The sequence below is a fragment of the Sabethes cyaneus genome, chromosome 1 (assembly GCF_943734655.1).
Source record: "Sabethes cyaneus chromosome 1, idSabCyanKW18_F2, whole genome shotgun sequence".
Taxonomy (NCBI): Eukaryota; Metazoa; Arthropoda; class Insecta; order Diptera; family Culicidae; genus Sabethes; species Sabethes cyaneus.
This window is the reverse complement of record NC_071353.1, coordinates 29258458-29402636: the sequence shown is the minus strand read 5'-3', so window position 1 is coordinate 29402636 and position 144179 is coordinate 29258458. Positions and strand designations below refer to the sequence as shown.

Genomic DNA, 144179 nt, shown 5'->3' with positions numbered 1-144179 from the left:
TCATGAGGACAATGCACGTTTATGATGGTGTAGTTGAAGAAACGGCTTTTTATCGTCAACATGCACATCCTTTCGTTGATCGCTTTCCAGTTCATTACGCGATCCTGCATTTCGCCCAACACTATAGACCTCGTTCCCAGCTCGTGGTCGCTCCACCGACCTGGAAAACTTAAGCTTTATCGCCACGGATCCTCCACACCTTCTTGCCTTTGCGCCAGTTATCCTGCCAAAATTTCGGTGTTCTAACTGATCCCTGTCGCCACCAACGAAATTTAGCGATCTGCAGTTCCAGGAACCGAGTCTCCATTCCAAGCCCCTATTTCGTCACCTTTGTCCATGCCGAATGTTCCGAGTAGAATTTTTTTGACTCTTTTTAGTGTACTGTTTTTAGATTGGTAGCCGTACTAGGGCTTACTCTACCGAGTTTCGTGATGGGGCTACCATCTTACAGTATCGAGAAAACACTGTACCTCCTTCTCTGTTAGTATGCGACCTTAGTTTCCACCGGGGTTATAAAGTTGCTCGTATTCCGGCTGATACCGTACGGTACCCCCATCGATAAGCGAAGTTAAAGAAGCTATCCAGCTACTGAGCGATCACTATCCTGAATGCTGCCTACAAAGTGCTCTCTCATGTATGTCATCTTTCATCGGCTGTCTTTAATAGCCAATAGGTTCGTGAGAAGTTATCAGGTAGGTTTCATGGAGAGTCGGTCTTTTTTACGAGCAAGGGAAATCTGCTGAGCACCTGGGAAGATACGGTAGTATCAGACACCTGGGAAAACGGATGGTAAATGGTTGAATAATGCGCTCCAGAACTACCACGAAGTTCCACAGACTCTTATTTAGCAACTCCTATCTCTACCTCCTCGTGATACCATCCAGGCTACGTTCCTTAGTGGAAATCGGACAACCGGTGGAAACTAGGGTCGTATGCGGACAGAGAAGGGGGCACTCATGCGAAGGCAGAGTGTAAACTCTCCGCCTGCAAATGACGGATCTCGGAAGAAGCATGTTCGATGAACCTGAAAATACTGAGAACCTGAGCAAAGTGTCCAAAGCCCCCAAAGGAGGATGGTTTAATAGCTGTTATCCATGGCTAAGAGTAAAAACATGAATGGATAAACCCCTAATCCAAGGTGTCATGCGACCCGTGCCGAGGGATGAATGGTGGGGGGGGGGGGGTTCTATAAATACTCAGCCTCAACCGGAGCCTGCGGCTACCAGACCAGAGCGCCAGAGTACCAGAGTGCCAGAGTACCAGAGCGCCATCCACAGTAATCAGCCCTTACCGCATCATGAGGGGCTCTGATGTGGCTGACTTTTCTTTCCTCTCAACTCGTGGGATTCTTATGGAAAACAAATTCAAAAATACAACAAGTGTGGATACGGTGGAAAACCCGTTCGCGAGAGGAGACATCCAGCGTTCTCCACCAAGGGTGGAGAAGGATGCAACTAGGAGCGCTAGTGAGATGGAGATGGAGAAGAATAGAGTCGCTGTACCTAAAGTGGTAGCAGCGTCACAGCAGCTCGATATAATAATCGAGTTCACGTCAGGTCGCGGCAATTTCTCCAAAGACCTGAAGCAGAGCTTGCTCATGATTCGGAGAACCTTAAATGCAACGACCATAACGCACAACGACCTCATAGCGCGTGCAGGAGAGGTGAAGACCGAGAATGCGTCGAAGGCAGTACAGATGGACGCCTGCCCGTTGACGGAGAGTCGCAACGCGGCCCAGGAGGCCACGGAAAGCGCTACCAGCAGCGGTAAGGCGTCCGCCAAACGTCTGAGACAGTCCCTGGGGGATAGCACCCCTGGTGGACCGAAAAAACGTCTGATCGGTAAAAGCCGTCAGGCTAGCGGGTTAGAAGAGCTAACCGATGAACCAGCGGGAAGCTCCAAGACGGGTGGCTCGTGGACCGAGGTTAAGCCCAAGAGAAAAGGCGGAGGAGGCTCCAGTAAAAAAACAGCTCCACCTAAACCGGAAACGAAGCGACGCTCTTGTCCTGAAAACCGACGGGTCGAAATACTCGGAGGTTCTGAAGGCCATGAGAGGAGACGCCCTACGCTAGGATCTGGGCGCGGACGTGCGGAGCATCCGCCGCTCACGCACGGGCGATATGATCCTCGAGTTAAAGAAGGACGCCACCAAGAAGAGTTTCGCATACAAGTCCATAGCGGAAGGAGCGCTCGGGGACCGAGTGCAGGTACGTGCTCTCACACCAGAAGTGACTCCCCCGCTTAAGAACCTGGCCGAGATCACCGAAGTGCACAAGATCGTACAAGCTCTCAAAGAGCAAATTGGAGTGGTGGTGGCAACCGAGGCGGTTCTCCTACGCAAAGGTCCGGCCGGGACTCAGGTAGCCACCATACGACTTCCGCTGACTGACGGAAACGAAGCTCTGAAGGCTGCTAGGCTAAAAGTGGGGTGGTCGGTATGCCCACTGAGGGTGCTCAAGCAGTCGGAAGCTTGCTTCCGGTGCTTCGAGCACGGACATAAAGCCTGGAACTGCAAGGGGCCAGATAGGAGCCAGTTGTGCTGGAGATGTGGCAGTGCTGGCCATAAAGCAAGGGACTGCGCGGAGCCTCCCAAGTGCTTGATCTGTACCGGCAAACGGGACGCAAAGCACGTAACGGAAGGTCCAAGGTGCCCGGCCGGTGTGCCGGCGACTAAGCCACGTTCATAGTGCAAGTGACACAACTCAACCTGAACCACTGCAGCACGGCTCAGCAGCTGTTACACCAAGCAGTTTCTGAGTCAGCAATGGACATTGCCATAATCTCGGATCCATATCGCGTCCCTGCCGGAAACGGCAACTGGGTCTCGGATAGGTCTGGGACGGCGGCTATATGGACGACAAGCAGGTTCCCGGTTGGGGAGGTTGTGTCAACTGCAGACGAGGGATTTGCGGTTGCCAAAGTGGGTGGAGTGTTCTACTGCAGTTGTTATGCTCCGCCGAATTGGTCTATCGAGCAGTTTATGCGGATGGTAGACCGAGTATTAGTTGTGCTGACTGGTTTAAGGCCGGTGGTTGTGGCGGGCGACTTTAAAGCTTGGGCGGTTGAGTGGGAAGTCGTCCACGAACTATAGGGGTCGGATTCCGCTTGAGGCTCTAGCAAAGCTTAACGTAGATCTGGCCAACGTCGGCAACACTAGTACCTTCAGTAGGAACGGTGCGGAGTCTATCATCGATGTGACCTTCGGCAGTCCTGGTCTGATAGGAGACTGGAGGGTAGACAATGGCTACACTCACAGTGACCATCGGGTGGTCCGCTATGGTGTCGGTCAGATAACGAGGCGGCGAGTAGACCCGACACTCCAACCACCCGTGGATGGAAGACATCATACTTCGATCCCGAAGTATTTGTGGAAGCAATCCGAAGAGAGTGCGGCGATCGCGGTATGCCCGATCCAAACGCTGATCATTTGATTGAGGTACTGTCGCGAGTGTGTGACGCTGCCATGCCTAGGAAAAGCCGACCTAGGTATGGGAGGTCACCGGCTTACTGATGGACTGCTGAAATTGTGGAACTCCGCGAAGCGTGCTTTCGTGCGAAGAGAATTATGCAAAGAGCTCGTTTGGACGAAGATAGAGCTGAATGTCGAGTAGCACTTGTTGCTGCAGCGCTTAAGAGTGGGATAAAAGCTAGTAAACGTGCCTGCTTTGAAAGATTATGTGCTAGTGCTAATGCGAACCCGTGGGGTGATGCCTACAGAGTCGTAATGGCAAAGACCAAGGGAGTGATGGCGCCCGCAGAGCGATCGCCAGAGATGCTGGAGCGAATCATCGAGGGCCTCTTTCCGCGCCACGAACCAAGGCCCTGGCCTCAGGGCGCTGAGTCGTCCCAGTTCCAGTATCTGGGCCGACGTTCCAGTATCTCAGACCATAGCGTAGGATGGTCGGCCTCCATGCCGAACATCCAAAGTAACGTGGGCGACGGCGGCTTAGAGGTTGGGGAGGAAGCGATGGTTACGAACGAGGAACTCATTGAGATCGCTAAATCCCTAAAGGTGGGCAAGGCACCGGGACCAGACGAAATCCCGAATTTGGTCATTAAAGCGGCTATTTTGCAGACTCCCGAATTATTCGGAGCAGCAAAGAGTAGATGCCTGGAAGATGGCCACTTCCCGGACAGATGGAAGCGACAGAACCTGGTCCTATTGCCGAAGCCGGGAAAACCACTGGGTGTCCCCTCGTCATATAGGCCGATCTGTCTGCTCGATACTGCCGGCAAGGTGCTGGAGACGGTCTGTCAAGGAACCAATTCGGCTTCCGTAAAGGCAAATCTACGGTGGATGTGTATGCCATCTTGTCTGTCGCTAAGACAGCCGAGGTGGCAATCCAGCGTAAGAGGACGGGTATCCGTTCGAATCCAGAAGGAACAAGACGAAGCGGGGCACAACGAGCGAGGTGGCAAGATCAGGTGGAGCGAGATCTTCCGAGAACTGGGTGCCCGCGGGACTGGTGACCAGCTGCCCAGGACCGAATTACGCTACGCAATCCTTGTCATAAGACCTAAGCCCCACTAAGTAAGTAAGTAAATGCGAAGTTATAGATAATAGACGTGGGGCCCAGTAGTTGTGAGTCCACCTGGACATCTGGACATGATACCATATGGACCTGAGTTCAAATAGAAGCTTACTTTTAACAACTTGCGAGTCGAAATGGACAACGAAACTAGATGGCTACGACGTCGAAGGAAAAGGACGCTAAAAAGACGTAAGACCGACACAAATAAAGCCGAATAGAAATGATGCTATGGAAAAAAGAGAACGTGAGTCCGAAAAATAAGAAAGATGTGTTCATCTTTCAAACAGAAAACGCAATGCTGTATGTGTATGGCTTGAGTCCAAATGGACACGAGGTTCAATGTATGCGAGGCCAAATAGATCTAAATCTGTGTAGACAAGTGATCAAACAGGCGCGATGCTAAATAGACAGGAGCCTGGATGAACAATGGACATGCGTCAGTTTGGATGTGAACTGAATGGAAGCGAGATCAAACTAAATAACGTGAGGCCAAAATAAGTGGCCAGGGAGCAAAACTGAACAAAGGATGCCATTCCGAAAATAATCGAGGCCGAAAAAATACATAACCGAAAAAGGCGAAGCGAGATCATGAGTAAAATAGTGATCCAAGGTTGAATGGGCGTGAGGTTAGGTTGACGCGAATCATATTGGACGTTGTTGTGAGTCCAACTAGACATGAAGTTAGACGGATTTCGCTGTCAAAAATTCGCCAATGCGACAAATCTAAAGCCGAATATACAATTAGGGAATATTTGACCGGAGTCCAATTAAATCTCAATGAACCGGTAGCATAGTATTTTCTCTTTGAGCTTCATTGCTGAATGCCATAGGAAATAAATAAAAAATAAAAAAAAGTATTTTGCTTATATAACAATATTATTTCTATAATTTAAACTGAAACACTGTGAACAATACATAATTCATGGCCATCCCGTAGACTTAATTTAAAATAGCAATGGTACTTCACTCTAAAATACAAGGAACTTTTTCCATTTCGGTTTGCTTTCAACGGTTGCTCTAACGAAGCAACGCAGAGGTCGGACAATGGAGTGGCACACTCGTGGTAACGCCGATGTTTCAATTTCTCGCAGACATGTAGTCCATACGATTTCCCTCATCATGCGAGCAGCCAAAAATACAATCCGGCGGAAACCTTGTCTGCCATTGGGCCTCGAGTCGCTGTCGGCTGGTGGGTGAAAATCTGGACCATCATCATCAGAATGGCAGAATGGCCACTGCCGCCACTGCTCAAGTGTCGCGTGTGAAATATGTGAAACAATTACAACACCCGAAGCGATTCGAGGGGCCACCCCGAATGCTGGTCCAACAGTGCGTTAGAATTTATATTCGGTTAGGGCGTAGAAAACCGCAGTTTTGTACTTCTAAAATTCTTCTGACTGAAATTAGATAATACATTGTTTTTCTCATAACACTTATTTTTTTCCTACAATTTGTTGAATACCATTCCACCGCTAACAAATGTTTCACTCGATGATGCTATACAAAGTTGAGAGGCGTTGTCCACATCGTCACTCGTGAGGGTCTGACTTTTTGATTATGTGTTCACGTACAATGTTATGTGTATCAAACTGAAGGACGCTTGATTTAATTTTCCGCCGGAAAGTGCCTGCAAAAGGTCGTCAATATTTGCTAACATCGTGCATTTTGAGTTCGCAAGGCGACAAGTCCGCACTGATTGACGATGCGGGCAAGCATGATTGACGGTTGGGTTTTTGGGATGGAACTCGCGGCTCTTGTTGTTTCGAGGGTTCAGTAAAATACAGCAGCTTACAGAAAATTCATGTTTTACAATAAACACAAATGGTATAGCATAATTCCGAATTTCCGAAAATTTATCATCCGACAAGGTCGCAATGGTACTGATCTTCCGACAAAAGAAAATCATCCGACATAGGTCCACTCATTGCAGAACGCAACGAATAAACATCCAAACTGCCGTCGGTACCATCGACATCGCATCAAACTGAGGGCGGAAAAATCTCGCATTCGTTCAAATGCCACGACCATGACACTCGGCAGAGCTAACAACAATGCTACTGCAGCTACATAGTTTACGTTGTCTGGCTTCGGGGGAAAAACAAACTATTTTGCTCACTTTGCATTTCTCAGTATCCTTTCGCGCAGCAGCACAGTAAGTGCTGGTGTTGGCGAACGCTAAACACCGTCCCTGTAGCCCTGTAGGTAGGTACCTGGCACTAGCATCACAACGATTCGTCTGTGCTCGGAAAATGAAACGCTACTCGATACTGTACCGCTGCTACTGGCAGTTGGAAAGCGTTTTTCTCGTACGTAATGCCAATTAAATACAAATTAATTAGCCAAACAACATTTTCGACCAGAATGTGGCCATCACCGACTGATCCGACTGCTGGTGAGTAGTAGGTAAGTATTTAATGGAGCTTCGGGTGGAATGTCTCGAATTTCCATACGCGCAGTTTGGAATGGTGACGGCTTATTGCTGACAGATGCAGGAGAAATTTTTCCATGCAGTTAAGCTGATTGAATCATTTATTTAGTACCCGCTCGGTTCCGTATGTTTGTCTGCAAAGGTTCGATATAAGCTGTAGTAAGCTTTTCGTTATCGTTGTTTAGCAATAACATTGACTTGTTGGTTGCAATAGGCAAATTTTTCCACCGGAGCTAATATGCATCTCCTGAAGCAGAGGAAATTCATTGGTTATTCTCTATAACCGCAGCGCTAAACCACAATCCATATTTGATACTATATATTCAGTTTTTTGAATATCTTCAGCATTTTAATAAACAATGAATTTTCTGTAGCAAAATATTCTGTCATATGAGAGTTCTAAACCTTGATACAGATAATTAATTGTTTCGTTTATTTAATGCCATTACATATATAATTTGATGAGTATTCCTTATAGCATTTTGTCTCAGCTTTCTGTTGATGGTCTTAAAATTCAAATCGGTAGGGGGGATCATGGCGAAAACGGCAATCGTTTGATAAAATCCAACATGGCGGCCAAATCCAAGATGGCCGCCGATTTTTTTTCACTTCGTATATAAGCCCTAGCTCTCCTCTTTACAAAACCGTGTCGTTTGTATGCTGTTTCATAGCAAATTTTGCAAATATCACAATAATTACATGAAAATTGTGAACCTTCCTACAAATAACTGATTGTTTTATTCACTTAATGCCATTGCACACCTGATTTCATGAATATTTCTTGCAGCATTTTTTCTCAGCTTTCCATGGTGGCCTCAAAATGAAAATCGGTTGGGGGTTCATAGTGAAAACGGCGATTTTTTGATACAATCTAATATGTCGCCCAAATCCAAGATGGCCGCCAAATTTTTTTTACCCCATTTGAAAGCCCTGTTCTTCTTTTTTACGGAACCGGGCCATTTGTTAGTTGTTTCATGGGAAATTTATAAAATATCACATGATATAGAAATATGGATCACTCCATGTGATTATCAATAAAAAAAATATTTATTACTTCACAACTTATTACTAATTACATTCACTTCTTCACTCAACAAAACGATAACTTAGACTGACTTGAGCTCCTGACTAAACGAACCTAACTACCTGACTATCACTGGCCACACACCTGCTGCGTCAGGGATTCCGCATCCGCTCCACCGCTGCTGGTGAGTGCCCGGTGCCGAAGTCTTGCTGCATCAGGGAAACCGTATCCGTTGCGCTGGCAGCATGTCTCCGTTTTGGTCTGGAATGTTGTGTTGGCTGCTTTGCTGACGAAGTTACTATGATGAAACTTGCGAAGAGCCCACGTGTTGCTGACGTTGTAGATTCGGATAGTCGGCCGTCTGGTACACGGTGCGGGAATGTCCATAACTTCCCCCTTGCTAGATTGAAACGTCTCGGTTCAACCTATGAACTGGATTCGGGAACTCGAACAGCCGTCCTCCGCCTAAGTTGTTGGAGTTCCTTGATGATGTAGATCAGAACAGCTGTAACGATCATTGTTAACATGATGATGCTTCCAAAGTTTGTCAGGTTGTCTCGTTGATTTGTGTTCTCTAAACGATTTATCCTGTGACGATTGCTAAACTGCAAGTCCTGGAGCTCTTCCATGGGTTTAACTTTGGCGTTGATTTTCTTAACATTGACGAAATGAAGTGGAAGAATGATAGGTTCTGAAGAAAATTTGAAAGTTTTGCTATCGAAACGCTGTTGGTCGATTTCAATCGAACAATTGTCGAACGTTACGAAAAATGATCCGGTGAGATTTTTTGCTCCGAATCCGCAGGTGTTTTCAAGATGAACGGGTTTGATAGCGTTTTTCACCAGTATTCCACTGTTTTCCACAACTTGGATTTCTAACGAATCAGGGTGGCTGGCGAAAGTACATCTGCTTGGATTACCATGGAACAATTGATGGTAGCATTGATCATCGGTAACATTTATAAGATTCTGTATGTCACATAGGGATGTTCCTTCGATTTGACCACATTTTTCGTCCAATAGAAAAGATTCGACATTGTTGGTAATAGCAAATTTACTAGTGATCTCAATCACCTTCCTATCAATCGGAATTGGTTCGATACGGAGTAGCTGGTAGTAGCCTTCTCGAATTTTTGGGATTTTTATAATGATGATTATCGAACCGTCGTGATGGTATGCTGCAGACTCCAGGTATTCATACGTTTGATCGTGGTTGCTGATATTTATGCCTTGCGACTGTAGAATTTGCGTGGCCAACTCTAATTCCTTAGGCAGAAGAAGTGCTGTCGAAATTACTCCTAGTCTGGAGAGCTGGATTGCGCCGAAGATGATGTCTAGATGGTAACGTATGTCGTCCAGGTTGAAGATGATATTATGAATGTGAAGTGTGTGCTGCCAGTCGAATGATTTGTCTAGCCCTAATCTAGCTTGTTTAACGATTTTACTAATTTCGACTGATTGCTTGAATATTTGCTTCGTGAGGTTATTCATACGTTTGCCGAACATGTCATTTATTCTAATTTGTTCATTATTCTCATTTATCAATATGTTATTAGAATTTCTAATATTTTGAATTTGATTGGTTAGCTTTAAAAGGTCTTCGTTATCAAGGTTACCCGTAATTGATTTGATTACTGAACCTAATATTTCAATGCTTCTTTTTTGTTTGTATCTTGGAGTTAATGTTTGTAATATTGTACTAGCTTGCATGTGTTTTTGTTTTACAATTTTAGTGATTTCATCTAATTGAGGGTTCCCTTCTAAATCAGTTATTATTGCTTCGTATTGTCTAAGTATTGAATGGAACGCATGTAACTTGAATTCATGAATAAGCTTATGGTAACCTTGTTTTAAGTATGTTCTTCCAATTTTCAAAGCAAAAATACCAGGATTGTTGTTCAAATCCGTAATTTGTAAATGAGATAAGGGGTTGGTTGAGGTTGTATGGATAATGATGAGGATGATGAGGGTGGTGTGGATAACTGTTGTCATTTTGTTGTAGGCTGAAAAGAGAAGAGCTAAAACAGAACCAGAAAAAAATGGGTATTAGTGTTATGTTGGTTGGCTTGTTTTCCTTTTTCTTTTCAATTTGGTTTTGTGTATCTTTTGTCCAGTATCGTCTATAACATTGACGTCTCTGTTTTCTGTGATTTTAATTTCTTTATATCTTTCCTGGTGTTTAAGATTATTTCTTTTGCGCATATACGCTATGTCATTTGGGTAGAAATGTTCAGGATTTTCTCTTGTCTTGTTTATCTTTTCAAGTTGTTTTTGCTTCGCTTTTGTGTTATGAAGAATGAATTCTTGATAAAACTTTTCTTTCAGGCGAATGCGTTCTTCTAAGTCTTCGGGAAGCTGTTCTTGGTTTTTTATGCCATAGAAAAGCTCTTTTGGTGTGTAGTTAGTTTGGGAGTGGATGGAATCATTGTAGATGGACACAGCTAGGTTTATTTTTGCAGTTTCGGAGAGGTTTTTTGTAGAGGGTTTGTTGGATAAAATGTTATGTAGTTCCCGTAGGGTACGGTGAACGATTTCTATTGTCCCATTTGAGGATGATTGTCCAACACTGGTATAATGGTATTGGACTTGGTTATCTTCGAGGAATTCGCGTATTACGGCAGATGTAAACGCTGGTTCTTGATCCATCACTATGAGGGAAGGTTTTCCTAGTGTTCCGAGAAATTTCGAGATAGATTGAAGGATGTGCACACTGTTCCGAGTTCTAATTGGTAGTGCAAGTACAAGTCTAGAAAATTTATCACAGAAGGTGAGATAATGCTTCTCTTTGATAATAAAAATGTCCATATGCACAATTTTAAGGGGTTTATCTGGGGTTTCAGTTAATAGGAATTTTTGTTTGTAGGGTCGCCGTTCGTACTTGGATTTTTGGCACAATTTGCATAAATTTATATAACGTGTTACTTGGGACTTCATGTGTGGGAAAAAATATGTTTGGGCTAGGTGTCTCGTAGTTTCGTTGATACCTCGATGGTTGGCATCATGTTGGTTTTGTATAATTTGGTTTTGCTCTAATTCATCGGTAACATCTGTGAGAATTTTTTCAGTCCAATAGATTTTGAATGTTTTTGCTCTAGAGAAATAATTCTTATAAATCGTTTGCAAATTAAGGAGTGTGTGTTGGTCACAGAAAAGGCCGTTAGCACAGTTCGGTGATGCACGTTCCTTTAGAATGTTTATAAGTATAGCGGGGCTGAACACTGGTTTTTTGATAATTGTTCTATGGTAGTTTCTAAAGATTGTGTTGCACTCTATGCTATTTTCGTTAGAGATTTCTAAAACTATTTGGTTTCTAAAATCATTGAGCGGTCTCTCGGTTGAGGGAATGAAATCACTGTCGTCAGTGTCTGCAGAATGTTGTGTCATGCTGTCACTGGAAGTGTTTGCGTTTACTTCTATTTCAGGTTGAATTCTGGAAAGAGCATCTGCGTTACTGTTTTGTGTCCCTTTTTTGTAGTTTATTTCGAATTCGAATTCTTCTAGGGCCAATTTCCAATGAAGAAGTCGTTTGTTGAGATCGTTTTTCTGTCTAAGCCAGATTAACGGTTTGTGATCTGTTCTGATTTCAAACTTAGTTCCAAATAGGTAAGGTCTAAAATGCTTTACGGACCATACGATAGCTAATAATTCTTTTTCCGTTGCTGAATATCCCACTTCGGTATCATTCAGTGTACGTGAAGCATATGCAATTGGGTGTTCTTTGCCATCGTCGAAGCGTTGGGACAAGACAGATCCTAGAGCAAAATCGCTAGCATCGGTTTCGAGAATAAATTTTCTTTCGAAGTCAGGGTATTTCAGCAGAGGGTCTGTAGTTAGAATTTTTTTACAATCATTGAAACATTGGATGAATTCCGCATTATGTATAATCTGTGCATCTTTTTTAAGACATTTGGTCATTGGTTTCGTTAATTTCGCAAAGTCTCGGATGAATTTTCTATAATAACCCAGAATACCGAGAAAGCCTTTAATTTCGGTTGGTGTTTTTGGTATTGGCCAGTTTATAATTTTATCGATCTTGTTCGGGTTCGGTTTGATTCCATCTTGTGTGACTACATGTCCCAAGAATTCGCATTCTTTCTGAAGAAACTCGCACTTGTCAAGTTGTATCTTCAAGTTTGCTTTTTCTAGTTTGTGTAGTACTTTGTTCAGGTTATCCAGATGTTGCTGCAACGAGTTTCCGAAGATTATTATGTCGTCTAGATAAACTAGGCAACAATTTCCAATCAAATCGCCTAAGATGCTGTTCATAGCTCTCTGGAAAGTTGAGGGAGCATTTTTAAGGCCAAAGGGCATTCTGATAAATTCAAAGTGTCCTTTGTCTGTGCTGAACGCTGTTTTCGGGCGGTCTCTTGGATTGACTTCGATTTGATGAAATCCAGATTTAAGGTCAAGGGTAGTGAAGTACATGCTTCTTCCTAGCCTGTCTAGAATTTCATCGATATTTGGAATCGGAAACTTGTCGTCGATTGTCCGTTCATTTAGCTTTCGATAGTCTACGACTACGCGCCATTTCTGTTTCCCGCTGGCATCGGCCTTTTTTGGCACGATCCAGATGGGCGAGGTCCAGGGTGAAATCGAGTGCTGTATTATTCCATCAGCAAGCATTTCATTGATTTGTTTTTCGACCTCTTGCTTATGAACGTGGGGATACCGATATGTTTTTGTATGGATGGGTATGTCGTCAACCGTTTTTATTTGATGTTGTATGGATGAAGTGCACGATAATTTAAAATTTTCGTCGTGTATAATATTTGAATGTTTCGAAAGTACATTAAGTAAAGCATGTTTTTCTTCTATGTTCAGGTGCGAAATTCTAATGAGTTTCGCGACATCCTGACAGCTTAGCTTTTCGTGTTCTGAAGTTTGGTTTAAATTAATTTCGACTTTTGAGAGAATTCCGTGTACTTGTGCAGGTTTTGTCCATTTGAATGTGATTTGTTCGCCATAATTCATGCTTAGAGCTTTAATAAATCCATTTTGAGATTTGTAGAGTCCGGCAGGAACTTCTGCGTCTCCTATCCTGATTGGTCTTTTTAGTAGAACGTCACCACTTTTTTCTGTTACTGGTATTTCCAAAACTGTAGCAGTGTGAGCATTAAGTTTAATTTCCGGTGATCCAAGATTTCGTATGTTCAGCTTGACCGTTTGTTTTGGTAAAACGAGTCTGTGGTTTGCAATATCCAAAATTGCTTCAAGTTCTGAAAGAGTTTCATATCCCAAAATACCATCAAAAAATGAATGGAATCTGAGAAGGTAAAAATTAGCTTTTTCGCCAGTAGCAAACAATTTAATGGCTACCTTTTCACTGCTTTTGTGACTACCTGAGCTATTTGAAATTTTAATTGTTTTGCATGGAATCCGTACGTTTTTTGGAACCAAATGTGGAGATATGAAATTTTTATTTGCACCACTGTCTATAAGGATTTTTGCCTGTTTGCCAAAAATGTTAAATGTGATAAATGGTAGGCCGTTAGTAGCATTTATTTCATAATGTCCTTGTAAGAGCCTATCTGAAAATTTGACTCTTCTTCCGCTTCTGAAGCTTCACTATCTGTTTCAATTTCTTCATCCTTCTCGGCAGTATGGTTAAAAAGCCTATTTCGTTGATTAGATCTAAGGGATGGGTCGATATCCATGGGCGTAATTCTGTTTCTGTCCGATGATGGTCCAGGTTTTGGATTGGAATAATTTTTCTCTTGATTGAATGGTTGTAAATGGCTTGTAAACTTTGCTATGGTGAGGTTGTTCGTGTGCAGGTTGTGTTTGAGATTTCGTTTTTTCTGCGTTTTGGAAGCGACATAAGAATGCGTATGCCGTTTCTAAATCGCTTGGCTGAGCAGTTTGGGCATACCCAAAATATGGTTTACTCAGTCCATTGATAAAAGCTGCTAGAACTTCTTGTTCTAAGAAATGATTTATTGCAACCCAGTGTTGGTTGTAAGTATCGTTTCGTTTGGCTAGAGATTTCATGTTTATCATGATCTCTTTCGTACGTTTGTAGTACGTGTGCAAGGAATCTTGCATTTTTGTTGACCATAGTTGTGTCTGGTATGTAGCAATATTGTTACGATCACCATAAACACTTTCTAGGACTGTTGCCACCTCTTCGAACGTCGAAGGGTTTCCATTAACACAGATCGTATCACGGGCTTTGCCGTCGATCTTGTTTATTATAGCCTGTTCGTAAACAGCGAGTAATTCGGCTGTTACGAGTGGCCTGAATAAATTTAAAGTTCTTCTAGCTGATGTCAGCCATGAACTTAATTGTTTCTTATTCCCATCAAAAGAGGGAATCGTTCTAATAGGATCAGGAATCCTATAGAAATCAATTCGCCGGTCCTCCACAACGGGGGCCTGCTGCTGTCGTTGCAACTGTTGCTGTTGCTGATTTTGTTGTTGTCGGAGATTTTCATTTTCCAACTGGAGAGCGCCGATTCGCTGCTCCATATTTTGAATCGAGTCAAACAGGTGTTGGAAGTTTGGCTCCATTTTTCTAGTATGTTTTAATGCGTTAACTCTAGGAACGGGGTTAAATCTTTTCATAAAAAGGGAGAGGAAATAAGTTACTCACGGTTCTTTACCCTTAAAGGATGAAAATCCACCAACTTAGTTGTTTCCGGTCCGAGCACCACAAATCGCCTGCGGGTTGAGGGATGGCCGTCGTCTTCTCGATGAACACTGTAGCCGGGTTCTCGTAGTCAATGGTTTGACACTAGCACTTTGTCCGAAACAGTTTTTGATTGTGCACTATTTTCTATGCCACGGGTTGGGCCTTTTCACTAATAGATTAATTTGGCTTGCTAGTCCGAGTTTTCACTAAGTCGTAGGGTAAGCCGTACGACTGCGCCAAATATGGATCACTCCATGTGATTATCAATAAAAAAAATATTTATTACTTCACAACTTATTACTAATTACATTCACTTCTTCACTCAACAAAACGATAACTTAGACTGACTTGAGCTCCTGACTAAACGAACCTAACTACCTGACTATCACTGGCCACACACCTGCTGCGTCAGGGATTCCGCATCCGCTCCACCGCTGCTGGTGAGTGCCCGGTGCCGAAGTCTTGCTGCATCAGGGAAACCGTATCCGTTGCGCTGGCAGCATGTCTCCGTTTTGGTCTGGAATGTTGTGTTGGCTGCTTTGCTGACGAAGTTACTATGATGAAACTTGCGAAGAGCCCACGTGTTGCTGACGTTGTAGATTCGGATAGTCGGCCGTCTGGTACACGGTGCGGGAATGTCCATAACTATAGATCTCAAGGTTTGCTCAAAATTCAACTTTTTTTTTAACTGTTAGGCCCCTTGGCGAACGAGGGGTCCACTACTTCGAGTCATTAAAAGTGTAATTCTAATTTTATAACTATTTTCAACCAATGAAGCGCAAAAGTTCCAATATTTGAGGACCTCGTGTCAGTAGTGGCCCCGTTTCAACGAGAATTACTCTCTTCCTCTTATCATGTCCTGCCTAACCTTTTCTGTCACGTTTTGTTTTTCTTTTAAGATCACTTTTGTCTTTTGTTTTTATTTTTTTCTGCCCCGTGATCTTCTGTTCTAGTCACGTATTTTGCGTTCCTCCTTTTTCATGACGTTTTTTCTCCTTTCTGTCCAATGTGTCTCATTTTCTTTATGATTTTTTCTTATTTTCTCTCATTTTTCGTCTTTTCTCTTCCGTTCTTCATCTTTTTCTGTCCAGTCTCCTCGTGTTATGACTCGTTTTCCCTCGTTTCACCTCCCACACTCTACATTTCCTTCGTGTTTTTTTTTTTCGTTTTTTCTCCTGTATCAATTTTCCTTTTTTGCTTCTTTTAATGTAGAGCAACATTAGGAGAAGCAGGAGAATTAGGTAAATATTCTGAAAAATCGAGTTTTTCAGTCATAGCTCACGAACAATAAAAGATGTTATCTAGAAAATTTTATCATTATAAGATTCGAAATTGACAAGTTTTTTGATTTATGTCATAGTCAGCAATGACTAACTTTTGACATTTTCAGATGCAATTCAATTCAAGCAATTTAAGCGAGAAGCAAACGATGCTCACTCACACGCGAGCTAGTATCGAAAGCATAGCATCCAACGCTTACACCACTGACGCAAGCGTACGACAAACAACCACCGGGGCTGTCTGCTTACATTTTGCTACCTGCACACTCGCGAGCCTAGAGCCTAGTAGCATCTCCCGAAGCAATACTTGTCGGTAGTCCCGGGAGGGTAGATGCTGCCGACTTTAACAGTCAACTGAATGCCATCGTAGATAAGGTTTCAAAAGATGACTTTAAGATCTTACTTCTGAATTGGCTTATTATCCTAAGACACCGCCTGAACAAAATTTCTCAAATTCACTCGGTTGCCAGTTGCGGGTCTCCAATTCCTTAGACATCGTGTACTCCTCAACAATTCTCGCTCAACTTGGTCTAAACATCTTGCTCCGGCATTCCCGCAACATGCCCTATCCGTCGTATCCGTCCAGCTTTAGCCACCTTTGGAGAACTGGGTCGGTAGGTCTGACCGAGTTCATGGTTCATCCTCTGTCTTCACTCATCGTTCTTCTGTATGCTGCCGAAGATCATTTTTAGCACTCGTCTAAAACGAAAATTTCGAAGCACTCGCAGGGCCTTCTCGGGCATTGTCTACCCCAAGCAGCATACTTTTCACACTTATGGAAACATACTTGTGATTGAAATTAGTCATAAATCGGTTGCCACAACTAGTTTGTAATAACTGTGCTACTAGGGACGTAAACATCTATAGAGAACACCGGTCTAATGAGCCTCTTGTGCAGGGGTTTAGGCGGTTTGGTCGCAATTGCTTGTGAAGCCCAGTTACGTTACTATCAGGATCTTCATCATCAGTGATTTCCATGCGGCGATTAGCTTTCGTAACACGTATGAACGTGTCATTGCGTGGCAAAGTCCCAGCAAACACCAACTCGTATATCAATGTACGAAAATTATCGTTATTGGCTTTTAATGAATTTATCGTAATATCGTATCGTAAATATAGTCTAATGAAACGCACATAAGTTTATATTCTATCGTATTTGACGATAGCAACTGATTGACCTACGATTTTCAGTACAGAATTGTATAGCGTAATAAAACTAATCGCTTTGAATCGTTTCTTATCGCATACAAAGACTTATAAAGTTGAATTGTTAACGTATATTTTGTAGTACGTATATCAAAATAGATCAAAATAATGGTCGCAGTGGACAAATCTTCCGACAAAAAAAAAGTACGTATATGGCCTCCAAATTAGTACGCATATGCTAGTTTTGTGCATCAGGTACGATTTTTCAGGATATATATAGGTACATATAACTCATTTATTGCTCTGATATGCATATGAAAATGTTTACTGGGGTATGACGTTGATAAAGGGTTCACTCTTTTCCCATCGTGCATAAAATAACATGCGTCTCCCATGATGTCAAAACTCCCAAAAATCAGATCAACCACTGAAAATGAAGATTTCTTGATCTTCAGAAAAAACGCAACGCCCACATTGCATGTGACCGTTGCACCATCTGGTTGGTGCGATCCACCTAAACCTTGCGCGCTTACAGCGGACAAACGAGGTTTGTCTGGCGATTCACAGGCCGACTAGGATACTTACTTTTTTCGATGACAATCCGATTATCGAATCAGTGTCGAATTTAGGATCCGCCTTCACGTTAGTCAGTCTTCGGCGGCCATTCTCTAATCGCTCCTAATACCGCGCTGTTCTTGCATCCTCGTTAGTAGCGCATAACCGCCGTGTCTCGAAGTCGTCGGCCTCTGTTCTGTTCTCTGCAGAATATTGTTTTAGCTGAACGCTCCAATGTTGCAAATCGAGCGAGAACCCAAAGATGCCTACTCTCACGCTAGCAAGTATGTGAAGCATAGCATTTAACGCTCATGCTATTCACGCAAACGTAAGACAAACAGCCGTCATTGCTGTGTGCAGACATTCTGCTACCTACACAGTGCCTTGTAGCGTCTTTCTGCATAGTCCACTCGCGAGACAAATAACTCGTGAGCAATCAGCTACCCGTGAGGGCTAGCGGTGCATTGGGATACATTATTTGCATTACTTTTTCGTTTCTTCTTCATCTTTGCCCTCGATTTTACGCACGGGTGAGAGTGCGAACTTTCGTGCGTGATCGATATCAGCAGCTCGAGCTGCAATAATAAGCGACAGCGATGACCGTGGCTGTTAGCTAAATACACACTCGTAAAAGCTCTTCGCAATGCATGATTAAATAAGAGCGAGCGTCTGAAAGGGATGCTTACGGCGACGTGTTCGTTAGAACAGGTACGCGTGTGTGAGAAAATTAGACCACACGAGTGTGGGCTTTGCAGCACTGTATCGCGCATTCCTACTATGAGCCCAGTTTACTTAAGTTTATCATTTTTTAGTCGCTTCACAATATCCATGTCATTGTGTACTTATTTCGTGATTCATGCCCCTGCGCCATTCACTTTCTTCTAATATGCCGCTAAAAATTGATAACTAGTATGCTCAATTATACCAAGAGTACATCGGTCGCTCGCTTTCAATGTCCACGCTTCATGACTATATAGTACTACAGTGGACCCCCGTTCGTTTGAACGATTCCTCATGCAAACTAACGGGGTTAGTTTTTAATTTGAACAACTGGTAACCCTAAATGTGCTGAAACTTGTGTGAACTGGCTGCCCTGCTCTCTGTTATTGTTTTGGTGGTTTGATTCAGTTGGCAGTTGCAAGCAGCGAATATTTCATTCTCGGATCGGATTTCTACCATAATCGTTGGGAAAACGCAATGTGAAACAGATTAAACACGCTAGATCAACACAAACAAATCGTGTTTATGTGCATTGTCTGCATAAGCAAATGATGTCATATTGAGTATGACGTTTGAACCATTTTTAATTTGTACGTCGTGCAAACCAACGGGGTTCAAATTAAAAAGTGTTCAGATTAAAAACGGTCAAACGAACGGGGGTCCACGGTACTGGGAGATTTAGCAGCATCTTATAGAGCATGAGTTTTGTACGGAGTTGCAGGCTACAGTTCCTCAGCTGCCATACTGGCAGCCGCTCTCCGCCGCCTCACATCGTTTTCACATATCACTAACATATCAAGATAGACAAATGGGTCGTCTGCTTCACAAGAATTTTCATCACCACCGCATTTCTAACATCCGAAGGACTAGCACGCTCGCTACAGCCACCACATATGTACATCTTTTTGGTAGAGTGTATGATAAACCCGATCTTTGCAACTTCCTCCTTAAGATGCGTATACGTCTCTGCCATGGCTCTACGCTTAACACCGATGATATCGATGTCCTTTGCGAACCCTAGGACAGTGTTGCGAAGCCCGCACAGCAACGAGTTTTTGCGCGTATGTGTTTAGCCAACAGCTACAGTTGTCGCTCGTCGTTCGTCGTTGCAGCCCGATCTGCTGATGCCGATTACACGCTAGAACTCGCGCTCCCGCCCGTAAGTAGAATCGAAGGCGAAGATGAAGAAGAGGAAGAAAAAGTAATGCAAAATTTATATCCCAGTGCGCCACCAGCCTCACGGGTACTCGCAGGGAATGAGTTTTTTGCCTCGGGAATAAGCGATGCAGGAAGACGATGTATAAGGATGAGCGTGCGCGAGTGTGTGGGTAACATAATATCTCACACAGCACCGGCGGCTGTTTCTTTTACGGTTGCGTGTGCGGTGTAAGTGTTGAATGCTATTTTTCCCAAACTATTTTGCGTGTGAGCAGGCATGGTTGACTTCTCGCTCGATTTGCAACATTGCCCTAGGAGCGTGTGAGCTTTTGTTATAAGATGCACCTGCCCTTCGAATAGTACCTTCAAATGCAATGTTGAATAGCAATTTCGAAAGCCCGTCACTTTGCTCCATCTAACGTTACAAACGAGTCTGATGTCTTACCCGCTGTAATGGAGCTTGATTTTGCACCATCAGGAGCAGCTTGTGTCAGCCTAATTAGTTTTGTTGGAAAACTACGTTCAAGCATAATCTGCGACAACCCATTTCGCTTAACTAAATCGTATGCTGCCTTGAAGTGAAAATAGAAAGCTAAGAGGTAGGAGATTGACAGTAAGAATATGGGAAGAATAAAGTGTCGACAGAGAAGAATAAAACGGAGTTTGCTTTAAACCGATTCCAAATGTTTTCTTGTCTGGCAACCGAAAGCGTAAGCCGACCCTGAGGCAGTTAAGAGGGAAATCTCCGCATTGCTGTGTGTTTACTTTACCTGCTAGTTACTGAACCAATGGCGAATCTGCAAGTTAAATTCCGTTATTTAGTCCGTCGTGGAGCTTCCCTCTCGAAAACCATATTGGTTTTCGCCAGTAAAGATTTCTTGCAGCGGTCTTAGCATATGAAACAGGATGCGGGAGAGAATTTTGTTTGCAAAGTTGAGGAGGCTTTTCATCGAAACTAGCGAACATAGCCAGGGTAAGCAGCGCTCTCACTGGAAATAGTGTATTATAGATGAAGGAAGATCGAGGAGCATAGTGGAGCAAAAACGTCGATTGAATGGACGAAAACTAGTTAAAAGCTCTTGTAGATGCGACAAGCTAATGTGAGTAGACTTCTCAGTCAATGAATGGAGGAAAACCGCAACTAATCCGCTTCTTCTACGACACTTCAGGGTGCCTGCTTGAAGCTAGGACGCTGTGGACATCTATGAGGGACGTGTCTGGACAATTATTTACAGGCCAGCTAAAACTTTGGTTTGAGCTCTCTGAATTACGATTCAACGTTCAATCCGCCATCAATAGCTCCGTAATATTGTCCAAGTGTTCCGACGCATCCTTCGCGTCAGCACCGTGACCGGAAACTAATTATAATTTGCCGTGGACAAGAGGCTTTATTACGCACCTTGAGCAAGTTACATTCTTTTATAATTTGCCCAGATACTTGTTGGTAAAATGCAGAATTCAGTATAAAGTAAGGATATGGAGGGGCTTAAGAATAAACTATCGTTAAAGGTTCTGCAATGACCTGATGCTGCTAAGATTTGAACTCACTGTCATTTGTTTGTCGAAGTAAATTCGGCAACCTTACGAAGACCCTTGCCAGGTGTTGCAACCTCTTGTGTGTTGCGTAATTTGTGAATAGTTTTTAAGCTGCACCGTTCTTGAGTTATCGAAAAAATCCAAGATCGGAGTGGATTAATAAGCTTACAAAGAAATAAACCTTTCCACTCTATTTAATTTTTATAAACAAAATTAGTTTGGTTTGCTACAGTGTTTTGGAAGACAAAGTATGCTGAATTTAATAAGATTTTTATGCCCTACACTTAGCAGCCAAGTAGTATGCATATTGTTGATAGTTAATTGGTCGTTACCAAAGCTGGCACGCCAATCCCATTGCAAATTTCTTCAGTCTGTTAAGCTCTGTTGCCTTGGATTGCAATAAATTGCTAAATAATGTAACTACTTAGCACATTGCGAATCGCACGTACCTTGCCGTTTGGCTGATTATTGCGAACAATCTAAACTAGATGATTAACGTCCCGACAGGCTTCCAACAAGGAAAACACATCGAGCGGCGGATATTTTTGGCGTTCCTCCCGAACGGTGAGTCGCTTTGGTAACAAACATGCAACACCGTCACAATGCCGTCATCGGAGGAGCAAGCTTGCTGAGTAAGACGAGCCCGGGTCTAGAAAACACGGCGCGTTAGTCCTCTCGGATGTCCACCTAGCACGGACAAAGCGCACCCGACCGAACCTACGTTTTGCACCGGCCAGTGCCTGCCATCATCGTGCTCTAGAGTGGTTGCCAATACCGACATATTCCTCATCGGCGGTCATTAGTGACCGGACAAGTATTAATAGGTGTGGTGTGAGTCACACAAAATATATTTAGAATTAATTCGTTGACATTGGCATTGTTTTAACGGTAGAATAACGGTTTTAACATTGGAAGTGTTTATTATTCTCATAGATTTACAAACTAATAAAAAATTATTTAGAACTATCATATATTCGCATTAAAAACAGATTTTTGCACATTATTAACGACGACAGGGATTTCCATTACTAGAAAGTTAGGTGTGGCATATGTTAGGAAATAAATTAATTCGAATAGCGAAAATCAGCAACTTATTTTTAATACAATACAATAAAAGCTAGTTTATTCGCTCGCCGGTGTCGTTGTCACGTCCCGAACAACAGCAGCCGTGAAGCCGTTCCAAGTTATGTTCGCCTCACCACCCCCGCCCGTGGGGAGGTAAATTTATCGAAACTCATTCAACACTGCGAGGTCATCACTTAAGCTTAGGTTAGCTGAATGGCTGCCAAAATTTCCTACCTCCTAGCTCTCATCTCACCCAATTTGTTATTATTATGAGACCTTTTGACTAAGCACGTCCTCCGGTCGCTAGACGCCGACTCTAAGCTTGGCCCAACCTGCCGTAGAGACGTAAAATTTTCAAACACTCGTTTTCCTAATTGATGGTCATTAGCTAACTCTCAAACGGTGATTTGCAAACACTGCATTCGAAAAAAGCACATTGAAGATGACAGTTGATTTTGTTCGTGAAATTTGAAGCGTAGCCCAACTGGCAGTTATTGTTAGTAGAGATTGCTTAGTGTTCACTTCCGAATAATTCTGATCCATCCAGTTTCCTGCTTCCAACCACGTTCGGCGTTGGGAGGTTTCTAACAGTGCGCCTGCCGGTTACCTTTCTCGAGATGAGATGTAAAAATAAACCAACTATTCATATGCAGGGGCAATGTGTCTTCGAAAGTTGAAAATAAAACACGGTTTATTTATCGCACTAAAAAGTAAACAGCAGAGGTTCTTTCGTCTGCAGCAAGTGTTGGCTCACGCGCGGAATGCTATTTTTACACACCTTGCCTGCCGAATAAATAGACCACGTCGTGTTTTTCTTTTCCTATCATATTTTGCCTAATTTTTCCACCCGAAAGAAAAGTGGTATCCAACGTTCGCTCGCCGTTTGGCTTCGAGCAGCAAACGCAAACCTGCAGGTCAATTTGCGGACAGTGAGGTTAGTCAGCAGGAATGCGCTTGTGATGATTACGTCCGTCATTGTTGTTCAATGTACGATCAGCTCACCGCAAGGATGATTGGTTCCTTCGGTTTAGCTGCCGGCTAACGAATCCTGTATCCAAACATTCTGTTGCTTTCACATCAGTTAAGAATCTCATTAAGATGTTTTTCATGTTTTAAACTACGTTTTCTGATCAAAAAAAAAAAAAAAAAAATATAATGACTTATGAAGCAAGATCTTCAAAATCGGTTCAACTGTCTCCAGGAAAAGTGAATGAGAATCCGAAGCGTGGACATCATACGCACAAACTTGCCGATTTGAAGAAAAAGTTCGATCTTATTTCGAAAAGTCTCAACAAACATTTGTTGAAGAAACGAAAATCCTTTTGAATACCTTTCATTTGTAGCGTCAATACTTAAAATTGGTCGAGTGTTCAAAAGCTTTCAAAGTTTGGAAGGTAGATCATCGTACGGCTATGTGGAAAGGGGTCATTCCAAAAAATCTAAAAACGAGCGTCATTATAAGTAGTCATGTTTTAAACACTAATTACTCGGTCGTTTCTCAGCAAATTTAAAAGATATTTAAATCAGTCGGTCAAAAATAACTTATAAACGCGAGGGATTGTCATAATTGATAAACCAACCAATCACGCGTAAGTAAATTTTTGCTTCCCAGATCTGGAACGACAACTACATGTAGGGTGATTTATGTATTTTGGACAAGCGTTACGCCTCGTCTTTTTTGGACATTTTCCATTTGATTTTGTCGTAAAAGTCCAACATAGAATACGCGTAACGCCTGTCCAAAATATATAAATCACCCTACAGACCTGCGGTTTCATTCGTTTTCATTTCCGAAAACAATTTCAAGGTTTTATATCCCTTATATCAATCTAAATTAATTTGATGTCCTGAACGTAAAATGTCTTTAAAAAACGAGCAACTATTCTTCACGTACAACAATTTGCATCGTTATGCTATTAAAACTATTTCATTTACTTAGTCGCACCAGCAAACTATTGACAATTCTTTGCAAATAAGTGTTGAAAATGACAATTTAAAACTATTCGTTTTGGAATCTGTTTATGAATTACTAGCTGATTTTACTCGGGTGCCTTTGTCTCTCAGCCATTTTTGCATTTTTTTGTAACCGTTGCCATTATTTGTAACTGTAACGAAAATTCTCATAATGCGAGAAACATAAGTCTATTTGGTAATCTGAATATGTCATTTCCCCTTGCCAGCTCCTCACCCTATTGTCCCCCAGCCACTTGTAAATCTATCTTTTATTTTTTTGATAATCTCTATAAAGCAAGACAAACTTTTTTTACGTTTTCATATCTTCCCCTCGTCAATGGCCACTCTATCCCCCCTTTCAGAGACCCCGTCTTGTCATTTAGCCACTTGTACAACTTCTGTCAGTACAAATGCAAGAGAAACGCTCCTCTTTACCCATTTTATTTTTCCTTATCCCCCTTGTAAGAGATCATCCCTTTTTGTAAGTCCCCCAGCGCCGTTTCTTTTATGTCATAGAACATGTGTGCTAAGTTTGATAAGGAACCTTCCACGCGTTTCAGAGTTACAGCGGAACGTATAAATGCTCACGTTCATCGTCTCCCCCCTGCTGGCTTCCTCCCAGTTAGCTCCCCTTTCTTTAACGTAACCAATTATGCATCTGTATGCTCTCTGAAAATCCCTATAACGGAAGAGGAATAAACACAGTTATCAAATTCGCCGAGGTTTAATCGTCTCGCATCAAAGAATTTGCGATCTGTTGGGACAACGAACTTGTGTCATTTTTTCTGGCACACTTCCCTAACACAGACATCAAATTGGACTAGGTTTAATCGCGTTCGTAAGAAATCTGTTGGCACGAGGGTGCTTTGTCACTTTTTCTGGCGTACTTCCCAAGCAAGGACATCAAAATGGTCTAGGTTTAACCGCGGTGTTAAGAAATTTTGTTGAAATGAGGAAACTTTGTCACTTGTTTTGGTGTACTTCCCAAGCACAGATATCAAATTGGTGTAGGTATAAATCATCGCAAAGAATCTTCCAACCAATCACGAAGCGAGAATTCTGGTGAAACATAGGTTTATTATTTTCAATTTTTCAATAGTTCAACATCAAGAATCCATACTTTTCTTCATTTGGGTCAATTCTTAGAAGATATACCGATCGATTGGTGTAAGAATATTGAAAATCGATCGGAAAACCGCTGAGCTATTAGCGTTCCAAACCTTTCATTTTTCGTGACGCTCGCATTTTTCGATTTTTTGGAATGACACCCTATCTAAAAACTTGCCGTAAGACGTAGTCCTACGTCAAAAGACCATTGGTTACAAATAACATTAAAGCTTTGAAGCCAAAGCACGTTCATCGCAAATTTGAATGACGTGCCATTCGAATGTCCTTCTCTTTTGACATGAATGGCAACAGGCACGTAAGTTAACGGCGTCGATTCTCTGTCTTTTGCTCCAAGAAGGTTTTACTAGTTTACTTTCACAGCTTACAGCTTGTTACATAGCAGAAAATATGGATCATACGCAAAAATTTCTGTTTTATTTGTATGAGAGTCCTCATCCTACTACCACAGTGGTGAGGGGTCTCAAACCATCCCCCCCTTTCAGAAGGGGAAGAGGTCTCAGTACAGCATAGAAAAAAATATTACCTCCAAAAACCCCCACATGCCAAATTTGGTTCCCTTTGATTGGATAGTTCTCGAGTTATGAGAAAATTTGTATATTATTTGTAAGGGAGCCCCTCCGCCCTCCTAAAGAGGGGAGGGGTCTCAATTCACCATAGAAAAAATTCTTGCCTTCTGAAACCCCCACATGCCAAATTTGGTTCCATTTGCTTGGTTAGTTCTCGAGGTTTGTGGAAATTTGGGTTTCATTTGTATAGGAACCCGCCTCCCCCCTCTTACGCCGTCCATAAAATTGCTCTCTCGCCTCCTCCATAAATTTGCTGATCATTTTATCTTTCCAACGACATATAAATTGTTCAGTTTCATTCAGTAGTTTAGTAGTTATTAGAATTTGAAATCTTTCATTCCAACGTTACACTTCTGTTTTCGTTTTCACAAAGTGCTACCCAATCCCAGATAGTAAACAAAGACGTAGTCCTACGTCAAAAATCCTAAAAAATAAAGAAAATTATCCAAAACTAGGAAATCATGGAATATTAAAAAAAAAAATACTTTACACAACGTCATACTTTCCAATGTTTACAGAGATAAGCACATGCCGACGAGAAGCGACATACGACACACTTTTCAATCTCGTTATCATCGTTAATTTTTTATGCCGAGTTTTTTTTCGCTTACACATTTTTCATATGTACATTCCAAATGTAAAAAACAACCAATGTCGAAACAAAAATCAGGTAATTCATAGTCACAGCACTAATGCACAGTTGCGAGTTGCAAGATTTCTTGAGTTGGAGTGTGGAGAATTCTCGAAAAACGCTGAACATCCCTCATGAACATATGTACTATTCCAAACCACATGTTTTTAGTCTTGAACTTGAAATGCGGTCAAGCATATTTATTAATATTTTTTAAAACGGTGGATCTACAATTGATGAAGGGACGTTAGGGGAAAGTAATGCAGATTTTTTTTTAATGGAGGGCTAAGAGTGGAAAGCTGAGGGGGTAGGGTTATTGGTAGCTACGGTTAACAAGTTGTCGTTGTGACTCCTACCTTTTGTCCAATGCTGGAAGGTGCATGGCTCGAATCAAGCTATAATCTGAGATTATAACCGGATTCGAACCCACAACACCCGCCAGGGCATGTGGCTCGCTGGTTTTTGTACCTTTGAACCATAGAGGCGCTGGACAAAGGATACTGCACAACCCCCCTTATTAAGCTAGCAACATGGGTTGGGTTATTTTTAGACACAAATTGTGCCTCTTTCTCCGTCTACTGTATAATCCATTGGCAACTGTAAGCCGTCTGGAGCAAACAATTTATCTTAAACCCACTGATTTAGCTGAGGTTTCTTCTGTAATAAACGATCTAGATACAAAAAAAAGCTGTGGACCTGATAATCTACCAGCAAGTATTATCAAGCAAAATTCGAATGCATTTTCAAACATTTTTACAGAGCTTTTCAACAGAATACTGAGCCAAGGAAGGTACCCAGATTGTTTAAAAGTTGCAAGAGTAGTGCCTGTTTTTAAATCTGGGGATGAGTCTGACCCTTGCAACTATCGTCCTATTTCTACACTGTCTGTAATAAATAAAATCTTTGAAAGACTATTGGTGAAGAGATTAATAAATTTTTTGAATAAGTTCAATGTTTTGTATAAATTCCAGTACGGGTTTAGGAAAGGATGTAGTACCTCTACGGCGATTGTTGGCGATAGATAGTGCGGCTTCTATGTTTGTGAAGACTTTTATTTGAGATGAAGAAGAATTACAAATTCAATATCAGGAAAGAGGAATGGCGAGTCGAAAAACGAGCGACGGTTCCCAGAAGCAACGATCCCCCGGTGCGAAGGGTAGTTCAACCAATGTTGGTGGTACGTATGCGGGCAACGTGAACCATCCGGAGATGGCAAATCATCCGGAGACGACGAGACAATTGGAGAGTGTCGTCCAGCTTGATCCAAAGCTTCAGCTGGTGTCGGCAGTACCGGAAACGGTAGTCCAACCTCCAAGTGAGTCTTATTCGACGGTCGCACCCCCTCCTAGCCAACAGGTAACCCTTACCGAAATGGTGAGTACCGCAAAAGGAGCTATTCCCAAAACTCCCACAGCACAAATTAGTGCGAAGCAGAATAAAAATAAACGCATATCAGTCCCTGCCATCATTACGACTAATGCCTTCGTTCGACGAAATCCCCCACGTCGCGTTCGCGAAACCCGAGTCAGGCAAAACCCCCCGCGTCGCGTTCGCAAAAATCGAGTCAGTAGTTGCGGATTATGCGATGATCCCGACAATATCAGAATGGTACAGTGTGACGAATGCGATTCGTGGTACCATTTCTCGTGTGTCGATGTGAGTCAGTCAGTGGAGGAGATAAGCTGGTCGTGCCCCAGATGTGCAAGTGAGTTTTCAATTAAGACCCCCAGTGCAGTGCAGACAGGAAAAATTGCCACTGTAATCCAGGAAAGTACCAAGCAGCTGTCGCAGCACAATCTACCCCCCATCGATGCAGTTTCGGTCAAATCGACTGGAAAGTCGAGCAAGCGTAGCGATAAAAAGAGAATCGAGCTACAATTGCAGAAACTCAAGGAGGAGAGGAAATGCCAGTTGCAGTATTTGGATCAGAAGTATAGCCTGCTGCAGGAGTTGGAGGGTGAGACTTCATCCCAGGCCAGCGATCCGGATTCCATTCTGGAGAATGCGTCGAAAGTACAGCAGTGGATTGATAACACGGAGAAGTGTGGTGATGATTCCGGCCTCTCCGATGCAGATCCGGAAGACGAACGGGTACCGAACAAATCACAGGAGCTCCAGGTAGTCAGGTTTCCACCCCAAGCGCCGCAGGTAGGAGCCGTCAACGACGTTGAGAAGGCTCAACAAATCAACAATCAGTTGATTTTCGACCGACGAGGTCCGCCCGTAGTTAAAACGGACATATCATCCAGGAACGTTCAAAGTAACAGGTGTACCCTTCCGCGACCGCAAGTTGGCCTTTCGGATGCTGAAGGTATTTCGGCGCTTACAATCTCCGAGTTGTGGAAACAGTGGTGCGATAGGTTTCTACCCCCTGTAGACCAGAACAGAACCATCGACCGACAAATTCCACCGATAAATACACGTGAGGAACCCGCACCAACGCACCGCCCTGAGGTGCCTGCGCCACCTGTGAGCCGGAGCATTATCAGAACCTTCGCTGAGGGAGAATTCATCCCTGGACAAGGATCTACTCCAGTCCCTCAAACACAGCGTAGGAATACACCACCGGCGGTTGGGATCGAAGGTGAAAACACTGTGTACCTGTTGAATCGGAGTCAGCTGGCCGCCAGACAGGCCGTTTCAAAAGACTTACCGGACTTTGGCGGAACACCAGAAGACTGGCCACTCTTTTTCTCGATTTTCAATTCGTCCACACAGCTCTGTGGATTCTCGAACGAGGAAAACATGCTCAGGTTGCGGAAATGCCTCAAAGGCAAGGCGTTGGACGCTGTCAAGTGCCGTTTGCTCCATCCATCGAATGTGCATGGAGTGATGGCCACTCTCAAGATGTTATACGGACGGCCAGAGACGATTATACAAGCAATCGTTAAGAAGATCCGTTCACTGCCGTCTCCTAGCATCGAAAGGCTGGATACTGTGATCCAGTTTGCCCTCAACGTGGAAAATCTAGTTGCGACAGTCGAAGCCTGTGAGATAGCAGATTTTATGTACAACGCTTCCCTGAGGTACGAGTTGGTGGAAAGGTTGCCGCCGACGTTGAAGCTGGACTGGGCTAAAAGCTCCCGAAGCAATCCTAATCCAAACCTTCTGGACTTCAGTTCGTGGCTACGCTCTATCGCTGAGGATGCCAGCGCCGTTTCAATTGCTACGGGCAGTGATCACCGTCCTAGGATTTCGAAGAGAGACGGCTACTTGAATCTTCACTCCGAAGAGGACTACCAGTCGCCGAGAAAGCCGTCGGTCTCTGCAGAGTGCAGTAAGCCTACTTCTAAGGAGCCCGCCAGAGAATGCGTGGGCTGCAAAGGAAATTGTTCGACCTTAGCGCAGTGTAAGCGGTTCAAAGATCTCAGCTATGACTCGAGGTGGGCAGTTGTACGGGAGTTTAAGGTGTGTCGAAAGTGTCTACGGAGGCATAACGGTCCATGCAAGCAAAACAAGGCGTGCGGGGTTGACGGCTGTTCCTTCCTTCACCATTCACTTCTCCACGACGCAAAAAGGTATTCATCGGCTTCATCTGCTGCTCCGGCCTCAACGCCTCCACAGCACCGCGGGGATCAAGCTACAAATAGCTGTAACGTACACCAATGCCAGTCTGAAATCCTGTTCAGAATCGTGCCAGTTGTACTTCACGGGCCTTCGAAGGTAGTGCAAACTTACGCCTTTGTTGACGATGGATCAGAACTCACATTGATGGAGGACAGTCTGGCCAGAGAACTAGGAGTAGAAGGACCTACGAAGTCCCTATGTCTCCGATGGACTGGAGGTACTAACCGAATGGAAAGCCAGTCGCAAAAGGTAAACTTCTACATCTCCAGCGTCATGAATCCCATTAAGAAGTTCCAGCTCTCCGAAGTGCACACAGTGGGAAGCTTAGAACTTCGACCGCAAACGTTACGGATACCTGAGCTGCAGGAAAAGTATCGTCATCTGCAAGGCTTGCCGCTGGAATCATATCAAGAGGTCAGCCCGCGACTTCTCATCGGTCTGGACCACGCAAGCTTGGGCAACGTGATGAAGTGCCGCGAGGGCAAATCGAACGAACCAATAGCAGTCAAGACGCGCCTGGGCTGGATGATCTACGGGCGCTGCTCCAGGACAACGAATGGTGGAAGTCACATTAATCACCACAGCATTCAAATCTGTCAGTGCGAATCCAAATCTGACAAGGAGCTGCATGAGGCCATGAAAGAGTACTTTTCACTGGAAAGCCTTGGCATCAGTAAGCCGAACAAACTACTGCTATCCAACGATGACCAAAGAGCGACTGAGCTGCTGCAAACGCTAACACGACGTACGAATGGACGCTACGAGTCCGGCCTTCTCTGGCGATATGACAACGTCCGGCTTCCGGACAGCAGATCGATGGCGCTACGACGGTGGGAATGCCTTGATCGGCGAATGCAGAAGGATGCGAATCTAGCACTGGCGCTAAACGCGAAAGTGAACGATTATTTGGCCAAGGGCTATATCAGGAAACTTTCAGCAAAGGAACTAGAGATGAGACGTGACCGAGTTTGGTACCTTCCGATGTTTCCTGTAGTCAATCCCAACAAACCAGGCAAAACAAGGCTTGTTTGGGATGCGGCAGCGACTTCGTACGGAGTATCTTTGAATTCCGTGCTTCTCAAAGGACCCGATCAGTTGACCTCTCTCCTATCTGTTCTAGTAAGATTTCGGGAGTTTCGTGTGGCTGTCTCCGGGGACATCCGGGAAATGTTCCATCAAGTGAGGATGAGACCGGAGGATCAGCACTGCCAACGCTTCCTGTGGAAGGAGAATGAAGCAGACACAGCTCCCAGCACATATGTCATGCAAGTAATGTCGTTCGGCGCGAGCTGCTCTCCAAGCACTGCTCAGTATGTAAAAAACACCCACGCGATGCAATTTGAGCAGGAGTATCCAAAAGCCGTCCATGCCATTGTTCATCAGCATTACGTGGACGACATGCTGATCAGTGCTGAGACAGTGGAGAATGCAATCCAGCTGGCGACGGATGTGAAGCGAATCCACGAATCTGGCGGGTTTGAAATACGAAATTGGGTGTCCAACTCATCGACGGTAGGTGCTGCGCTAGACGGAGAAGAAACCAAAGAGAAAAACCTGAGCATGGGAGATGCAGATACCACTGAAAAGGTGCTCGGAATGTGGTGGAATACTGCAGCGGACTGCTTTACATACAAGCTGTCTCCCCGCCATGAAGCTGACCTGCTGTCTGGGCGTAAACGGCCTACAAAACGCGAGGTGCTGAGGACCTTGATGATGGTATTCGACCCGCTGGGGTTGATCAGTCACTTCCTGATGTTTCTCCGAAGCCTACTGCAGGAGATCTGGAGAGCATCCGTCGACTGGGACGAGCAGATTCACGATTCCCACTTTGAAAAGTGGCTCACCTGGCTGCGGGTCCTCCCACGTGTCTCAGATATCAAGATTCCCCGCTGTTACCGGATTACCACATCTGCAGAAGGCACCGTGCAAATGCATACCCTCGTGGACGCGAGCGAGAATGGTTTCGCGGCCGTCGTCTATTTACGTTTCCAGGAAGGAAGTACAGTGGATGTTGCGCTAGCTGGGGCGAAAACCAGAGTTGCACCGTTGAAATTTCTTTCTATACCGCGATCTGAACTACAGGCTGCCGTTCTAGGAGTCAGACTGGCGGACTCTATTCTAGGATCCTTGTCGATCAAGGTTCAAAAGCGTTATTTCTGGACAGATTCCAGGGAAGTCTTATGCTGGCTGCATTCGGATCATCGGCGCTACAGCCAGTATGTGGGCGCACGGATTAGCGAGATCCTTGAAACGACGGATCTACGGGAATGGCGGTGGGTTCCTACTAAGTTGAACGTGGCGGACGATGGGACCAAATGGAAGAGTACTCCCGACCTAAGCAACTCTAGCCGATGGTTCTGTGGACCTGACTTTCTTCGGGAAACAGAAAATGAATGGCCGGCAACGCCGCAGTCCATCGCAGTCACCGATACAGAGCTTCGACCGCATCTTCATCTTCACTTCAAGGTTTTCGAGCCGATCATCGACACAAGCCGCTTCAGCAAGTGGTCTATCCTCCGGAAGACTACGGCGTACGTATTCCGAGCTATCAGCAACATGCAGCGAACAATGCGAAAGACTTCCAAAGCCTGCGGACCACTCACGCACGACGAGCTGGTCAAGGCCGAATGCTACCTGTACCAGATAGCACAAAGGAGCGTGTACGGAGAGGAGCTTGCAATCCTATCTAGCCTTCGAGAATCACATGGAAAGCAAATCCCCAAGAACAGCCCTCTGTTCCGCGTCTGTCCGTTTATGGACGAAAAGGGACTCCTTAGGGTTCGTGGGAGAACCAGCGCTTGCCAGTTCATCGACAGTAGCATCGCTAATCCCATTATCCTTCCTCGGGAGCACAGCATCACCAGGCTCATCATGCTGGACGTCCATCAGCGGTTCCTGCACCAGAACCACGAGACTGTTCTAAATGAGCTGAAACAACGCTACTACGTTCCTAGAATGAAATCCGTCTACAAGTCCGTCCGGAATAGTTGCCAAACCTGCAAAAACGAACGAGCTCGTCCACAAGCGCCGCTGATGAGTAATTTGCCGCCGTCACGCCTTGCAGCCTACAGCAAACCTTTCAACCACATGGGGGTGGATTACTTCGGCCCAATGACAGTTTCCGTTGGCCGTCGAGTGGAAAAACGCTGGGGGGTCTTAGCCACTTGCTTGACTGTACGTGCTATCCATCTGGAAGTTGCGCACTCGCTCACAACTGACTCGTGTATAATGGCGTTACGTAATGTGATGGGCAGGAGGGGGGTGCCGGCCGCTATATACAGCGACCGTGGTACGAACTTCGTGGGCGCCAACAGGGAACTACAAACCGCACTCGAAGAATTGAACCACGATGAAATCGTGGCAGAATTCACCTCACCGCAGACGACTTGGAGCTTCATCCCCCCCATGTCTCCTCACATGGGCGGATCTTGGGAGAGGTTGATTCGTACCGTTAAACAGAACCTGGAGAAACTGCTACCAAACCGACTGCCTTCCGATGAAACGCTGCGAAGTACACTCATAGAAGTGGAATACATAGTGAACTCGAGGCCTTTGACCGATATCCCTCTCGATGATGATCAATCTCCCGTGCTGACACCAAACCACTTCCTCATCGGATCATCGAGTGGTGTGCTTCCATGGACCTGCTTCGACGACAGCCCTGCCCGGCAGAAACAGAACTGGTGCCTTTCACAGAGCATCGCGAACCGGTTTTGGAAGCAATGGTTGCACGATTATCTTCCCTCGCTGACCCGTAGAACGAAATGGTACAAAGAAGTGAAACCAATCAAGATCAACGACGTCGTGGTTATCGTCGATAACAGGTTTCCTCGAAACTGCTGGCCCAAAGGCCGAGTCATCGCTACCAAAATAGCAACCGACGGACAAGTGAGGTGTGCCACAGTACAAACCGTTCATGGTGTATACGAGCGACCGGCTGTAAAGCTCGCGGTGCTCGACGTTGGCGTAGGATGTAATGCAACTCAGAAGGATCTTCGATGCATTAAAGGGGGGAGTGTTAGTTGCGCAACGTCGACCAGCGTACCTAGTCCACCCCTGGCTGAATCGATTGCGAACTGCGGCCGCACCTAGCGACTGACAGAAGGATCGTCAGCGAAATGTCACTTACAAACGTTAAAGTCATGACAAAGAGGCAGAAAAAGATAAAAGAGAACACTAGCACGTGAAAGTTCATTAAAATCGTTTCTCTGCTTAATATTAAAATTTTCGGCCTTAATTGCATAATTTTCATTATTAAATCTATTGTTTGATTCGTTGGCTTAATGCTAAATATCTAATCTATATTGGTAAGAGTTTAAATAGTTCTTAAATTAAAATTTAATCAATATATTAAACCTATTAGAATAGAACCGAAGGTGAATATAAGGCGTTGGCGAACTAAGCTAAATTGTTAATCGGAACACACAAAAGGGTAAAACTTAAAATACCTACTTAGTTTAACGTAAAATTGGTTCTAAAAATGATTCTAAAAATTAAAAACTAGGTTCCTACACACATTCAGTGCAGTAAAGACGCCGAAGTTGATTCTGTTGCGCGATAGCGAAGAGCTACTATTGTAAGTGACAATAATTATGTGAGGAATCTCTCTAACCTAATGTTTATATATCTACCTCGTAGGAATTTGTAATTCTTCTTCATCTCAAATAAAAGTCTTCACAAACATAGAACCCGCACTATCTATCGCCAACAGCGATCGTTGAGCTTGTTGACTTCTTAATAAACAAAATAGACAACAAATGTATCGTCGGAGGTCTTTTTATTGATTTAAAAAAGGCTTTCGATACATTAAACCACGACATTCTCTTGCAAAAACTGGAAAGTTATGGAATACGGGGATTAGCGAACGATGTTATTCGGAGCTATTTGAGTGGAAGGCAGCAATTTGTGACATTCAAAGATGCCAAGAGTTCTTCAAGATCTATAAACATTGGAGTTCCACAAGGTAGTAATATTGGGCCACTTTTATTTCTTATATACATTAATGATATAGGAAACATACCGCTTAATGGAACTCCTAAATTGTTTGCTGATGATACTGCTTTATTCTATCCAAACCACGATGTTACATCTATTGTGTCATCAATAAACAGTGACTTGCAGGTACTTATGAGATACTTTAATGCAAATTTGCTCTCATTAAACTTATCAAAGACCAAATACATGGTTTTCCATTCACCAAGGAAAAAAATACCTACACATAGCAACCCGTCGTTTGAGCAAGAAGGAGTTGAATTGGTATCGAATTTTAAATACTTGGGCTTGGTATTGGACTCCACGCTTTCCTGGGGTGATCATATAGAACATGTCCAAAGGAAAGTCTCATCCTTGTGCGGCTTAATGTACCGTGTTAGTAAGTTTGTGCCTAGAGATGCCCTCTTGACTTTCTATCATGGCTGTATTCATTCCCATATGCAATACCTAATTCTCGCCTGGGGACACGCTTGCAAATCCAAGCTGAAAAAACTGCAAACATTGCAAAATAGATGCCTCAAAATCATCTACAACCTACCGCGATTATACTCTTCCCTTCAACTGTACACAAATATGGCGCATAGCATTCTTCCTCTACGCGGACTATGTAAACTACAAACCAGTTTGTTCATGTACGACACAATAAAAAACCCAAATATTCATCATAACATCGTTTTGTCTATAACAAATCATGATCATTACACCCGGTATGCGAGCAACCTTGTTCGGTCCAGAGCTTCTACAAATATGGGTCAAGTTCGGATCTCGTTTTATGGTCCATCGGTGTATAATGAACTACCTGAACGACTGAAAATTTTAAATAACCGTGTACTTTTTAAAACCCGTTTGAAGCAGCACTACAAATCATATATCAGTCAGTTTTTGCTATGATTTTGCATCAGCTAGAAACAGCTACACTTAACCAAATTCATTAGAATCACCAACCTGTAGTACTCTAGGGATACCCTTCAAAGGAACTTAGTTCCACTGGGTACATCCCACGACTACTTCATGATATTACTTTTTATATAGCTCATCACACACACCTTTTAATTGTTGCATTATATTTAGTTTCTGTTAAAAAAAAAAAATAATAATAATCTTAGATTATAGCTTGGTTCGACCCGTGCACCTTCCAGCATTGGATAGAATAGATGTAGATTTTAACTATTTATTGCGCTTTTTTCTGTGAAATTGCTGTATAATAATACTGGTAGCATCGCAAAACGACATGGAAGTGGTCATCAAAACACCGCAACGTCATCTTAGATGGTTGGAAAAGTGAAGAAGCGACTTGAGCGAAATTCATGACGAAGTACCAATCAAATAGCTAAAGAACTGAAAATATCCGATTCGACGCATATTGAAAAAGCCTTGCAACTGCCAAAAGTTGCATGATCTTACACCGAATCGGCAACAAGTTATAGTCAGTCCACAATCATGGGTCACACACAATTATGGGTCATTTTAGCTCTAGCTGCTGATTAGCGTTTAGGTATCAGCTAATGATTGAGCAAATTATTAGAGCTACTTATGAGTAACAGTTTTATCAATCACTTCGTATAATATTCATGCATTAATCAGCAGAAAAAGCTAAAATGACCCATAATTGTGTGTGACACATGATTGTGGACTGACTGTACGTGAGTACGCTTTTCTGAAAATTTTTCCAAATGAACAGCTCGTACCTTACGAGGTGTAAGCCGTCTAAACGATAGAGTATACTTAGCCGAATGTTCATACAAGAATTTGACCCAACGCGTAAATTGGTTACCAGCAAGCAGCACCCGCTACAATTATTGGTTTGGGCTGCTGTGCCCACAGAAGGGCGCTCTCCAATAGTTTTCATTCAAAGTCTGACGTCAAAGTACAGGGTGCGGCAGGAAAAAATGCGAAAATGATTAAGCTTTAATTTCTGTAACTAATGACTTCTTTCTGTTGACAGTGTATTTGTTGTTATAGATTTAAGTACTGCACCAAAACATCGGAGTTGTTCTGGCTGGTGTCATGAACGGTTTGAAAATGCCGCCTGTTTTGATTAAAGCCGGTGTTAAAATTAATACCGAAGTGAATATTGGTGTTTTGAAGGATTTTGAAGTGCTTCGCTGAGCGTGGATCCTTATTGTGGATTAATACGTTGTTCTACAATAGCATGAAGCGGCATGTCACTCATCAAATCGGACCCAACGATGGCTGATGGAAAATATGAAACTTTGGCCAAAAGACATTGTGGCCCCCTAGCAGACCGGACCTTAACCCGTTAGATTGTGTGATTTAGGCGTAGATTGAAGCACAAGCCTGCAAAACGTCTCGGCGTAGTGAGAAGTCACCCTGAAGTCTATCATAACGCGCAGATGGCAGGCGATGTTTGAGGAGTATGCTCGAAAGACGTATTCTTGCTTTCGGCGTCGTCTTGTGGAAGTCATTGATAAAAATGAAATACCCATCGAGTAAATTTTTTTGAAAGGATTTAGATTGCAAACTAGATTCCTCAAATAACGCATCGTTTATTTTCGCTTTTTCAGTGACTTTTGTTTAGCACCACATCTAGCCTGTAACGGACGCATATTGTACTACTGCTATAATGCAATAGGTATTATGACATTGACCATTTTTAGGATCTTACTAGCAGACCGTTGAATAACTGGCTCTGAATTACATGTCGAAATGAGACTTCCGAAGCAAAAGCTAGGAAATTGTGTGTTCATTTTAGTTGACTTTACTTCTCTTAAGAAATGTTCCACCCAATTCGTCTTTTAAAATCTTTCATCCGTTCAATATTAACGGCAGTGACTTCACATACTCCCGTTTCGATATGAGTACACCCGAAGGGAAAACAATTTACATGAATCCAAGAAGGAGAAAAAGAAGAATATGCTCACGATGAAACTCATTTCAAGTGTACATAGAGTTATGTAAATGCAATTTCTGCATTACCTACCGACATTGACTGGAGCCAGTACCTGTCATCCTCCCATTAGCTCCAGCTAGTCCTAGCTACTTCATAAATCTTCATAAAGAAAAGTGGTTGCATTTTACAGTCTCAAGTAGACTGGCGGAACAGAGCACGGCACGGCACAGCACCAGGACAGGGTTTGTTTTCCAATGAAAGAACGAGATGGGAGCACTCGAACCTTCAGAAGAAACAAAAAAAAATCCTTGCTCGTGGGGTTGAAACCGTAAGAGCGAGAAGCTGCTATAGCCGAAACATACTTCGCATTGAAATGCCAACCGACCCTGGCTGTGCTGTGGCTGCGGTCTCGAAATGTAGTGTTTATTCAGGCTATGAAATAATGCGCATAGATGTGCTCACTGATGCGAGGAGAATGATGAGTCTGTTGCATTTTAATGGGAAGCTAAGTGGTTCTGTTATTACGAGGTTTTCATTTAATAAGAGCAAATTTTTCGCTTTCTTTTCGGCCTGCCAAACTAGGCCAGCAAAAGTTGCCGCCGGCGATTGCTTCTCTCCCGTTGAATAGCTTGGACAGCGAACGTTCCACCGACCTAGTTCGCTTTAATCCTCAAAAAATTTTAATGAATGCTCAGCGGGTTTCGTAAACGTAGCAAACAATGTAAGACACTTTGTAGATGTTTCAATGTTAAGCAGTAAGGACGCACGGTGTGCTACCGGAGACACGATCTACCATGCGCTCGCTTTGCGGATTTGTGGCGTGAAATGTATGCAGCAAGGTCAGGCTTTTTGAAATTTCGTTTACTTTTCTGTTTTCAGTGCCAGACGCGTTCGTGAATTTTATTGCCTAACAAATAGCTACCTACATTCTGATGTGATGAAAGTTTGCTATCGAATTGAGATCATATACAATTCGCAAATAAAACTAATTTCACGTTTATATCGCAAATGAAGAAAACTTGTTCAGAACCAACATCAAAACATATTTCGCAATGTCACTTAAAAAGTCGACTCTGGTAGCTACCTGAAAATGATTTCCACTTTATAGCACCAACATGTCGTGTGCAGCGCGATTTACCGGTCTAGTCACACATGACGGCACGATTTTGCCCCATTCCCGGTTACAAGTTGAGCGGTCACTGGAATCAACCGAATGAAATTAAATTAATCTCTGTTGTGTTTCGCATGATTTACTGCTACCTTTCTGTTCTGCGGCTACCTTTGCGGAGATGACGCTGACGACGCCGAAACTAAGTTGTATGCGAAATTAACTAGCAGACACAGATGACATGGAAAACCGCTCGGAGATGACCGAATTGGCATTGAAACTGGATTTGCTGCTGCCTAAATATCATCAAACGAGCTCTCGAGATTCGAAGGAAATGTCGTGCTATTCCCGGCTTTCAGCCGCGTTTAGCGCGTGTTAAATGAGTAAGTACTTCTCTTATTGATGCGTAAAAAATATCGTTATTTTTTTCAATTTATCTGTCGTAATTGAAATTTTACCTAATTGGTTGCAATTGTAAATAAAATATTCTTCTTTGAAGGTTTCAATTTTTATCGGTGATATATGGAAGAGGAACTACTTACTTTCTATTATTTATTGTTCCTCAAATTTTTACTTTTCTGTATGTTTCACATGTCAAGTGATACAGTTATTAGCAATTTTTCATCTTTGCCTCTTTTAGTTCAATGTTAGCAATACTATTACTTTTAGCTTGTTTGATTCACTATCTAAAGTACTGTTCGAGGAAGAAGAACTAGACAATTTAAGGGGTTATATCCCAAGTAGCACACGTTGTCACAATTGAGTCGCAGCGGCTGATATGCGACAAATTTAAATGTAAAACTTCGGTTACAGTAACCTAAAATATAACAATTGTGTAACCGAAATAGCACAACTTATGTAACTAAATATGGTTACATTAACAGTTACTCAATAACCATGTAACATGATACATGTATAGTTACAAAATGGTTACTATTGAAGTTACACATAAACTGTAAATTGACTTTCAATTGATGGCAAATTAGTTATCTTGAAAGTTTTATTGCATGGCGAAAACAATGCAGCAGGTTTATTATTTCAATCTATGGCTGTCAACGTCAAGCAGTAAATTTAACTGTTGAATATAGAAGAGTGTATAAATTTCGCTTGTTATTTCAACACAAATTTTAATGCAGTTTCAAATTTATGGTGAAATGCATGATTCTAGCTTTGAAAAAATTACGCGCTCTCATTTAATCTAGCTTTTCGTTATTTACTTCTTTGAAAAATTGATTTTTTGTAAAACAAATATGTACAAATATAAAAATTTTGATTTTCTGATTTTTTAAATTTATTCTTAGCAATAATGAATTAGTGGAGCATTCACCTAGAAATCATTAAAAACAAATTGTTTTCGCTATCACTTAGTAAAATTCATAGCCATTTTGCCTTTGGTTTTAACTACTACACCATCGTCCTTGAAGTTTTGTATCGTTTTCGGCATATTGCATGAAATAATTTTAAGCAGACACTGTTCATAGATATCGGGAAAAGGTGTTTTTTTAGTGATTCTTGTGAAAAGAAAGTGTTAATTTAATATCAAAGAATAGTTTCACTTTGAATAAAACAGTTTACCAGCAGTGTTAATCATAGAAGGTTACAATTCAGTTACATTCTAGTTGCACGTAATCTTAGCCTTCGACCTGGTTACGCTATCGGTTACGGTAACCAATATTAAATCTGTTGTGGTCACTTATTTCTTATGTCGTCATTTCTAAGTTACACTGTAACCTATTTTCATTTCCGATTTCGTTTCGATGTAACTTATCGTTTTGACGTTTGAGAATAATCAAAATTTGTTTATTTAATATCAATGTCTGTGCGGAGAAGATTCCAAGTACCATCAATTAAGTAAATAAACGCATTTACAAGAGCATTTTACAACCCGTGTACCAATTGTTTATCTTTACCATAAGTAAAATTCTTGAGATCTAGTTTTTGCTTAATCCGTTGTGTTTACAAGGAACAGTGAACAAGTTGTTGCGAGAATGTTACTAGCCGACTATTTTTGACTTCGTAACTACTCGTAACGGAAAATTAACTGTTTTGCGACCAGCAAGTTGATGACAAACTTGAAAAAAGGTTTCATTTGTGTCACTTGACAACTAATTGGTAACTCGTAACTGAAATGTGACTGTTTTGCGACGACCAAGTCGTTGACAGTTCGAAAAAAAGGTTTCAATTTTGTCATTTGGTAACTACCTGGTAACTTTTTGAGATTTTTGTCACAAGAAAACTAAAAAGTAACTATTTTTAATTTTATGTAACCTAACTCGTTACAAGTATCCTAAATGTAACTGCTGTGCAACCTTTTTGTATTTTTTTATTTTTATGATTAGTTACAAGTGCTACTTGGGATATAGCTGGGATGCCAAAAAGTAGTGGTAGTAGTAGTAGTAGTAGTAGTAGTAGTAGTAGTAGTAGTAGTAGTAGTAGTAGTAGTAGTAGTAGTAGTAGTAGTAGTAGTAGTAGTAGTAGTAGTAGTAGTAGTAGTAGTAGTAGTAGTAGTAGTAGTAGTAGTAGTAGTAGTAGTAGTAGTAGTAGTAGTAGTAGTAGTAGTAGTAGTAGTAGTAGTAGTAGTAGTAGTAGTAGTAGTAGTAGTAGTAGTAGTAGTAGTAGTAGTAGTAGTAGTAGTAGTAGTAGTAGTAGTAGTAGTAGTAGTAGTAGTAGTAGTAGTAGTAGTAGTAGTAGTAGTAGTAGTAGTAGTAGTAGTAGTAGTAGTAGTAGTAGTAGTAGTAGTAGTAGTAGTAGTAGTAGTAGTAGTAGTAGTAGTAGTAGTAGTAGTAGTAGTAGTAGTACAAACACACAAACATGTTTTTGCCAATCACAACATAACAGTGAATGATCTACCAGAATTAAGTACCATTACTGTGTAGTAACTGTGGTTTCAACAAGACGGCGTAACATTCCACGCCACACATGCGTAATGGCTTCTTAGATTATGTGATTTAAGGCGACTGGACTGCGTTTTTTCTATTGTGGCCTGTGGGGCCATGGTTTACGCTCCTAAGCTGCATACCATTGACGTTTTTGAAGACAACATTTGTCACGTCTTCAATAATACATGGCCTCGATTGCGGCAAAAAGTGCTTAAACATTGGACTTCCTCCGAGGTAGCTGAGAAAGATATTGATCGGAAATCATATTCAAATGAAAATGGGAACGAACCAAGGTATTTATTTTTAAAAAATCGCCCTTAATCTAAGCTTGGCCATTATTCGCATTGACGAAGAAATTTCAAGCTTACTCAGACTCTTATAAGGAACTAATAGTAAAGTCACTGTGACTTTTGCTAGGCAACTTACACTGCATATCATTAAAAAATAAGTTTGTTAAACGTTAAATCTGTTATACCTCAAGGTACAAAGAAAGGAACATGCAACGCAATGTAAAAATGAAACTTTCTCAAATACACTCAAGTCGCTTTTTACGCGAAGGATACGTTCCGCGTAAATCAAAATCGTGTAAATTCCTAAATTCGCGTAAAAAACCGCGTAAATTCCGAAATTCTCGAAAAAAAAACAAACCGCGTAAAAACGGTTTTAGTGTAATTAGTTTTGTGGATAATATAAGCGAAGGCACAGCGCACAGGAAAGTACACGATAAACAAAATTGGGCCGAATAGGGTGAATAGACTAACTGAACTAATTGATTTACCAATGGGTTTTCTTTATCGCATCATAAGGCTTATGCAAATTTGGAAAAAAGTTTATGTCCTGGTCTCAAAATATTGTTGAATTATTAAAAATTTAATATAGATATTTTGTACAGTACTTAAATTTTATTTCAAACCGAACCAAACTTCCATATTTTTCGACCCAAGCACATAAAGTAAGGATCCTGGTAGAGATGAACCAGTTTGACCATAGTGTGAAAATGGCAGTTTAGGTCCCTACCACTTTTTTATTTGAAACGCATATACTATGCTACCGTCATGTTTTAAGAAAACAAATCTCTGAAGCTATTCACGTTTGAAACCGTTTATTTCTTGGTCAACCTTTTAGTCATGAATATCAGGCCATTCATTCCTCTGTTGATGTTTGTTCTCTAACAATAACGTGTTCACTTTTGTATGTTAAGGATGTAAACTGTTTCGTAAATTTCAAGTTTCGAGCAGTTCAGTCACATCCTTCCTGCATGCATCCAATTCATGGTAAAGAACTGTATCTCTGTGTTTTACGTTCCTAACATCCAAAATTAGGGTACGTACTTGGACCTTTCTACCGAATAAAACGACCAATTTGAAGCTCCTCAAGCACCAATAGCTGATATTCCGGAGTGTCTAATTTGTCGTTTCTATCTTATCTAGTACCTATGACGCCAACTGCAATTGGGAATTTCTCCGTCAACAGCGGTACAGAATTTCACTCAAATATTGTTTGATTGATTTTTGCCACAATCTAATTCGGTTCTTTTAAAACAAGTTGAATTAAAATGGAACAAACGAACGAATGCAAAATAGTCGCCTGTGACTTGTAATAGGAGCCATATAGGTTAGTTGGTGAAAGAAAGTTGAACAATACTAATGGGATAATTGCTTTAACTTATTGGCTTTAATCTATACCTATAAAGAAGGATTTCTGTCTGTCTGTCCTGTGTTCCTTATAGAATCAAAAACTACTGAACCAATCGGCGTGAAAATTTGCATGTAGAGGTTTTTGGGGCCAGGAAAGGTTTTAGTGATGGTTAGAGACCCCTCCCCCCACTAAGAGGGGGGGCTCCCATACAAATGAAACACAAATTTCTGCATAACTCGAGAACTAATCAAGCAAATAGAACCAAATTTGGCATGTGGGTGTTTTCGGTGACAAGAATTTATTCTAGGGTAATTTGAGACCCCTCCCCTCTTTATAAGGGGAATTATAACTCCTCTCCCCTTTAAGAGGGGGGGTTTCCATACAAATTTCCTCATAACTCGAGAACTAATCAAGCAAATGGAACCAAATTTGGCATGTGAAGGTTTTCGAGGGCAAGAAAATTTTCTATGTTGAATTAGGACCCCTCCTCACTTTAAGAGGGGGGGCTCCTGTACAAATGAAATACCAATTTCCTCATAACTCGAGAACTAATCAAGCAAATGGAACCAAATTTGGCATGTGTGTGTTTTTGAAGACAAAATTTTTTTCTATGATGAATTGGGACCCCTCCCCACTTTAAGAGGGGGGGGGGCTCCTATACAAACGAAATACAAATTTCCTTATAACTCGAGAGCTAATCCAGCAAATGGAACCAAATTTGGCATGTAGGTGTTTTTGGAGGCAAGAATGTTTTCTATGATGAATAAGAACCTCTCCCCACTTTAGGAGGGGGGGCTCCTATACAAATGAAATACAAATTTCCTCATAACTCGAGAACTAATCAAGCAAATAGAACCAAATTTGGCATGTGGGTGTTTTCGGTGACAAGAATTTATTCTATGGTAAATTGAGACCCCTCCCTTTTTATAAGGGGAATTGTAACTCCTCTCCCCTTTAAGAGGGGGGGCTTCCATACAAATTTCCTCATAACTCGAGAACTAATCAAGCAAATGGAACCAACTTTAGCATGTGAAGGTTTTCGAGGGCAAGAAAATTTTCTACGGTGAATTAGGACCCCTCCCCACTCTAAGAGGGGGGGCTCCTGTACAAATGAAATACAAATTTCCTCCTAACTCGAGAACTAATCAAGCAAATAGAACAACATTTGGCATGTGGGTGTTTTTTTTGGTGACAAGAATTTATTCTATGGTGAATTGAGACCCCTCCCCTCTTTATAAGAGGAATTATAACTCCTCTTCCCTTTAAGAGGGGGGACTTCCATACAAATTTCCTCATAACTCGAGATTAAAGCAAATGCAACCAAATTTGGCATGTGAAGGTTTTCGAGAGCAAGAAAATTTTCTATGGTGAATTAGGACCCCTCCCCACTTTAAGAGGAGGGGCTCCTGTACAAATGAAATTTTTTGGAGTCAATTTTTTTTTCAATGATGAATTGGGACCCCTCCCCACTTTAGGAGGGGTGGTCCTATACAAACGAAATACAAATTTCCTCATAACTCGAGAACTAATCCAGCAAATGGAACCAAATTTGGCGTGTAGGTGTTTTTGGAGGCAAGAATTTTTTCTGTGATGAATTAGGACCTCTTCCCACATTAGGAGGAAGGGCTCCAATACAAATGAAATACAAATTTCCCCATAACTCGAGAACTAATCAAGCAAATAGAACCAAATTCGGCATGTGGAGGTTTTTGGAGGCAAAAATATTTTCTACGGTGAATTAGGATCCTTCCACACTTCAAGAGGGGGGGCTTCTACACAAATGAAATACAAATTTCCTCATAATTCGAGAACTAATCAAGCAAATGGAACCATATTTGGCATGTGGGTGTTTTTGGAGGCAACCATTTTTCCCATGATGAATTAGGACTTCTGACCTTTTTAGGAGGGGGGGGGGGCTCCCATTCAAACGAAATACAAATTTGCTCATAACTTTAGAACTAATCAAGCAAATGGAACCAAATTTGGCATGTGAGAGTTTTAGATGGCAGAATTTTTTTTCTGTGGTGTATTACGACCCCTTTCCCTTTTAAGAGGGTGGGCTCCCATACAAATGAAATACAAATTTCCTTATAATTTGAGTACTAATCAAGCAAATGGAACCAAATTTAGCATGTAGGAGATTTTTGAGTCTTGAATTTATTTTATGATAGTTAGAGACCTCTCATCCCTGTGGTAGGGGGATATGGACTCTCATACAAATAAAACAGAAATTTTTGCGAAACTCAAAAACTAATCCAACTCGAGAAATTCGAGACTCTTCCATAAAACATTAATCAATAACAAGACCACAAAAACTATCTATAGTAACACTAGATCATTCAGGACGAGCCGGTCGCGAGTGTTGCCGGTGACCCGCCGTCGGAAGCGTCGCCCACTGGGGGGCTTGCAAAACTCGAGATAGTGACAAAGATCATCCGAGATTCATGATTTATGTACAACACAGGTTAATTTGTGGCAATACGAAGTTTGTCGGGTCAGCTAGTATTTGATAATTTATAGATATAAACTCATTGAACTGTAAAAAATTTGCTTTTCACTAAAGAATGCAACATAATAATATAACGCTTTATTTTTTTGCCCCTTCACATTTCGGAAATTTTTGAAGGGGGGGGGGGCGACATAAACTTTTTTTCAAATTTGTATAAGCCTAATGGGTGAAAATGTACTTGTACAAAAACCCAGAAAATAGCAAGTCATATGGACAGCACGGTAATGCTTTTATTTACAGTGTGGGCTTGAATTATTTTTTACACTGTGATATTTGATTGGTAGTCGTCCGTGTTATTTATTATGAGCTGTTGAAAATGAACGAAACCATCGCAGCCTCACTTTACCACACTGGTTGAAAACGGCTTGAAAATGCTTAAACGCTTAAAGTTCAACCTCACGCAACATATTCCCTAGATATCACGCCGTCTGAATATTACCTATTGGGTTCGTTCTAGCTGATCGAAAGTTTCACTTATATGAGAATATCGAGAAATGGCTCTATTCGTGGATGACCTCAAAAAAAAAAGAAGAAGAAGATAGCACATAGATAAAGTAAAATGTCTAGATTTTATTTTCAATTGCAAGCTTGAGTGGTTGACAAATGTTCATTTCCGAATTGCGCAATCATGCATGCATGTAGTGCTGCTAGCTCCTGGGGAGCTAATACACCTACTGTACACCATCGCGAGGTATGGTTGTCTAGTATTCTCTCAGAAGAGAGCTATTGTAATAGTGTAATAGTTCGGACGTCCGAAGGTCCGAAAGGCACCAAACCGGAACGACAAACAAAACGAAGATACAGCAACTCGCTTCAGAAAACTGTACCAAGAGTGGCTAACGAAACTGAGGTGCGTCGTGATGGACGACGAGACTTACATCAAGGCGGAGATCAAGCAGATGCTGGGGTAGTAGTTTTGCGTTGTCACGTTTGGTCATTTCGGAGGAGATAAGGAAGAAGAAGGTGAACCAATTCACCGGAAAATTCTTGGTACGGCAAGATAAGCCAGCTATACATCCTGACAGGTACAATCAATGGGCAAATCTACCGCGACGAGTACCTCCAGAAGCACCCGTTGCCTTTCCTGTAGTCTCGGTATTGGTGATGGAATGGTAAGGTGCGGGTATTCGGTTATGGTGAGGGGATCCAATGAAGTAATGAAGTACAAATCTAACCATAATGTTGTAGTAAAATGAATTTTTGACGGCCATATTTGTATGGGCGTTCCTGACTGGGGGAGACTTTTAAAGGCAATAGAATTGTAGCACCAGTCCCGCAATTGTTCTTTATTGGAAGCATCAGAACTTTACTTTTTGCTTTGATCTAACCAGGGCTGTCCTGCTCTTTTCTTTGTCCTCCGATTTTACTTATTTAATCGTATCACCTAAGCCAAACTGAATTCAAATAAGTTATGCATTGAGCACTTAAAGAGATTATTATTATCTACAAAATTGTTGAACTAAGTATTGCAATATTTATCGTATTTACGGTGCACTCCTGGTTTACAATGGGACTATGAGCGCTCTTTGTGGTGCCAATCAGAAAATGTTCGAACATTGATTGACTGAGAAGCTACAGTTAAATAAGCGAACAAGCTGGACAGCTCTCGATTTAGCGATTCGTGTTTAATTGACCCGGATTTCACGACGATGATCTCACGGTCACACAGGGTATCAACTTTTGCAACTTGAATTTGATTTTGGATGTGGTCTTACGTCATTTCCTTGTGTCCTTGATAGTATCCGGTATTTGTCGAATATTAAATAATCTTTCTGACCAATGCAATAAAGATGGACTTTGGGTAGATTGAGTTTTTTGCTAGTAAATATTCTTTTGTGCATAGATTTTCGACGTTGCTTAGACTGCCAATTTGTAGTGAATTGTAATACAAGTGCAAGAACAGCTCACAGTCGCGTCGAGTTGGGAACTCTTACATGCAAACTATGCGACTCGGATAGTCAACTGGTATATCTGTCGATTCACTAGGAAACGAAAACTGTGGCCAGGTATTCGTTTTTTTTTCAGAGAACCAGCTTGTAATACCAAGACCTATACCACTTAGTCGCGTCGTCGGACCCATTTCATTCTCTTTAGTAACACACGGGCTGTTGGTTACTCATGAGTTGTTGGCCTCGTGAGCGGGCTGTATAGAATGACGCTACGAGACTGTGCGCTTGCGAATGTGTAGGTAGTAGAATATATGTGCACAGTACGGCGGTTGTTTGTCGTACAATAAAGTCAGTGGAATAAGTGTTGGATACTGTGGTTCTTATACTCGCTCGCGTGAGTGTAGGCATTTCTCGTAAATTTTCCCCTAGTGGAACGTTTCGCGGATATCTCAAGTTACAATCATAGAACCAATCAAAAGGACCAGCGCAGAAGATCCGGATATTTCAGAAGGGTGGCATTCACCTTTTTTTAACATTGAGCGATATTGGTAAAACTGCCGGTCGGATCGGAGAACCTTCGTCAGGCCTTTTTTCGAAAAATTTGCAGATGTATCTTTTAGCTATGTGTTTGATTATCTTATTCTACTGGTTGACGGTCATTGGCGACACATCTCTGTGAGAATTCTTTCTTCGAGACACATTGGGTTCAGTAGTAGACCGGCTGTCAGATCCTGATCAATTAGAGTAAAGTCCAAGCCTTCATTCAGAATCGCGTAACTACTAATTGCTTTTTTCGGCCCATAGGTGGTGATGGGCTCGTTGTGCAGCAGCTCGTGCAGTTTATAAAAACATTTATCTAATAAAGCTTTCAGGGAAAATAGTAGAAATTGAGTGTTTTCTATCCATTAATCCAAGTAGAATTTTACCACAGGAAAAACAAATGAAATAAAAAAATCTAGCGGTTACAATCTGGCCTTTTATTACTAAATAATATTAGCTATTTTCTAAGCATAACAGTAGACACATTTACTTAGTGGGAAACAGGCTTGTCAGAATAACTCTAGGAATAACTTATCTACCCTAGCTGTAACTGTAACAGCTGCATCCTGCGTAATGGAAGTCATCTTATAAACATCTAGCTTACGTCTTATCACAGTCTTTCACGTTCTACTGGTCTTATAACGAGCGAATGATAAACTCAATGAGCTGCGATTTCAGCCAATGATAATCTTTCGCAGCCGACCTCACGTCCTAACTTCGATAAGATTTTCATCCAGCTTGCGGTATACCTCCACGGGAATGCGTTGTGTTTCGCCAACTTTCTCATTGCTGGTCAGATTTACGACAAACACTTCCGGTTTGTTATCACTGGGTGTATTTTCAAATCCTAGGTTGTCCTGTTCCTGCTTATACACCGGTACCTTGGGGGCTGCCAATACCTTCGGCCGAATGTCGGAATTGTTCACATAACGACGCTCTTTACCGGGGAGCATCAAACTTAAGCGGTAAATTGCCGGGTGAAGTAGTTTGTGGTCATACGCATCGTCTCTGTGAGACGTCAAATAACTGACGATGGTTCCGACAACAACAGTGATGAAGGTGCCGATCAAGCTGTAGTACATATATGACACCGAGTACAGAGATTCTAGAAAACCTTGCGACGCAGAGGATTCAGCATCACGAGCTGTATCCAAGTAGGAAAAGTCAGATTCAATTTCCAGCGGAGTGTTGGCGAGCAGCCACGATTTAGTCGGTTTCAAAATGCCGGATGAGAAAGTTTCATTTGTACAGCCCTAAAATCAAAACAAAATATTATTGAGTGTTCTGTTTTCGAAAGACTTTTGCTTACCTCTATCGAAGTTGGCATCAAAATGGTTTCCTTATCGACAGTCAAGCTGCCAAAGGTAATCCATAAGGTGACGATATGCGAAACAATCATTCCACAAGCCGCTCCCTTCCAGTTGGCCACGGGAACCAACATTGCCAATAGGAAAACTCCCAGCAGTGGTCCAGATGTAGCCGAGGTCATCAGCATGCTGCTCTCAATTACGCCAGAGAGCAGACCAACAGTAAAACCGACCCCCATAACCATAACTCCATAGATTGAACCGATAAACTTGATTATGTTCAACTGTTGCTTGTCACCAATTCCTTTGAACCGTGGTAATTGTGACAGAAAATCCTCCCAAGTAACCGTTGCCAGCGAGTTCAAGTTGGATACGTTTAAGCTCAGAGCACCGTTGAAAAGCGATGCCATGAAAATTCCCAACACTCCGGGCAGGTAGGAAAACTTATCCTCAACGAAAAACGGTAAAATTTCGTCCATTTTGTTAGTGTAGCCAGCGGCCATTGGATCGCAGTTGGCGTAGACAGAGAAGACACCCATTCCGACAATCCAAGCAAGTGAAAACAATGCGATCACAACCGGTATGTTGCTCAACAGCGTCCGACGAACATCTTTGAATGTGTTCATGCTTAAATATCGCTGCACAAAGTTCTGTTGGCATCCGAAGATACTCAGCGACATGAAAAGCTGCCCCAGCCAGGCAGAAGTCGTGTCCACGCGGATCGTAAAATCGCCAGTAAAGTTAAAGAAATTCAGGCGGCCTGCAACAACAATTCCGGTTATTTTCATATCTAATAAGAATAGGACCCGTGATACCTACCATGTTCCGCTGGGATTGTAAATATTTCCCCGAAACCACCAACCGTCACCATTGATTGGATAATGATCGCTATGGATATTAGGATCATAGTAACTCCCTGTATTACATCGGCCGTAATGGCAGCTTTCAGTCCTCCTAGTATGTTGAAGATAATACTGATAACTGAGATCCCTAGTAGTGAGGCCCAGTACGGGATGCCTATCACGGTATTCAGTGCTACCGTTGGTGTGTACACGGTTACGCCCAAATTCAGTAGCGATCGAATGATGTATGTTCCTGATGCTAGACATCGTACCAATCGGCTGTTGAATCTATTAAACCAAAACAAAACAATTCCAATTAGGGATTAGATATCTCATTTAGCTAAAGGATTGCTATCATACCGTAAATCTAAATACTGATACACCGATGTCACTCCGAGGTTAAAATAAACCGGAATGAACACGAAGCACACAATCGGGTAGGCCGTTACCATTCCGTACAGTGTTTCCCACATGGCGGAACCCCGGTAGAACAGTTCGCTCGGATAGCCGAGAAACGACCGTACACCGAGCGTCCCCCGGGCTATCGACAGCATCATGGCGCCCATCGAAATCGTGCCGACGCCGAACACATAGTCCGCTTTGGTTTTCTCCTTCTTGCCGAAGAAGCGACCCCAGAGCGGTACCAGCGTCGAGAAAACTATGAACACCGCGAACACTGCGTAGTCCCACAGCAGGTCAGTGAAACCGCGGGACATCTGGAAAATGAAAGGGTGGAAAATAAAAAAATATTAGGTTATTTGTGCAAAAGTTTAAAACATATTTGAAAAAGTAAGACAATAAATCTTGGAGTCGTTGGATTGTTGGTGTACTAGATCATTCAACCAGTCGAGAAAATTTCCGTAGCGAAAAAACTTTGGACTTGATCGTGAGTCAACTCCATAATTGCCATTTAAGAATTAGCTGATCAACCCCGCTAACCACAAGGCTTCAAGAACAGTATTTTACAACCGATAAGTGTGTTATATGACACGCATTGATTCAAAAATCAGAGAAAAATATATCAAGATCGTAACAGAATCTAGTAGTATGTATCATTTGTTACTAACAAAAATGTTATCACTTTTATAACAACTCAGCTTAATTGCTGTGTGATCTAACTACCTACAATTATTATAACTATAATATTGCTGTTGCAGTTGAAAACCGTAATAATCGACGTGCGACATTCGGTTTTCTTCTTGTTCTGTGTGTCGCAACTACGTTGCAGGTGGTGCGCTGTATAGCGGCAAACAGAATAAGAATAAAACCGAATGTCGCACGTCGATTATTACGGTTTTTAACTGCAATAACAATCGTTAAAGTAAATCAACTATATACGTTACGTCATAGTTATTATAACCGCTTTTAAATATCTAGAAATGTCGATAATGATAGTTCTTTAGCATAACGCATTAGAATTTAGATGTAACCATTTCAAAGGTTATTATACGTAGGGACACCACAGTCTATTATAATTTTGCTACGTGTCTGCCTGATTGGGAACTTATTGTATAGTGGTTAGTCTATTTTTATGAAGAGCTCTGTTGATTGATGCGTCTTATCGAAAGCCTCTTTATTATCGCGAAAGCGGAGTGCGACTTGAATCGATTTACCATTTTGATATGTAAAAGAGATTTGTTGACAATTTGATATAAGAAAGATGAAAGAAATGAATTTTAACTCATTACAAACAGGATGCTGTTTATAGAGACTTAGAATTTGAAAGGGAAGTAATAACACTATTAATTGCCATGAATTTAAGTTCATTCAAACAATTATTCTTTGCTAATTTTATTCGAAACCTTTACTGATACGAAGGAAATCTTATTGGAAAGTTCCATTTTCGCTTACATTTTTGCCTTCCAAGCAGACTTGTGGAAGCACGCAACGCACTACGAGCCGTGCTAAAATGTTCCTCGAATCCTCGGAGTAAATTTCTTTTGTATGGTCCTGTATGTATTTGGGCGCACCGTGCGACACCGTACCAGAACGCGGCTATCTTATTCTTTCGCATTCAAGACACCCACTGTTGTTCATAAATATGTAGGTTGTCTTGTAAGTTGTAACAGCTTGTGAACGACACCGTGCCTAACGGGGCATTCCGAACAAGAGTGCGGAGTTCTAATACGAAGCCTGAGTACCTAGTCCAAGTTTTCTAGCAGCTTAGCTCAGTCACGTACACCAAATATGAATGTATTAGATAGCAAATAATGAAGCAAGAAATCATGCATGCATTTGATGACACCATGCTAACCGGTGTTGTGCTGAGCCAAAGACCAAAGCACAGCGTTCGGACTTCTTCTATCTTAGGAAGATTCTCAACACACAGCACCAACTCGGCGTTCAATTATTAAATAAAACATCCGGTGAGGCATACAACCCTGCTACTAACGAGCGGTGCTTGTCAAAAGGTCTGCTTTCAAGGCGTCAATCGTCTGTGGCTTATCGACGTAGATCAGTGACTCCACATAACCCCACAAAAAATAGTCCAAAGGTGTTAAATCGCATGATCTTGGAGACTAAGTTACGGGTTCATTACACGAAGTTCTTCATTCATCAAACAATTTTTTCAATAAATCAAATATGGCACACGCGATCGCATCACATACCACAATGAATCCAAATCTGATCATACCCTATCATACTAACACAATCGTTCTTCCTGTGACATTCGTGGAGATGCAGAGGTAAACTCGGCTTCAACAGCGTATGTTGAACTAACCTATTTTATTCATTTTATTCAAGACGTTGTGGTCAGATGGTAATAAATGTTAACAATCCTTCCCTTCCCTAACAACCACAAGGACATGGCCTGTACCGTAATTGATTTGTAAAGTCGTAGCTACTGAATAATTGTGCATCGGCTCTGTGCAACTTCATTAGCTCAGATCGGTGCAACCACGATGCGTGTGGTTGTTTATGCTCATGGTCATGCTCATGCTGCTAAGTCAAATGTGGTACACGCGAGGTGATATAATGCGCCGTTTTGTTAAAACTACAGCTCCCCTACATAAAGGGTACTCAATTGTGGTACAATAAGGTCGGTGATCATCGCCCTGTAGCTGTTACTTTGTTCTGGGCGACATCATTTTTGAAGAAAAATGGACTGGAATGGAAATGTTTAGTTGGCCACTAGATTTACCCCGTAATTGTCCCCTGTACTCTAATAAGTCTGCGAAGTCAGTCGATAAAGAAGGTTCAAGTCATAAAGACGTTTACATGCAGGATAAGCTGTCACCTTGTCTTAATTCTTATCGCGTCTCGAAGGGACTCGAGAGTGTCCCCGAAATTCACATGAAACACACCACTCGATCCAATTTAGCTCTGATCCAATTTAGTTTATGCGCGAAACCGTGTTCGTGCATTATCCGCCATAGCTGATCTCGAACCACTGTATCGTATGCTGCCTTAAAATCAATCCCAACATTTCTACAAGATCAGCGTAGTCAAAATCTGGCTCTTAGTTGCGCAAGCCTCCATGAAGCCCGCCTGATAATTTCCTACGAAACCTTATGCTGTCGGTGATAACCGGCGTAACAGGATCTGAGAGAGTACCTTTTAGGCGTCGGTTACCAGCGTTATGCAGCGATATTTGCAGCAGTCAAGCCGATCATCGCTTTTGTAGATGGGAGCACTGCTTCCATCCATTCTCTCCGGTATCTCCTCCACCACTAAAATCTTGAAAATAACCCACTATAGAGCCGTTGCCAGCGTTTCTCGACCATGTCTATAAAGTTCTGCCGATAGGCGGTCCTTAATAGCGGCTTTGTTGGTCTTTAGCAGCCCGATTCTCGTTTGACATCTTGCTGGTGCTGGGACATTACTATCTTCCGTGGGCATTCCTAAGTTAACTTTCGTTCTGCCTCCTTCTGCAACTTCACTATTAAAGGATTCATCGTAATCGTACACCTGCTTCCGTCTGTCGACCACCTCGCGCTCGTTTGTGATGAGATTCCCTCGTACGTCCCTGCACCTGTCAGGTTTTGGTGTGTAGCCCTGTCAAGTTTGGTTCATTTTCTCGTAAAACTTCATTAGCGTCATTAGCTCGGAAAAATTGTTTCACACTTTCTGTCCTCCTTTTGGTGCTACTGTTCAGGATCGTGGTCAACTGGTTCCTTGCTTATCGGTATTCGGCAAAGTTCTCACTAATTTTTCCAAGCAATAACTCCTAGAAAGAAGGCAGTGCTTCATCCAGTATTCGTGTATAGTTCTCGGGAGATTGCGGGTTATCTAGCTGCCTGATGGTCAGCCGAGGAGGACGGCTTTGACGTGTCCGGTATGCGGTTGACAGTTTTGAGCGCACATATACTGCTACTAAGTAATGGCCAGAGTTAATACCCGTACCTCGCAGAAAACATATGTTCATAATATTAGAGTCTGCCATTTATGAGAAAGTTGTAAATCTGGTTCATTGCACGTAAATCAATTGATCTCCTGGTGATTTTGTGGATATATTTGCGTGGGAAAAGGTACTTCGGATCACGTTATCGTTCGTGTCGGTGTGCACTCTATGCAGTCATATCACCGGTCTATACAATTCTTCCTTACCGACCTGGGCGCTCATATCCCCGCTGACAATCTCGTTGTGCCGTGGCGACTGTCGTTGTGCCGTGGCAACTGTCGTACATTACCTCCAGCCTTGCCAGTTAGTTAGTATTGCCACCGCTTTAATAAAACTGACTCTTTACGCCGCGAATCATCCAAACTTTCTCTCCTTTGCGATCGATTTCCTGCAGAGCGACGATGCCGAGTTTACGGGGTTTCAACTGTTCGAGCAGCACCCGGTCGCCATTTGCGAAATTCAACAATCTGCAGTTTCAAGTATCAAGTTTCCATACGTTGTCCTTGTTTCGTCGCCTAGGTCGATGCCGCTACCGAGTCTCGGACTGCCTTCTTAGGTGCCAAAACTATAAAGTGCCTCCATTCCTGTTCCGACCTTAGTTTCCACCGGCGTTGGTTATCCGATCTCCGCTAAGGTTGCTCATATTTCAACTGGTACCATGAGGAAGTAGAGATGTGAGTTACTGGGTAAGAGGTTAAGGACTACTATGGGGTCTATCTTATACATTATTTAGCCGTCCACCAACCCTGCAACACAAACTTTTCTACAATGAGGCGGACTGTTAGAAGACGATGTTTGATGTCTTTTGTGCAAGTACAAATGGAATGGATTGGAAGAGCAAAATGGTGATTTACCATTTCGCATAAAATTTTCAAGGTTATTAGAAGTCAAAGATCGATGTTGGTGCCATTTTGAAGTTCAAGTCTGCCATCTTGACTTTCAAAACGACGAAAAAGTAGGATTTTTGTGTTATTATAGCCATTCCCGTTTAATGTAATCCGTACTATGAGCATGTTCATACCACGGTGTCAGCCTCCAGCCGCCATCTTCAATCTTAAAGCCGCGTCAAACCTCGGATTGCAACTTTCAACTGCCCTTCTAGCTACGAAAAAGCATGTATTGCAGGGTTCACGCTGTGTTTGATAGTAAGGAAACTGTGGATAAAATGCCCAGTCGGGGCAAAACGCGCCTTTGTGATGTATTTTGGATGTTTCATAGAATTTACATAACTTAGAAAGCTTATATAATTTACACGGGTCTATAATATAAAATTAAAGTGGTTGGCATCTTAACAGCTGTTAGAAATTATGTAAGTATGCGTAAAAAGTTACAGTGGTGCATTTCCCCCGACTTGGCATTTTATCCTCAGTTCCCCTACTTATTATTTAACTTTCATGCATCTCTGATTTCTCATCACCGGATGTTAATATTGGTCAAAACAAATAATTTAAAGAAGGTTTTAAGATATTCTGCCTAGCGTTTCTTACTAAACTCAATTTTCAAGGTTATATAGGGGTCATCCCCTCTCAAGTGTTCATATCCCTTGTAACTTATAATCGACCACCCCCAATTTTAACCAAATGTGGTATAATTGCTTATTCCGACCTCACATTCAATTTCCCAAAGTTTTGTAAGGACTGACCAATCCCCCTTGTGGTGACATGCAGTGAAAAATGTGTTTTTTTTTCGAACATCTGCGAAAAATGGAGAAGCGTCACTGCAAGGGGGATCGATCAATCCGTACAAATGTTCGAGAAATTTAATGTGGGGTCGGAATGAGCAATTATACCCAATTTGGTTGAAATCGGAGGTGGTCGATTGTAACGGATATGATCCCTTGAGAGAGAATGACCCCTATTTAACCTTGAAAACGCTAGATAGAATATTTTAAGACCTTCTTTAAATTACTTGTTTTGACCAATACTAACATCCTGTGAAGAGAAATCTGAGGTGCATGAAAGTTGAATGATGCATGAAATAATAAGTACCCTCGGACAAAGTGTGGGGTTTTCGCACAAAAATGTCTTGTCACTATCCGCCATTTTGGAATTTAAAATAGCGTCAGACCTCAGTTTGCGACTTAGGATTTATAAATTAGTGCCAAAATAAGCGGAAAAATCTATAAAATCGGATTCTGAAACAGCGATAGCGCTGTAAATGCAGCAAAAACGTAAGTGAACTGTACAATATCCAGCTTTCCACGAGCGCTAATGGCGGCTGATGGGTACATCTTTGCGTGGTTGGGTGCGGTTACTATATATTTTTCCACTCAATCAGCAAACAATCGTAGTGGCTTCTATAATGGATTTCTCGACCTCGACGGATAACAACTCGACCAAAGGTTGGCACGACTCTCTCAATGAACTCAATGAAACTTTGTGTGTGTATAGGGTTCATGTAAATAAGCAAATTTGCATACTTAGTTTTTCCAAAATTTGTCTAGAATAACTTTTGAAAAGAGCTTAATTTTTTTTCTCTATCTTTTATTAAAAAAATTAACCCGAAAATTATAGCACCTACAAAAAAATGAACTTGGAGTGACTTTTAGGGAATTTTCTGAACTTTCATAAAAAATACTGAAAAAAATTAAAATTAATTTCTACACTGAAAAAAAAAAGTATTTTAAAAATTAAAATTCGATTTCCCAAAAAACTCGTTCTCAGAAATTGATGAAAAAAAAAGAAATAAATAGCTAAATAGTTTTTGTTGAAAAACCTTTTTTCTCTTAAATATGACCTTAGGATCTTGGTAGTGCTAGTTCATTAAATACGTCAAAAACGGTGGGTGTTGCACAACCGGGGACAATCCTCTACGTATTCAATCAGTTCCCCAAAATAGATTCGATTAAAAAAGTAATAGACTCAATATTGTCAACTAGTGTAATTTAGTGAGGTTCACGTTTTTTGTCGTGACGCATGAACGCGTCAGCGAAGCTTAAAGTGTTGTCGTCAGCACGAACGCCAGTGCCAACAACGGCGGCTTTAAGAAACTGCATCCGTGTCTGGACTGGACTAAGTGGTGGCGAAAAGTTGATCATACGTTTAACTAATTCGCAACTCGACTGACGCAGCCAGTCACCATCTGGTGGAAAAATTCGTAATCACTCGGTCTTTCTGACAGCAAATGGCTCGCTTGTTAGACATACTATCGCGACACTATGAATACAGAACTATGATTCACCGTCGTCGCGTCTGTCGGCTGTTGCTGTGCTGATGCATGCGTTTGTGCGCGTCTTTGGAGCCAGCCTGCGAAGTTCATTCGCTTATGCGAACAAACTTCACGGTCGTGCCGTAGTAGGTACGTAGGTACGCGACAGGCTGCTAAGCCAAACCAGTTCGTCCGAGCTCGTTCCGTCAACTGGCGCTATAAATATACTACCGTTCGGGCTGGTCGGTGCAGCTCCCAGCCCGCAGCCCGCAGTCGCGTCACCTCCCGAACAGCTGTTTCCGACCGGTAATCAACGGAGCGTTTAAGTGTATAATCAGCAGCACTTCGAATACGTCTATGATTGATGGCTTAGCAAATCAGCAGCGCTCTGTGTGACACAGGGACCAGATTTATTAGCAACAACAGTGGGTGCCACTTTGCACTCTATCTTCTTCGAAAGATCTTGACTAATAAGGTAGATGGAAGGGACTATCGGATCGAACGATAGATAACTCTGAAGAATTTGTTGACTATTGAGTAAGAGTTGCGAATCTAATTATGAAGGGCTGATCGTGTGTGCACTCTTGGTCAAAGATGAATAATAATGGCCACTTTAACGGATTGGCGGATTGACGGATGGCGGATTGAGATAGAATCGACTCAGACAGAAGTGATTAGTCCAAATTACCTAATTCTAGAAAACAAATTATTGTATGACGAACATATATGTGGCAAGAAAACAGTCAGAATTTTGCTAAATATAGTTCTGAATATTAGGAAAACATATTCTCATTACCGCTGTTTAATTGATTTATACGGATATTTATCATAGAACAAAATGAACACTTTCCGAAAAGATAAATACTAGTATATCTTATTCCTTCTAGAATACTACTTACAAAGGTATTCATCACTGATCTTCTTCAAATCCTCTAATCATCGGTCGTATTCAACGGCAATTGATTCGTGGTGACACGCGAAAAAATAGTATAGGCACCAGTATAGGCACAGGTAAACAACTTACAGCACTGCACCGACGCGTACCCTGTTCCGTTCCAGACAAATATCTTCTACCCCGCAATGTGCAAAGTAAGTGCCGGCAAAAATAAACAACTACGACGGCTGGATTGTCTTAGACGGAGGTGAGAAAAATTACGTTCAATTGTCTGTAATTGTCCTGCTACTATTCTTCTGAATAATGAGCATACGAGCGTACTCTCCTAGAGGAACTTGACGCGACTCATTCAGTAGCTCGATCAGTTGGAAAACTTTCTGCGCAGTTTTTCACCCTTCCTGGCAGTTAGTATTAGGAACTGAAATGCCCTTTAATAAACGACTTTCACACTTCACTACGTCTGATCATCCCGTAACTACTAGCAGCCGTCGAAAACTGATCATTAGTTTTAAAATACTACCAAAGGTGACGATCAAACCGATTTTTCCTGAACCAACCATTAAACCACACTTTCCCGAAAGCTTGCTCGCGATTTTATTGTTGTCACCGGTACCGATTATATCCGAGTACTTCGGAAAATGCACGTGCTTCTTTTTATTTTTACGCTCGTCATACGGGAAAAAGGGGTTGCAAATTGATGGCATCAGCGTCAATCGGTTTAAATACGAGTTGCTCTATCGCCGAGCTACACCCGTCCGTAGGCAGCCGGAACCATCCGAACAATGCTAACGACTGACAGAATGACATATTGTGGGCCATTTGTACTCATCTGCAGATAGTAACAGCAACTAAACTCTATAAATAATACGTGGCAGTCCATTTTTTCTACTTGCTGGAGCAAATTGCTGCTTACATGAAAGGTCCTAATTACTTGATACATTTTATGTATGAATTAGAATCAATTGGATGCATACATTTGCTTAACACGATTTGACCTGTTGAGATTCTTGGGTTGATAGACAACCTCCAGGTAAAAAGTAACCTTTTAAAAGGAGCAGAAAGTGAAAAACTTAAAAAAGTTTCACTTTAGTTATGGAGTAAACAAAAACTAATCAGGAAACAGTAAAATGAGAGATAATTAGGTTAAACTTAATGTTCAATGCAACCCCCCGGCACGTAGCCATTTTTCTGTGACTGAATCTGAAACGTCAAAAACACTGGGCTGGGAATTACTTCATAGAAAATCAATGGACATCCACTGTTGTTTGGGGTACAATACTGAAGGGTCCATCTTAATGGGGGTACTGTCAAATTCGGTCGACCAAGATGTCGAGAAGATGAATCAATGCAATGATTCAGTAATAATAAGGTCAAAATTTCATATGAAATTATGTAATAATCAGCCAATTACGTTCTCACTTTCTGCACTGCAAAATATCGATGATGGAATAGCGCTCAATAGCTATAAATGATATCGTCGCAAGATTTTTTTCAATTCTTCCATTCTACTGTTTGCGTGGCCCCACCTTCTTTGCGCTTCATTCTTACCTATTATCGGTCGGAACAGTTACATGTTCAAACATCCATTAACCAATGATTACTATCTGTTTATTTGGGTATGAAATGGAGAGAGTTACCTGGAAGGAGCGTCAAATATAGCTCTGGCTCTCTCAAGCTCCCACCTAGCGCCTCCACGCAGATCTAAGTCAAATGATGACGGTCGATGGCCTTACCCAGAAATGCTTCATGTACTTACTGAAGCAGCTAAGCTAGGAGGTGCAAACTAGAGCGCCTGTTCTCCAGGTGAGGGGCGGCTCACACAGCGTCTGTCTCGAAACGGACGGCTGAATATGAAATGATGTATCCCGCAAGCTATATCTAAGATGGCAGACCCATCAGCGGGATGTAGCTATCGCGACCCCGGTGGGGTAGTATACCGAAAACTCAATTACCACGAACAGCGAAGAAAGAAATTCAGAACGGAACAATCGGTATAGGACACGGCAAGGGACAAGGAATCGATTAAGGGATAATGATTGGAAAAGTGGTACCTGGAATGTCCGAATTCTCCATGAACCGGCACGTGCTGGCTTGCTTACTCGAGAGCTGCATCAACTCGGATTGTAGGTCGCTGCTATTCAGTACGTTCGGTGGTCAAATTCCGGAGAAAGAGAGTTTCGTGCAGTAGACCCTATTGCAGGCACTTCTTTCAAGTACCACATATACCACAGTGGCGGTAAAAAAGCAGAACATGGCGTCGGTGTCGTAGAGTTGGGAAAACAAAAGCAACGAGTTATCCGGTGGAGGCCCGTAGATAACCGTATATGCGTGTTGAGGATTAAGGACCAATTCTTCAACTATAGCCTAATCAACTTATACGCACCGACAAATGATAAATCCGATGATGCTAAGAACGAGTTTTACGACAGGCTTGAGAGGACCTATGGAGAGTGTCCAAAACACGACGTGAAAATCATCATCGGAGATGCAAATGCGCAGATCGGGCGGGAGTAATTCTTACGTCCAGTCATTGGAAGACATAGCCTTCATCTGTCGACCAATGATAACGGTCTGAGGCTCATAAATTTTGCCGCGGCCAGAGGAATGGCCATCTGTAGCACCTACTTTCCACGTTTGAATATTCGGAAACACACCTGGAGGCATTCAAATGGAGACTCTAGCTCTCAGATCGATCATGTCTTGATTGATGAACGACACTTTTCGGACGTTATCGACGTACGGTCTTTTCGGGGACCAAATATCGACTCTGACCACTATCTCGTAGTGAGTAAGATTCGCGCAAGGCTGCCGAACACGGCGAAAGCTCGAACTGAGAGGATGCTGCGTTTCAACATCCAGCGGTTAACGGCAGACGGCGTAGCAGTGGAGTACGCTAGGAAGCTTGACCAACGAATCGCAGAACAGCAGCTAGGAGAAGATATAAATGGGCTGTGGAGGAACATTCATGGTGCCATCGAAACAGCAGCGAGAGCGGTGGTAGGCACGACGCGTGGAAGACAGCGTAACAGCTGGTTTGTTGCCGAATGTTAGAGAGTGATAGATGAAAAGAACCAGGCCAGGAGCCGCATGTTCACTGCTGCAACGCGTCAAAACAGAGAGAGGTACAGAGAGACTAGAGCTGCGGAAAAAAGAATCCATCGAGGAGCACGTGCTCGCCGGTGCAAAGGAGCGATACGCCAGCAACGACAAACGGAGTTTCTATAAAACGGTGAGATGCAGGAATTTGGCCATGCCTGTGATGTGCAATGATAGTGCTGGCAACTTGCTTACCGACAAAACGGCTGTAGCAGCCAGGTGGAAGGACCACTTCCAAACACTGTTGAATGGAGAGGAAAATGCGGAGATCAGCGGGGACAGGATAGGAATTGTAAGCGATGGTCAAGCTGTGAAGCCACCAAGACAGGAAGAGGTTAAAAAGGCAATCAGTTAGCTGAAAAACGGCAAGGCTGCTGGGAAGGACGGTATCCCGGCTGAACTTCTAAAAGCGGGAAGTGAGCGGCTGTACGAAGCAATCCACCAGATCATTGTCAGGATCTGGCAGGAAGAACAAATGCCGGAGGAGTGGTTGGATGGCCTCATTTGCCCAATTTTCAAAAAGGGACATCGACTGGAGTGCAAAAACTATCGAAGAATTACATTGCTCAATTCTGCCTTCAAGATGCTTTCCCGTATCCTGTTCTGCAGACTGAGACCGTTAGCGGAGTCCTTCGTCGGCGAGTGCCAAGCTGGTTTTCGTGAGGGTCGGTCCACGACGGATCAGATGTTTACCCTACGTCAGTTGAAGACAAGTTCCGGGAGTACAACTTGCAGACACACCATCTGTTTGTGGACTTTAAAGCGGCGTACGATTCAGTTAAACGAAATGAGCTGCGGCAGATAATGCTAGAACATGGGTTTCCGACGAAACTAGTTACGCTGATTCGTGCGACGCTGGACGGATCATGCGTTAAAATAGCGGGTAAGACCTCAGCTGCTTTCGTGATGTTGGATGGACTGAAGCAAGGGGATGCACTCTCTAACCTGCTATTAAACATTGCCTTGGAAGGTGCATTACGAAGGGCAAACGAGGAAAGGAATGAAACTGTCATCACGAAATCTCACATGCTTCTTGGTTTTGCGGATGACGACGATATCATCGGAATCAACCGTAGAGCAGTGGAAGAGGCCTTCAGGCCTTTTAAAAGGGAAGCGACGAGATTGGGACTTACCATTAACTCCGCCAAAACGAAGTCATGGTTGCTGGCAGAGAACGTGGCCAAGTGGTGTTGGTGCCGTGGTGGAGTAAGATGGGGGAACGATATGAAGTAGTGGAGGAATTTATATACCTTGGTATACTCGTGATATGTGGCAACAATGTAAGCCGCGAAGTGAAACGACGAGTTGCAGCCGCGAATCGGGCCTTCTACGGATTACGTAGCCAGCTGAAGTCCCGTAGTTTGGAAATTCGCACAAAACTGGCGCTCTACAGAACACTCATCCTCCCGGTGGCCCTTCACGGACACGAATCATGAACGCTAAAGGAAGCTGATCGGCGAGTGCGCATGAATCACGAGCTGTACCAAGTATACAAATAGGCTGATATAGTGAAGGTAATGCAATGCAATGTGGCAGGCTGCGGTGGGCTGGACACGTGGCCAGAATGCTCGACGAAAGAGTAGCCAAAACTATTTTCAGCAGAGAACCAGGAAGAGGCCGTAGACTCCGAGGCAGACCTCGCACACGGTGGGTGTGTGCTGTCGAAGACGATGCACGTTCAGCTGGTGTTTGTGAGGATTGGAGAACGGCAGCCCAAGACCGACGGTACAGGGAGAACCATAATTCGTTCGGCGCAGGATCGGTAACGGACCGTTGCCACTAAAGTAAAGTAAGTACTGTAACATCTTTTTGACGGTGAAGAAATGCTGAACATTTCTACATTGTTCAAGCGTCAGAACAGTTAGTAAACGACAACGGTCAGGGGGAGGAAGATTAACTGGATTACGTTAAAGTTAGTCTCTCAATAAGAGCCTCACAAATTGTTTTTGAACATGTTCAATACACAAATCCTATGTCGGTTGTTAAGCGCACCAAATTGATTTTCAAGCAAAAGGCGTTCCCAAGAACAATACAGCAGCGACTTGATGCAGGATGAGAATCTCCAAACTAACGTGCAACTTTAATGCAAAAACAGGCGGTCGAGAAAGACGAAGATTAGTTCGCCACCTTAACGTATTAGGTCATTGACGTTATCCACGCTTATAAGTATGTAGAAAACATGCACATTTAATTGTTAGTTTAAGACGATTCTGGGGAAACCCTTTACATACTATTTTTCTAGTGCCAATCAACAAACTCCTCCTGGAATCCTGGATTGAAGCCAGCTTTAATCAAAAATAGAGTGGATTACCGAATATAACTTCAGGTCGTTAATCAGTTTACAACCAACTCCAACCAGGCAGGTCCCAAGCTGCTACCTTGCGGAACACCCGAGAGATTATTAAACTGAGAATGGCATAGCAGCGAGATAGCAGAAGTTTAGCCGCCAATTGTAGACTTCTGTTGTATAAATATGAGCTGAAGTGGTAACAGCTTCCGAATCGTTATAAGCAAAAACAGAGGCGAAAGATTTCCTGAACAACTCATATGACTTTGTTTTTGCTCGGGTTTCATCAGGACATAAATCCGAAGGGATGGTAGAATGTTTCTGTTTTGAGCTGACAAAGTATTTCTGCGAAGATCTGTCTCTAAACTGAACAAACGTTTGAAAGTCGGTCACAACACGGGAGGTGACCGCCTTGGGCCTGGACCAGGGTGTTGCTCTAGTTCGCAGCTAGCTATACAATCAAAGCTGTTAAAAGGTTTATAATTGTGCATCATACCTCACGCTGCGCTGGAAGCAGCCGTCGTCAGTTTGCATTTATTTAGCACCAGTTTACTAATTAAAATTTCATTATTGAAACGACTCCTTTCTACCCTCGGCACACGGCAGTGAATGAAAACTTCTCTGTCTGGTCGCGCGCGTCGTCGCTCACGACATAGTTTTACAATCACGTTTAGGCGTGCGTAATCTGATGTGTGGATTTTTTGTCCGTTTGTTTTGGAACGCAGAGTTGTCACACTAGAGCGCTAATGAGTGTCGTGGTGAAAGTGTTGGAATGTCTGCGGTGAATTTAAGCAACAAGTGACGTCGCGTTGGCCGTCAAAATCAGTTCCATCCTGATAATGATGCGTCACCCATGATGGGAACTAGATGCCGATAAGAATCTCACGACCGTGGTCTAGCGCAAATTGCTGCAGTCTGCAGATGTCTTGGGGATCAAGCCGGTTTGCACGGTATAAATTGAAGCCAAAGCAAATGGCAACGATAGTAAATAATTCAAAGTTATATCACTGCACTGGATCAAGAACGACTTTGATTTATGGTTGTTGCAGTTGGACAAACATCTCTCTGGGACTGGAACTATCGTGAGGAAATAGTTAACTATCTAGGCGACGACGGAAGGTTGCAGTTATTTGCACAACGAAATGCACGGTTCTCTGCAGATTCGATTCCGGCGAATTGAATTTCATGGAAAGAACTGCCATACGAACTGGTGTACAACCGACACAGAAGAGATAACAGGTAAATAAATATATCCTGTACCACGTATGTTGTGCGTTTCGATCGTCATTTTGTGCTGGTTCAAACAGTTGAACAAATATCTTACAAAACTTGTTCGACAGGAACACTTTGCTAGCGCCAGATTTATATATGTTGCCAAGATCCAATAGATGTACTGAAAAAACTGTAAGAAGATGCAGAGATGCACTAACGTGAAGTGACTGAAGGTGTTTCAATGGTTTCGATAAAAACGCAAATTTAGTGAAGGAACGATTTTTTCATCTGCTCGAACATCTGTCGTGCGAGGACTGCCTGGTCTGAACCTATCAGTTACTGACCCAAAAGTTGTTAACTTTGTCACAATTCTTCGACTTTTGGCTAATTCTAGACTTTTCTGCCGTCTTTCGCTGTATTGCGAACGCCTATTGCGCCTATTGCGAACAAACTTATACAGCAATAACTTCATCAACTTCCATCACTTTCCAATCAAATGAAAATATCAAATTTATAACAGGATGAGTTCTCATTTGTGTTTTGTTATAAACTTGGTCTCATTAGTAGTTAAAATAACAAAAATTGTAACAAAATTTGCTCTAGGCGTATCACAAATATTTCAAATTATGATATAATTTGATCTAGTTTATATCAAGATGAGTTACAAAAAGCAGTGTTCTGCCCTGCTGTATAACCAAATTGTAACAAACAGAGTAACAGAACGAGATAGAATCCTGGTAGAACATTTTGTGTGTCGTAAGTTTTTCTATCACATTTATAACAAAGTTTGATAGAAATATCAACTTGAGCTACAATTTTGTAATATTCTTGTGAGAGTCATCTGATCGGGTTTCTATCCATGAATTTTTCTAATGCAAAATGACCAGATAGGCGTAATTTCTGAGTGGCCTAATTTAAAGATGAGCAAAGCAAAGCCGTCTTTAAGCCTCAAACACGCGTCATTAATTTTTGGGATTTCAAAAGTAGTTTTCATGCTCAAATCAAAAGATATGCTTACGAAAATTTATCATTGCGTTCTTTTGCGTCTGTAAGAACACAATGATACATTTTCGGGAACATAACTTTTGACTTGAGCATAAAGCACTGCTTTTGAAATCCCAGAAATCAATGACGCGTGGTTGAAGCTTCAGGCTTGGCCGTTCTTTTTCGACAGACTTCGCAACCAGTTGTTAAAGTACCTCAGGACAATCACGCTAGTGCAGGAGTACAGGAAAGCAGGCTAGTGCAATGATCCTACTGACTCTAATAGTACTGCCCAGCTGCGATTCGAACATACGACGACCGGCTTGTTAGACTCAACACTCAATGCTCAATGGACGGTTTATCAAGATCTTAGACTTCCAAATGAATATGTCCCGTATTCATTGGAAGGAACAATACGAAGAAGGGTACAGCAAACGAGGTGGCAAAACCAAATGTAGCGACATCTAGCGAGCACTGTGTGCCCACGGAACTGGAGACCAGTTGCCATGTACCGTATTAGATGGAGAAATTACATTATACAGGCCTTGACCTTGGCATAAGACGAAAGCCAACTAGGTAAGTGGGACATATTGGACAGCAACAAAAAAGAAAATTAGTTCCGTAGTGATGACAAGTAAAATAAATGTAGGTATCTATTTATCAGCTGAATGCATTTGTGTAATAGTTCTTCGTTTGTGGAGGCGTACTGAATTCAGTGACCAAATCTTACAAAAAAAGTTTGCCAGGCGCAGTTAACTTTTCTTCAAGCAATGACTCATCACGGAGAATAAAAACGTAGTTTCAACCATATTTATGATTGTTTTACGCACAAACAAAAATTTCGTTTTGTTTCAAACTGAAATGTACGATTGAAATGAAAATATTTATTGTTACATCAATCACTGACGAACTGACATGACACATAGAAGAAAATGCTTCAAAAACCATCGTCCTACACATTTTGCTTGCACACTAGTGCCCTCTGTTATGCATGTTGCGGAGTAGCTTGCATGTGCAGGGTTTTATACTGTAGGTTTTTAACATTTGCAGGGTTTTATACTGTATAGGTTTTTTACATTTGCAGGGTTTTATACTGTATAGGTTTTTTACATTTGTATGGTTTTATACTGGAAACTCGAAGCAACACTCGAGCGCCGCGGTGTGGACATGTTGCGAAACATGCTTTTTTGAAAAATAAGTTGCTTTTGAATGGACGATGGAATTAACGCAAGTGTCTCGTCTGTTTGTGCATCAATGTTAACTTCAAATTTGAAAATACTTTACTTTTAATTCAAAACTGTTATTTACTTGATTCAAACAGAATCTCGTTTGGAAACAATAATATTTTCAGGTTGTTATAAAAATATTTTATTGAGGCTTAAAACAACAATCATTTTGTTTAAAACAAACTGGAGCTTTTTCGCTCCGTGATGAAATGCAATTATCGAGATAAATTTTGAAAATGTATGAAGTATGTTGTGCTGCACACGAATACTATAGAAAAATCCCCTCCAGTAAGGTGTTTGGGAAGGCTAAGGTGAAATATTAGAAAAGTGCTATTTGTAAAGGTCGGGCCACTTGAATAGTCATGGTTGGGTCACCATAATGCGCAAAAGCGTAATAATCGCTAGAGAATATCAGTCACGTAAAATGTGATGAAATAAAGCAAAATTAATACGATAAAAACCTAGATTTTTGTTGTTTTTTTTTCATTGTAGTTGTACACTTCAGAAAAGGCGATTGTAGCATATTGATTTTACAAAACCGCCAAAATTTCGCAAAAATGCAATTAAAAATAGGGTATTTGTACCTATATGAGCCGTTATTCACGGAATTCACTCTTTTCATGTCTCTATATAGAATTTCCATACGTATGTCTTATATTTTCTGCACTGGCCCAACCTATACAACATGGCCCGACTATGACAACTTTTTTTGTCTTCATGGAAATGCCTATAACTTTTTCGTTTTTCAAGCAATCAGTTCAAAACTTTCCGGAAATATACCTTATTCTTAGACCTTTGTAACTATATGTCTAGATTTCCAAAATTCATTTTGAAACGAAAGTTATGGGCGAATTCCAAAACGTGGCCCAACCTCGACGACACTCCCCTAGTCCTACGTGAAAAGAAAGAGATCAATGATCAAAGAGAAGCAATTTTCTCATCCTCACATTTTTGTCATTGTGCTCTTGCAATGATAAACTTTCGGTTTTGTTTTTGGAAGCCGCTCTACAGCGGCTACATTAGGGGAAAGTTTTTAGGTACAAACTGATGAACCAACTAATTTATTAGCTACAGTTTTTTGTGCGTCTTAGTGGAGTACGAAGATTAAAATTTAAAAAAAAAACCTTCCTCACGATTGTGGTGAAGTTTTTAGTTTAAAACTAATTCATAGACCCGAATAAGAAATTAAAGGGTCAGTGCTATTTTACTTTTGAAAGTAATTTTACTTTTGATTATTCATGAAAAATCTGGGCTTGCTTGCTCCAAATCGCTATAATTCTGGAGCGGCAAAGAACACCTCGTTGTGATGAGCAATTATTGTGTAAAAAAATCTGAGGGAATTTTTAAAATTAAATTTTACTCATTGAGAGAAAACCGCAAATTTAGTTTTTAATTTGAATTAAAAAATATTTGGCAGCACTGCCGCTGATAAAAAAATATTCTTTTCGGATTCTCTGGGCAATTTCCTTTGAAAATATGAAAATATTGTCTTTCTTACTCCTAATATGTCTAGAGATACAGGTCGGACTCGATAATCCGGGTGAAAAATAAAATTTAAATGTATTTACGCTCAAAACGTGTTTAACATTATAAAAAAAAATGTTTCCACCCGGATAATAAAGTCCGACCTGTATAAGCAGAAGAAAATAAGACGATTTGACAAAAAAGTGTCTTTTCTTTAAAAATGGAAGTACAGGTCGGACTCGATTATCCGGGGGCTCGATTATCCGGGAAAAATGGCTCGATTATCCGGAAGTCATAATTTTCGGTTTCGGTCTAAAAAAAAGTATGAGAAAACAAACCTTTCAGACTTGTTTTACCAACCTTGATACATTTTAGCGAGTGACAGTGATAGATATAGTCTCAGCATTGTTTCCTTGTTGATAAAATGCCTAAAAATAATTTAATCTGCCAAATTTGAAACTGAGAACGCGCCCATTATATTGTATCAGCTCTCGGCTGTAAATGTTTGATGAAAACTTAGCTTTGCAACCAATAAACAACTTGAATTTGTCATTCTGGATTAGAAATACATTTTTATAACATCTTGTTTTCCGTGAAACTTATTTATGATTTAAATACAGCTGTTTTTTTAACATTTTTCTCAAAAACATGTTTCAAGTGTTACATGGGTTCACTCTCGCTCGTCGTTGTAACCCAAGCAGAACGCTCACGAGGACCCGCACTCTTCCCCGCATGTAAAATGCAGAAAGAAAGAAGAAGTAAAGCAAAATCTGCAGCCATACATCCTACTTACGCTCGCGGACTTTTGACAGCTCATGAACTGTTGGTTTCGTGAGCGGGCTGCGCAGAACGTTGCTACGAGGCTGTGTGCTCGCGAATGTGTCGGAAGCAGAAACTATGCACACAGCATCAGCGGTTGTTTATTGTACGCTTGCGTCAGTGAAATGAGTGTTGGATGCTATGTTTCACACACTCGCTCGCGTACGTGTCGGCATCGTTTGGTTTCCGCTCGTTTTACAACACTGAGAAAAACTAACAGCCCGGAGATTGCAAAACATGGCACAAACAATGGTTGCCATGGTGCGGGTGTTATACCAGTAAGAGAAGATTACCGCTGCTTTTTATGAGTGGAAAGTAACGAAAAAGCTGATACTTTAGCTAGGCAGGGTTCATCTACTGACATTATTGGTCCAGAACCGTTTTGTGGTGTGCCAGCAAGCGCACGTAAATCTGAACTTCGTGCATGGGAACACAAAACACTCGAGAAAAACTGGAAATGTACTGCAGGACTAAGACAGTCAAAGCGTTTTATACAGCAAGACTGTAAGAAAGCCTATGATTGCTTAATCTGTAAAACAAAAACAGAACTATGTATAAAAAGAGGACTATTCACCGCCCAGTAAACAATTTATTTTGTGTATCTCGATTACAACTGAGAAATACGACATCATATCTGAACGAAAAAGTTATATTTCACGCCAGATAAGAACATATAAGTACCAAAGTGGAGGCAATATACGTGCGAAAATTTTGATAATTATTTGTAATTCTACTTTGCATTTTATACAGCGGTTTTTATAACACGCAACTTAATACTCCTGAATATATGATTAAGATATAAATTAATATTGCAATCATCTATACTGCTTTATAATTCACAGTCATGAGTTGTATATGAGGATACGCACGACTGCAAAACAACTTATTGTTCACTTTGTTTCGACATACTCTGATCATTATACAATTCCAACGTAAAATTGACAAGAAAACGATTTAATGTGAACTTTCTATTACGATCTTGTGTTATCTGGGCGGTCACTGCCCGAGCAAAACCATCTCAAAATGGAAGGAGCACAACTGCAAGCAGAGGTCATCTTTACTTCGCACACTGCAGACACAAGACTATTTGCTCCGTATCCCAAAGATAGGACAGGCAATTATATGGACTGAAACGATTTATTCCGTGACCTTGAGAGCATGCATTCGAAAGTACTCCGGCAGAAAAAGAAAGATTAAACAAAACTGACGCTCATTCGGGGGCAAAGCAGAGCAAAGCAGCAAAGAGCAAATCTCGCGTAACTTTTCAAAAGGACCTAAGTAACAATGAGAGATTCTCTTTGTGCCTCTTCTGCCTGCCTCTTCTGTGCCTGCCTTTCACCTCCCACGGTAATGCAAATGCACTTTAAAACACCAGCTTTGCATGAATCGGTTGCTAGCGTCAATATCTAGCTAAACGTGAGGAAAATTTTTGTTGGAATGCATTTATGTCACCATAATCATCAGAAGAGAGGGACGCCAAAGAGAGTCTTTCAATGTTACTTAGGTCCTTTGGAAAAGTTACGCGAGAAATCTCTGCAACAGCAAAAAAAATTCGTCGCTTGTCGGAGAAGGTAATATCCGACAGAGAGAAAGAGCAAATCGTCTTTGCCAGTAAATGGTGAGAATGAAGATTTTTTCAGAGCATGACTGAAGCCTGGGGATGGCATGGCAACGGGCAGTTTTTCAGAAGTGCACACTTAAAAATCATCGGTGCAAAAATATTGAAATTCGATTACGAAATCTCCAATTTATTAGCACTCAAAAAAAACCTAATCACTTTTCGCGAAGTTTACATTTTTAGATTTGTTGACATGACGCAGCACCTCCCTGTGAGACGTCGAATAAAAAAATCACGTCTATTCGGTTCTAACAGAAAAAATATGTATTCGCAAACAATAAATAAGAAAGATAAGAGTAATATTTTGTCTTAAAATTTGTTCTTGGAACCAGCCCCCGCTGGGCTCCTTGGCTCTGTGGTCAGTACAGCGGTTAGTTTTATTGGATTCGCTTCTCGATTAGATTGAGGAACTTTTTGGCCTGTAAATTCTTTCAACTAACACTGAAGCATGGTGTATCGTTATTTTCATCCCACGACATGCAAGCTGTGCCAAATAAACCATATCAATATTCTCTCAATTATAAAATTGTGACGTCGAGTACCCCTCGGCAACCAGTATGCGATAATTCCGGGCTCATTTCACGAGAGTCGATAACGAAGAGAAAGAAAAGAAAACGTCACTGATAGTGATGAAGCAAAATTCAATTTCATGCGGTGCAAGAAGTAATTTTCCGTTCTCGTTTTATACTTAATCTAAATTAGTAAATTAGTTAAAAGTCTAGAGGTAAAAGGTGGAAAATATTAAAATCTTTTGGATCTACCGTAGGTAAATTTATTGTTAAAAACTACTAAAATCTATAAACTAAAACTAAATAAAATTATTACAGAACCTATCTAACCTAAAATTGTAAAATTGTATTACCTAAAGAATTACGAAGGAAAAACTGTAAAATTGTAAGTTACTTATACCTAAAACAATTATTAATACTAAAAGATGATTAAAATTACAGCTAAAGCTGATCCTACTCACATACCGTGTTTAATTTGGGTCTGCTAAAAGAAAACAGTTTAACATTCTTTAGAATTTTACATCGAACACTTCCCACGTGATGGCGAAAAACGGAGATGATTTGCAGGTGCAATATAATTGTGTATTATGTGACAACTCCGACGAACATGACGACATGGTAGCTTGCGATTCTTGCCAGATGTGGCATCACTACTCCTGTGTGAACGTAAGTGCCAGTGTTCGGGATCGGGAATGGTATTGTCCCACTTGCGAACCTCTGTACACGGATGGAATAAATGTGGTGGAGCAGAATAAGAACAATCCCAGTCATTCTAATCCAATACCATCCGACGGCGCCGTTCTTGACGTCCCGAAAAAGACGGCGGCGAAATCTTCGACCGGTACTAAGAACACCCGTAAGTCGAGGAAAGTGATTGTCGAAAGCATTACGTCTAGTGCACGGGCTCGCTTGGAACTAGAGTTAAACGTCGTCGACGAACAGCGACGTTTACGTGAAGAAGAGCTAGCAGAGGAGAAGAAAATGAAAGATCGTCAACGAAAATTAGAGGAGGAATTGCGGGAGCAGGAGCTGGCCGTCGAAGCGAGACGGATCGCAGAGGCAAAAAGGGCATTGGAGCAGAACATGGCTGACGAACGAGAATACCGAAAGCAGCAGATGGCTATTCGGAAGCAATCGGCGGACGAGAAAGCGAAGCTTATTCGGCAGGCTTCTGAGTACAGTAGCAGTCACGGCAGTAGAGTCAACGTCGGTGTTGGTGTCACCGATCCTGGGGAAAAAGTGAAAGACTGGCTGGAGCAAACAAACCAGCAGACAGAGGGAACAAAAAAGACGTCCACGTCAGCAGTTAGGCCCAGTTCATGTCAGAAACAGGTAGTACCCGATAAGTTTAATACTAACAAAAACCCACCCGCAAGAAAGATAAATGAAGCTTTAGCAATCTCGCCCCCTAACTGTACTGTCCCTCAACAAAAGGTTCAATGCAAATCTCTCGTTAGTCAGGGAATTCAAAAATTGCCTCTTCAACCAAACAATCCTAAGAAACAAATAAATTTAAATTGTCGCGAGCTGTCAAAACAGATTTCTTCGTCGGGAGTGCATAGTAGTGATAAAGAACATGGTGCAGCCTGTGAAGTTCAACAACCTGTCGCAGAGAATAAAAACGATCAGGATCAACGGTCCCAGCGTCACAGTAATGACATTATGGAAGGCCCAACGAGTCGACAGCTAGCTACTAGACAAGTGATGGGGAAGGATCTACCGATATTTTCCGGTAACCCGGAAGAATGGCCTATATGGATAAGCAACTTTCAACGTTCTACAACAACTTGTGGTTTTTCTGACGATGAAAATCTCATCCGTCTTCAACGCTGCTTAAAGGGTCCAGCTCTTGAAGCAGTGCGCAGCCGGTTGCTTTGTCCAGCAGGGGTACCGCATGTAATCAAAGCTTTGCAAATGCGGTATGGACGTCCCGAAACACTTATTCGTTCCATGACTGAGCGAGTTCGACAAATGCCACCACTGAAGGCCAACGATCTGGAGAGCATTATAGAATTCGGACTGGCAGTGGATAATTTAGTACAGCATCTGGAAAATGTGGGATATCAGGCTCACTTATCTAACCCGTCTCTGTTACACGATTTGGTGGGAAAATTACCCGTTGACTATCGCCTCAACTGGTCGGCAGTCAAAAGTGAAGAACCTAATGCGGATTTGGCTGCGTTCGGGAGGTTCATGTCAAGTTTGGTTGAACTTGCATACAATGTAGCCGATGATTTACCATCGTTGAAACCACAAAAAACGAAACATCGGGAGAGGTCGTTCGTGCAGACTCACGCAGAGCCAGAATTTACACCGAGGCGTGAACCGGTAACTAACACTTTATCGGGGAGGCGAGCACCGAAGAGACCGTGCGCGGTTTGCAAAGCAGAAGGGCATCGGGTGTCGGAATGCGGAAATTTTAAAACCATGAACATCGACGGGCGGTTGAAGGCAGTGCGAGAGTTTGGTCTGTGCAGATCGTGTTTGAATTGCCATGGAAAATGGCCGTGCAAGACAGCGAAAGAGTGTGGAATCAATGATTGTCGGCTGAAACATAATCCTCTTCTACATTCTTCAAGTGCAACCGTACAAGCAGCTGTATCAACAAGTCATCTTAGTCAGTTAAAGACGGTAGGCGGACCGCTTTTTAGAATCATTCCTGTCACGTTATACGGAAAGAATACTAAAGTGGACATCTATGCTTTCGTTGATGAAGGATCGCAGATAACCTTGTTAGAGGATTCGGTTGCAGATCAGCTCGGTTTGGCGGGTACTTTGGAGCCACTAAACTTACAATGGACCGGTAATATCAAGCGCAGTGAACCAAAATCTAGACGGATCAGTACCGAGATTTCAGGTACCGGATGCACGAAGCAGTACAGGCTGGGAAATGCACGTACGGTTGGCGGGCTGCTGCTTCCATCACAAAGTATGGACTACGACGAAATGACAAGAAGATATCCGCATTTGCGTGGTTTGCCTATACCGAGTTATACAAAAATATCACCAAAACTCTTGATTGGTCTTGACAACTTGAAACTCACTGTACCACTGAAAATCAGAGAAGGAAGGTGGGAAGAGCCGATAGCCACGAAAAGTCGCATCGGATGGAGCATCTACGGGTGCGCGACAGAGTCGCAATCAAAGTATGTCTGTGGGTTTCATGTTGGAGGATGGACCGATCCAGAGCAAGAGCTCAACCAGCTAGTCCGGGATTACATCACACTGGACGACACTGGCATAACATACCCTTCTACTCCACTAGAATCCGAAGAAGAGAAACGAGCGAGGATAATTATGGAGTCCACCACGCGAAGAGTCAACGGAAGATACGAAACGGGTATGCTATGGAAGAGAGACAAGTTAAAGTTCCCGGAGAGCTTCGGAATGGCCTATAAACGAATGTGTTCACTGGAGAAACGTCTTAGTAAAGATCCTGTTCTGTACGATCGAGTTCGGCAGCAGATACGAGACTACGAGGCCAAAGGATACGCTCACAAAGCGACGGAAAGTGAACTGTCGACTACGGATAAGCATCAGTGTTGGTACTTGCCATTGGGGATTGTCTTGAACCCAAAGAAGCCGAACAAATTGAGGCTGATTTGGGATGCAGCAGCTACGGTCGACGGCGTTTCGCTCAACTCTGCATTACTGAAGGGACCCGACTTGCTAAAAGGTCTCCCATCGGTTATTAGCAATTTTCGGTTGTATCGTTTCGCTCTGACAGGCGATATCAAGGAAATGTTCCACAGGTTCTTCATACGGATTCAAGATCGTCAGTTTCTGCGCTTTCTCTTCAGGGACCGTCCAGATCAAAAACCGGTGACCTACGTCATGGATGTTGCCATCTTCGGGGCTTCATGCTCGCCGAGTTCCGCTCAATACATTAAAAACATAAATGCGAAGGAGTTTGAAGCGGATTTCCCACGAGCAGTTACAGCCATCGTTCAACACCACTACGTGGATGATTACTTGGACAGCTTTGGAACAGCGGAGGAGGCCGTGAGGATTGGCAAAGAGGTTAAGAAAATTCACGCCCAGGGTGGTTTCGAAATCCGTAACTTCTTGTCCAACGATCCGCATATAGCAGCTCAAGTTGGAGAAGAGTCTACAACCGTCGAGAAGGATATACGAACAGAGAAGGATGAACGAATCGAGTCAGTATTGGGCATGAAATGGATACCCACCAGCGATACCTTTGTCTATACAGTTTCCCTGCGTGACAATTTGAAACATGTTCTAGAAGAGTCTTACGTGCCAACCAAAAGAGAAATCTTACGAACCGTAATGAGTTTCTTCGATCCAATGGGACTGATTTCGTTTTTCCTGATTCATGGGAGAATATTGATGCAGGACATATGGGCAGCGGGTATTGGATGGGACGACCAGATCAACGAAAAACTCATGCCGAGGTGGAGAAGCTGGATTAATCTTGTTCCCAAGTTGAATAGTCTGCGGATCCCGAGATGCTATTTTGTGAATGCTGTTGAGAAGACCTATTCATCCCTACAAGTTCACGTATTTGTGGACGCAAGCAGGTCTGCTTATGCCTGTGCAGTATATTTCCGGGTTGAAACACCGCAAGGCCCAGATGTTCGACTTGTAGCTGCGAAGTCGAAGGTAGCGCCGTTGAAAATGCAGACTGTTCCACGACTGGAACTACGTGCGGCCGTGCTGGGATCCCGCCTACTTAACAGCGTAATATCCATGCACGCTCTTCCCGTGACGAAGCGTGTACTATGGTCGGATTCCAACACCGTTCTAGCATGGATTAAATCAGACCAGCGCCGATATCATCAGTATGTGGGGTTCCGAGTTGGTGAGATATTGACTGTGACAGATGTTAGTGAATGGAGGAAGATCGGATCGGCGATGAACGTCGCGGATGATGCCACTAAATGGGGCTCAGGGCCGAATATCAGCTCTGAAAGCCGATGGTTTCGTGGACCGGAATTTCTGAAGCAACCAGAAGAATTATGGCCAGGCAAGAACGCACCGATTGCCCCCACTGAAGAAGAGCTGATTGTTTGCAACCTACATCATAATATATCGGACCCACTGATCGATGCGGATAGATTTAGTAGATGGGAGAGGCTTCACAGGACTATGGCTTATGTGCACAGGTTCATCCACAATGTTAGAGTTTCGCAGCGGGAAGAAAAGCCGATTCATGGTTGTTTGACACAGAACGAGTTGGTGATGGCTGAACTATCCTTGTGGAAACAAGCACAAAAGGAGGTGTTTGCATCGGAAATGACTATCCTTGAAGCGACAACCGGAGAGCCGGATGATCGCCATGCAACTCTTCCCAAGGGCAGCGCAATCTACAAATTGTGGCCCTTCATGGACAAAGACGGATTGATCCGCAAACGCAATCGACTGAGTAACGCAGAGTGGATACCGTACCAAACCAAGTACCCGGTAATTTTACCCCGTAAGCATCGAATTACGTTCCTCCTAGTTGATTATTTTCACCGCCGTTTTCGGCACTGTAATCGCGAAACAGTTGTGAATCAAATGAGACAACATTACGAGATTGCAAAATTGAGATCACTGATTACAAAGGTGGCGGAAAGCTGCGTCTGGTGCATAGTTCATCGTGCTTGTCCGTATTCGCCCCCCATGGCTCCGCTGCCGAAGGTCCGACTGACTCCCTATGTACGACCCTTCACATACGTAGGTGTCGACTACTTTGGTCCAGTGCTAGTGAAGGTTGGTCGAAGCAACGTCAAGAGGTGGATAGCTCTGTTCACTTGCTTGACTATCCGAGCAGTGCATCTGGAAGTCGTGCACAGCCTGTCAAAGGAATCTTGTGTTATGGCGATAAGGAGGTTTGTGTCACGACGAGGAGCGCCGGCGGAGATATTCAGTGACAACGGGACAAATTTTCACGGGGCGAATAACCAGCTGAAACGCGAAATAGAGAATCGTAATGACTACTTGGCCTCGACCTTTACAAACACTACAACTCGTTGGTCGTTTATTCCACCTGGCGCACCACACATGGGCGGCGCGTGGGAAAGAATGGTCCGCTCAGTGAAGACAGCAATTGGGACCATATTAGATGCACAACGGCGGCCGGATGACGAGGTTCTGGAGACGGTAATTGTCGAAGCGGAGGCGATGGTAAACACAAGACCATTGACATACATCCCGATAGAATCGGCGGATCAAGAAGCTTTGACTCCTAATCATTTCATCTTCGGATGTTCAGACGGGGTTAAACAAGTTCCAGTACTACCTACGGATTACCGTACAACGTTGAACAGCGGATGGAAGCTTGCTAAACATTTGTCGGATGGAGTATGGAAGCGATGGATACAGGAGTACCTGCCAGTGATATCGAGGAGATCGAAGTGGTTCGAAGATGTGAAGGAGATAGCGGAAGGAAGTCTGGTTCTGATCGTAGATGGTGCAGTACGAAACCAGTGGACTAGAGGAAGAGTAGTCAAGGTCATTCACGGAAAGGATGGACGAGTGCGACAAGCTTGGGTGAAGACAACTAATGGAGTCATCCGTAGACCGGTCGTGAAGCTGGCGATACTAGACGTCGTTGAAGTGGGTAAACCGGAAGCAGAGCAACTAAATGGTTTACAGGCGGGGGAATGTGACGTCGAGTACCCCTCGGCAACCAGTATGCGATAATTCCGGGCTCATTTCACGAGAGTCGATAACGAAGAGAAAGAAAAGAAAACGTCACTGATAGTGATGAAGCAAAATTCAATTTCATGCGGTGCAAGAAGTAATTTTCCGTTCTCGTTTTATACTTAATCTAAATTAGTAAATTAGTTAAAAGTCTAGAGGTAAAAGGTGGAAAATATTAAAATCTTTTGGATCTACCGTAGGTAAATTTATTGTTAAAAACTACTAAAATCTATAAACTAAAACTAAATAAAATTATTACAGAACCTATCTAACCTAAAATTGTAAAATTGTATTACCTAAAGAATTACGAAGGAAAAACTGTAAAATTGTAAGTTACTTATACCTAAAACAATTATTAATACTAAAAGATGATTAAAATTACAGCTAAAGCTGATCCTACTCACATACCGTGTTTAATTTGGGTCTGCTAAAAGAAAACAGTTTAACAAAAATCATTTTATAGTTATTATAGATATTATAGTTGTTAGGCCCCTGCTGGCCTAAAAGACGCAATAGTGTTGTATATAAAAAGCCGTCATAATGCTGTGTCAGTCAATAATAAACCTATGCCATGAAGTTTTCTACATTAGTTCAACCCTACGCTTACTCAACGTTTGCTCAACCAATTAGAGTAACGCGACAGCTTACCTGGAATTCGCCTCAAATAGGCGATGACTTATTATTTGATTACTTTATTAAACTGCGAACGTTTAAACGTCGATAGTTCCGTGATGTCAAAGAATTCCAGTTGCACTTCACTAGACTGCATTAAGTAATTTTTTTGTACTAGTCTCCAGCTCTCATAAATGTAGGCTGATTTTCGGAATGAGTCTGTTTAGGTTGCTTATTGCTACCCACTCAGACATTCCGTCTAACTTGCAACTCAATTGCATACTCTGTAACAATCACTCATCGCTATCACTGTGCACCAAATAAGTTGGGTCTTTCCACCATTTTCGAAAATTGTAAATGGTCATTGCATATAACTGTTAACAATATTTTAAATTTTACGGAAATTTTATCCTGCGGTGAACTATATTTAGAATCACATTTTTTGGTACTGTGTCAACACAATTTCACTTAGACTCGCACTGAGTCATCGTTCCGATCTGACATTGCATACTTCAATTTATCGTATTGTATCAGAACTAGAACATATTGTCAGGTGGATTGTGCGAACAGCACCAAACAGCTGTGATTCCCCCCGTGCCGTGACGGGTGAAATGGAAAATTATTTCCAATGAACGGGATATGGCAGGTGGCTGGTGGCAGCAGCGATTATCTGAATTCGTTCGTCAGCGGTAAGTAAGTATCTTCTCGCTAATATTTCCTGTTGCATAATTCCGAACGAATAGGTTTGTTTTCCAGGTAGTGGCGATTTATTGATAGTGTCCAATTAGTGGCCCGGCGTTTGTAAGTTTTTGTGATGAAGCAGATTGTGACACAGCAACAAAGGAAAAAAAAACAAAATGTAACAATCGCGGTAGTTCACTCACCAAAAAAGTGTCGCGCACACGCCGCCGGTTGCTGTACGACTGAGTAGTGATGACGTTTTTGTTGGCCATCAAATAAAATTAAACTTAGCGGAGCCTTTTCAATTCGGTAAAAGTGGGTGGTGCCACTGAATTTAATTTACAGTGCATATGGAAAATTTCAAATCAACATGGTAATATGCGATAAAAAGTGCCGATCGGATTAAGTACTCGGATTTACGGTCATGATTTTGCATTGTAGCGCGTAGACCTTCACAGAGTTTACTTCCCCACACGGATGAAAATATGCTATTTGGAAATGGATCAGTTATACATATACTGAAACGAAATTATAAATTAACAAAACTGGTAAAGGAGGGTCACTTCATCCTGCTGGTCAGTATCGCTATCATATATCGTTTGGTTAGGGCTGCACGTAACACAAACTTCATCTTGATGAGATACCTTACTACTAGGAAAGGTGAACCAGAGCAAGTATGAAAGCGCACGACATCATTCTTAATTATCATCGATATCCGAATATGGTTTTAGAGATTTTCAACCATGATGATGGTTATAGTAATCTAATTTTTTTTGTTAATCAGGTTCAAATATAAAATCGAAACAGTAGAGAAATCTGCGACAATTCCATATTAGAACCAGCAGCCTTGAAATTCATACTCAATTTATTTTTTAAGGAGCTTTTTAGGTACATATCTTAAGAACATCCAAATTTTTATGTATCTAGTAAAAGTTTGATCAAAGTTATAGTTCGGGCCAAAGTATATTTTTAAATGCGCATGTCATGTTTTCTATTTCTTTATGACATTGAATTTTAAGAGAATATCTAAATTCGTCATTGATTGATGTACTTCAATTTTTCTCGTGTTAATTTCAAATTCTAGTCATACTCATATGAGCGATTTTATTTGGTGGCCATATGCTTCAAAACTATAAAAATTGTTTAAAAGTCAGGATGAAATTTAAATTTTTTAGAAACGTTGCACTCAAACAAAATCGATTGCATTGTGATTTGAAACCAGCACCAGAACTTTTTAATCACTTTGAATTGTCCCAATACATCGACAAACTTTTTAAATTGAATTGAAATTAATATATGAAATAAAAATCAAACCTGTTTTATTACTGATTGTAATGAATTTAGAAATTAGAAATGGAAATTTTTGTAGCCGACATAGACTTCCTCCAAACAGACTTAAAGCAGTCTACTTGTTATTCTTAAAATTTGTTTCAAAATCTTTTGTAATGTAGTCCACTTGAATAAAAGACAGTTTCTACGTATATCTTACTAACGTTTTACTGCACTTATCTGATTTTATCCTTGAACTCTCGAAAAATAATGAACACAACTTGTTGATAAACCTTGCTATATCAGCTATACAAGCCTTCAAGGAACTTGAAGTTAATCATTTAAGAAAAATTAACACTCAATAAGCGAAGCTAAGCACTTTGAGCACCGTTCATACGCACCTTGATTGCTCACTAAGATGAAATTCTCCAAGAAAACACTTCAACGCAAACTTTTCTCTTCCAAATTTTGTCGGCTCCTTCAAATCACTTGAGTAAACAAAAACACCACCAGCTACGATTTGTTAGTAAAGTTTCCAAGACACTTGATCAAACCGGGCAACCGAAGACACCTCTCGTGACTAGCGCACGCAAGTGTTGTATAGAAACTACCGACGTTCACGGCTAGCCGCAGCAGAATGGCTCCGAATCGGTTCCAGCCAAGGATCCAAACTCGAACTTTTCATCAATCAATCCATCCCAGCTCAGAAGAAACCAGTCTTTTATATACCTACATAAACATTCATATCCCGCCGCAAGTAAGGCTCGCGCATTCGGGCACCACCCGCTCCGCTGCCGCTTGCGCCCGGCGAATGTGTACTCATTCACGTACACGCGTATTCATTCATGCTAGAGCGGAAGAAATGAACCTCCACCCCTTACACATAAACGAGCCCGCGGATTGGTTACGGCACGAGATTTACCTCTCGGCTCTTATCAGCGAGAAGAGTATCCGATTGGCGATTATTATCGGAAGGGTTCTCCTAACGGTACCGTTGCTGAACGGTTGTTTAAATGGTTGATTCCAAACTGAAAACCGAACGTGTAAAGTCAAAAGTACGAGGAAAATTGGTGACAATTCTTGAATAAAAATTTAATTAATGGACAAATAGTTTCGGCTACAAATATTCAAAGTTAGTAGAAAAAGTCGAACAAGTTTTAAAATGGTCCACTAAAAATCAGCATCAACACCAGTTACCAGTAACATTTTTTGAAAAAAATGTATTTCACGTTACACAACAATTTCTTAAAATTTTTGGTTCCATAAAGACTTAAACCACCAAGTCACAATCTCACATTCTTTCGTGATTGGCGATTATATCGCACTTTAAAGATTTTTGCGAGACTTGTAGCATCAAGTAACTATCGGGATAGTTATATAACTATCTGGAAAATCCACATCAGTTGACAAACGATATACGTTTATTGGCTTAAACAACTTGTTCGAAACATGAAATATTTGTCATTAAACGCATAATTTTTCGATCGAACGGGACATTTACAAGGGGAAGGGGAATTTTACAAATTTGTATACTTTCCGGACATTAACTCTTTCTAGGTTTGATTGAAATTGGGGTTTATTTCTAATTCCCGTTGTAGTAAGTAAAGCCATTCTAATTTTCATCATTTGTTGAATGGATTTAATGATTACTCCAAAAGTTCTTGTGCTGATTTCACTAAAACACACTTACCGTCCGATCCGTGAACTTTAAAATCACTGAAAAGCGATTATTGAAGCATATTATTGAAATTACGCAACTGACCTCATTTCTTAAATTCGTCGTACCGTTTTAAAATTCGTTCGTCAGAGTTTTTCATCGTCCGAACTAACGCGCGTGTATTTGTGTAGGACGGCATGGCAAATGTTATTCTACAAAATTTCTGCAGGTCAGGCAAGTTTTCCTGGCTGTAGAATAACGACAATGCCTTGCGTGAGTTATTTTCATTTACGAATGACGGAAATCAAAACGATTAGTAGACATTTTCTTCTTCGTCGCGCGAAAAAACGTAGAAAGCTTGGCTGGTAGGACTTCTTTAATGATAAAAAGCGTTTAAATAGATCTCAGCTCACTTTGATTGATCGCGTATGATAGACAACAAACTAAAATATTAGGGAATAACTAGTTTTGCATTGTGTGTCATAAAAATACAGATATTTTTAATAATTTGTGTTGGATAGGACGGGAATAGGCAATTACGACGAAGCAGCAACATACCCTAAATAATATGTAACCGGTTGAAATGAAAAGATCATGTCCCTGTTTTCTAGAATCGAAGTAATCGAAATCGCAGGTGTTTTAGATTGTCTTTTCAGGCCTGGATAGCAAAATCCTACTTACATGTGATCGGCTGAAGCGTCCATTCTTGACAGTGCCCGATATTTATGCTTATTTCAATAGTATCTCGATAAATTTTCATTATATTCTCCATATCAATCACTGAATAGAAAAATCTTTGACTGATTGATGCAAAATATCTCTATAATCTATTGAAAAACGACTGCTTGAGAAGCGTGCAAAACCTAACCACTTTTCGTTACATGTTCATGTTTCGTACTTCTGTGCACCCTAATATAGAAAACAAAACGTAGTTCTACGTTAAAAACATGCAAATTAAATTTATTTTTAAGAATAAGTTCAGATCCAGAGAGCTGTTAATGTTTATTCCAAGTTTTTGTAAGGCCATGGCATTTATTTAGTTCACTGATTCTCGGTTGAACATTGTAATACAATAATCCCCCCAATATGGACGCTAATAGGCACCGCGTTAATGGAAACCGTGTTAATGGAATCTACGTAGCGTATGGGAATTGACTTAATTAGTTCCAACATGGAATAACTCGTGACCTTCACCTTATAGAACGTTGGTGTCTTCGACAAAGTTGTTCAGCAGATCAAGGGCGTTTTCGTTGGATTGTAGCATTTCGGAATTATCTCACTACGTGGCGCTAGCGTATATGTAATATTTTTGTATAGGCTGTATCTTGCGCTGCTGACTATCTAGAAAGTTGAGGCGGGAAGATTGCTCACATGATTGCCACCTTCATGACGGCAAGAAAAGTAGCGCAGAACTGCCTCACTACGTGACGCTAGTGTATATGTGCTATGCTTGGACAGGCTGTATCTTGCGCTGCTGACTATCTAGAAGGTTGCGGTCTTCGGGAAGATTACTCAAATGACTATCACCTTCAAGATGGTATGGAAAATAGCGCAGAACTGACTCCAACGGACGGCGCTAGTGTATTTGTGATTTTTTGGTGTTTGCCATAATTCATGATTTTGGTCATGTACAAGAAGTTGCTTTCTTCGGTAAGGTTGTTTAAGTGACAGTGGTTATTTAACTAGTTGGAAAATTAGCTAATATTTTGCTCGTTATTTAACACAATGCTGGTCGCTTACAAAAATTCTCTATAAAATGCAATTGGCAGTCGATGAAATTCCTTAGAATTTTTTCACTCCTCGCATTTAACTTGCAACGGACATGAAAAATATATCGCAATACGAGAAAACTGAATTACTAAAAGTAACATTACGTATGCCGTTGACTTCACATTATTAATGCTGTGTGACATAAATGCCTGTTAAGTTGTTGCAAGTTTCGATTGAAAAAAATAGTGATAAAAATTAAAATATAGTTGTTCATGAATCATTAAGAATGTTTAGAAAGTAGTTGGAAATGTGTTAACGTGACTGAGACTAATTAAATAAGTGAGTTGGTGGGATTTCACTGGCCCTTTAGGAAGAAGTATTAATAGTTGGTGGATTAGCACGATAGATTTTTTTGAAAGCAGTAAATATTGCTAGTCTAATCTAATCTAATCTCACACTAACGCAGCCAATTCTGGAAGGTATCCTGGAAAATGTCGATTACTTGAATCAATTGCAGGCAGTAAATGTTGCAAGATAATAAAAATTGAGCGTCGAGCATTCAGCATCGCAAGACACACCCTGTATAAGAATACTACATATACGCGCCGCGAGTGCGCTATTTTCCATACCACCTTGAAGGTATCAGTCATTTGAGTAACCTTCCGGAAGACTGCAACCTTCTAGATAGTCAGCAGCGCAAGATACGGCCTGTCTAAGCATATCACATGTACGATAGCGCTACGTAGTGAGTCAGTTCTGCGCTATTTTTCATGCCATCTTGAAGGTGGCAGTCATTTGAGCTACCTTCCCGAAGACCGCAACTTCCTAAGTAGTCAGAAGCGCAAGATATAGCCTGTATAAGAGTGTTACATATACACAAGCGCCACGTAGTGAGACAATTCCACAATACTCTAATCCAATGAAAACTCGTTGATGTACTAAACAACTCTGTCGAAGACACCAACCTTCTATACGGCCAGGATCACGAGTTATTCCATGTTGGAACCAATTAAGTCAATTCCCATATGCTACATAGACTCCAATAAGGACGTTCGACCGCGTTAATGGAATCACTCGAGACCGTCCTTATTGGAAACGTTCTTATTCGAAACCGTGTTATTCGGGGAACTGTTGTACCTTGTTTGTCATCGTTTCTTATGTTTGCTACGTGGAATTATGGACATCATCTTCTTCTTCTAGCAGTTCAGAACCGGGGTGTCTCGTGGTGTACCAAGAACTTCTACGGATTAGTCTAACGAAGGAGGAAGAGTTGAAGAAAATTTTCAACCTCGACAGTGACTCGCTGTACGGAGGACCTTCAGTCTCGCTTATCCTGAGTTCGCCAAAAGGAAGTGTGGTGAGCCGTATGGATAATCTGCCCGACCAGGAGACGCGAGCAGACGATGATGGAGTACGAGACGACGCGTCATCTCGTATTACTCTCAAGCGACTCTTCAGTGCGAAGAAAAGGCGGCACAAGCGGTATCTCAACAAGGGATACACACAAGAAAAGGCCTGAAAACTGGCCCTTCACTCTGTCGACTAGCGAACGCAACCTCTCGAGCAGAGCAAGCGGCAATGGTCGACGGAGACTGTGTCGCCAAATACCAGCGCAAAAGGTCTAAGCATTAAGCGACCTAGAGTGCGTAAAAATAAAGAGTAGTCGGCACCCAAACCTCAAACAAGGGTTTCATATAGTGAGATGCCTCCAGCATCGCAATCACGTCAAGTGAGTATCCATCCGCTAAATTTACCGCGGATCAGCTTTGTAACGAAACCCTAAACTGCATTGCGGAACACAATTTTCCAGCCTTACGGCCAAAGTTCAAGAGCTGCCAGCTCAAGATCGGCTACCTGCTCCTCGTTTGTGCCGACATGGAGACAGTAAGCTGGCTGGAGACGACGGTGCTGTGGGGCACGCGTATGACAGCCTGTTGTGAACATACCTTAGTTGTTAGATCGAATTCAATTGAATAAGTTACCTTTGTTTAATATACAATGCATGTAAGGCACCAATTGACAGGTTTACGAGTATGCATACCAACGTACTCGTAAGGTTGGTTGACAAACAAGGATCCTATCCTTCGTGCATCGTCGTCTTTCTTTCGCAGACCATCACCGAGGTAAGTCGTTTGAGCTCTTGTGTGTCGGGTGATTTCCCAGCGGCTAGTAGATGGAACTCCGCAGGTACCAACCCTCAAGCCGTGGAATGAAGCGCTGTTACGAACATACATCATGAAGGTTCTTCCAAGGCCCCTTGTGTTCATGGGGTATTTCTCGAGCAGTGTGGATACCCCGAGCGAGACGATTCTCCGTCTGCTCCAAAATCAAAACGACGGTTTCTCTACACAAACGTGGCGGGTACTTCGTAGCAGAGGCAGTGTGGCAGGGAACACCGTTGAACTGGTGCTAGAGATAGACCCACTGTTTGCTAACCTGACTATCAAGTAAGGCTTCATGCTGAACTATATGTTCAGCAAGGCTCGCATGCGACAGGTTGACCGAGGAGCGGCCTGCTGCCGACTAGGAAATTCTGCACCAGGAGCAGGAGGAGCCTTCTACACTTTGTACGTATGTACTGCCCATAAATGGAAGACAGTCACATCTGCAAAAACGTGCAACTACGAAAAACGCTGTTGAAGCCACGACAATTTTTCTTTAATATTGAATCGATTTTGGAAACAAATCGTCCAAATCGTCATAAAATCAGTTGAATGTACATAACAGAATACTTTTACAAGCAATTGGTTCACAAGTGACCTAAAATTTGTTCCAAAATTTAGAAAAACTGCCGAAGTTACTGATATGCGTTTATTTGTGCTTGAATAAGCAAGAATAAACGCATAACAGTCACAAGTCACAGCCACAGCACACTATGAGATATGAGGCGGACAAAAATCAGAAAACTGACTTTCACTAATCCTTTTAATGAAATTTTCTATTGATAGTAAACACTTCAATTAAGAATAATCCCAAATAGCAAGTCTCTATACGATTTCGTTTCTGAGATAGAGGCTGTCAAAGTTGAAAAACGATATGACATATATGCTTTTTGCCAATTAAACACGTTTGGTTTCAAATTAATTTTTGAACACTATTTTCAAAGTTAAATCTTATATATTATACATCATTAGAAAGGCAATGAATTGAGCTTTCCGAAAAACAAATGGTTTAGACAGCTAGAGTAAAAATAATAATCATAAAAAGAATGAGAAGAAGAAAAACATGTAAAAATAAAAGAATTTTCTGCTTTGTTAGACGATAACTTTTTTTCTCCAGATATCTCCAGGTCAATTCCACATTCTGTGTACAGTCTCAGGTATATACTACCAAATTATGAAAGAATTACGTGCCACCATGCGCCACTCTGCGAAATATAGTGTTTTGAAAATTTCTAGTCACTATGGGAGATTTCAAGACTAAATATATTTCCAGCGAGTAACACACACACACACACACACACACACACACACACACACACACACACACACACACACACACACACACACACACACACACACACACACACACACACACACACACACACACACACACACACACACACACACACACACACACACACACACACACACACACACACACACACACACACACACACACACACACACACACACACACACACACACACACACACACACACACACACACACACACACACACACACACACACACACACACACACACACACACACACACACACACACACACACACACACACACACACACACACACACACACACACACACACACACACACACACACACACACACACACACACACACACACACACACACACACACACACACACACACACACACACACACACACACACACACACACACACACACACACACACACACACACACACACACACACACACACACACACACACACACACACACACACACACACACACACACACACACACACACACACACACACACACACACACACACACACACACACACACACACACACACACACACACACACACACACACACACACACACACACACGCCAACGCGCGCGCTCAGATAACGTGATCAACGTGAAATGATGTCAACAGAAGAAGCATTTAGTGTAATCGTATTTAGAAACTGGGTTAAGCAAATTTCAATATGAAATAATTCAGAGGGAGTCACCATCTAGATTTCCTACTTACGACATTATTGGAACTATGAAGAAAACATGCGCCCCTCCTGCTAAGTTCATCGAAGAAACGTCTTCGTAAATTTAAAATTCCAACCCAATTAAGTGCGCTGAGTTCTTAGACCTATGGCCTATTTTAAGATCTATCTTCTAGATCTGTTGAACTTATGGACCAATTTCGGTAAATCTTACAAAGTTTATATGGGACGAAAGTATTTTGCAAATGAAATATATTGTGTGACATTTGATTGCGCCATCTCCGAGGAAACGTTGGTAGACAATTGATTACTCAAACGCATATATAGAAACTCATACGTGTATATATAAATTCATACATACATACATACATACAACCAGACATTTGTCGATCTCATCGACCTGAGTTAAACAGTGAATGACACTCGGCCTTTGGGCTTTGCTAAAAAGTCAGGTCTTCTACCGTGCGGCAATTTTTCTTCTGTTCTGGGTTCCTTTTATGATTTTTTGATGAGTTTCAACTTAAAACCAAATTTTGTTGAGTTTGGCCACTGGGAAAAAAAGAATTGAGCCGAAAGGCCGATTTTGAAATTTTAAGGAATAAGGGACTTTTAACATTTTATGACCGCCATCTTGTCCAATATAAAAAAAAAAACATTTATACATTTGAAGACAGGATTTACAGTCTTAATGCAAAAAACAGATTGAAAATCGGTTGGTAATTGATCATAAAACGGCGATTTTACAAAATCCTAATATATGATTTTTCGCATACGACGAAGGTAAAAAGTCAAACCCTTGTCAAAATATGTTCGTCAAATGTTTGCAAATGTACTCTAAGAACATATTTTAATCATACAAACTAGGAAAACATAAAAAAAAAACCTAAAAAGAATTCGAAAATATTTTTGTCCGCCTGCTTGTATGGAAATCCCCCATAGTGCCTTGATCCTTGCGTTGTCGGTGGCTCGGCAGTACTTTCAAGACCACGTGTTGTTTTGATAATTCACGTGCTCGTTCAATTCAATTGTTCAAAATGTCCTTTTAGACTCAAATCTCTTCATGCCATTTTCTCCTTTTTATTGTAATTTGTTATCTTGAATTTACAGTGAGGTCCCATAACGTGTCCGAGTATGACCAATGTGATTCTGGACACTATATGTGACAACAAATGAACTATTTCAAACTAGTTTTGCAATTTCGAGTACGGACTTAGAGAAGTCACATGTTGCATTTTAGTTAAATTCAGAAACTGATCCCCGTAGAGGTATCTGGAACATTCACGGACATGTTTAGATGTGGCCAATGTCGTCTTGAACACTTTATAGGACTACCAATAGTCTAGATTTGCCGTGTATTTATAGATGTCACATGATGGGTTTGTTGTAATTCAAGGTGCTTCCATGTTCAAGTCCCATATATTCCGGAGCTTGTTCCCACTGTAACTTCGGAATCGTACATCCGATCCAAATTCTCCTCAATAGTGTTCTTCTAGGCCATGAAATCTTCCGTTTAGTAGTTGCTGCAGTCGAATCGGTCCAGATATTTCCAAAAAACAGATACTTATTGATATATTTTCACTACTGTGACTGTTATGCGTTTATTTGTAATATGGGACTGACATAGTTTGATATTTTTTTCAACATCTTGGGAACAAACATAACTTTTTAGTTTGAAATATTGAAAGAACAGTTAATTTAAAGATGATTTCCAGGTTTATCTCAAAAGTGGTGAAAAGTCAGATGGGACTGTTATGCATTTATGGGCAGTGTAGTCCCTACCGGTCCTTGGCGCTCTGAACGAAAGACTTGGACAGATTCAACTTTTTAGTCACATCTCTGACCGAAGCATTGGGATTCCGCTTTGACGACACGTTTGTGATCCTGAACACTATTGGAACATTCATTCTGACCGTATTTCTCCTTTCGTTCGATGGTCTGTTAGTCTGTTAGAGTTTGTTAGTATCGATTAATCACACGACTCACCATTGACTGCACGATTCCGAGATGTTTTCCGATGCCATGATGAGAGCGTTGAGGATTTTCAAGGTGCTTGCGCAATATCAATTCGCGACGTTGCTTCTCGGGTGACGCCATTTTTCCAATTTTCGAAAAACTGACAGCGATAAAGATTCAGTGTAAACAATACACTCTAAACTACTTCTAAGCACATTTTCAAGAGAAAATACTCAGCGGGTAATTTTCTACAGTATTTTCTCGTATTCTGGTTGGTACCACGAGGAGGTAGAGATAGGAGTTGTTGTGGGTTTTATATGTTGCCTACAGGTACGCGACGTACTGGCATATTAGTATCCGAGGCTACTTCCATAACTATCCATAATAATTGATTTTCAGTAAAAGTTTGAATGTAATTAGCCTCACAGTTTGTACTACTCGAAGACTAAAGAACTCAAGACAGGGCATAGTAGATGGCTCGCATGTACACAACAAAGGACGATATCTTACGCCATCTCTTATCTCCACAGTGTTACTACTGCTAAAATGTGTTAGCGGTCGCAACCATCTTTTTTTTACGAATAGAGAAATCTACTAAGCACCAGAGAAGATACGGTACTACCAGACACCTGAGAAAACAACTCAGGGTGTGGGGTTGGGTATCCCGACCCCCCTAATGGGGCGTGAGGATCCAGACCCACTAAAACCCTTCTCGAGTTTCCAACCTCAATCCCCCCTGGCACCACCTTATCGGTATTACTTCAGGGAGGGGCTATTGTGCTTAACGCACCCTCTTAGATAACTGCTGGACTATGGTAATAATGCTGTTTACTCGCCGTTGGTCGGCTCTCCAGCGGTTTTGCGGCTCAAGTACAATTTGGGTAGCAGCTGCATTGACCGTTCCCAGACGTCTGAGCTAGAACACATCCTTTGGACTAAGTTAACCGGAGTAGTGTCCTGTCCGCTCACTGCCATCATGTTGCTTCTCGCGCCCACGAAACGAGGGAATATAAAGAAAACATGTTCTACAGTTTCCTCTACATCCACGTATTCAGGACTACGCATGCCCAAACTTGTGCAGATACTGTCTAAAACAACCATGCCCTGACTGAATCTGTGTCAGGTGGAAGTTGTTTTCATTGTGGCGCCTGTCGATCCACCCGGATACTTCCGGAATAAGTCGGTGTGTACACCAGCCCTTTGTGGAATCAGACCATGCCCGCTGCCATGTGGTCATCGAGGCCGATCTTGTGGTACTCAGTATGCCTCTAGTTCTCCGTTGGTCGAAGCACTCTACGTCCTCGCTGATGATGATGCCAATAGGCATCATACCCGCTAAGACGCAGATTGCGTAATGTTAAACTGTGCGATACGCACTCACCACTCTCAAGTACATGAGACGATAGGTACTTTCCAGCTTACCTAAGTAGCTTTTGATACCTAACGCCGATGACCAAACCGGCCCGCCATACCTAAGTATGGACTGGACTACATTGGTTTATACCCTTCGATTGCTGCCATATACCGCAGAGCTATTAGACATCATATGAGACAATACCGAAATAGTTGTGGAAGTGTTCTTGCAGGCACAGTCGACGTGGCTCCAGAACTTCAGCTTGTCGTCGACCATGACTCCCAGGAGTTTTAAGGACCGCGTTGACGAAATAGTGCAGTCCCCGACGCTGATATTTGCTTGCTGCACCGACTTGCGGTTGTTCACCACGATAACTTCCGTTGTATGACGCGCGAGCTCCAGTTTCCTGGAGCGCATCGAATCTCCAACAATGCTTATAGAGTTGGCAGCCGTCATCTCAACCTCTCTGGTAGATTCACCGTCGACTTCCAAGGTGATGTCGTCCTCAAAGCCGACATTCACCACCTCTACCGGGAACTTTAGCCTCAACACCTTGTCATACATGACGTTGCACAACACCGGGCCCAGTATGGAACCTTGCGGAACCCCTGCGGTGATTGGAACGCACTTCTGACCCGCCTCTGTGTTGTAGCATAGCACACGATTCTGGAAATAATTTTCCAGAATCTTGTACAGCTACACCAGCACTTGGACGTTCCGAAGCGAGCTGGCTATGGAGTCCCAGCTAGCGCTATCAAACGCATTTCTCACGTCGAGCGTGACAACTGCGCAATAACGGATACCTGTTCTCTTGGGCTGGATTACCATCTCGGCTGTCTTAGTGACAGACAAGATAGTATCCATCGTAGATTTGCCTTTTCGGAAGCCGAATTGGCTCCTTGAAGGACCGTTTGTACCCTCAGTGTAGTGTACGAATCTGTACGAAGTGTACGAACCCCTCTCCAGCACCTTGCCGGCAGTATCGAGTAGACAGATCGGCCTATATGACGAGGGGACCCGTAGGTTTTCCCGGGTTCGGCAATAGGACCAGGTACTGTCGCTTCCATCTGTCCGAGAAGTGGCCATCTTCCAGGCATCTACTCATTACTGCCCCGAATAATTCGGGAGCCTCTAAAAAGCCGCTTTAATGCCCAAATTCGGGATTCCGTCTGGTCCCGGCCTTGCTCACCTTTAGGGATTTAGCGATCTCAATGAGTTCCTCGTTCGGAACCGTCGCTTCCTCCCTGACCTCTAAACCGCCGTCGCCCACGTTACTATGGTCGCAATCATCTGAAAAAGTGTATGCATGTGATGTTGATGTGCGATATCATCCAATGATATCAGCGTGGTAGTGATGTTAGAATGATGACACGTACACAAATTAGCATTTGTCACCGTCGTCCATGGACTAGTACCTGTCTATAGAGATTTGACGAATGTCCAGTTTTGAGTTCTGTATTCTTCGTACTAATGTTATTTCTTAGTTTCTTTACCGAAGACATTCAGCACGCTACTATAGTAGCGGCATTCATCACAAGTACACAGATAGAAAACTGATCTCCAAAACGAGCAAAATGACTCATGATTCCAGGTTTCTAGCTTATGATTTATGAAAATACACCATGAATAATAGTCATGATATCATTGTACTGCTTCTTGCAGTACAACATAACGCAAAATCATGAACTATTGTTCATGATTTTGTGCTGTCTGATATGGCAGTTCAGTCATGATTTGACAGAAATTCGCATTTCATGATTTCATGATTCCATTCATGGCATTGGAATCAATTTTTTTCCGTGTAACTGTTAGACCACAAGACAATTGCTGGGCTAATGCTGTGATCCTATTGAGTCTTATAGCTCCTGCCAGTCGAACACAACGAATACATACAACGAGTGACTTGTTGGACCATCCTACGTCGAGGACAACTGGAAGATAACGAGTTGTACCATGTGTATAAAGATGTGTGTTGTAGACCAGGATGAAACTAGCTCACCGTACCACTTGAGCCGCGAAAAATGCCCAACGAGAAGAGTGCTCCAACACACTAACAGATCGGGATTCGGGGCCAAACTTTAATTAAATAACTCTGAGTTTGTGGCCACTAATCGAATCCTTGTAATCAGATCTTTATTCGCTCTAACGGATCATTTATTGTACTACTTATGAACTACATTTTCGCTTATTTATAGCTTTTCCAGTTAACAGTGTATGAGTGAGGCGTATAAGATCGTTTCGCATAAGCAAATGTTCGAATTTTGCCTCATCGACCAAGTGACGATATGACATTTGTGCAGTACTAGCCTCACCTGTTATACTCTGTGCTACAACAGTGTGTATGTTGTCAATCAATTAAAACACGGCAGACTACAGTTGGCGTGAGTTGGCCACGTAGCGAGCATGCCGGAAGGACGTTGGATGTGCGCTGCCGACGAGAATGCTCGAGAAGCATGTATTCGGAGAGATTGAAGAATATCAGCCAAAGACCGAGTACCGTATAGCGGATTTGTGGATTTGACATAAACTCGATGCTTCGGACTGTGTCATAAAAGTAGTTAAGTAAATTATTACTTTAAAAATATCGTTAAAGTACAAAGTGGTCAACTGATACAAGGTCTTTGGTACCTACTAACTAATCTGTATGACGATTGTTTATGAGCGGTTTTTAAGATAGCCACGATGTATAATTAAAATACAAAAAATATGTGCTATTTTATTACCTTATATACACTCGCATGCTAACAGCTCCGGGGAAATCGTACAATAATTTTTTCATTTGCTCTCAAAATAAAATAATTTCCTGCTTCTACTAATCAGGTTGATGCACTGAAGTACGGAACCATTTAGCCCTCAGGTGAATTCAATAAGTTGTTTTTGTCTCGTTATTAGCAAACACTCGTCGCCCAGGTTAAATAATTCCTGCTTTACCCTTAACAAGTAAACATGTATGACATTGCAAAACACTCTACTGGTACAGGTAGATATAACTGTGAAATTCCCGTTTGTCCGCAAAAAGATATACGTTTTTTTTTTTGCTTCAATTTGGATGTAATTGGATGAGTCAGACGATATTAGATGCATGAAATTGCGCAAAATATTTGTCATGGAAGGTCATGTTATTTAGTAAAAGTAGTATCATAATAAGTTGAGTGTCAAGCGATGTGGTATTTTTTGTGTATCATGTTCAAGTTTGAGGTTATTGATCATTACAATGTTTCAGATTCGGGTTCTAGGGTCGTGAACCGTTTGGCGAAATTTTTCAATAATTTTTTTAAGGCTGAAGGCAGCTTTAAATTCGCTCAAGTTATTATGTATCTGAATATATAAGTTAAAAATTACGGGTTTGTTTACATTTGAGTTTTGCATACACTTTCTTGATAGGTAACCGTTTATAATTGATCATTTCTACAACTTGCTATGTCACATATGAATATCGATTGCAAACTAAATATTGAAACTATCTGACTATATTGGTGTCGCTCTGGGTTTGTGTGGGAACTATACCTACGTATTTGAACATATGATTAGTCATTTTAATATGCGCAGAACCTAGGCCGTTACCTGCAGATCTGAACAGATCCAAGAAAAGCTTATTTTCAGCCTTCGAAACGATAGAAATATTTGGCGCACCGTTATCATGTACAGCAAGCGACGAACAAGGAGATTAAATATGTTTAAACATATACTGTATTGAATAACGATGATTGAAACCGCTCTGACACAAAAGTGATACATTTGATAATTGATCGGCATTTTTTCGGGTGACACCAAGCTCCATTAGTCATCCTATTGTGGGTATAATTTTTACAGTCTAGAATAATATTATCAAACTCATTATCGAAAAATGGCAATTTTCAATTTATCCCAAACCGTATTTTTTAAATGGCGGATGTGAATATCAATTTACTCTAGTAACTATCGGGCACTTGTTCTAGTGCACTAGCTCCGAAAGCAATTTCCCCAAATGAGTACAGCTGGTTTCATGTGTCGATGTACCGAATGAGTCATGGCGGTTTCGGCTACACGGTTGAAGGCGGTTGTATTCATTGCTATAGCAAAGTGATTAATCAAACCATTCAAAACCAGCTCGCCGTTTGACAGTTTTGATAATGCTTCTATATTCGATAGCAAGATTGTGTTTGGTTGCAATGAAACTTAACATCGCTTTGTTGTCATTAGGCGAGGTTGAACATAAATAATTAGGCTTTAGCTACCGAAGAAAGTAGGGAAATTATGGTTGCAATAAGGGCTGCTAACCGGTAGGTCAGATGAATCAGAAATAAAATTATCGTCATCGACAAACTTGTAAGTTAAACTACGCGATTCATAACAAGTGAAAAATTAGAATCAAAATTAGCTCTAGTATTGAGTGTACGCTCTGATGTTGGCCGGAAGATCCCGTCACATTTAGTGTAGGGCCTTTTTAATGCACGCAACGCAATTGACATCACATTGCTCTTCGTACGGTTGTTATTCGTAATGGAGAAAGATTAAAATATATATAGTGGCTGACAAACGAAGTATAAGAACTGTCATCACCCATTTTACAGGAAAAACGAGAAAAAAAACAGCAAAACCTATTATATTGGAGAACAACGTCCTTTGATTAGTTAATTGTGCCGTGAGCCTGTACCAGAGAAGAGTGTCACAACGGTAGTTCCGTAGAAAACTAGATCCCAGGTATGGCGAAAACTGGATCTTGGAAGTCGAAAGCTGGTGTGATAACATGTATCACAAATTTTACGTTTTCAACGATTTTTTCGAATATTTGGCCTTCATTTTCATACTGAAAACGTGGCAAAAATGTTTCAGTTTAACGTTGACTAAACACTGCTCATCGATATGGAACTATACCCAAGTAACCAGTAAGCACTAAACACTAGTACTTTGACAACATTGTATAAGCATACAGAACTATGATTAAAAGCTTATTTTTCTTTATATACTTCTGTAGAACTCACATAATGCTAAAAAGGCGAAATAGCGGGTTATTAAAATGTTACGCCACAAGCATTCAATAAACATTATTAAGTAGTGTTTGTTTGTGGCTTAATCGAAACATCACTTTGTCTTCATTATCGACGTATCGAAAAAGTATCGACGGCATATCGTTTGCTTGTTATGGAAAATAAAAATAGATTCGGTCGCGATTTAAAAAACTAAAAAACAAGCGATTTTTTTGGAAGCATCTCAAGGAAAGCAGGATAAACAGAACCATTTTTTGAAATGCTGAATAATGTTACCACCTAGACACGGGCTCGAACCGGAAGTGCAACCTGATTCTTTTCCTTGCACCTTTGCTACCTAAACCATAGCGGACGTGAGTTGAAATTAGTCGTATTTAAATCTTGGTGATATTCCCTCTCATATCATAGGTATACTTGTCCTGCATTACCAATAGGGTAGAAAAAGACGGCAACCGTCAGGTGGAAGAGGGCACAAATAGTGCCCGTATAATAGCAAAATAAGAAGTCAAGTACAAGCCGTTTATCAACACTTACGGGTCGTTTTAATGCAATTGACTAAATGCATTATATTGTAACGTTATATGCGCATATATTGCTTTCTTTAATGCTGATTTACGTTAATGCTTCTATGCAGCAACAATATTAATATACGTTTTATAAGCATTAAGATTGCTAATATACAAAAGTTTGGCACTAGGGATGCAGAATTATTTCCAATATACGGTTTTGGATTAATGCTTATGGTTACTTGGGTATGGCAATGAATCCCGTTTTTCTTGTTGTCTAAAAAGTGGCGATTTCCGGTGCCGTTACCCTATGAGTTTGCTATAACTCTCAGTCATGTCACATTGAGTTTTATCTTTGGCAAACCAAGATGCTCCTACCTTATACCGAATGCTTTGCGGAGACTGGTTTAATGCATTATTAAATAACTAATTAATTAGAAGACTATTTACTCCTATAGCAACATCAGCATGAGTTAACAAAATTAATGGGGCCCGCGCAGAAATACGTGCTAAGGCTTGTTCGCGACAAAATCTGGACACCTCAATTTTGCAATAAAACAAATTTGCTAGAAGTTTAATCCATGAAACAATTTTATTTCATTTACACGTGTATCGTTAATAATTATCAAACAAATTAACATTACTTAGTTTTTTTTCTAATACCCGTCGTAATAAGTAAAGCCATTCTAATTTTCATCATTTGTTGGTGGATTTAATGAATACTACAAAAGTTCTTGTGCTGATTTGACTAAAACACACTTACCTTCCGATCCGTGAACTTTGAAATCACTGAAAAGCGACTATTAAAGCATGTTATTGAAATTACGCAACTGACTTTATTCCTAAAATTCGTCGTACCGTTTTAAAATCCGTCCATCAAAATAATTTTTCATCGTCCGAACTAAAAATCAGAACAATGTTTACGAAGCTATCGCGCATGTATTTGTGTAGGACGGCATGACAAATGTTATTCTATAAAATTTCTGCAGGTCAGGCAAGTTTTCCTGGCTGTAGAATAACGACAATGCCTTGCGTGAGCTATTTTCATTTATGAATGACGGAAATTAAAACGATTAGTCGACATTGTCTTCTTCGTCGCACGAAAAAACGTAGGAAATTTGGCTGGTAGGACTTCTTTAATGATAAAAAGCATTTAAATAGATCTCAGCTCACTTTTTGTGTGTCATTAAAAATGCATATATTTTTGATAATTTGTGTTGGATAGGACGGGAATAGGCAATTACGACGATGTAGCAACATACCCTATTTGGTCTGCATGAAACATTGGCGAACTTTGGAGTTTACCCTTCCCATGAGGGTCAGTGAAGACTTGTTTGCAACCAATTTAGCTGCGTTTGTCCAAGATTTTCGAAATTTATCTATAGTCGTTGCTTGTTGTTTGTGCTGGGACAGCTCTCTCTTCACCAAAGCCCAATACCGCTCGATGGGGCGTAACTCTGGACAATTAGGTGGATTCGCCTCCTTTGGTACAATATGGACTCCATTAGCATCATACCATTTCAAAACATCTTTTGCGTAGTGACAGGATGCCAAATTAGACCAAAACAGCGAGGGTACATCATGGCTGTGTAGGAACGGTAACAATCGTTTCTGCAGGCATTCTTCACGGTATATTTCCTTGTTAACCGTTCCCGTACTGATGTAACTTTTGCTTGCTCGACCACAGCTGCATATGGCCTGCCATACTAAATATTTTTTGGAAAACTTGGCTTTCTTCTTTGTTCCAAAATGCTCTGCAGCGCCATTCCGTTCCATGGCAGTGTAAAAAGATATACCAGGGAGCTGTTTAAAGTCTTCTAGGACATACGTTTCATCGTCCATTATAACGCATGGAAACTTCGTTAAATATTCGCGGTAAAGCTTATGAGCGCGTGTTTTGGCCGTCGTATTTTGCTTATCATTACGGTTTGGCACAGTCCTCACCTTGAAATACCTCATGCCTTGTCGTTGCTTAGAAGTGTGCACGAGTGTTGGCGACATTTTTATTTTACGAGCAATGCTACGTACAGAAAGATCTGGTCGCCTCCGTAATAGTTGTTTTACTTTCGTACCCTTGTGGTGGTTTTTTTTCATGTGTGGACTCATTACTGCGACCAGTATAGTTGATCTATTGTAATATCGCCCGGGCGTTTGCTGTATGACCTGCACTGCATTTCTTTTTGCTATAATCGCTATTGAGTGAGCGGTATGCTTATTAAATATATGCGTGCTTGTGTGTATTGGGGTTTACCCTTCCTTCAAAGCTTGATCTACTTAACCCGCTTATTCCTCGCTACCAGCACTATCCCATACTATAGCCGTCCCTGGCGAGGACTCATTCGTACCTCTGACCAGTACACTTAGCTATAGGAGGGACTTTTGCACTGTCAGGAGGCTTCAGTGGGTAAATATAAAGAATTCAGCGTGAAGGAAGGGTATATGGAGGGGCCTGAGAATAAACCCATGCTAAAGTCACTTGACATCGAATGGCTTGATTCTACTAAGATTCGAACCCACGACCACTCGCTTGTCAAAGCAGACTCGGTAACCTTGCGGCTACGGAGCCCCCCGTGTGGTAGTTCCTCAGATCCGTTTTTGTTCCACTTCCCTTCTTCTTAGCTGTTGTCAACCGAGTATCGAACGATTTTAAAACACTGTGAACAGTAATTGGAGGAAATCCAAGCTTTTTGGTAAGTTTTCTTAACGAGAGATCCGGATTTTCATTGCGACCGCACACAATTGCTTTACACACCTGCTCTTCTTTCGACGCCATTTTACGCTGAGCGCTTGTAATATAAACAAGTGTTATATTTTCAGAAAGAACAGACATACGTCTACCACTCTGCAAATTATTTCACTTATTGTTAAGGGGACAGAAACGACCAAAAATTTTGAAAAAATCATTACTTTTTTGTATCAGATTTTGACTCTGCAATCTTTTCCGCTTATTTTGATACTAAATTTGTAATGATCCGACCACGGAAAGTGGCCGAAAAACGATCATACACATAAGCATTCCAGTGCGGCGTGGAACAACCTCGGCCGAATAAAACGCCGCTCCTGAAAAACCATGATTTTTAAACTTTATGTACCTTTTTCTCAGAAACTACACAACGTATTGGAACTAGGGATGCTATACCGGTTTTACCGAAACCGGTTTTACCGGTATTACCGGGCTATTTTCCAATACCGAATTACCGGTTTTTCCACGATCGAAAACCGGTATTTTCGGTATTTTTTTACGTGATCAAATAATAACTCAAGAAGCCTGAATCGCTGGTAAAAGTTTTGAAGCATAGGGTAAACTTAATTTCATGATTGAAGTTTCTACAAATAATAACTCAATTATGTAGTTCTTCCAAAGGGAACATCCCGAAATACCTCACCGCTGCCAGCATAGAACTAGAGTGCCTCGTGTTTTTCAAGCAGTCGTCTCCATTCAACTCGTTCCACTCCATGGGCTACTCGTCGCCAATTTCCCATTTGTCTCAGAAGTCGCAAATTTGATCGAGCTATTTTGCATGTTGAGCCCCTCTGTTCCTGGTGCCGATGGGGTCGTTGAAGAGAACTGTCTTCCGGCATCTTCGACGTGTCCATCCCACCGTAGCCTACCAACTTTCGTCAGCTGTACGATGAATCTCCCCGAGCAATGCCTTTGGTTCGTGATTTATGCGCCTTTGCCACTCTCTGCTTTCAGTTTGTACTCCACCAAATATCATCTGTAACATCTTCCGGTCAAACACGACAAGGGCGCGTATTTCCACCGTGAGCGATGTCACAGCTTCAAGTCCGTAAAGAACTACCGGCTAAATAAGGGTTTTGTACATTGCCTGCTTCGTACGGCAGCGTATGCTTCTTGATCGTAGCGTTTTGCGAAGAGCAAAGTAGGTCCGATTTCTTGCTCGTATGCGCCAAATAGTTAAGAATATTGCGTAACAGAAGAAATGTGCGATATCAGTGAAGCTGTTCAGAAAATCTTCGGTGAAAATACTCTGTTAACTCTAGAGAAATGTCAGAACACAACACGGAAAAGAAATTCTTTCGGTTGCTAGGACAAACTGGAACAGAAATAACTTTATGTTTAGTTAGAATAACCTGTTGGCAGGGCTGAGAAAATTCTGCGGGCTTCAATCATCGCTTCGATCGTTTCTGTCCGATCTGAGAAGCTTTACATATGCGATGAGAAATTCATGAAGAAAGAAGATTTTGTCGCAGTGCTAGAACCAGTCTGCTGCTGTCGAATTGCTGTACCGGAAAAATTGCAAACTTTACGAACTGCGAACTCTAAAACTACTCTCGGAACACCTTTCAGGTACCGCACAACTGCTGTTCGAGTTACTGTATCGGTAGAATTTCAGAGAGAGCGCGTATATTTAAATTTATTCGGTTTATAATTATCCGCACTATTCGGGATGACTTTGTAATATTCTTCAAGTTGAAAGTTTTTTTATTTTAAAAGTCAATGGAATAAATTCAGAAACCCAGTAGGCAGAGGAACCAAATCAAATGAACTTTCAGTTTTTATTTATCATAAATGTCAGTATTCAGTAAACTCTTGAACAAGGGTTTTCCTAGACACAGTTCTAATTTACCACTAGGAATTATTCTTTCTTTCTCTGTGGACACCGAATGAAGATTCTCTGCCTCCGGAAGATTTTCATTAACATTTGTTCTCGTTTAAAAGATGACATGGTAAATGCTCTTCGCATTGTTAAATATTATTATTTTAATGAACTAGCTCAATTAAAAAATTTGACTACCATTGATTATGGAAAGATTCTCTTCAAATCATATAATTTTTAAATGCAGTTTTCAAATGTTAACTTTTACCGGTTTTTTACCGGTTTTACCGGTATTGCATTTATCAATACCGAAAAACCGGTTTTCAAAATACCCCCCGGTATTGGCATCTCTAATTGGAACAAACTTTTTTTTGTTTTGTTGGTAGTAGCTTGGCAAAGACTTTTATAATTTTTCAGTTTTGTAAACAAAACACAGCAAGAGAAAAAAGAAAAAGAAGACAAAATTTTATTTTTTCAGGCATTTATTTTTCTTCTTTTTCGTTTTTCTCAAGCTGTGTTTTGTTTACGAAACTGAAAAGTTATAAAAGTCTTTGCCAAGCTACTACCAATAAAACAAAAAAAAGTTTGTTTCAATACGTTGCGCAGTTTCTGAGAAAAAGGTACATAAAGTTTGAAAATCATGATTTTTCAGGAGCGGCTTTTTATTCCACCGAAGTTGTTCCACGTCGCACTGGAATGCTTATGTGTATGATCGTTTTTCGGCTACCTCCCGTGGTCGGATCATAACAAATTTAGTATCAAAATAAGCGGAAAATAGTGAAGAATTAAAATCTGAAATAAAAAAATAATGATTTTTTCAAAATTTTTAGTCGTTCATGTCCCCTTAATGTATTTCCGAAACTGTGTGTGTTTAGGGATGTCCAAATTTTGTCGCGAACCAGCCTTATGACTAAATCGCTTTATAACAAACGCAATTGATGGTGAAATACTTAATCGATTCAGTTTTGTAAAATCGTGCAAGGTAAGGTAAAAGGTATAAGGTAAGCAAATAAAGTATAAAAACAATATCGAATAACTCTTCCCAGCTCTAGAAAGGACCAACCTTCTTCAACCAAATCATATTTCATAGACAGAAGCCGTGTTCAGCAACTTATGTTGGCAAATACCGTTCTTGTGGCGTTCGAGAAGAACACTCTAAAACGGTTCAATTGCTCAACTTAACTTGCAGACTCACCACCTGTTCGCTTGTGGTGTTAAATAAATGTTTTTTTTCAGCTTATCAACTTCACAACTGAAGGGAAAAAATATTTTTCCCTTTTTGAGTTTACATAATGCAGAATCGTCGAACGACTAATCTAGATGAATCGTTTAAAAGTATTTGCGGAATCAATTCTGAAATATCCAATGGAATGTGATTTTTTGCTAACCGCTGAGACAAAACAGGTTATCGAAGACATAGATCTTCGATAAGAGTTGGTTTCGATTTACGTAATTAACTGCTTGCTTAAAACCCCGATTTTGCAGAAAAGGGCTCTAGCAGATGGATAGCAATTAACAGAGAACATAGACATAAAACAGAACTTAAAACCGTTCAACAGAATGTGTTGGCACCTTTTAAGTATGTTGATCGTTAAAACAAGATTAAGAAATTCACGCGGGTCTTAGTAGTGCTTGAAAATCAGATATAACTTTTCCTTTCCGTACCGGCCTCTCTGTATATGTAATAAAAGATTGAAAACTGGCGAAACAGACCAACTATGGTCTTAGCCTTCCTCGAGATAAAAGCAAAAAAAAGTTTTAAATTAATGTACCTTTGTATCACGTATAACACACGTTCAAATAAGCCAACTTGACGAGTTTTGCGTCTTTCAAAGACAGCAAAATCATACACATCATGGCCCTTCAGAAGGAGAAAAAGTTGAAATGTTGCCTAAATGAAATTCAACTCTAACTGGGAATTCCCCGCCAAAATTGACGCAAAGTCATCGTTATAACCCTTTAGTGGCCCAACTATTTTTAATTTTCCGCTTACGACCAGCTTTTTGCAAAAAGTGAGTTATTATTGAAAAATTGATTTATAAAATCGAGTATTATTCGGTTTAAAACGCTAAGGGTTAATCAAACTCTAGGGGTTAATAAAACTGCTGAGCGTGAGAAAAAAGAAACGGTTAATTTATGAATACATCCACAGCTACATAATCGTTTCTAGCCTGACAACTTTCATAAATCGAAAAAATCGTAAAACGCATACGTCAATTGGGGCCTCTCCTTCCGATGGGTGTGACGCACGTGAGGGTACCAAAACATGTTTCCATCGGCATAACATTGGCGAAAAATGACAGTCGCCCTTGGCAACCAGTTACTCGAAACTAGGACTTCGTCGCCTGGCGGGTTGGGAGTATTTCACGTGACAGTCTCAAATATGCAGACCGGTTGCCCAGGGTCAGAAGCAAATTGCCAATGCGTCAGTTTGTAGGAGTAAAAAGTTGAAAATGGACATCGAAGCAGTTATACCTACAAAAATTATTCATTCCATTTATTGCAATGTAACCACACCATCTACTACGCAGCCGCAATTTCGAGTACCAATCACGTGATAAGAATAAATTGTTTCGAGTCATTCGACAACGCAAAAACTCCTAATTTCAAGTGTGTGTTAAGCTGTATTAAGGCGAAACAAGCCCACCCGTCGTGAGCACATTTCTTGTTCTGGTCTGTAAAAACCAAACCTGTAATATTCCTGTTTTTGTTCGATTCATCTTCAGAAAAAAAACACAACGGATCTTCTTCATCAATGAGAGATATTTAAGGGACTGTGAGAACGCATATTTGAATGCTTACACTGTTGTACGAGCAGACATAGTTGATTATATCATCAGAGCCTTATTACCGGCACCGAAAACTGTTGAACTCAGAAATAACCAATAAACAACATAAACGGCTCACTTGGCAGGTGTCTAATAGTAAATACCTATAGTATCAATCGCAATATCTTTGCTAATCTCCCGCGCCATAATTGAAGCCACAAACGTCGGAAGCCCCGCCATCCTCCATCAACAAATGCGAATGGCAACGGTCGGTGACGGCGGTGGCGGCGGCGACGGCGACGACCTCTCTGACCGGTTCGGTCGCGCGTCTATCGGGCAACGTGCGTTGCGCCGTGTTGTGTTGTGCGCGAATATGATTATACAGAACTGCAAAACTGACGTACCCACCACCAGATAACGATGCAAATCGCAGAAATCTACATACGTCACTTTTATGCGCCTAACGACAAACAACCGTTCGCCGCCTCAGGCAGGAGAAGAACGAACAGATAAAGATTCGATCCTGTTTTGCAATAAGCAACTGCAGTGTGACATTTCCTGACGGCTGGAAAGGAAAACCTCTCTGATTCATCCGCTGTATCAGGGGTGCTGCGGCTAACAACCAGCAGCATGTTTCCTGATTCTAGCTAACAAAACAGTTTGATAAGATAACTGTTTATTTACGTTAAGTTACTTAAATAGTTACTTCAAGAAAAATTGTCTGAACTCTGAAGAAATGTTTTCATATTAAAGATAATAATTTCTTAGCACCAAATTAGTGTAGCGTCTAGACAGAAAACGTTCCGCTAACAGAGCTTATCGTTTCCACAGATTCGCCAGTCTTTGTTGATTGTTCTGACACCGAATCAGCAACCAATGGTCACGATACTGATTGATTAGATTGATTGTTATCTTCTTTTCCTGTTACCGGTAATTATAGCGTTTATCTTTTGAAAGAGTTCGCAGAGCATGGTCCTCACGTGCTACAGACTTTATGGCTGTTTTCATTCGGAAATTTGTGAATCAGATTGATATTATAAATATTGCAACAATAACTTTAATGAGATAGATTTAGCATCATTGAGCAGTCTAAGGCTAGTGCAGATTAAGAAAAATGCTCGATTTTTTCGTCATGGATGGACGTTTTCTTAACAGTTTCGAAATGTGTATTCTATTACTTTTACATTACATTACTTTTACTATTTCATTTACAAAAAGGGCATTCTTTCATGTGTTTATCTGTAAAGGAGGTAGGATTTGGCTAAAACAGGCGCAATGACTTTATATCATACGGGAAGAACCCACATTAAAATTATAACAGTTATACTCATTTGAGCAACACATACATTATTCTTTACCACTTTATATGATGCTTACGTAAAAAAATTTAGATTAGTCTCGATAAATCTCTCGCGTGAGAAGTTGTGGCTATCCGAAAGCCTGTCAGTCCGCGCGGAGATATCTATTCCTTACACAGGTTTAAAACTACTTCAAATAAAGTTTACAAACTCAAATATTGAGTAGATAATTTAACCAATATCAGCTACTTGACTTTTGGATAGCTTCAAGCAATTTTAGATTACAGGGTGAGTAGTAATGACTGTCAGTGTTTTTTGGACGTGTTTAATAAACAGTGGGTTAATCACAGATGTGTCTGTATATTTTTCGCTTAAAGTGTAGCCAATTGTCAACATAGCTTGCACAGTTTGTTTCAAATTTTCATTCCGCAAGCCATCAAACGAAAAAGAGAGCGAATTTGACGAAAAACAGATCGGTGTGAAATTTTGTTTTCAGACGAAAAAATATTCCTGGAACAGGATCACCACAATCAACAAAATGAGCGGATATGTGCAACACATCTTTCTGATATTCCTCGGGACAACCTGGCTATTCAAAGGTTCTAGAATGTTTGCTGGGTAATGGTATGGATATGTTTCTCCAAAAATTCGAGGGTTCTATTGCTGTTCATTGAACGTGGGCCTCCCAGTTGGCCTCCAGGTAAGACGCTGGCCTAATAAGCCAGTCGTCGTATGTTCGAATCTCGGCTGGGAGAGGCTGTTAGAGTCAATCCAGCTTTTTACGAGCCATAATGGCGGACGTGTTCGTAATATTTGAACAGCATTTTTGACATCGCACGTTTTGTTTCCGCATGTTCACGGCAAAACCATAGGAACTGGCGGACACAAAACATGCGATGTATTACTGAAATGTCAAAAATGCTGTTCAAATATTATGAACACGTCCGCCATTATGGTTCGTAAAAAACTGGATAGGATCGTAGCACTGACCCCACACTGTCCTGTATTTTAACAGCTGGTTGCGAAGTCTGTCGTATAAAAACAGAAGGTCAAATTTCGATAACGGAATTAGCTTCCAGGCTTTTTTTTAACGTGGGCCCTGTTGCATAAATAACCCAATCCAGCTTTTTACGAGCCATAATGGCGGACGTGTTCGTAATATTTGAACAGCATTTTTGACATTTCCCTAATACATCGCACGTTTTCATTCCGTACATTCCTTTAGTTTTGCCGTGAACGCGTGGAAAGAAAACGTGCGATGTATTAGGGAAATGTCAAAAATGCTGTTCAAATATTACGAACACGTCCGCCACTATGGCTCGCAAAAAGCTGGATAAAATTAGCTGCAAGTTACAAGCTTCGAGGTTACAGTGCCAATATTTTGCGTTGCATAATCATCTCTTTTCCAACTTTTAATATTAGCACTAATATTACAAATTACAACTCATTTATCTATCAAATTTCTACACTCTACTAGAAAAGTACTTAACAAAGGCGTAAAAGTTGCATAAAAACAGGTAAAGTTGAATTCGCGACTACGAAACTAGAAGAGATTTTTAGGTCTGTTCGGACTTACACGAAATCCCATGCCGAATTGTCAAAACTTGCGTGAAAGCAAAAGCAAAAATACAAAAGCAACCGAACAAATATCAGCAACTGCGTAGTCGCGAATATTTACACTGTTTAAATAAATTTTGCTTGAAAATTTGGATGAAAACAATCCAGCGTTTTACGAGCCATAATGGCGGACCGCATAATCTGTGTTCGTCCTAAGTAACAATTTGGCTTTTATTACACTCTTATGATGGCATTTAAGACCAAAATTGACCTTGAAAACCGCCATAAGAGTACAATAAAACTCACGTTGTTTCTTGGGGTAATATTTGAACAGCATTTTTGACATTTCTTAAATACATCGCACGTTCTCTTTCCGCACGTTCACGGTAAAACTAAAGGAAGGTGCGGAAAGAAAACGTGCGATATATTTAGGAAATGTCTAATATGCTGTTCAAATATTACGAACGCCGTCCGCCATTATGGCTTGTAATAAGCTGGATACAGGTGTGGCAATGTTGGTTATGTGGTGTTAGTACAAAGAAGAAATTTCATCATGGTGTGAGTGGAATCGGAAACGGACCAATCACGATCAAGTGTGACGTCAAGCTCCAAAAATAAACCCCATTATCCGACGTGGCTTGTTTTTGTAGTTTGACATCGTTTTCTGATTTTTACCATCATTTGTCTTCTTCTAATACCATCCATCTAATACCATCAAATATCTTCTTGCACACCTTTTTAAACCTCATTGTAGTGGACCCCCGTTCGTTTGAACGATTCCTTATGCAAACTAACGGGGTTAGTTTTTAATTTGAACAACTGGCAACCCTAAATATGCCGACACTTGCGTGAACTGGCCGCCCTGCTCTTTGTTATTGTTTTGGTGGTTTGATTTAACGGGTGGCAACTAAAATTTTAGAATTTTTTCGCGGCCCTTATGCTCGACCACAAACGAGCTCAGAGAGAAATGAGAGTAAGTATGTGTCAGCTCTCTCTCCTCTTTTTGTTAATATTTTTTGTTTTGTTTATGCTTGCTCAGTTTTGCTAAAAATGGCATCGAAACAAGAAACATTCCGGGAGTGCGTTGTACACTTCAACGAACTGCAACAGAAATCTCGGCAAAAGTATACGGTACAACATTTCAAAAGCAAATATGTTGCGGCTTCGCCTGTTTACCATATCCTAAGACGCCCAAGAACTATTCACAAGCAAGCTAGTGGAAGACCAGCCAAAATTATGGACGCAGAAGGACATCGTTCTCTTTCTCGTTTCTTCAACAACAATCCCTCTGGTTTGGCTATCAACTAAGATGCACCAGACGAATGTTTGGAGAAAATTTTGATCCCGTTTCTACAAAAACACCGATGCAGATCATCGCATTACGTCAAAAAAAACCACAATCGTTCCTGAATACCCATTCGATCCCATTTTTACACAAGAACCACGACCCGAAAAATCTGTCTCAGTGCGCTCAATCGAACATTTCTTCGGGATTTTGAGTTCCTTGGTGTACAAAAATAACTGGAGAGCCACGAATTGCAAACAGTTGATTGGTAGAATCAAGAGATGCATTCGTAAAGTTGACATGAAGGCTGTACAACGCTCCTGTTTCGATGTCAAACGAAAGCTTCGCCGAACAGGCGATTACGGATTGTTTTCAAATATTCGCTAATTTTTTTTCAACAATGGATAATGTATCTTTAATTTCGGTAGATCAGATTTTCTTCATGTATGTTTGTCTTTTTTTGACAGCTTGAGAAAAAAATTCCAAAATTTTAGTTGCCACCCGTTAGTTGGCTGTTGCAAGCGGCGAATATTTCATTCTCCGATCGGATTTATATCATAATCATTGGGAAAACGGAATGTGAGACAGATTAAACACGCTAAATCAGTACAAACAAATCGTATTTATGTGCACTGTTTGCACAAGCAAATGATGCTATGTTGAGAATGACTTTTCAACCATTTTTAATCTGCACGTCGTGCAAATCAGCGGAATTCAAATTAAAAAGTGTTCAGATTAAACACGGTCAAACGAGCGGGGGTTCACGGTACTACTTTTTAAAAACATGAACATCTTTTTACAACTGTGCTCATTACACTTGATAGTTTTATAAGAAAAATCAAAGTTCAAAATGTCAAATCAAGTTGATATGAGCTAAGTTGACATAAGTATCGGCACCCCATCGGCAGGCCCGCAGGCGACCATGTTTTCGCCGCCAACATCTCGATTGTACGAAAATGAAATAGTATTTGATCGCTGCGTTTCACTCGACTGCCAGCAGCTTGATTTGGGCCCGCTATCAAAATTTGATCCCGTGGCATGCTGTTGCTGTCGTTCACTGCAGTTTAAAGTTGTCAATCCAGCTTTTTACGAGCCATAATGGCGGACGTGTTCGTAATATTTGAACAGCATTTTTGACATTTCCCCAATACATCGCATGTTTTCTTTCCATGCGTTCACGGTAAAACTAAAGGACTGTACGGAAAGAAAACGTGCGATGTATTGGGGAAATGTCAAAAATGCTGTTCAAATATTACGAACACGTCCGCCATTATGGCTCGTAAAAAGCTGGATAGGGTGACCCACTAGACGCGTGATGGATATTCGTTGCAGGCATCTCAATCTAAACGATAGCTAAAATTTCGTCCTCTTTGTTGTGCGATCAATTTAAAATGCTAAAATGATATCCAGCTTTTTACGAACCATAATGGCGAACGATATAATCCGGGTTCGTAATATTTGAACAGCATTTTTGACAGTTCAGTAATACATCGCACGTTTTTTTTCCGCACATTCCTTTAGTTTTACCGTGATCACGCGGAAAGAAAACATGCGATTTATTACTGAAATTTCAAAAATGCTGCTCAAATATTACGAACACGGATTATGCCGTTCATCATTATGGCTTGTCAAAAGCTGGATATTTATTTACACAAATCAATACAAACCAAAATTTAGCTGAACTTGAGACTCGAATTACAAAACGATATGTAGCGAGATGGAGGTATTTTGGATCTATAAAAGGGCCAAGAACCGCTAGCAACGGCACTTCATTGGATAATTTCAAGGATTTGGGAGGAGGAGAAACTATCGGAAGAGTGGATGGATGGTGTAGTCTGTCCCATCTACAAGAAGGGCGACCGGCTAGATTGCTGTAACTTTCGCGGCATCACGTTGGTCAACGCCACCTACAAGGTGCTCTTTCAGATTTTGTTGCGTCGTCTATCCCCAATAGCTAGAAAATTCGTAGGGCAGTAACAGGCGGGCTTTATGGGGGCCCGTGCTACTACGGATCAAATTTTTACTCTCCGACAAATCCTCCAGAAATGTCGAGAGTGCAACGTACCCACGCATCTTATTTTCGTGGATTTCAGAGCAGCATACGATACAGTTGAACGCTAACAGCTGTAGCTGATAATGTACGAGAACGATTTTCCCCACAAACTGACGCGGCTAATCAAAGCTACCCTGGAGTGAGTGATGTGCTACATGCGTATTTCTGTGACACTCTCAAGTCCTTCGCGCAGAGGTTTGCAGCAAGAGGATGGACTGTCCTGTATGCTTTCAATATCGCTACTGAAGGTGATCACACCTGGCGAACGGCCATAGAAACGAGAGAAACGATCTTCAACAACAGTAGCCGACACCTATCCTTTGCAGACGACATCGACATCATTACTAGAAACCTTCACGGAGCGAAAAAAACTCCACTTAAAACACTCTTCAGTATCATATTCTTTAGATTAAGGCTGCTGGTGGATTCCTTTGTCGGCAAATGGCAACCTGGTTTTCGAGAAGGCCGCTCCACAGCGAACCAAATATTTATCGTTCAACAGATCATAAAACTGACGATGGTATCGCACTCGACGCGAGATTGAGAGTTGTCGGTTCAAGTTTCACGAGGACAGTCAATTATTTTTCACAGTTTGTATATAATTTTTCTCAGTTTTTCCAATAATTCTTCACAAAAACACATTTACTCCCTAGTAAGAAGATCATAGGTAAGTTCCAGGTGTGCAATCTGTAGGCTCATCATATATTTATGGGTTTAAGGCGGCGTACGATTTAGTCAAGCGAAATGGTTTATGGTTAAAACTCAATTGAACAACAGTGGATGGATCCAAAACAAGCATTTGCATAATAGATGAGACCTCAGTTGGTTTGCTGACGTTGTAAGAACTGTAACAAGGCGATGCACTCTCAAACCTGTTATTCAACATTGCTTTGGAAGGAACGCAGTACGAAGAGTAAACGTGCAAAAGACCGGTATCATCATCAAGAGGTCTCAACCTCCCTTGAAGTGGAACTGGGAATAACCCAAAAAAGTGACGCGATGACTGTTTTTCACCGCGACCCCAGTTTCGTAATAAGCACCTGTATTTGATAATCTTCTAAAAAGCCTTGATCGCATGCCCTCGTTACTAATGAAGCAAAAACTTCACTGCTCGTTTGGATGTAGCCTAAGATGGAACATTTTCGTCTAATCAGAGTGCCCACATAGAGACACACAGGTAACTCCATTGATAACTTCCTATCAACAGACGCGCCTCTTTCTACGATATCTATTCAGCGTTCGTTCGAGGCCGATACACGCTCACGGAATGTGATACACATAATCTGGTCATCTTCCGACCGGTTCGTTGCGCGCGTGATACTGATAAACATGTTTTTTTCGGTCAACTGCAGTCCGCTGCTGGCGCTACTGTGGGCTGTGGGTGTCATTGCAACCGTGTCAGCAGTATGCAGTAAGAACTAATCACAAACTGATTCAATTGCCAAATTGCTGAAAAACATAATCTTTTCATTTATTATTGGTACAACAATTTGAAGTTTTAATTCTATGTCCTATTCTTAGGTGCGGCACTTCTATTCATGCTTAGCATTCAAAACGAAACGTGAGGTTGGTGAGACAGGCTGAAGAAGCCGGCAATCAATCGCAGCGAGTCATATCTCATTTTTGTTATTCATCGTTGATTCTACTACTAACTAATAAGTAAGTGGTATTGATAGTATATTGTGATTAATAAAAAATTAAAATCGCCTAACAAGACAATTTCTTCTTCACAAGGGATACCCACGTAGAACGTCCTGGATAAGAAACATATCATTTCAAAAAAGACCTTTATGTGCGCCCTTCTGAAGGCAAAACTGGTTCGAGACTGTACTTCACGAGATGCAACCAGCTTAGAGTGAGGCAATTGACCTCAAGCGAGGATAACTCTACTCTGCGCATTGCCGTCCGACGACATAAGCCATACGTATGAAGGCATACTCGTATGGCTCACACGTACGGCGGGCTTGCGGTGTGTTTACAACAAACAGCCCCCCGCGTTGGGTTACTCGCCAACAACGGACGGGTGGAAATTTCCACCCATGAACTAGCACATCGGTCAATCGGTTGGACTGGTCCAGTGAGTGGTTAGATGTGGTGAAGCGATTATGCTGTGCATAGTTTGCTTGTGGTATCCGTATCATGCTGCGTTAAGCTGGTTGGCAAAGATTCCAGTTCCGTGAAGATCAGATACGGCAGCTTCGATTCCAGCACCGGAATCGAAATATTTTAACGTTCAGCATATTTCTCGTTTTGCCTTTATGCTTAAACTGTTACAGGACGACAGTCCGTAGTTTTTCGATTAACGTACAGAATAAGATAGAAATCTAATGTGTGCTTCGTTCAAATCATTTAAACGAAAGAAATATTCTACAGGGTGCGTAGTAATAACTGTCAGTAAAGTAAATGGTCACACAAATATGACGCTTGCATAAATGTTAATTTTGAGTGTACTTCGTGTAAAGTATATCCATAACTTTTGTCTTAAATAAGTCCAATTCAAATCTTCCTTCTTTTGTTTTAATTACCAGTCGCAATCATTGTTGAAAAGTGTTACATGCACTGGCATACACGGTATCGTACGGCGTTTCATCCTAAATCTTCTCCCTCCAAACGTTGCTTAAAAGTAACCACAATGCTTTGATGCTCCCTAGTTTTCCTAGTATATAACCCCATTCATAGAAGTCGAGAGGATTCTAACCAGGCGTATAAGCAGACCACTCTTTCGAAGAAATGAAATCCGGAAAATTAATCTCACACCTAGCTTGTGCAGCTTTCGTCTGGTGAGACGGTGCAGTAACTTGTTGAAGCAGTATGGTGCATTCTTGTAGTGTTTTTGACGATGGGAAGCAAATGTCCAAGAAACATTTTGGCTGTATAAATAGTAGCTCATCAAGCATTTGTTTTATGTTGGTTTTAGCTATACAATTGTTGAATAAGCTAAACAAAAATGTTTGTTAGATGGTTCTTCAAAACATTATCGATGGAATATTTAGTATTGATTTTAACACTGTTTCCACTCGATTTCTACGCATGGGGTTGCATGCTTGGCAAACTAGAGAGCACTTTGGGATTGACTATTTGGTGAATTACAATTCTGAACAAATCCTATATTTAGCGGAATTTTTGGCCCAAACAGCAATGCAATCTAAAGAGTGCCATGTTTGGCGCTATGAGTTACAAAATCTCATCCTAGCAGATTAGTTGCCCTGATATTTATATATTTTGTAATAGTTTCCTAAAACTATGAGAGCATGTTGTTGTTATTGTTAGTAAGTTAAAAAGAAGAAATAAAAGATACCTAATTTAAAAATAATTTGCAATGGCCTTATTGGAAAAAAAATCATAACATCTACCTGATTTTCACGTTAATGCATTAGTATGCGTGCGAAATACCTTGAATTCACGTAAATAGTACAGGAAAAGCCGGATGGAAAATATGCACATAACTTTTCCTATAATATCGACGCGAAAATCATTTTGAGTGTAGATTTTGCGTTCACCACCACCACCGATTCGATAGCATCTAAGCTTACTTTTCGACTTCTTCCATTCTCGTTCCGAAAAAGTTCATATTGTGAAGTTTTGCATAGTTTCGCATTCTTAACTACCATTCGTTATCTGGGATTTCAATGTAATGTTCAACATTTATTTTTATATTTAACACTCATCTCCGTTCTAAAAAATCCGGTCGCCATATTGGTTTTAAAATGATTTCAAACATAAATTATTGACTTTTAACAACCACCCTCGATTCCAAAAAGGTTATATTGTGAGATGTTTAATGCACAATATCTACAGAGACTATAGATTACAGAGGCGATAAGGCACTCAAAATCTGCTAAATTTTGAATCAAAGTGGCGAGTTACCTTTATTTATAACTAGCTGACCCGACAAACATCGTATTGCCACAAATTAACCTGTGTTGTACATAAATCATGAATCTCGGACAATCTCGAGTTTTGCAAGCCCCCCAGTGGGCGGCGCTTCCGACGGCGAGTCACCGGCAACACTCGCGACCGTCTCGTCCTGAATGATCTAGTGTTACTATAGATAGTTTTTGTGGTCTTGTATTGACTAATGTTTTATGGAAGAGTCTCGAATTTCTCGAGCTCGATTAGTTTTTGAGTTTCGCAAAAATTTCTGTTTTATTTGTATGAGAGTCCATACCACAGGGGTGAGAGGTCTCTAACTATCGTAAAATAAATTCAAGACTCCAAAATCTCCCACATGCCAAATTTGGTTCTATTTGCTTGATTAGTTCTCGAGTTATGAGGAAATTTGTATTTCGTTTGTATAGAAGCCCCCCCCCCTCTTAAAGTGGTGAGGGGTCCTTATTCACCAAAGAAAATATTCTTGCCCTCGAAAACTTTCACATGCCAAATTTTGTTCCATTTGCTTGATTAGTTCTTCAGTTATGAGGAAATTTGTATTTTACGTGTATAGGATCCCCCCCTCCTAAAACGAGGAGGGGTCCCAATTCATCATATAAAAAATTTTTGTCTCCAAAAACACCCACATGCCAAATTTGGTTCCATTTGCTTAATTACTTCTCGAGTTATGAGGAAAATTGTGTTTCTTTGGTACCGGAGCCCCCCCTCTTAAAGTGGGGAGGGGTCCTAATTTACTATAGAAAATATTCTTGCCCTCGAAAACCTTCACATGCCGAATTTGGTTCCATTTGCTTGATTAGTTCTCGAGTTATGAGGAAATTTGTATGAAAGCCCCCCCTTTTGAAGAGAAGAGGAGTTATAATTCCCCTTATAAAGAGGGGAGGGGTCTCAATTTACCATAGAATAAATTCTTGTCACCGAAAACACCCACATGCCAAATTTTGTTCTATTTGCTTGATTAGTTGTCGAGTTATCCAGAAATTTGTGTTTCATTTGTATGGGAGCCCCCCCTCTTAGTGGGGGAGGGGTTTCTAACCATCACTAAAACCTTTCCTGGCCCCAAAAAACCTCTACATGCATATTTTCATGCCGATTGGTTCAGTAGTTTTCGATTCTATAAGGAACATACGGACAGACAGACAGACAGACAGACAGACAGACAGACAGACAGACAGACAGACAGACAGACAGACAGACAGACAGACAGACAGACAGACAGACAGACAGACAGACAGACAGACAGACAGACAGACAGACAGACAGACAGACAGACAGACAGACAGACAGACAGACAGACAGACAGACAGACAGACAGACAGACAGACAGACAGACAGACAGACAGACAGACAGACAGACAGACAGACAGACAGACAGACAGACAGACAGACAGACAGACAGACAGACAGACAGACAGACAGACAGACAGACAGACAGACAGACAGACAGACAGACAGACAGACAGACAGACAGACAGACAGACAGACAGACAGACAGACAGACAGACAGACAGACAGACAGACAGACAGACAGACAGACAGACAGACAGACAGACAGACAGACAGACAGACAGACAGACAGACAGACAGACAGACAGACAGACAGACAGACAGACAGACAGACAGACAGACAGACAGACAGACAGACAGACAGACAGACAGACAGACAGACAGACAGACAGACAGACAGACAGACAGACAGACAGACAGACAGACAGACAGACAGACAGACAGACAGACAGACAGACAGACAGACAGACAGACAGACAGACAGACAGACAGACAGACAGACAGACAGACAGACAGACAGACAGACAGACAGACAGACAGACAGACAGACAGACAGACAGACAGACAGACAGACAGACAGACAGACAGACAGACAGACAGACAGACAGACAGACAGACAGACAGACAGACAGACAGACAGACAGACAGACAGACAGACAGACAGACAGACAGACAGACAGACAGACAGACAGACAGACAGACAGACAGACAGACAGACAGACAGACAGACAGACAGACAGACAGACAGACAGACAGACAGACAGACAGACAGACAGACAGACAGACAGACAGACAGACAGACAGACAGACAGACAGACAGACAGACAGACAGACAGACAGACAGACAGACAGACAGACAGACAGACAGACAGACAGACAGACAGACAGACAGACAGACAGACAGACAGACAGACAGACAGACAGACAGACAGACAGACAGACAGACAGACAGACAGACAGACAGACAGACAGACAGACAGACAGACAGACAGACAGACAGACAGACAGACAGACAGACAGACAGACAGACAGACAGACAGACAGACAGACAGACAGACAGACAGACAGACAGACAGACAGACAGACAGACAGACAGACAGACAGACAGACAGACAGACAGACAGACAGACAGACAGACAGACAGACAGACAGACAGACAGACAGACAGACAGACAGACAGACAGACAGACAGACAGACAGACAGACAGACAGACAGACAGACAGACAGACAGACAGACAGACAGACAGACAGACAGACAGACAGACAGACAGACAGACAGACAGACAGACAGACAGACAGACAGACAGACAGACAGACAGACAGACAGACAGACAGACAGACAGACAGACAGACAGACAGACAGACAGACAGACAGACAGACAGACAGACAGACAGACAGACAGACAGACAGACAGACAGACAGACAGACAGACAGACAGACAGACAGACAGACAGACAGACAGACAGACAGACAGACAGACAGACAGACAGACAGACAGACAGACAGACAGACAGACAGACAGACAGACAGACAGACAGACAGACAGACAGACAGACAGACAGACAGACAGACAGACAGACAGACAGACAGACAGACAGACAGACAGACAGACAGACAGACAGACAGACAGACAGACAGACAGACAGACAGACAGACAGACAGACAGACAGACAGACAGACAGACAGACAGACAGACAGACAGACAGACAGACAGACAGACAGACAGACAGACAGACAGACAGACAGACAGACAGACAGACAGACAGACAGACAGACAGACAGACAGACAGACAGACAGACAGACAGACAGACAGACAGACAGACAGACAGACAGACAGACAGACAGACAGACAGACAGACAGACAGACAGACAGACAGACAGACAGACAGACAGACAGACAGACAGACAGACAGACAGACAGACAGACAGACAGACAGACAGACAGACAGACAGACAGACAGACAGACAGACAGACAGACAGACAGACAGACAGACAGACAGACAGACAGACAGACAGACAGACAGACAGACAGACAGACAGACAGACAGACAGACAGACAGACAGACAGACAGACAGACAGACAGACAGACAGACAGACAGACAGACAGACAGACAGACAGACAGACAGACAGACAGACAGACAGACAGACAGACAGACAGACAGACAGACAGACAGACAGACAGACAGACAGACAGACAGACAGACAGACAGACAGACAGACAGACAGACAGACAGACAGACAGACAGACAGACAGACAGACAGACAGACAGACAGACAGACAGACAGACAGAAATCCTTCTTTATAGGTATAGATGATACTCTCCGCTTTGATTCAAAATTTAGCGAATTTTGAGAGCCTCGTCGCCTCTGTAATCTATAGTCTCTGTAATAATATCTTCCCGCCATCTTAGATTTCAAAATGGTGTCAAACATAGAGGGGGTATGAAATGGAGAGAGTTACCTGAAAGGAGCGTCAAACATAGCTCTGGCTCTCTCAAACTCTCACCTGGCGCCTCCACGCAGATCTAAGTCAAATGATGACGGTCGATGGCCTTACCCGGAAATGCTTCATGTACTTACTGAAGCAGCTAAGCTAGGAGGTGCAAACTAGAGCGCCTGTTCTCCAGGTGAGGGGCGGCTCACACAGCGTCTGTCTCGTGACGGGCGGCTGAATATGAAATGCTGTATCCCGCAAGCTATACCTAATATGGCAGACCCTTCAGCGGGATGTAGGTATCGCGACCCCGGTGAGGTAGTATACTGAAAACTCAATTACCATGAATAACAAAGAAAGAAATTCCGGACGGAACAATCGGTATAGGACAAGGAAACGATTAAGGGATAATGATTGGAAAATTGGTACCTGGAATGTCCGAACTCTCCATGAACTGGCACGGGCTGGCTTGCTTGCTCGAGAGCTGCATCAACTCGGAGTGGAGATCGCTGCTATTCAGGAAGTTCGGTGGCCAAATTCCGAAGAAAAAGAGTTTCGTGCAGTAGACCCTATTGCAGACACTTCTTTCAAGTACCACACCTACTACAGTGGCGATAAAAAAGCAGAACATGGCGTCGGTTTCGTAGAGTTGGGAAAACAAAAGCAACGAGTTATCCGGTAGAGGCCCGTAGATGACCGTATATGCGTGTTGAGGATTAAGGACCAATTCTTCAACTACAGCCTAATCGACTTATACGCATCGACAAATGATAAATCGGATGATGCTAAGGACGAGTTTTACGACAGGCTTGAGAGGACCTATGGAGAGTGCCCAAAACACGACGTGAAAATCATCATCGGAGATGCAAGCGCGCAGATCGGGAGGGAGGAATTCTTCCGTCCAGTTATTGGAAGAAATAGACTGCATCTGTCGACCAGTGATAACGGTCTGAGGCTCATAAATTTTGCCGCGACCATAGGGATGGCCATCTGTAGCACATACTTTCCACGTTTGAATATTCGGAAACACACCTGGAGGCATCCAAATGGAGACTCTAGCTTTCAGATCGATCATGTCTTGATTGACGGTCGACACTTTTCGGATGTTATCGATGTACGGTCTTTTCGTGGACCAAATATCGACTCTGATCACTATCTCGTAGTGAGTAAGATTCGCGCAAGACTGTCGAACACGGCAAAAGCTCGCACTGGGAGGACGCTGCGTTTCAACATCCAGCGGTTCACGGCAGACGGCGTAGCAGTGGAGTACGCCAGGAAGCTTGACCAGCGAATCGCAGAACAGCAGGTAGAAGAAGAAGAAGATATAAATGGGGTGTGGAGGTACATCCATGGTGCCATCCAAGCAGCAGCGAGAGAGGTGGTAGGCACGACGCGTGGAAGACAGCCTAACAGCTGGTTTGATGCCGAATGCCAGAGAGTGACAGATGAAAAGAACCAGGCCAGGAGTCGCATGCTCACTGCGGCAACGCGTCAAAACAGAGAGAGATACAGAGAGACTAGAGCTGCGGAAAAAAGAATCCATCGTCTAAAGAAACGCGTGTACGAGGAGCACGTGCTCGCCGGCGCAGAGGAGCGATACGCCGGCAACGACACACGGAGTTTCTATAAAACGGTGAGATGCAGGAATTTGGCCATGCCTGTGATGTGCAATGATAGTGCTGGCAACCTGCTTACCGACAAAACGACGGTAGCAGCCAGGTGGAAGGGGCACTTTCAGACACTATTGAATGGAAGGGTAAATGCGGAGATCTGCAGGGACAGCATAGAAATTGTAAGCGGTGGTCAAGCTGTGGAGCCACCAACACAGGAGGAGGTTAAGAAGGCAATCAGTGAGCTGAAAAACGGCAAGGCTGCTGGGAAGGACGGTATTCCGGCTGAACTTCTAAAAGCGGGGAGCGAGCGGCTGTACGAAGCGATCCACTGGATCATAGTCAGGATCTGGGAGGAAGAACAAATGCCGGGGGAGTGGTTGGATGACCTCATTTGCCCAATTTCCAAAAAGGGACATCTGCTCAATTTTAAACTAATTTTAATCACATCACTAATAGCATACAGTTTTTACTTTAGTTCACCTTCAGCGTGTAAATTCCCACAACCGTAACTATGTTTTAACCTTAATTTTGACTACACTTTTAAGAAAATCTTAATTAGAACTTTTGTTTCACGTTTCACCGTATAAATCAATTTACTTTTTTTCCTACACTGCCCCTTTGACAGCTTTGTTGATTTCCCACTTATACAGTCACCCGTAATTTGCATTAGAACTTAGATAATTGAAGAACAGTTCCTTTAATAATCTAAGATTCGACACAGCCCACTTTCGCTCGATCAGGGCTGTTGCTACTGGAATGCGTTCGGTGTGTTTCGACCCGAGGGTTTGACACTCCGTTAACAATCTCCATTCCGATAAAGTCCATATTGTAAGTTTTTAATTTAATATTTTAACTTGGGGAAGAGTAAATGTTTTAATGCGAAAAATGTAGATTTACCTGGAAATTAAATAAAAAGAAAATTTATCCAATTTAAGTCTACTGCGTATGTATATTTTATTCTTGGACGATACGTACCTACGACTTGCAGGCTTCCTCAGTGTCTGTTTTCGAATTTCCAGGTTTCGTATTCTACTAAGACATTCCAAAAATTTCAGTCAATGTAGATTTAGGCAAATTGATTTTTTTTTTTGAGTACAGTAATGTTCCGATTTTGTCAGCTACCGATTTTGTCAGCTCCCGATTTTGCCAGCCTATAAATTTTGTTTAACTTATGTGCTTTTCAACATGATTTATAAAACTCTTCAGCCTGCTTGAAACTATTCTCATTCTCTGGGGAGAGTTTTTAATTAAAATGATGCCTCCTTGCAAGTAATTCGAGGTCAAAATCAGGGTATTTTTATAGTAAAAGTTCCACAGCTCCTAAACAAACAAAGATAGAGGTATACTATATTCAGCAATGTTGTGTATTTTTACTGTTTGTAAAACTTTGTAAAACAGGAAAAAGTCATACAATAACTACAAAAACAGCTAGAACAGCTATCAATCTAAATAGTTGATCGTGTTGTTTAACCAATTACACCACTAAGCTGTTAATATGTTAAATCATCATTCCCCACCATATATTTCCATATGGCATCAAACCTCAATTTCGAAATTTTTTAATGATTGTCAGCCTGTCTTAGTTTTTAAAATTACGTTAATTGCAGTTTTCAGTGCGAAGATAAGTACAAAGTGTAGGAAAGTAATTCACGTGCACAATAAAAAAAATTAGGGTGCTGAATTGGTTCGTCTATGGCGTCTACTTTTTCGACATTGAGATAGAACCAACTTGGATGTGAATTACATTTAGGCTACTACTTGGCATTAATATTTATGAATTATCTCTTCGTTATCGACGAAAAGATAATGTACGAAAACCATTATTTTTCACTATCTAAAAAAAATAAAAGTCCGCTTGTGCTTCCCACCTGTTTTGAATACGACAAAGAGAATCTGCCGATTACTCGGAGTAAACACTTGAAATATTAAGCTGTGATTCAAACTATTTTCACTTTTGGAAGTTGGGTAGCTCCTGCACACAGCTCAACGAATATATGCCTAGATTTTTGTAAACAATTGATAGATGATAGAAATCTCGCATATGACGATGTGCAGTTTTCGTATGATGAACTCCTGCTGGAGCATGCAAAGTTGTTTCAGTAAGAAAGGAGAGTTCTGAGATAAATTATCTGCCCATCAAATGGATGTACATGTACCGGCAAGCAGTGTCAGATTCAACTCGTGTGAAAACTTGCATACTTGTGGATATGACGAAGGTGATCCGTCACCCTACTTAACTGTAAACGATCTCTTCTGGACGGACAATGCGTAATCCGTTCCATACCCTCTATAGCATGAAAAGCGATTTTCATAAAAATATCGCGTGAACAATCCGAAAAATTCGCGTAAAAAGCGATATTATTGCGCATGTACAGATCTAAAATAAGGAAGTCTTTTGGTGAACATTGCAAATTCAGTGAAAATCTGTCAAGTTCAGGCAGTTACAGAATGACAAAAGAGGTGTAAAATGCATCCAATGTAGTTAAATACATCAAGTTCATGTTATTAAAATATATCTGATTAGATGAATAAATTGCTTATAAAAATAAAAAAATCAAGTTTTATTACTCTCATTAACTGCTAGATCCAGCAAGATCTATTAGCAATGCATGTTTCAACTGCAATGGGCATTTATATTCTATATTGTCATAATAATATTTGTCTTAATTGTTACACAGCACTACCTAGAACTGCATTAATGTGATGTCGTTCCGGTAGGAAGTTAAGTACAAAGGAAACACCACTCACTTCTCTAATCAATAGACCGAATAGATTGGAAGCCACTCTCGCTATGGAATATCAATCCAACGAACCTTGGTTTGCTTCACATCTATTCGCTGAGAAAATTGCCTTTTTTAATGGGAAGTCACCTGTTTCAGCATGTTAAATTTTCCTTCGTTACGGAGATACGGTGTTTATTGGCAGACAATCGCCATAATAAGGTTAAAATGTCATGTTCTTCACACTTATTTAAAGGGTTATGCTCAACATCAGCAAGTGACAGGAACGGTATTGACTCGAATCACCATGAAAAATAAACGAGCCACTTAAATACTCTACCAGTCAGTGGCAGGAGAGCTAGTGCCTCGGGTGGGAAATAGTTAATATAGGTAATGGAGGTCCATTCGTCTTACCTTCCCTGTTTCTTCTAGCAAGATGCCGAAATCTCTGGTTGAGAGAGCTATTGAGAGAACTGTGCAGCCCTGAAGCCGATTTGAACTAATAACACATTATGTAGGGTTTATTGATACAGGGTCCGGGAGGGTATTTTCAGCATGCTTCTAAATTCAGCCTATTTGCCTTTTCTTTCGCCAATAAAACTATTTTGCCGACATACAATTTTAATATATTATAACGATTTTCTCAAGACTGTAAGTAATCTACTATTTTTTATTAAAAGAACGCCAAAACCACCTGTTCTTTTACTAGATCTAGGCAATGGGCCGAAAAAATAGATGCAATCGCTTAATGGGCTGAAAATACCCTGCGTGTCCTACTTCACACTATAACCAAATGAATAAGTTGAGTTCAACTAACTAGACATGGCTGTTTGCAGTACTTAATCCTGTCTTAAGTTTTTATTTGAAATATATTTACATGTAGAGTTATTTCCTATATTTGTGTAACATTGATTAAACGGGATGAAAAAATATTTCGAAAGCAATAGGTATTATTTTCGTAGTGTTCATGAAACTCGCAATTCAAAAGTTTAGCTCAAACGAACATTGCACCTTGTAATCAAAGATTGAGTCGAACTTCTGTAAGTGTGTGATTCGACGAGAATTAAGGCAAAACTTTCAAAACAAACTATTTTGTTCGGCTTTGTAATCAGTCTCGGCAAGGTGATTCAACTTTCGTTAGTACATTTTTACTTATGCCGTAGAGTTATTGTTGTATCGGTAGTAATCAATAATGTAATGGATTCACTTGTTTTATTATTATTCTACAATTCGCCACGTACGGAATTAAAATTAGTTTCGGCACTCACCATTCTGTCTAATAGTTTTATGTCGGACTCCTTGGCCTTAATTTGTTTCACACCGACAGCAACAGACCGAGGGGGGGCACGTGTTTCTAATAGCGGACGGCTTCTTTGCACAGCCGTTGACGTCGAACTTTCCACGTAAAACCCTTTATTATATTGTGTTATTTTTTTACCTCCAGCATAAAGCAAAACTAAATGGCACACTCTATCACTGTCGCACTATGCGGAGAGGGAACGAACGAAAAACTGGTATTTGTTTTCGGAAGAAATTAAACTCAACCGGAGCGTATAATACACACAGAACCGGCAACTGATAGCAGTCGAACCAAATCTCCGGTCCGCGACAGGCGACGAACGTGTTTTCCGATGCAGGTCTACAGTGTGACTGGATGGCGACGGTCGTGGGTTCTGCTGCAGCACCTCTAGCAGTTCATCGTAATCCATTTCGCGGCCCATTTTCCACTCATCTACTACGGCTCTGCTGGCCGGCGCGCGATAGGATCGTTCGAGGAGGAAGGAACGATGGGCCACCGCACTGTGTCGCCCCTCAGTGGGAGCAAAGGCACGCAAAAACAATGGATCGTATGGCATCGTATGTGTGCCGTTTAGTACTGGTACTGACTGAATATACACATGCAGTCTCCAACAGCTGACCAGAGAGACGATGCAGCGATTTGATTATGAAAGAAACATTTTCAATCCATCTGTCGATACAAACAAACAAACATGAGTAAGAGTAAGTGGCTGTTTTGTCTGGTTTTGTTGTTGTGCCTGCTGGCGGACTGGGCTGTATGTTGATGCTTTTGCTGCACATAATGGTGTGTCACCGTCACGTACACACTTGTAGGACAACATGGCCCACATAGAAAGACACTCATAATCATGTTGGTTTGTTTTTGGGTATGTTTACATTTTTTTCCTCTAAATTATGGAAGCCGATAATTGAATGAACATGACAAAACGCCAGCAATTGTTGTATTTGCTGCATCATTTCTTATAACTATGGGTTTTGAATAAAAATAGAAATTAATACTTACTTACTAATAATGCTACCCGCTTCAGGAAATACCCGATATCTGAGATTATTTTAACCGATAAGTATTACCATCATCTCCTGGGCCATACGATATTCATTATTTCCGAAATTTAATAAATATTTTGTTGGTAAGAATACCCTTACGAAAGTAGTATGTATTAAGAAGTTACGAATAGCAAAAAAAACCGAATTTCCTACGTGTAAGGTCGGCCTGCAAAACGCTTTTTGCATTGGGTTATTACCGCTCGCCGTTTAGCCTCTTAGTCTGTGTACTGCAACGTGAGCTTTCCTTAATTTGTCCAATAATTAACATATAGGGGCACATGCACATCCGTTACGATAACAACCACGATTTGATAATTGGTAATCATTTTGTTAGTTACTGTGGCCTGTACTAGGAAACAGTATACCGAGATAACTTGGTACAGGTAGACTAGACTAGACTAGACTAGACTAGACTAGGGCTCCTCTGTTCCTAGTGCCCGTGGGGTTGTTGAAGAGAACTATTTTCGTCGTACTGTCGTTCGGCATCACTGCGACGTGTCCGGGCCACCGTAGCTTACCGACTTTCGCCAGATGCACGATGGGAATTTCTCAAACAATGCCTATAGCTCGGGATTCATACGCCTCCACCACTCTCCGCTTTTCAGTTTGTACACCGCCAAATATCGTTCGCATCACCTTCAAGTCCACCTTCAGTCTCAAGTCCATAAAGAACTACCGGTCTGATAAGGAATCCTTGATCGTAGCGTTTTGCGACGGACAAACTCCTTATTCGCTGTATCTTTTTACTAGTGTTGCTGTCCGCGGTCACCAGCGATTCCAATTACACGAATTCATCTACCACTTCTAGTTCGTCGTCGTCTACGGTTACCGTCCGTGAAAGACGTGCGTTTGTATCCTGTGAGCCTCTGGCTTTCATGTACTTGATCTTCGACGCATTTATTTTTAACCCAATCTTCCTAGATTACGCTTTCAGTCTGGCGTAGATTGCCTCCGCCGTCGCAAAGTTCCTGGCTATGATATCAAGGTCATCTACAAAGCCTATGAGCAGTGTTGAAAAATTCAGAGCAGCAAAAAACTCAATGTGATTTCAAACACATGAAATTTCAACCTTGATTACAAGCGCAAAACTCACATGAATTTCTTTCGCTATTGTACGCGATGTCTGTATTGCTAGTTGTGAGAATTTTGCTTAATTTTTCCACAGCTGGCATTTCATACAATGAACCAGAGAGCAAAAGAGAATCTACCGTCAGAGAAAACATCAGCAGCAAGAAATGCAAGACACATTCATGAATTAAGATGGCAAACATATTGGCAGAATTTAGATTTTTCCTTCGCGGGAATCGACATTTTCTTAACTATAAAGTAACAAGCCGAATAAGAATTAGATAAACATGTAATTTAAATGTTGATATTGATTTTTGATGAGTTTTGAGATTTTGAGTTTTTACCATCACTGCCTATGAGTTGGCAACCCTTGGTACAAATCGAGCCTCGTTTCGATGCCGCCCGTTCGTCGGATCACCCCCTCAAGAGCGATGGTAAAAAGTAATCCTCCCGCTTACTGTTTAGCCGTCACCTTGTCTCAACCGTCGTTGCGTCTCAAGATGTCTCATCCCGAGATGCGTACGAAACACATCACGAATACATCTACTCTGATCAGTCGCGTTAGTTTATCCGGGAAACCCTGTTCGTTCATTATCTGGTCTCAATCGACTGCATCGTATGCTGCTTTGAAATCAATGAAGATGTGATGCTTGGACTCTTGTACTCTCGAAATTTCTACGATTTGCATTTTGTCAGATGATAAAAATCTGCTCCGTAGTTTCCCGAGCTACCATGAATTACACCTGATAATTCCTTACGAAACCTTGTGGTATTGGTGGCAACCGGCGCAATAGGATCTGGGAGAGTACCTTGTAGGCGGCGTTTACCAGCATTATGCATCGATAGTTGCAGCAGTCGAGCCGATGACCACCTCGCTCTCGTTTGTGGTTAGACTCCCTTCCTAGTCCCTAAATATATCAGGTTTCGAGGCGTAGCCCTTGCGAGACTGGCCCCCGCCAAGGGCGCTCCCACTTAGGGGCACCAAGAAGGACCAATAAGGCATTAGCAATATCGTATGCATTAAAAATGAACTGATTTTAGCAATTTTTCATGCAATAACCATGTCACCTGATGGTGAATCCGCTTATGCATTGCGGATCGTAGCAACCCTGTTGTGTAACAGAAATAAGCTTGACAGCATTATCAGTTGATTTAAATGCAGCAGCCGTGGCGAAAACGGTCAAACAACTAGGATCGATGCTTTGTTCGAACTGCCAGCTCCACTCCGGAGCGAATAAATTGGACATGGTGGGGCACTTCGTCATCTCCCTTGTCGAGAAAAGCATTCTCTCTCTTTTGGTGAAAGGCAAAAGCGTCAAGCCTGGTTTCAGCCACTCGCAGAAGGGTTAGTTGAGGCCAGCCGTGTCGGAGCAGCAGTCAGTCACCCAGAAGAAGCAGCTGAAAATGAAGGTGAAAAACATCATTCCGGCGAATCGCAATGTCGTGTCCATAATGTGTTACAAGAGCTACTTGAAGCATAACTCCAACAACTGGCAGGATACTAAGTACTTTACGTTCCCCACCAGTAAGGTAAACGATGACGTCAAACATATCTTCCATACTAAGTTCCCAAAGTCCTTCTGTGGTTGACGGTCAGTGAGAAGGAAATATCCAAGCCGCTGCTCTTTCCTGTGGGGTTTGCGAGGAACGAAGAGATATACAGTACAAAGTGCCTACGAGAAGTTGCCGTCTTCATCAAGAAGTATCACGCGAATTAGCGTGTGGTCTTTTGAATCTAGCCTCGGCTCAACATGCCAAGAGACCATTGAAGAAAATGAAGGCTGAGATAACCGTTTAACCGAAGACCGCCAACAGGACCGGCGCTAGCTCATTTGTCGCTCCATGCAAACCCTTAAAATGGCGCCTCCAAAATTTAGTCGTAAAAAGCAAGTAACATGTATACGGATGTGTCGAGACAGTCAATGAATTGACGATGAACAGCCCAGGAACGAGTACAGTGAAGAGAACTTCTTGATACGGCACGAGCGACCTTGGCACTTCCTCCAAAAGGGCCGCGAATACAGAGTCCCCACGCATCATTAGTTCGTCGACTTCAAAGCCGCATATGATACCATCGACCGAAAAGAGCTATGGAAAGTCATCGGCGAGTATAGCTTCCGCAGAAAGCTCATCAAACTGAATCAATCTACGATGGACAGTACACAGTGCAGTGTTCGGATCTCGGGTAGATTGTCAAGTGCATTCGAATCATACAGAGGGCTTCACCAAGGTGATGGTCTCTCACAGCTGCTGTTCAACATAGCGCTATCAAGGTGTTAACACGTGCGGATATCAACACGTGGGGCACAATCTTCAACAAATCCTGTCAATTCATCTGCTTTGCCGATGACATGGATATTATCGGCAGAACATTTGTGGTGGTGGCTGAACAATACACCAGACAAAATCACGAAGCAGAATGTTGGCCGGCAGAATCAAGGCCGACCGACGCCACTTGGGCAGTAATGTAACGATCGACGATGATGAGTCAGAAGTAGTCGATGAATTTGTCTACCTTGGCTTACTGGTAACGGCAGACAATGACACCAGCCATTAGATTCGACGGCGTATTATGGGCGGAAGTCGTGCTTACTAAGGGCTTTATAATCAATAACGGACGAACAGGCTAAGCCCCGTGCAATGTGCATCCTGATGCACGTTTATTAGACCGGTTGTTCTCTATGGGTGTGAAACGTGGCTAATGCTTCAGGAGGACCTACGAGTACTCGAAATTTTTGAGAAACGAGTACTAAGAACGATCTTCGCCGGCGTATACAGGAGAATGAAATATGGAGGTGGAGGATGAACCATGAACTAGCACAGCTCTATGGTGAACCCAGCTTTCAAAAGGTGACTAAAACTGGCTGGATACGATGGGCAGGGCATGTTGCAAGAATGCCAGACAACTACCCTGCAAAGATGGTGTTCGCTTCATATTCGGTAGGAACAAGACGACTAGCAGCACAGCGAGCAAGATGGTTAGACCAGGTGAAGCGAGATTTGGTGAGAAGTATGAGGTGCCTAAGGAATTGGAGAGCAGTAACCCACAACCGAGTAAATTGGAGAAATTATGTTTATCAGGCATTATCTTAGGACGACAAGGCAACTAAGTAAGTAAGTAAGCGAGCCCGGTTTTATGTTGCTAGAGGAGGAGGAGAAATCTGAACCAAAAAATCTAAAATTATGTTAATCGTTATTTATTGACGACCGTTATTTTATTGCTAATTTATTTATTTAATATAACAATCTTTTTCAAGTAACCGAAATGGCGCCCCCTCAAAGTGACGCTCCAAGCAACTGCTTGTTTTGCTTAAGACAAGCGCTGGCCCTGACCGCCAAGCCTCTCAACGTCCGCTAACCGTGACCGACAGAAATTTTTTTGGATAAAGTTCAAACGAAGGATCTACTCCAATAATTTTGAAGCCAGAACAAAGAAGCAGTTGATCGCCAAAGCTACAAAAGAGTTCCATAACATGCAGACGTTTATATTTCCATCCGCTAAGGCATCAAATATTTTTTGTGGAAGGTTTAATAAACGTAGGATTTCAGAAGAAAAATGTTACATTGTGTTAGCTTTTGAACTTCTTTTTTCATCGCCATCTGGAATGAGTCCGCTTTTCAAGTGTGTGTAGCGAAATGTTGGATAAGGGGCGAATGCGAAAAAATGGTAAACTTGAAAGAAACACTGGGAACCTAGGAAACGAGGGAACCCCAAAATGGATTTCCGCCAAGGGAGCTACAATGTCACGCTACGGCTCTGGAGACTGGTTTACCTTCTCGTAAAACTTGCGCCTGTCTTTCACTCGAAATAGTTGTTCTAATTCTTCACAATCTAGGTCCTCCCTTTGGCCCTTTTTACTCCTCAGCATCGTGGTTAACTGATTCCCTGTTCGTCGGTATTTGGCCCAGTTTTCTCTAGTGGCAAATATCAGATAATTTTTCCAAGCTATTTTCTTTCTTTCTGGCGCTTCTTGGCATTCTCCATCATACCAATCATTTTGTATTCTCCGGGGCTGTTCGTATTCTGCCCCAAACTATTGTGCTTTGCAAGAAATCTTTTCATTGTCGGAAACAGAGATGCCATATTTTCTAAAAAAATGTCTGCAACTGCTCGAAAACCGGAAAAATCGAGCAGTTTTCCGGCTACTCGAATTTTCTGGTTTGAAAATAATCTGCGAAAATCTGCACACTTTTTTAGGAAGTCTGTGAAAGTTTAAAGAGCTTCGAACAAAAATCTGCAACAAAACAATAAAAGTCATAAAAACTGCAAATATCTGCAAATTTATAATGATCTGCAAGACCGTTCCAAAAATCTGCAATTTGCAGACAAATCTGCAAATCTGGTATCCCTGGTCGGAAAGTTCATAGCAAGCTGTCAAAATAATTCTGTATTTAGCGAAGCTGACGAATTTTCGTTAATTGAATATCGATATTTTTCACATATCGATACGTATACTCAGCTGAAAGCATAATCAGCCAAATTGCTCGCATCACGTGACGATCTGCATTTTACATTTGTTTTATAACACTCCGTATAACGTGTTAACATTTACGAAGCTGTTATATACATGCCGAAATTAACTATTTCGAAAAAAAAACTCTATCGAGATTTCGTCCACGAATATCGAAACCAGTTATATCGATACATTATCGCCCAATGCTGACCTCGCCAAATATTGAAGGATGTGCTTTTGTCCAGAGCTGCCATACAAATAGATTAATTTCTTTTGTTTAGATATTTGCAATCCTATTCCGTACTTCTTAAATTTTGCTACTATTTACATATATTTTTATACTTATGATATTCAATGAATTTATATAATACATATTTTGGAATGTAAGAGGCTAAAAGACGTTTTACCTTTGTTATACTATAACAAAGGTTTAAAAATTGGTCGAAAAACACGAAATTGATCCGAGGCCCGGAGGGCCAAGTCACATATACCAATCGATAGGGTTCGTCGATTTGAGCAATGTCTGTGTGTGTGTGTGTGTGTGTGTGTATGTATGTAATGATTTTTTCTATCGCTTGTTTCTCAGAGATGGCTGAACCGAATCGTTCGCTATTACTTTTGTTTGAAAGGTATTATTGTCTAGTAGATCACTATTGAGTTGCTTCGTGACACGACGTTTCGTTTAAAAGTTATAAGCAAAAATGTGAAAAATACGTGACACGGGTTTCTCTAGAACTACATGACCGATTTCAGCGATCTTAGTATCAAATGAAAGCTCTTATTAAAGCTAAGTTATTCAGGAATTTTTAATTGAAAACAAACAAGTAGTTTAAAAGTTATGCTTAAAAAACCTGTTTTGACAAGGTAATAATTATCGCCTGTTTCTTAGAGATGGCCAAACCGATTTATGCGCTATTAGTCTCATTTGAAAGATAATATATCCTAATAGATCACTATTGAATGATTTTTTGATTGGACGTTTAATTTGAAAGTTATGAGCAACCGTATACACCACACCAAAATTAACAAAAATTTATAATGATTTTAACCAAGATAATTTACCTAATTTCAATTATTTTAATGTCAAACGAGAGGTTTTGACACTACGAATATATATGCAAAATTTCATAAGAATTGGTTGTAGCGGTCAAAAGATATTAACCCTCGAACACTCGCGCCAACTTTTGTAACGCAGTTACTCGCGCGCCCAATAGCCTCAAACCAAAGAAAACGTGCGTACTAGAGTTTTAACTGGGAAAACTTGGTTTTAGGTTTATCGAACCTTTAGAATAGTTTCTTGAAATTAAAAGCTCTATCGTCTGGTGGAATCCTAATTTTGATTAATCCCCCTAAAAGTGAATAAAAAAAATTATTTTTCTTCAGTGTCAATATAACACATTGATGTGTTCTGCAAAGTTATAGAGCATATTATTACAAGAAATTTTGCTAAGGACAGTAACCTTCCATCTCTGCAGCTAAGATAGAAAAATCTTATTTATTGTATATGAATTTGTAAAATCAGGTTTTATATTTTTGCTCTTTTTGTAATTGTAGTATGACTGTTTCATGTATTACAAAGTTGTACAAATGATAAAAATACACAATTTTGCTGAATATAGTATACCTCTATATTTGTTTGTTTAGGAACTGTAGAACTTTGATTATAAAAGATACCCTAATTTTGACTACGAATTACTCGACTACCAGCAGACGGATACATTTTAAACATTTTACATTGGGTAGTTTTGCTGCATACAGACACCATTTTTCCATATGGAGAAACGAGAGAAAATTCCACTTGGGGTCAATTGCGGTACACCTCGCTTGCTGATTGCTTCGTTTCTGTGATGGCGGTTTATGCTGATCTATTTTCCCAACAATTTAAATTATTAATGCATTGAATAATTATGACATTTTGCTCAGAATAAGTTTATTGAAGAATATACGTTAGTTAAACAACGATTTGTAACTTTATAACAATATGGCGTTGAAAAACCTACACGTGTTGTATAAAATACAACAGCGTGAGTAACCGAAGGTTAATAAAAATTGATGAAAATTATTCTAGAAAACTCTATTGATGTGAATCAAATAGAATGGCATTACAGAAAATTATGCATAGTTCAAAAACCTATAAACTAGACATTTACTAGGCAATGTGTATGTTAAAGAATAAGATTTTCTCTTACAACTTACTTTTATTTGCACTTACTCAAATTAATAACAACTTACTTATCCTTACTCAGCAATTTCATGAAAAAAGGATCTATCAAAATTTAAAAGTGTTCCTATTTTGTTCAAAATTTGTAAACTTATTCAATTTTCAAAAATTTTATGTAAACCAACGCATTACGTAACGTTGACCAATAGATGAATTATGTTCCGAAAACGTGTTGATTTCTATCTCAAATAGCAAGTAAGACCGTATAACAAAGGTTCCTTGCACCACTAGGTGGATTAAATCGGGTTTTTTTAATGTAGTTTTAGTTGCTGATGCTTTATCAGTAACAATTGCGCATATAAACCAAAAAATATTTGGCCACCTTTCCTTGTTCTCGTTGCGGTGATTGACGATGCGGGTTACCACCGCAACAGAATGAAAATTTATGTAAATAACCGCAATATCTTCGAGGTTTGAAGTAGCCAACTCCTCGGAAGAAGGCAGTGCCTCATCCAGTATTCGTGCGTAGTTTTCGGCAGATTACGGGTTATCTAGCTGCCTTATGTTCAGCCGAGGAGGATGGCATTGGCGCGTCTGCTACACGGTTGACATTTTTGAGCGGACATATATCTACTAGGTGGAGGTCATAGTCAATATCCGTACCCCGTAGGGAACGTATGTTCGTAATGTTAGAGATAAACCGGTCTTCTTTAAGAATGCCTGGTTAATCTGGTTCATTGTCCGTTGGTCAAGTGATGTCCAGGTGGCTTTGTGTATATTTTTGCTAGGGAAAAAGGTACTTCGAATCACCAGGCACCCCTCTTTTTTACATTTTTACATGGGGGTTTGAGAAAATCTTCATAGACAACACCTTCACGGTGCCGAATAGAATTTGCAAGGTGCCAACTAGCGCCTATCTACTAAAAACTCTCCTGATCCCCGTTTCCTGGACCCCTCCCAAAACTACCGTTAGGATTTACTTCAGGAGGCAGGACGTGCATAAGCACTCCGTTGTATCCGTTTCTTGGTGTAGGTTCAAGCAACACCCCTTGTCACATCTTACCGCAACTACCTCTCACCTAGGGCCTGGGCGGCCCGCTCATCCCTTTATTGACCCTAGCTAAGCTAGGTCAGGCCCTGTTGTTGCAAACGTTCTAGCCGTTGCAATTCAGTTATCACGTACGTCACCGCCCCATCGACGGCACCCCATGCGCGCTGCTCCGTGCACAGTCTCTGCACGATGTTGTCGGCGTTGGTGTCTTCTCCAACGACCGCAAGCATCACGCGCCGAGTGGCCTCGAAACGCGGGCAGTGCAACATCACATGCTCCACTGTTTCCTCGGCTACCGTACAAACGGGGCAACGCGTATGTACTTACTTACTTACTTAGGTGGCTTGCCGTCCTAAGACAAAGCCTGTTGAACAAAATTTCTCCATGTAACTCGGTTGAGGGCTACCGCTCTCCAATTCCTCGGACACCGAGTACTCTCCGCCAGATCTCGCTCCACCTGGTCTAACCATCTTGCTCGCTGCGCTCCTGGTCGTCTTGTTCCTACCGGATTTGAGGCGAACACCATCTTTGCAGGGCAGTTGTCCGGCATTCTTGCAACATGCCCTGCCCATCGCATCCGTCCAGCTTTAGCCACCTTCTGGATACTGGGTTCGCCATAGAGCTGTGCGAGTTCATGGTTCATCCTCCGCCTCCATACTCCGTTCTCCTGTACGCCGCCGAAGATCGTTCTTAGCACTCGTCGTTCGAAAACTCCGAGCACTCGCAGGTCCTCCTCGAGCATTGTCCATGTTTCATGCCCGTAGAGAACAACCGGTCTAATAAGCGTCTTGTACAGTGTGCACTTTGTACGGGGACTTAGTCTGCTCGACCGCAATTGCTTGTGGAGCCCATAGTAAGCACGACTTCCGCTGATAATACGCCTCCGAATCTCACGGCTGGTATCATTGTCCGCCGTTACCAGTGAGCCAAGGTAGACAAATTCATCGACTACCTCAAACTCATCGCCGTCGATCAATATACTACTGCCCAAGCGGCGTCGTTCGGCCTCGGTTCCGCTGGCCAGCATGTACTTTGTTTTAGACGTATTTACCTTTAACCCAATCTTTTCTGCTTCGCGCTTTAGTCTGGTGTACTGTTCAGCCACCGCCACAGATGTTCTGCCGATAATATCCATGTCATCGGCAAAGCAGACGAATTGACTAGATTTGTTGAATATCGTGCCCCGCGTGTTGATACCCGCTCGGTTCATAACACCTTGTAGCGCTATGTTGAACAGCAGGCATGAAAGACCATCACCTTGACGAAGCCCTCTGTGTGATTCGAATGAACTTGACAATCCACCCGAAATCCGAACACAGCACTGCGTACCATCCATCGTAGATTTAATCAGTTTGATGAGCTTCCTGGGGAAGCTGTTCTCGTCCATGATTTTCCATAGCTCTTTCCGGTCGATGGTATCATATGCGGCTTTGAAGTCAACGAATAAATGATGCGTGGGAACTCTGTATTCACGGCCCTTTTGGAGGATTTGCCGCAGTGTAAATATTTGATCCGTTGTAGACCGACCTTCGACGAAGCCGGCTTGATAAGTTCCCACAAATCTATTCGCCATTGGTGATAGACGGCGGAAAATGATTTGGGACAGCACTTTATAAGCGGCATTGAGAACGGTGATCGCTCGATAGTTCTCACAGTCCAACTTGTCGCCCTTTTTGTAGATCGGGCAGATAACCCCATCTTTCCACTCCTCCGGTAGCTGTTCCGTATCCCAAATTCTAACAATTAGCCGGTGTAGACAAACGGCCAGCTTTTCTTGTCCCATTTTAATAAGCTCCGCTCCGATGCCATCTTTTCCAGCTGACTTGTTGTTCTTCAGCTGCATGATGGCCTCCTTAACTTCGCCTATCGTTGGGGCTGGCACCTCTTCCCCGTTTGCTGCACCGTCGAAATCGCTTTCCCCGCCGCCATGGTTTTCCGTCTGGGCGCCATTCAGGTGTTCGTCGAAGTGCTGCTTCCACCTATCCGTCACCTCACGATCGTCCGTCAGAATACTGCCAGTCTTATCCCGACACATTTCGGCTCGCGGCACAAAGCCTTTGCGGGATCCGTTCAGTTTCTGGTAGAACTTCCGCGTTTCCTGAGACCGATGCAGCCGCTCCAACTCCGCATATTCCTGCTCTTCCAGGTTGCGCTTTTTCTCCCGAAAGATTTGGTTTCGCTGCATCTTCTTCTGTTTGTGTCTTTCCACGTTCTGACGTGTGGCACTGCGCATCTTGGCTGCCCGCGCAGCGTTCTCCTCATCCATCACCCTCCTACATTCATCGTCAAACCAATCGTTCCGCTGATTCCGGGCCACATGCCCGATGGAGCTCTCCGCTACACTGCTGATGGCTGTTTTGATAGTGTTCCAACAGTCCTCGAGAGGGGCTTCGTCCAGCTCGTCCTCTTCCGGCAGTGCAGCTTCGAGTGAATGCGCGTAGTTTGCGGCGACGTCTGGCTGCTTCAGCCGCGCGAGATCTAACCGAGGCTGGCGTCGGTACCGAATGTTGTTCACAACGGAGAGTCTTGGGCGCATCTTAACCATCACTAGGTAGTGGTCCGAGTCAACGTTAGCGCTTCGATAGGATCTGACGTCGATAATGTCTGAGAAGTGCCGACTGTCGATCAAAACGTGGTCGATCTGTGATTCTGTCTGATTTGGTGACCTCCAGGTGTACTTATGGTGGATTCTGTGCTGGAAAAAGGTACTACGTACGGCCATATTCTTGGAGGCGGCAAAGTCGATAAGTCTTAGGCCCATTTCATTGGTTCGCTGGTGTGCACTGAACCTTCCAATCACCGGTTTGTATTCCTCCTCCTGGCCGACCTGAGCATTGAAATCCCCGATGACGATCTTGATATCATGTTTTGGGCAGCGGTCGTATTCACTCTCCAACTGCGCGTAGAATTCATCCTTGTCGTCATCGGTACTTCTGAGGTGAGGGCTGTGCACGTTGATGATGCTTATGTTGAAGAATCGGCCCTTGATTCTCAACCTGCACATTCGAGGATTGATTGGCCACCACCCAGTCACACGTTTCCGCATCTCGCCCATCACTATGAAAGCTGTACCCAGCTCGTGTGTGTTGCCGCAGCTCTGGTAGATGGTATGTCCATCTCTGAACGTACGTACCGTTGAGCTCTTCCAGCACACCTCCTGCAGCGCTACGACGTCGAACTTGCGGCTCTTCAATACGTCGGAGAGCACTCGAGTGCTCCCTTGGAAGTTGAGAGATCGGCAGTTCCACGTCCCGAGTTTCCAATCCATAGTCCTTTTTCGTCGCGTGGGTCTATTCCGATTGTTCGAGTAAGAATATATTTGTTCTTCGTTCCATGCTTTAATATTTTTCGTGGTGACGGCTTGCAAAGCCTGCTACACCAACCCCCTGTTTCGCCGGAGGGCCAACGAAGCTCGAAAGAGCCCTCCTTTCCTGTCAGCATACGACCTTGGCTTCCACCGGGGTTGGTTACCCGATCTCCACCAAGGTTGCTCGTATCCCGGCTGGTACCACGAGGCGGTAGGAATAGGAGTTGCTGAATAAGAGGCTATGAACCACTGTAGGGTCTATTTTATGCCTACACGTGCACAAGGCACCGACGGTACGCATTATTCAGCCGTTTACCAGCCAACGCGTATGTAGATACTTCTTAAAGCAGCTGACCTGACCTGATAAAAATTTAGAAAGAAAAAATTTACTTCACCATGTCTTCTACCGAGCCAAGACGAGATGTTCTGCATCAGCCTATGGGTTCACCTGCCGTGTTCAGCGTGATCCAATTCCGCCTGCAACCGCCTAATAGAGTCCAGCCTAACTCTGTCCCGAGCGCCCCGGACGATCCTCTGTCTATGGCACTCGATGTCCGCACCTAGAAGTATGCATATGGGAATCATGGTTGCAATGACCCCGTTCGCATCCAACGATATGGTACGATAGTCGCATGCTACGCGCAATGCTATCAGCCCGAATCCTTTGTTCAGACGTGTCTAATTACGCTTACTGTCTAAAGCCGGTGCACCATACCTCAGCACCGACATGGCAACGCTGGGCGTCAGGCGTTTCTTACTGCTACTAGGTCTATAACCGTTCGGCATAATCTTGGACAACGCAGTAACTGCTGTTGCCGCTTTACCACAAGCATAATCCACGTGGCTGGTGAAGTTCAGCCTGTTGTCAGCCATAACACCCAGGTACTTCACACTACGTTTGGAGACAATCACTTGTCCTGGCAATCACTTGCGTTTGGCGTCCAACGATATCATCGGCGAAGCCTGTGATCTCGACCCCAGTGGGCAGCTCGAGTCTCAACACCCTATCGTACAAGGCATTCCAGAGCACGGGATCGTGAATCGAGGCCGGTGGTACACCCGCTGTCACTTTGTACTTCTGCGCCCCATCAGCCGTGTCGTATACTAGCGTCCGGTTCTCGAAATAACTTTTAAGCAACTTGCACTGATGGTTCGGTACCATCATCCTATGCAGCATTAGCGCGATTGCACCCCAGCTAACGCAGTTAAAAGCGTTTTTGACATCGATCGTGACAATAGACAATCGATCGTGACAATAGCACAATACCTATCGCCACGTCTCTTCTGTCTCATAGGCTTCTCGGTTCTCCCTATGACGGACTTGATGGCGTCCACAGTGGACTTTACCTTACAGAAGCCAAACTGCGTGCTTGCCAGCCCGACCTCACTCTACACCACAGGCGTCAACCTGTTTAGGATTACCCTCTCTAGTAATTTGCCCAACGTGTCCACCCTACTACCACAGTTGTTACAAACCAGTTGTAACAACTAATATGTGACTAATTTCAGTCATATTTGATTTGCTATAACAAGAATGAACAAAAGTGTGCTGCTTGGGCAATAGGCAGATTTGTCTGTACGATGAGGAATCACAAGCTCCTCATCGACTCCCGATCATGTCAGTTTTTTTTTGGAGAAAAAGAGACTTCGATATTTTCCGATAGTTGTCGGTATTGTATTATTTTTATCGCGAGCTTATTTTTGCATTCGTATAACCCACGAATCATTTTTTAAAATACAATGTCATTGCAAATTATTTTGAAAGTTTCCGTCACAAAACGACCCTCCCACCCCTTCAAAATTGACTTTAAAAATCCGGTGGCAGAGAAAAGTTTTAAACTTGAGTGAACAACTTATATATAAAATCAATTGTCAGTGGGCGTTATAGCCTAAAGAACTCGAAAAATGGGTCTACGAAGTGTTAACCTTCGAAGCTGAAGTGGAGGTCCAAACAATGTGATTTCCGAAAATCGGAAAATTTCTGTCGATTTTTTCTCTTATTTGGTAGGTTTTTTCTCATGGAAAGTAATATTAACGTATATGTGAAAATTAAGAATGGATTTTTTACCAATTAAACAGACTGGCTTGCAATTCGAAGGCGCAATGCTTATCTGTTAAAATAGTAGAAGAATCAAAATGAAAAGTTTCGTTTTCTTGAAGTCCAAAGAACGCTACTAAAGAGTACTAAAACTAATGTCAAAAATATATTTTATAGCACGTAAGATCGCACGACTATTTTTAGAGCTAAGTGATCGTAATTAGCATAACCGGCTTCAACAACATAGGGTGGGGTCGCCATTATTAATCCTATTGCTTATATTGGTCCATTTTTCGCTACAACTGCTATGTAAACCAAATTTTCAATCCCTTTTGAGTGAAGCATAGACGAAACTTATATTTAGGCTAAAAAAAGCTCCAAGGTACATGTATGTATGTCTACGTAGATATAAATGACTATTCAATGTAAGTAGGATCAATATAGGAATAGGACTGGTAATCGCGCCCTACCCTATAACAACAAAACATGTTCAATACGATCCATCCTGTATTTGCACGTTTCAACAGTAGCCTTCTTCATGCTCACGTCCATTAGTCGAATCAAAACAAAAAACAGAACAATCGCACATACAAACCGACATAAATCTGTGACTAACTTCCAAACCTATACGTTTTAACCAGCAGCGCCACAGGTGCCGGGTGCTGTTTAATCCAAGGTTCGAGTATCGATTATAAGTTGCTCCCACCAAACTCGACAGCTGCTCGTAAGCAAAATTGAAACTGGTAGGTACCATAATGTCTTTTGGAGCCGTCCAGTACTGGGACCACCATCAATGCCAATGCCAAGGTCATGGTACCACAAATGGAACTGGTGCTTTGTCTACCACAATGAGCCATAATACCGGCAGACCTACCTCAAGGCAGGGGACACGTGCCGCTCGGCGGCAGGAGACACGTTGTTTACCAATTTATTTATACGAACGCCGCAAAAAAGCTCACTAGTCTCGTGAGTGGGTGAAATAAATAACCACGGATAAATGCATAGATTAGATAAGTTGACTAGCCGTAGTAAAAGAGCAGTTCCGGCCGATTGCTTCCTGTCGATAAAGATAGAAAAAAAAAACAAATAAACAAAAAAACCCGAACGCAGTTTGATTAATCAATAAGCTTCAAAGCAATAAATGTCTTTCAAACAATGACCAGTTGTTATCAAGAAAGCAAACGCAGCGGTTGACCTTCTGATAATAATTCACACTCTGCCAAGGGGGCAAACATGAACGAACCATGTGAAAATTGAATGTTTGTAAACGACCGGTAGGTATCGGCTACGGTCGTGCTCGTGCACTAAACAAATTATAGCATTTTTCGAATGACCTATGGCACCTCGGAGCTTTACGATTCCGCTAATAAATATTTATCGAGAACCGCTTTAGAAATTATTGGTTGTATTTAGATATTATTTTTTTAGTATTGCAAGTTTATGAAATGTAACTTTTAACAGCCCCTTGTATCGATAAGTTAGTTAGGTTGTAACCCTGCTTTGTACACACCCCTTAGACGAGTCCCGCGGAAATCGGTTGTATCGGTCTTTCCGAAGCGAAGTCTGCAGTATCATATTTTAGATGTAGTTTAAGTGAAAACTTTACCTGATATTTCCAAGTTTCAAAAAAAAATCTTAAACCCGAAATGTTGGTAACCCTGTTAACGGAGGATGCAATTTCAAATTAAACCCTATCGGTGAAAGAATTTTTATGATTTTTACGAGTTGCATTTGGTTTTGTTTTACGATGTGAACAAACTCAAATCTGGTTTACTACAGATACTATAATAGACTACAGAGGCGACAAAGTATTCACAAACCGCCAAATTTTTAGTCTAATCGGAGAGTTAACTTTACTTAGCTATGATGGGATACTGCGTTTTGATTCAAATTTGTTCAGACGAAACGATTGGCAGAAGTTTAAATAACACTATTACATAAATCTTAAAATTGATTTTGCTTCTCGATTGAAGCGATCATTACTGTAATTAACACATAATTTATTTTTCCAGAAGCAACAGTGCCGCTTCAGTAACTGAAGCTCTGAAGCTGAAGTTCAGTTATGAGAAACGCCTGACAGCTATGCAATTTGTATTGCAGTGGCATTAGCCAAGGTTAGTCAAGAGAGGTTTTCTGATGTTCAAATTTGTTTTTCACCCCCGCTGGGTAACCCTTGACGATCACCGAAATTTTCAAAGCGGAAACTGTTGAATGTATAAACCAAGGTGAGTCAAAATAGGTGATCTAGTTTTCACAGTTTGTTGAACAGATGTGCGCGGTACAATTGGTTAGCAACCATCGACGTTGTTTATACATTCAACAGTTTCCGTTTTGAAAATTTCGGTGATCGTCAAGGGTAACCCAGCGGGGGTGAAAAACAAATTTGAACATCAGAAAACCTCTCTTGACTAACCTTGGTATAAACAACGTCGTTGGTTGCTAACCAATCGTTCCGCGCACGTCTGTTCTACAAACTGTGAAAACTAGATCACCTATTTTAACTCACCTTGGCATTAGCATCGTAGTGTAACCCCAGGTGGATGACAAGCAGGCCTGGGCAAGATTTCGAATAATTTCGGTAAAATCGAGATTTTGCGAAATTTCACGAAATTTTAGATTTGCGAAATCTTGAAAATCTTTCGATGAATTTCGTAAAATTTCAAACAAAATTTCGCGAAATTTCAAACCGCTCAAATAATAAGCTACTAGATCTGGTAGGAAATTCTTATTTTTTACTGCTAAACTGTTAAAATAATTATTTTCTCAATCTATCTTCTATACCTATAAAGAAGGATTTCTGTCTGTCTGTCTGTCTGTCTGTCTGTCTGTCTGTCTGTCCGTCCGTCCGTCCGTCCGTCCGTCCGTCCGTCCGTCCGTCCGTCCGTCCGTCCGTCCGTCCGTCCGTCCGTCCGTATGTTCCTTATAGAATCGAAAACTACTGAACCAATCGGCATGAAAATATGCATGTTGAGGTTTTTTGGGGCCAGGAAAGGTTTTAGTGATGGTTGGAAACCCCTCCCCCTACTAGGAGGGGGGGCTCCCATACAAATGAAACACAAATTTCTGCATAACTCGACAACTAATCAAGCAAATAGAACAAAATTTGGCATGTGGGTGTTTTCGATGACAAGAATTTATTCTATGGTAAATTGAGGCCCCTCCCCTCTTTATAAGGGGAATTATAACTCCTCTCCTCTTTAAAAGGGGGGCCTGAAATGCAAATTTCCTCATAACTCGAGAATTAATCAAGCAAATGGAACCAAATTTGGCATGTGAAAGTTTTCTAGGGTATAAAAATATTTTCTATAGTGAATTAGAACCCCTCCCCACTTCAAGAGGGGGGGCGCCTATACAAACGAAATACAAATTTCCTCATAACTCGAGAACTAATCAAGCAAATGTAACCAAATTTACACGTGGGTGTTTTTGGAAACAACATTTTTTTCTATGATGAACTAGGACCCCTCCTCACTTTAGGAGGGGGGGGCTCCTATACAAATGAAATGCAAATTTCCTCATAACTCGAGAGCTAATCAAACAAATGAAACCAAATTTGGCATGTGAAAGTTTTCGAGGGCAAGAATATTTTCTATGGTGAATTAAGACTCCTCCCAACTTTAAGAGGGGGGCTCCTATACAAACGAAATACAAATTTCCTCACAACTCCAGAACTAATCAAGCAAATGGAACCAAATTTGGCACGTGGGTGTTTTTGGAGACAAAAATTTTTTCTATGGTGAATTGGGACCCCTACCCACTTTAGGAGGGGGGGCTCCTATACAAATGAAATACAAATTTCCTCATAATTCGAGAACTAATCAAGCAAATGGAACCATATTTGGCATGTGGGTGTTTTTGGAGGCAACTATTTTTTCTATGATGAATTAGGACCCCTTACCTTTTTAAGAGGGGGGGCTCTCATACAAACGAAATACAAATTTCCTCATAACTCTAGAACTAATCAAGCAAATGGAACCAAATTTATCATGTGGGTGTTTTTGTAGGCAAGAATATTTTCTATGGTATATTTTCTATGGATTTCCCCACTTTAAGAGGGGGGGGGGGCTCCTATACAAATGAAAAACAAATTTCCTCATAACTCAAGAACTAATCAAGCAAATGGAACCAAATTTGACATGTAAGTGGTTTTGGACGCAAGATTTTTTTCTATGGTGAATTGAGACCCCTCTCTTCTTTAGAAAGCGAGTTATGGCCCATCTCCCCTTTAAGAGGGTGGGCTTCCATACAAATGAAATGCAAATTTTCTCTTATCTCGAGAACTAATCAATCAAATGGAACCAAATTTGGCATGTGGGAGTTTTAGATGGCAGAAATTTTTTCTATGGTGAATTACGACCCCTTCCCCTTTTAAGAGGGGAGCTCCCATACAAATGAAATTCAAATTTCCTTATAACTTGAGAACTAATCAAGCAAATGGAACCAAATTTGGCATGTGGGAGATTTTGGAGTCTTGAATTTATTTTACGATAGTTAGAGACCACTCACCCCTTTGGTAGGGGGATAAGGACTCTCATACAAATAAAACAGAAATTTTTGCGAAACTCAAAAACTAATCGAACTCGAGAAATTCGAGACTCTTCCATAAAACATTAGTCAATACAAGACCACAAAAACTATCTATAGTAACACTAGATCATTCAGGACGAGACGGTCGCGAGTGTTGCCGGTGACCCGCCGTCGGAAG

General features: G+C 41.7%; 2 protein-coding genes across 4 annotated transcripts; one reads left to right on the top strand and one right to left on the bottom strand.

Annotated features, from left to right (window-relative positions):
• The first annotated feature begins 27447 nt into the window (after window positions 1-27447).
• Window positions 27448-34008, top strand: LOC128745509 (uncharacterized). Its single transcript, XM_053842584.1, has one exon. The coding sequence runs from the start codon at window positions 27448-27450 to the stop codon at window positions 34006-34008; it is 6561 nt and encodes a 2186-aa protein (XP_053698559.1).
• Window positions 34009-48746: 14738 nt separating this feature from the next.
• LOC128732953 (sodium-coupled monocarboxylate transporter 1) lies at window positions 48747-124679 on the bottom strand. 3 transcript variants are annotated; one of them, XM_053826435.1, is made up of 5 exons: window positions 124318-124679; window positions 50832-51187; window positions 50449-50759; window positions 49632-50389; window positions 48747-49575 (listed from the first exon to the last, which is right to left on the bottom strand). In XM_053826435.1, exons 1-5 carry the CDS (start codon window positions 124318-124320, stop codon window positions 49027-49029), a joined length of 1977 nt encoding a protein of 658 aa, XP_053682410.1. In that variant the 5' UTR covers window positions 124321-124679; the 3' UTR covers window positions 48747-49026. The 3 variants fall into 3 exon arrangements, with proteins under 3 accessions (XP_053682410.1, XP_053682411.1, XP_053682409.1); XM_053826436.1 differs by lacking the exon at window positions 124318-124679 and adding an exon at window positions 81679-81888; XM_053826434.1 differs by lacking the exon at window positions 124318-124679 and adding an exon at window positions 58860-59531.
• Between the last annotated feature and the right edge of the window lie 19500 nt (window positions 124680-144179).

Excerpts from the sequence above, each read along its gene's own strand:
- LOC128745509 (XM_053842584.1), top strand. The coding sequence starts at position 27,448 with ATGGCGAGTCGAAAAACGAGCGACGGTTCCCAGAAGCAACGATCCCCC.
- LOC128732953 (XM_053826434.1), bottom strand. Across the intron at positions 50,390-50,448 it reads TACAATCCCAGCGGAACATG|GCCGCCTGAATTTCTTTAAC; the intron begins GTAGGTATCACG and ends TTGTTGTTGCAG. Across the intron at positions 49,576-49,631 it reads TGATGCCAACTTCGATAGAG|GGCTGTACAAATGAAACTTT; the intron begins GTAAGCAAAAGT and ends TTTTGATTTTAG.